Below are 140594 nucleotides of genomic sequence, written 5' to 3' on the forward strand. Positions count from 1 at the left end.
GCTCGGCACGTCCAATGGGCTGGGCCATCGAGATGCATTAAGCTCTTGACCATTTGGCAGGGTTGACTTTGTTATGAGGAGCTCCCCCTTTCCCATACAGTCAATAAAGTCTATGTCTAGAACATTTTACAGGAAAACAGTGTTCAGCACAGTTCTTCCAAAGTAAAATTTCTTGCTTGGAGGGGGGAGAGGCGGAACCACCATGTTCCCTCCCTATAAATCAGCCCCTTTCATACACAAGCACACCAGCAGCATGTGCTAACATATGTACAAAGAAATTCCTAATTTTCGCTAAGTGAGACGTGAGAAGAGATCGAATGCCGAAGGGAATGTGCATCTGCATGAATACTGCAGGAGGTTCAACAGGTAGCAAATGGATTAATCCTGCCAATTATACACCGACAGCCGTACCCAAGTCGCCGTCTTCACGTTGTGTAGGGTGTCTACAGTCCATACAACTGTCCACGCCATGCGTGCACTCTCCATCTCTATTACCCTCCCGTACTGCGTGGAATGCCCGGCCAACACCGTGGCTGCAGCGGTGTTGCAACAACATCTAGGAGGTGCTGGCAGGGCATGCATGGCAATTTGCAACAGCGGAGAAATCAAGACGTCAAACGAGCTGATAATAAACGGTGAAGCATTTAGTCAGTTTCCCGGCGTTCCCTATAGATAGACCGTCGGTCGCATCAGTCGATATGGCGCGCTCGGGATCAAGAGCTCTAGTGGCATGCTCGAGAGGACCCGGAAAGTCGTGCTGCTAAGTTAGTGAGATGGCGAGTGAAGCAAGCGGAGACCGATGACGATGCAAGACTGGGAAAAACACCTTCATCGACAAAATTCTGTCGCCCATGCCACTGAAACTGAGGCTACGCATAGTCGTCATCGAGAAGACCCTGCATGCCCCCTGCGCAGAGGTTACTGAAAGGGTTATTCCACAACGACCCACAAACATCACTCCCCGTCCGACTGGCATCATTAAGCGTCAACTTCCTCCGTAGCACAGCTGTCGATTTACTACTGGGGTAGGAGTTCTTTTTTCTTAATGAAAGACAAGCTGACCTATACATATGCTTAAAAATAGACCCAAGTTCACGCACCTCACCACTGCCACACATAAAATATAGGCAGCGGTACTACACAGTGGTCAAGCTAGCAGAATCACTGATATTGCTTAAAGTGAGTGGCAGCAGCCATGCGGAAAATGCACTCACGACACACACATTCGATTTTACACGTTTTACTGCCCTCGCATGTTCGCTTGGTAACCCTGCACAAAGTATGTGTGCAGGAACAGAAAAAGAATTCATTACTCGAACCCAGCACTGCGTCAAAACACACTATCTCCCACGTGCGTCAAACGCCACTCCCACCCCAGCCCAAGGCTTCAAGCATAGAGCCATGTTGATAATGCCCTCAAAGCACCGCTCACAAGTGTACAACCTACCGCACAGGAACGCAACATGCAGACGTGCCAATTGCACAGGGGTGGGTTCATCAAAAACAAACACTAACATAGGTTGACGGCCCTAAAAGACGGCGCCTAAAAGTGAAATGCATTTGTCGATCACAAAACAGTATCAAGAGGCATGGTCAATAACCTGCACAGACTCGTGTGAAACAAATATTAACAAACATCCTCAATGTTTAAGGTCATAGGCAAAAAAAGTATGGAAAAGCAGCTTCAGAAAGGTGCACAAAAGACTTGGTATGGCACAAAACATTGTCTAGAGACTTGCACAACAGTAAGTGATACTAAACGGCAAAGACTTGAGATTAAGCAAAGTGTGTTCGGAAATTGCACAGTAAAGACGGAAAAGGAATTAAGACAAGCAGAGGAAAGCATCAAATCGATCAGGAGCAGGTTTAACTAATTGCACCACTTACAAACTTTGACCTGAAAGTCGAGATACGCACAGCACAACTGAATAGACGAAACACAGCAGCATACATATGGCTTTCCTGCAATGTGTGATGGCACTAATGATGAGATTCTCGAGAAACAGCTATATCTTTCCACAAACCTTGTCTCAAAAACCTTAAAAGTAAATATATTCTTGGTGACACCACGGCAGCGTAAACTTTCAGCTAAATTACCTCATATTAGACCAGACAATGCAACTCCAGAGTGCACAAAAAAAGTAGTTCCACATGTATTTCCAAGCTACTCTGAACAAACTGTACTGAAATGCGGAATACACTAGGCATACTTGAAAACTGTTTCCATCAGAGACAAATAAGATTTTTAACGAACCTGCATGCAAGTGTCTGCAAAACCTCATTCACTGCACTGTGCTGCCTTCATCAGTACACACTGCAAGTGCAGTCCTTTAATGAACCTTTATGAGGTTACCGCATTACAAACAAGGCTCATGACAAGAGTAATCACGACCAGAAGTCATACACAACAATAAGACGCTGTTTACAAAAGTGGAAACATTCAAATCATGCTTCAAGGCACAAGCAGGAGTACAGTATGAGCACTGCGGCAGTAAATGGCATGACCAAGCAACATTGACCTGCAACAGTCACATTACAAATGCTCAGCAAAAGCTGTCTTCGAAAGCTGGCACACAATGGCCCTTAAAATTTTCGAATGAGCCTCACTTCTGCATTTCTTGACACAAACAGGCAAACGAGTAACCAGTTTGAAATTACCTGCACATATATGGTTCCCCCCATTGCACAAAGGCTTTTCACAAAATAAATGCAGAAAAATTCGCCGCAACCCGAGTTCGGTCATGGTGTGCTTGATCACAAATGAAAGAAGACAGCTGTATGCAGCAAAAACAGGAGAAAAATGAGGTGTAGTTATCATTGCAGAGTTAAAGGCTACACCGAATGCGCAGAGCCCCTTTAAGTAGAAGAAAGGTGCACCACTGCCTCCCTTGTAGGTGGACACCATCTCCAAGCACAACTGAGATGTCCATTGACAAAGTGAGCCAGTTATGCACCTTCTCTTTCCTCAGAACCAAGAGAGTTTAGAGCATGAATAAGATAAGACTGGGAACTAGACTGTCTTCTGCTGTGTGGGCATGGGCCTGTTCTTTGCTTCACATGGAGGATCTAAACGCGTCGGTCTTTGTTTCACAAGTGTGAGCTTGTATGTGCAGAATGTAATGCAAGACTAACCAGATATTTCGGTCACATCATTTTTCACACACTTCTTCCTCTCTGACTTCCAATATGGACAAAGGAAAATATCTGCTTGCATGTGTTCAGCCACGTAACAGTATCAGTGAAACAGAGGTGAGCTTCTTGAACATGCTGGCAATTACAACATGCAAGGGTACTGGACAAAACAAACGCATGACACCAGAACTTTCATGAACACTTACTATAATGCACTCTTTTGTACGATTAAGTTCAACGTATCTGCGTCCACCGCCAGAATATTAAAACGGTTACCTCAATGCATTTACTGCAGAGGCTCTTTGGATGACTGTGAAATAAAAACACGGATCAAAGACGCATCGAAACACAAAGTAAAAGAAGGAAAGACAAACAAAATGCAGCGTTACTTCTCCCACTAGACTGACACTTCCCTCAGTTTTTGTAATTCACCGCAGCAATTTCCGCAAATGACAAGTCATGCTGTCTTGCAAGAACCAACTATTCAGCACAGTGGAAGCTTAAACTGGGATTAGCTAATAGTGACTAAATTCATAAAGCCTTTCACACGCATAACAGCGTGCACTTGGCTAGGACGTAATGGCTACCATGGTCGACCAGCACGTGTGTGCTAGCCATTCAGAAACAGTTCTGAAGTCCACACTGCTCTGCGATTTCACATCAGGTCAGTGCCTTAAGGGACCTTTCCATTGAGGAACAGATATGAAAGTCCATTATCCCAAGTAGTTGATGTCATATGTAACCTTCTACAAGGCTACAAAGTGTGGCACAGATATTTTTGTAAACAGTAAAAGAGGACAGGTGAACATCACAAAGCTACCAGGTGAAACAAGGGTACAGTTTTATGTGCAACTTGACTTTGAATTAAAGCTCTCAAAACAAAGTTTTGGAAAAGAGAACACCACCAATAAAATGGCCATGCCTTTATTTTTGTCGCATTCTCCTTCCCCATCTGCTCCCCATCAAGGGGGAGGACCACCAACTCTTATCCCAGTGAATGCAGACCCTGACTAGGGACTGTTTAAATATGTGTTCTTCCCCCATGATTAAGAATAAATTGATTGCATAATGCCTCAAGCAAAAGAAAAATTCACAGTGGAAAACGAAATGGTAAGGGTGGCATTGATGGCCAGCAGCAGCAATGTCCTCTTCTTTGAGAAACAAACTCACTAACAGCTGCAGCCAGCACACAAAAAGTAGCACACAGCTTCTCCACTGAAGGCTGCGCTGTCAAATTCCAAAATGCTGCATGTAACATTTTCTCCTTCATCTGGCACTTATTGGATGGTCTAACTTCAACCACTTTCCTAGATGAAACACATTTTCAGTGGCTTACTGCCATTGTAGGCATTCATTTTCAAGGGCCATGACAGGTTCAGTTCGTATATCACCTTGAGCACTACTCCTGGCAACAAATATTTTTGGTTGGTATTGCCCCAATCGAAGTCAGTGCACACTTTTTTTTGAAGGAGAGGTAGATCCTCAAAGTTTTCAATTCCTTGTTGAAAACATGCCCGCTGCTTTGATAAAGACCAGAGTGCACCCCTGGGGTGCACAGGGTGTACCAAGGCTGTAGGCAATGGTCATTCTCCCCAGTTCACTGTTTCCATCATTTATGCACCAGAAGCCCAACTCACTCTACATTACTTACATGGCAGGAGACCTAAAACATTCCCCAAGCAGACCTTGGTGCTTTGTTAAAGGACCATCACATTTTGGATAGTAACTGTAAGAGCACTTCAATGCTGCTCAGACATTTTGCATGACAACTCTGGGTAGTCTTGGCTATGACTACAGCTGGTGGTTCTTGGCAGATATGCAAGCAGCAGACCTTCATGCCGACATAATGCATGGAATTGCAACAACGCTGTTGATCACCTTGCATACATTTGGCAGTCCTTGCAGCCAGTATTTCAGTTCACCGAACGCAATTTACGACCCCCTCATTTAACTTCATCCACTGCTTCTGGTGATCCTTACTCAGCATGCTCTTTCCCATGAGCAGATTGTGTCATATGTGTGCTATTAACAGTAGAAAACGTTTCCAGGGAACTACTGCCTTGCCACGAGAGATTGCTTTCAGCCAAAAACAGCTATTGGCAACACCTTTTCTGGTTGAAACGCAAGCTACCCTGCAAAACATAGCGGCACTTAACGGCAGAAAGTCTCACCAGCACGCTACCAGCATCACTTTGCATTACATGCCAAGATTGGCCAGATACATGCACCTGTGACTGAGCAAGCATCGCTGGCTTTCGTAACAGTGGCAATGCTTGTCCCTCTTCATGACCCCACTGTTTTAACAGCACCAGCAGTCCCCATAAGTACGGCCATTACTGGCATGCCAACCCTATGCACTGGTTCCTCGAATTACCGATATTAGCCTCATGCAACTTACTGGGAAAGTGCTTCACCACTCACGCAATGCTCACCAAGGACGGCAACGATGACAAGAACCAAGTGTTCAATGCATGTTGACAGGCGGTCTGCCACTTCTGCAGCATAACCCTTTGGCCTGACAAATCCACAGTCGACACAGCCCCTGGCAATAGGAGCCAGCAGTCACCAGCTTGCATCAGTGTTTCATCGCACAACTACGGTAGCAAGTTATAAGCTCGTGACAGGAAATGGCTTTCCCAGCCTGGCCACCTCATCATTGGACATTGCATCGTACGGTCCCGGCTTTCGAATCTGCCGTCTGTAGGAGCGTGGCGGGGGCGTGCGTCGCCGCCTCCGGCGCATAATGTAGAAAAAACCAAGGCAACAGATCACAAGGGAGGCGAGCACGGCGAGACAGACACTGAGGATGATGATCCAAGGTGGAGGTGCAGTGCCTGAAAGGAGGAGGCGGAGGTAAGTGGAGGACCTAGGGGGACAGTGTGATGTAGTAAAGCGGGCTTCACAAGAACCACGTGCACTCTTATAGCCTTTCATGAAGCAGCAGCATTCACATACAGATTTTTAAATTGTAAATTTTGGGGTTTAAATGTCCCGTAGCAACATACTGGCTGTGAGGGACGTGAAATGGAGGGCTCCAGATCAATTAGACCACCTGGGGATCTTTAACGTGCGATGACATCGCATAGCACACGACCGTCTTTTACGTTTTGCCTCCATCAAAGCACAGCCATGGTCGTTTCAGCTGAGGTGAAATGCAAAAGGTGCCCATGTGCTGTACTATGTCAGCGCAAGTTAGAGATTCCCAGGTGGTCTAAATTTGTGTTTCCGAGATTTCACGAATGAATTTTGGGGATTTTCCCATCAGAGTGACACATGGCTCTGGAGACATATGTGGAGATTCAAAGCCCACTTTTCTGCAAACAGGCTCCAGTAGGTAGCTAGAGTACTATAGCAGCCAAGACTGCAACGTTACCGAGCATTTTATATGCTCACACATTGCACGATGCTAGGTATGCCATTGTCGTCTTTTCAAAACACAGTAGAACATGAACCTGTATTTACTTTGCAAATGCTTTAACAATGAATGGCACCACATCATTCTCTTTTCCCATCAAGAAAGAGCTTCACTACCACCCTTATCTAAAAAGTTTGACCACAGGTAATGAAAATCTGTTGGCTGGCAAGAAAAATTACTCACAAATTGGCATTGTTGGAGGATCCCAGGCACCCGTGGGACTGCACACAAGAGTTGCAGACCCACGTAGAGTGTAACCTTCGTCGCAGCTGAAGATGACCGATGCGTTCACCCCGAATCCATCAACGCTGAACAACTTGCCATTGGATGGGCTCGAAAGGGGGCTACACTCTGTGGTGCCGAATGTCAAACCGTTGAAGGTACAAAGATGGGAGGCAGAAAGAAAGAAGCATGGAGTGTTTGGGCAGGGGGGGAGGGAGAACAGAGCCACACCAGCCAAAAAAATAAGCAAAAGAACAAAGAAGAATTATGCAAACATCAGAAATGAAAGGAAAATAAAACCAAGGGTAACAGTAGGTTAACAACGTCAAACAAAGAATGTCAGGTGCCAAAAAGAGATTCAGGGACAGAGTGTCAAACAAAAAATGTCAGGAGCCAAAAAAAAAAGATTCGTGGTTAGAACGCCAAGCAAAGAATGTCGAGCGTCAAAGAGGAGCACCAAGATGAGAAAAATCAGATCGGTGAAGAAGCAAGGTGCACATTTTGAGTCGCCCAAAAGCAGGCAAGCAGCAGCAGAAGTAAACCCACTTGCGGAAAAAGGCGAAAGAAGGCAAGAAATGAGCAGTCATTGAGAAGAGGACGAAAAAAAACAAAACAAACAGGTTAGCAGTAAAAAAGCAGAAAGTGATATGGCATGGCCAGGTAGGAGAACAGAATCGAGAGCAATCCGCAAAAGAATCCCACAAAGCAGAAAGGATGATGGAAAGCACAAAGTATGGTGTTGTAGTACAAGCGCAAGGCGAAGACCATGTGGTACAAGGAAAGCAAGAACAAAACAGAATGCCAGGTAAGAGTCAAGTAAACGGTGGTAGAAGAGTCACCAAAGCAGCCAGGCAACACAGGACAGAGAGGGAAAGGCAAGGAGGTAAAAAAAAAGGGGGAACAAAACTATGTGTTAGGTTTGTGAAAAGTGCTGCAAGTGTCCAGCACAAAGCAAAAAATATTGTCTATGCACTTATTTCTTGCAATGCTCTAAGCAGCACAATCAGATCAAATAAATAACCACCTGACAGAAGGAGGTTTACAGGGGCTGCTAAAAACCAAATGCTACGTCATACTGCGAGCAGGACATTTTATACCTCCCGTCAGTAGAAACATCAGCCTGTAAAATTAGAGTTGTCGTAACACGACATCATTAAAATCATTCATACTAAAGGCCGAAAGAAACACGCTAGCATGCCGATGCTGCAAAAGGGCTGCAATACATTGGTCCATGCTAGCTCTTCTGATCGGCTGCAGTCAAATGTCTAGTTCATTTAATCTGTTGATGCCAGGAAGCTAGCTGCCCAATTGTCAGGTGGCTAGCTGTCCTGATTTGCTGATTGGCAGCTTCCACACGGCCATGCCTGTTTGGCAAAACGAGTACCACTCCACAAGCAGTTCACTATAAAAAAAAAAAAGCTGCAGTATGCACAGGTTTGTGAACATGCAGGGGAAGGAAAAAATATGTTTTCTGGATTTCGAGGACTGCATGTTTGTAGAAAGACCGCAGTGTTGCTGATATTACAATCAACTCCCCACCTTCCCAAAGGCACGATGAAACACGCAGAGATCAGCTTGCATTGCTGCTTCACTGTCCATTTCCATTAGCGCATTTGCTTTCTGTAGATACACTCCCATGAACTGGGTTAAATCAACACTTTGGATCATGTTGAGTCTCGTTCTGGAGTGCAAAGACTTGAGCATGTTATGAAAATCAAAAGCCTCTTCTCAAACTCAGTCAGACAAAAAAAAAGTCCATAGATAATAGATCTTTTGCCATTTTTGATTGCAACTTTTCAATGTGAGGCTATGTCTCCTTGAGTGTAAATCTGTCTAAGCGTTAGTGAAGTAATCTTTCTCTTTCTTTCTCTTCTTCCTTCCTTTGTTCTTTATGAGTGAGTGATGTACGAAATTCTGCAGGCGGCTTTCCAGTTTTAAACCTATGCATCCAACAAACTTGCGAGCAAAAAGGAAAAAAAAAAAGTAATCTTCAATACTAACGTGACGGCGGTGGATGAGTGGTGGTACTGGTGGTTGAAGACGGCTTTGGCTTGGGTGTTGCTGGTGCTATTTTATTCAGCAAGATGGAGAGCAAAAAAAACAGCCACTTTACCAGTTGCCCAACAACAACCTCAGCAATCAAAAGACGAAGCCTGATACAAAGAAGGCAATATAGAAGGAAGCCAAAACACAGAGAAGCAGAAAAAACTACTCGGCAACCTGCAGGGCCAGGACAAAGTGCCAGATACAGTGGTCCAGACAGAGACATGTTTGGAAACTTTTCTCAATCGCACTTGGGCTTAGCTTTAGTAAAAACACAATTTAGGACCACACCTCGTCCAGAGAGGCGAGTCCTTTCGCGTGGTTAACACAGCACAATGAGACGTCGACTCAAGCCAACTTCAAAATGCAGTTTTAATTAAGGTAAAAGTGGTACTGAGAAGCGGGATCCGGGAGTCTCAAGCTCCAAGACTACACTTAGGTGAAAAAAAATGCAACAAGAGGGCATGCTAGAGCAGAGCCAATACGTCTAAAGCCTATGTATGTTTCAAGCCTAGGCAGTGAAAAAAAAAGGCAAGAAGACCATGAAAGCACAGGCAAGGGCCACTTGCCAGTGGTGCAGAAATAACTGAATATGGAAGGTGTCCGTCTGTGCTCATTCAGACAACAGATCAGGCAACTTAAGGTCAGCCCAGCATGATAGGTCACCAATTTGGCATTGCAGAAAAGATATGGACCTCTATACTAAGGGGATGTGCTTGATGAGAAAACACCAAAGCAGGCAAAGCAGAAAGTTGTCAAGTCACAGGCTACACAATGCTGAAGCAGGCCTGAGACATTATGCTTGGTTAACAACCCCTCTTATAAAAAGACAACAGTCCACATGCATCATAATGAGGCATTATGCACCTTTCCAGTTTTTTTCTTCTGCAAACCGTAAGGTGAACATGGGTCACGCTCATTTGCAACAACGCGTGAAGAGGTTCAGGGATGCAAGAGAATCGTAAACGTGTTTTAAGGTGAAGCCAAACCAAGAAGAAAGGCATGCATCCCGGACAGGTATCATCATCGAAACGATCACCAACATGCGAGAAAGGCATGCGAAAAAATGCAAAAAAATACCCTACAAATCCAGCCACAAGCCATGCTGGAATTAGCCATTCAAAGACAAGCTGTCGCACCACAAGATATGGCATCCTCCACAGAAAAAAGTGGAACACGCAAGAGCAAAGGGTGTGAGGCATAGCGTCCCGAAAGCCCGCAAGTCGAGAAAAATGCAGGAAAAGTGCCGAGAAAATTAACACACTTGTTTTTTCGGAGCATGTTGGTGGTTCCGGCTCCCATCTGCCAGGCTCGACGCACTTGGCTGTTGTTCTTTTGCCGTCGTCGCAGTCGTAGATGATCGTGTCACCAATATTGGTATTGTTACCAATGACACGGCCATGCAACAATTTATTTGGCGGGCCGCAGCTCTCTGAAAATATTTCCCCGAGAGAAACCGCAAGTTATCTTTGTGGCGGGGTGCCGAAGACGTGAAGTCAAACGGGGAAAGAGATGAAACTGACACATCAAGGTAATGAACTTCCGATCACAACTTTGCTCCATGCTGCAGAGAATACAAGCCTTCATACATGCTAGTGTATTGAGTCTACTGCTCCTAGTTCCCACCTCCCTGAATGTATGCCACGGCGAGCATTATAAACAGCTCCTCTTCCTTGCTCACAGCCCATGCAAATTACCAAATAATGCGACATACTACTACTTTACCAAAACCGGTTTTCCTGGTTTTTGCTGCATCTTAATTACAGGCAGCACCACCATGCTCTAACATTACAGATTACACACAGGAACGTCATGGTCAGATCAGGAGTTCCAAAGTGGGGATCAAAAAAACAATGAATTACTGGGTGCGAAAACCTACACCTGGGCTACTGTCACACCTTAGTCGAAGCCTGTGGCATAATTTCACCGCTGTTCATCGACGTGCCAGTACATCACAACTTTCATCTCTCACCTTCATTCAAGTATGGCCATGATGGCTGGGAATCAAAGACACAGGCTCAGGCCTAGCAATAAAATCCTGCTTTTCTCAACTCATATGCAGCACAAAGCAGCCACGCTACCCTTCATTTGCTGCCTACACCAGACATGACAACAGCGTCAAAGCATGATGGAAAGTGAAAGCTCGCACATACTACATGCTTGTCAAGCACAGCAGGCTCGAAGACTGACACAAATGCGTAACCATAACTGCAAACCTGCTCTTGCATCTAAACGTAATTAGGCAGTGTAGCCAGATGGATTTTGCACATTAAGAACAGACCTACAGACACGTGTGAAACGAATGCAGCCTGCAGAAGTTTCAGCCAAAGCTCCAAACTGGCACTGTATGGGTCAGTGCTGATGTCACACATTTGTTCTGGGAACCATATGTGTGCGACAAGCCCATATTGTCCTAAGCGTCGTTTCAAATGTGAAATACTAATGTGAAACTCACATTTTCGAAGTTGGGTGCTGCCAACACAAGCATGCTAATACATTTAAATGAGCAATGTCAGCAAGCCTACTGTTACAATCAACTGTGAAAACACTACATGCAACAATGAAGTAAAAAATTGGTGTTCCTAGCTTTTATAAGCACACCTGTAATGTTTGAAAGTTATTCTCGCTGATAACCACTGCTTCCAGCTGTCACCCCATACAACTAAACCAAAAAGCACTGGTTTTCCAAAAAGAAATAAACACCAAAAAGTCCGCAGCCCAGAAGTAGCCTACAGCTGAACGATGCATCTGTCTATGCACTACTGCACATCATACATGGTAATGCCCCAACTCACAAATCACCATATCCCGACAGATATGAAGAGAAATGCTACGTGTGCATCCTGCTTGTTGTGCACCAAACCACAACATCCTTTGTCTCATGATTTGAAGATAAAACAAAATGCCTTGGAAGGGAAACTTTCCACATGGATGGCTTCAGTGTTAGTAGCCGGCAAACTTTCAGCTATTTTTTCAAGAAAATTTCCCCACTTGGACAAACAACACAATAATGCTAGGATTATGAACATTTGAAACACACGCACAATGACCAGTAGTTACAGTGATGGGCTAAGCTCTTTCCAATATACAGGTCTACGACACAATGGGAGAAACCAGGGCACACTTGCAGTATAGGCCATCTGCTGGATTTGAGAAAAGGAATGGTGTATAATTGGCTCACTCCCTCACGGCGCCTTAAGGAAAAAAAACCCCAAACCCCAAATAAGAGTCAAAGTGAGCCAGTTATGCGCCTTTGCTTTCCCAAAACCAGCTGAGGACCTAGAGTGCAGTAAGACTAGAGGGGAGACTGTATCGTTTGCTTCGTGCAAGAGGGCCCACAATGTAGAGTTGTAGCTGTGGTTGGCTGGCTGACAAAGATAAAGATGTGATCCATATGCCTCACAGATGTTTGTATTACAAATTGGCATGATGCCCTGCATTCAATGAAACCATCTTCCCCACCAAGTCTGCTTTCAGCATTTGCAAAACTCCGATGTCCACAACTACAGGCAAAGCAGTAAAATCCAGTATTTAGTCAAGGAGAGGACACTGTGAAGGCAGATTTCACTGCAGCCCGTGGTCACAGCAACAACGCTGCTACACTATACGGCTCATATTGCTTTACAACATTGCATTTGCTGCAGCTGCCAATCGTAGTTAGGACTGCACTGAGGTGCTAAGTAAGCAGCAAAGTTTCAAATGATCTTTAATAAACCCCTCATACTTGTATCAACATCCAAGACGTTAAATGCAATGATTGTAACATTAAACATTTGGCTTGCTTTACCGCAGCCAAATAGGCTACAACCGTTTGTCACAGAAAACCATTTGTCACAAGTGCACTGCACAAGGGGCGCAGACATTGTTATCTTGTTTCTCAGGGTTCCGATTTCAATTTAAAAAAAACCCTCAATTTTCCACTGACTCTCACAAAAAGGCTACTGAAAATCAATCACCATTCCTAAGGAAATGCTTGTAGGCGCATCTTTCCTATAAAGAGACAGCTTGATTAGCTTATCACAAGCCTGCACAGTGAGATGCGCAAAGCAAGCGCGAAAATTCCAATTTTTTTTTTTTTTTCAATTTCGAGAAACACTTTATGCCACACCATACACAGACCGCACACAAATTATACAAAGCGCACTACACTGCACCGTTTTATGTGCTATGCAGTGCGTGAATCATGCCGCAATGTATTTGTCTGCCTGCTGGAGTGCTACGGTTACAGGTATGCATACTGTGCATGCTACATGCAAACGCAGTTTATTCAAACTGATACCTGTCAACATCAAGTGCATTAAACAGCAGCCCCCTTAACGCAAACTCTCCACAGTTCAAATGAATTTTCAGTTCCAAAAGTTGATTGCACCGTGCTGTAGAACAGATCTTTTTTTCTGGTTTTTCTGCCATCATCAACGCAGTGGAAATTGACACAGCACAGAGGCAGCACAAAAAAAATTGTGCCTTGACTGTGTTTCAAAATTTTTCTTCTTTCGCTTTCGTACTCAGGAAACACCTGTACATAACACATATTGTTTTTCTTTTTACCCTATGGTTTGACAGGTCTCTATAGTGCCACACTGCTGATATACTGCCGGCGCCACCTGGTAGCCGAACCTGTCTCCCAGCACATGGCCGAACGTCTCCTTTTGTCTTCAATGAGCGCAGCGGTACGGCAAGCCTCGCCCCTGTAAAGGCTCTGCTTCCCACGTCCTGCTACATGTGCCGGTGACATTCGGTGGAGCCGTGCTGGGTACCATCCCATGTACGCTGACCCCGACGATATCCTTGACGCTTCTCCCCGACGCGCGGACGCAACACCTGTCCACAAAGCGAGCCAACGCCTGTGAGGCCTGCAACCAGAGTTTGAACCACTGACAAGGCCTGTGCGAGCTATGACTTCCACCACTGGCAGCCAGACAGATCAGTACTCCGGCAGTGCCCCGCCGTACATCCTTCTAGCACTGCGGTCGCCGCCATCCTTCCACGGCGACCGGTTCGAGGATGTTTAAGATTGGTTGGCCAGTTTTGACAGTGTTTGCTGCATTCAACCAATGGGACGATGAGCGGAAGCTGATGAATGTGTATTTCGCACTGCAAGACTCGGCAAAAAGGTGGCTCGAGAACCACAAGGCGTCCTTTTCCAACTGGGCAGCTTTTTGCCGTGAGTTGCTCGCCACATTCAGCTCGATCGAGCGAAAAGAAAATGCTGAAATTGCCTTTGCTCCAGGTCACAGCTGTCCAATGAGAGCGTGGCCATGTTTATTGAGGACATGGTCCGCCTTCTCAATCGGGCCGACCCGGCCATGGCCGAAGCTACAAAGGTGCGGCACCTCATGCGCAGGGTAAAGAAGCAGTCGCTTGGTGGCCTCATGCGCGACCCTCCGAAAACCGTCACCGCCTTCGCCAAGGAAGCTACGAGCATGGAACGTTCATTGCAGGAACGGAGTGCCCAATACAGCCGTCACGCAAATGCAGCGGCCGCTCACTACTTACTGCACGTCCTTGCCAGCCCCCGAGGATGAGGCGTTGCGAGAGCTTGTGCGGAGCAAAATCCGCGAAGAACTGCGACACCTCCACTTGGATGCCCCATCAACAAGCGTACTTTCTACAGGCGATGTGCTCCGCTGCAGCCACCACCAGCACCTCTATCGGAGCAGCACGTCATGACTTACAGCGATGCCCTGCGCCGACCTGCCCCCACGCCACAAGCGTTTCGCCCCGTTGCCGGACCACGACCACCCTATCTTTACCTGCGTCCCGTCGAGCAGCAGCAGAACCTGTGCCCTCCTTTCAGCAAAGCGCACGTATGGCGAACGTCCAACAATCGCCCGCTCTGCTACCACTGTGGGGGAGCCCAGCCATATTCTGTGGAATTGCCCGTAGCGGTGGATGGGTTTGAGAGGATTCCCACTGGATGCACCTCTACCTACCGCGCTATGGTGAAAGACCGCTGGACATAGAGGAGTGCCTGGCCACTCAGGTGCTGCCCCCCGACCTCGCAGCGGCGCCAATCGCGATCGCCGTCCCTGGGGCACTTCGCTTCGCCCAGTCGGCCCTCATCCTCCGGTCAGTTTAGAGCCACGTCCCCTCGCGAAGAAAACTGAAGACGGCGTCCTCCGGGGGTAGGGTCGCCGCCACTGCACAGAGTCAGCAGCCTCCACTCGACGATTAGACGCCACAGCCAGAGCGGCGACGACGCGATCCGACGACCTCACCGACGTGCTGCAAACGATTAGTTTCTGCTGAAATTTTAGTAACCGCCGACAGTCATGAAGTGACCACACTCGCCGATACCGGCGCTGATTTTCCTGTGATGAGCAGGCAGCTCGCTACGACTCTCCGTAACGTTCTGACGTCTTGGTGAGGACCCGTGATCCGCACCGCCGGTGGCCATGTAGCGACGCCGATCGGCGTCTGCACCTGTTGCATGCAGATCCGCGGTCTTACTTTCACTGGTTCTTTTGCCGTGTTACGTAACTGTTCAAAAGATCTCATTATGGGCATGGATTTCCTTCAAGAGTATCGTGCGGACATCGACCTCAACGAGCTCATGGTATCTTTTTCCGCCCAGCAAGCCATTGACACCAACACCAAGCCCAGCAGAGTAGCGTTACGCGTATGTGACGACCGTATAACAATCCCTCCGCGAGCCAGCATGTTCATCACAGTCGAGTGTAATGACAGCACCGGTACTCTTGGCATCGCTGAAGCGAACATGTCGCTGCTCCTCGCTCAGCAAGTTTGTGTCACTCGAGGCCTAGCAGAACTTGTCAACGGTCGCACTGAGATCTTAGTCACCAACTTTACCCGTGAAACAGCATTTAACGAAGACAGTGGTCATCGCTTATTTTGACGAGCTTGGAGAGTGTACCAGGCAGTGCTCTTTGTCCACCTCGTCAGACCTCGACGATGCAACAGCTACGGACATTCTGACCAATGTAAACCCGCACTTCTTGGCCAGTCAGAAACGCTGCATGGAAAACCTCATCTCTTCTTTGCGTGACCGTTTTGCATCGACTTCCAAGGTACGATAGACTGCACTTACTAAGCACCAAATTATCGTTACTGAAGACCAAATACCACTATGCCAGCGTCCTTATCGAGTGAAAAAAAGAACGTGACGCCTACCGCCGTCAGGTTACACAAATGCTCCAGGACGACATCACACAACTGTCCACGAGCCCTTGGGCATCGCCTGTTGTCCTCGTCACGAAGAAAGATGGCACCCTCAGGTTCTGCGTGGATTACATACGCCTCCATAACGTCATGAAAAAGGATGTGCATCCTCTGCCACGCATTGATGACTCCCTAGACCGCCTGCGCCATGCCACCTAGTTTTCGTCCCTTGACCTCCGCAGTGGGTATTGGCAAATAGAGGTCGACGAACGCGGCCGAGGGAAGAGCACCTTTATTACTCCCGACGGTTTGTACGAGTTGAAGGTGCTCCCTTTTGGCTTGTGCTCGGCCCCTGCCACATTCCAACGAATGATGGACACCGTGTTGTCTGGCCTGAAGTGGCAGTCGTGCCTCGTATATCTCAATGATGTCGTGATCTTCACTGACAAGTTCGATGAGCATCTGAAACGTTTGCATGCTGTTTTCGAGGCCATACATTCTGCTGGTCTAACTCTCAAGCCAGAATAATGTCACTGTGCGTTTCACGAGTTAAAGTTTCTTGGTCACATTGTCAGCGCTCGAGGTTAGTCCAGGCCCCCAAAAGACAGCCGCCGTAGCTGCCTTCCCCAAGCCAACAGACAAACAGAGCCTGCGTCATTTCTTGGGCCTCTGCGCGTACTATCGCCGGTTTGTTCACAATTTCTCCAAGCTAGCAGAGCCTCTGACCCGCCTGACGAAAGACGCTGAACCCTTCTTCTGGGGCGAGGACCAGGATAGAGTCTTCACGGAACTTAAGTCCCGTCTCCAATGTGCGCCTGTGCTTGGTCACTTTGATGGAGGCCGACACGGAACTGCACACCGATGCCAGTAACGCTGGTCTCAGTGCGGCCCTTGTTCAACGACAGGATGGTCTAGAACGCGTGATTGCTTACGCCAGTCGCACTTTATCCCGTTCCGAAGTCAATTATTCCACCACGGAAAAGGAATGTCTGGCCGTGCTGTGGGCAGTTACGAAATTTCGACCGTACTTGTATGGCCGCCGGTTTCGGGTCGTGAGCGAACATCATTCACTGTGTTGGCTGGCAAACCTGAAAGATCCCTTGGGGCAGCTTGCTCAATGGAGCCTTCGGTTACAAGAATTTGATGACACCATCGTGCACAAGTCCGGCCAGAAACAGTGATGCTGACTGTCTCCCGCACTCCTATTCCCTGCCCCACGGACGAGTCCGACGACGATTCCGCTTTTTTCGGTGCTGTCACCACACCCACTCTTGCCCGCCAACAGAGGGACGACTCCGAACTGCTGCCCCTCATCGAGTACCTCGAGGGAACCGCTCCATCACCACCTCGACTGTTCAAGTGTGGACTGTCATCGTTTTGCTTGTGCGATGGTCTTTTCTACAAAAAGAACTACGACCCAATGGACACTGTTTATCTGCTTGTAGTGCCTACAATGCTTCGTGACGAAGTTCTGCGTGCGTGCCACGACGACCTTCCCTGGGGCCACCTCGGGTTTTCCCGCACGTTAGCACGCATACGCCACAAGTACTACTGGCCCATTCTTGCTGCGGTTGTGCACCGCTACGTGCGAACTTGTGGTGAGTATCAGCGCTGGAAGACGCCGCCGACTAAACCAGCCAGGCTCCTGCAGTCTATCGATCCCCCGCGCCTCCCATTTTAACAGGTCGGCATGGACTTACTCGGTCCATTTCCGGAGTCTTCCATGGGTAACCGATATATTGCTGTTGCCACTGAATATCTCAGCCACTACTGTGAGACCAAGGCCCTTCCCCGTGGCACTGCCGCCGAAGTTGCACATTTTTCATTCACGACATTGTGCTTCGTCACAGAGCCCCAACAGTTGTATTAACTGACAAGGGCACCGCGTTTACGTCGGCACTTACGAGCGAGGTACTTCGAGTCAGTGGCACCAGCCATCGCAAGACTACAGCTTACCATCCGCAAACAAACAGACTCACTGAGCGGCTTAACAAGACAATTGCCGATATGCTTTCTATATATGTCAACGATGACCATGCGAACTGGGACCGGATACTGCCTTAAATCACGTTCGCGTACAACACTGCGCTCCACGAAACGACGTGCTTCACTCCGTTCCATCTGGTGCACAGTCGCGAAGCCTTGACCATGCTGGACGCCATGCTTCTTCCGGATCCTACTCCTTCTGGCGTGGACGCTGAACAATTTGTTCGCGACGCCGAAGCCGCTCGCCAAGCTGCTCGTCAGCGAATCCGGTGACAACAACAACGCGACGCCGAGCGCTACAACCTCCGCCGCAGGGAGGTGAATTACACACCCGGTGACCAAGTCTGGGTATGGAGTCCGATCCGTTTGCGAGGGCGCTCTGAGAATCTTCTTTGCAGTTACTTTGGTTCATACCAGGTGTTATGCCGCCTCAGCGCGGTGACCTACGAGGTGCTCCCTCAAGGAACTGTCCGGTCGTCTTGACACCCGCCGTCCGAAGTAGTCCACGTGGCGCGAATGAAGCCGTATTATTCCAGTTGTCCCTTTCCACGAAGACACTCGTGCCGTTAACTTTCCGGCTTACGTATGTCTTTTCTACCTCGCGTGCGGCATCGCGTCGATGCCTCTTGGAAGGGAGGGGGGCAATGCCACACTGCTAACATTCTGCCGGCGCATCCTGGTAGACGAGCCTGTCTCCCAGCGCGTAACCGAACGTCTTTTGTCTTCAATGAGCGCGGCGGTTCGGCAAGCCTCGCCCCTGTAAACGGCTGTACTTCCCGCATCCTGCTACATTTGTCGGTGACAACAGATTGTTTTTCTTTTTATCCCATGGTTTGACAGGTCTCTATTCTATGCTCCCTTCACTGGATGTTATCACAGTGTGTTGTGTGTGCCTTCATAATTTTTTTATTTTTCTGTCCTTACATCAATCCTTATTTTGCATATTGTTTTATTTTTTTCACTTCTAGGGTTGTTTATGCCACTTTTCCATGCATCTTGGACACCTAAAATACTCTACTGTTTTGACCGAATTTTATGCTCTGTGTGTTAACAGTGGTGTTTCTTTTCTGTTTTTACACTGTTCAACTCGTTTTGCCGTAATACTGCGTGATGCCATGTCTATGCCCGATTTGACCCCATTTCCATGGTAATGCATCATAACATACTAGTATTTATAACTGCAACAATCCTTTCTAAAATGCTCTTGGGGCAATAGGGCAACTGAAATAAATTAATTCATAAATGCCACAGGCCCAAGCTGGCAAATGCATCCTGCACTCACTTTCACAAGTGGGGTCGTTATCTGACCACTTGGCTTCGTTTGTGCAGCGGCGCACGGAAGGGCCATGCACCACAAAACCCGGATTGCAGGTGTACCGTACTGTGGAGTTTTCACGAAGAATTCCCTGCGGAAGTTCAAATTTGCCATTGGCGATGGGACTGGGTGGTGCACAGACCACCGCTGAAAAAAAAAAGGAAAAAAAAGGTAAATGGCACCATGGCACCCAATATTGCCATGAATATTTTTGTACTGTTTGTTTGTACACATTCAAAGTCCTCGACACTCTGCTTCACCATTTGCTTGTGACGCGCGATGCTATCAGACTTGGCACAAATGATCCAAGGCTTCTTCATCCCCAGCAGCACTCAAGTGTGGCTTGTTCTCTTTCTGTCTGCTAAATAGCATCCTCGTGAACAACAACTTCTTCACCCCCAACAAGAATGCGTACCTCCTCGTCGTTTTGAACAGCTTGTGAGAAGAAATTCTGTAGGCTTCGCACGACAAACCAAGAGCTAGGCACCTTGGCCACTCAACACATCCACCAGGTGTCACGTAATGGTGACAGCATAATGGGAACCAAATAATGAAAGTGCGATTTTTTGGAACAGGCGCTGGCGGATGAAATGTGACTATGTCATGCGCAGAGGTCTGATATGCAAGCAGCCACAGAAAAAGCTTTTTAAACTTCCTTGCTGCTGTACACTTATGACGATGGACGCAAGAAATGACACAGACAGGGGATAGATGCTGAAGAACGACAATGATGGTGAAGACATAAGAAAGACAAATGCGATTCAAACACAGCACCAAACTCCCAACCTAAGTGATGGGGTCACCCCCGTACTGACCCACACACTTAGGCGCCGGACGGCTCCACTTCCCATCAGCTCCACAAAGGACTATGTAGTAGCTCTCCCAGGGCTGATCGTCATGGGTCACTAGGTGGTAGCCCGGGTTGCAGGTGAACGACACCGTACGTGGGAAGACAAATACGTGCTCGTTGAGGTGGCCATGCGCAAAGCTCCCACCTGGAACTGGGTGGCCACAGTTGACAGCTGCAAGGGCACAGACACGAACTTTGGTGAAGGGGCATTATCTGCACAGCAAGCCTTCAGATGGAAGACCTACATGCAAACTCTGCAAATCTCAAACACAAGCATTCTCACAGAGCACTGTGGGTCTTCATTAACCGAGCCGGTGTGGGGTGCCAGCTCCAGTTATTCAGAAAAATTTACTTAGACCACAGAGATTCTACAAGTTATCCAGGATTTTAAATTGAACAATGTTGAATTACTGGGACCCTACTGCTCTGCTTTCTGACCTTTCACAGTTCTGAACTCTTTTTTTTTTGCGTCGAAAGCTTCTCATAAAACAAGAAAGGAGTGCTTAATTATGTGCCCACTTACAACATCACTAGCAACTATAAGCTGCATAGTTTAAAGCAGAAGAGGAAGCAAGAATACAATGTGTGTGCAGAAAACAATAAGAAAAAAGGAGGAAACCCTCACAAGAGCCCTTAAGAAGATTAAGTAAGATCAGAATCTATGATTCACCCACATTCTACATGGGCAGGGCAAAAGGGGAACCTTTAAGGCTGTTTCACATGCAAGCGACTGAGCAAAAGCAGCGACTGCACAGCGCAGCACCGCGACAAATTTCCAACTTGTTGGAACCTCATCAATCTGGCTGTTCAAGGCAGGTTTTTGCATTGCAGCAGCAATCACGAGCATTTTAGCTTGCATGTCACACAGGCTGGATACCTGCCCCCCTTCCCTCCTTCACTGCTAAGACCACCATTTTGTCATTGATGAATAAGTTTTTCCAATGTCACTTTATAGCCCCTAGAAGGACATAAGAACAATTACAGGACAATGAGAACAACTCCAAACAATTTTCGTTCCTAGTAAAAATCGACTGCTACACTCTGCGGCACGAACGGCTTTACGAGATGGTCGCGCACTGCAACTGTGCTGATGTCTGTTCAGCAGCAAGAGATGCACTTATTTCCAAGAACGCTGGACTTAAAAGTGGAACTTTTATCTCCAACTGCTTGATTCGAACTCTTTCACATTGGCACCAGAAAGGATTCCATGACCATCGTTTTAAAGTGAATGGCAATGTAACCTAACCTCAGTGACATCTGCTGAAAACTGTACGAACGGCACCGCAGTTTGCTTGTGGCCCCGCGGCGACGATGCTCTCAATTCATCTTGTGACCTCCTCTAATATAAGAGTTCTGCTTTCACTGCAGTTCGCTCGCAACCCCAAGGCGACGATGCTCTCAATTCATTTCGTGACCTTCTCTACCATAAGAGCTCTATTTTCAATGAATGCCGCCTCGCTGTTCTTACTATTCGGTAGTCCATAGATACTGGCGAACCTCAATTTGCCTTCAGTGCCCCTTCAATGGCCGCCAACTAAAACTGGCAAGACATCAAAACTTCCGCTTGCTTCCACACTCACGATTGCAGCGTATGGCGCTGTTCGGCGGCCTCTCCCACTTGTCGTTCCGGCAGGTGGCATAATCTCTTCGGGGACTCCCACTTGCGGGAAAGTAGCCAGTTCTGCACTTGTACGGGGCGGCCTCCCCCTCTTTGAACTCAGTCTTGCCTGGCAGTGCGTTGTAATCACCCTCCGTGTGTGTAATGTCGTCCTCTAGTTCATGCCACATACAGTCGCCCGCTGCAAGAGAGGAGCAACAAATACTCACCCACAGACCGGCCACAAAGTAAAGGCATGCAAAGGGCAAAGGTAACAGCCTCGGGCGAACTGCTATTCACAGGCATGCATGGGTGGGAGAGGGGAGGACAAAGTTCACGAAAGCACTTTCCAGTTTCCGGGCAGAACACCAGAACATGAACCCTTTGACACACATGTCGAGTTGGGAGGCCAACTAGAAACAATGGGAAGGAAAAAAAATGCTCCTTAACAGTTACAATGCCTGTATAATGCGACATCCTGCACAGCAGTTTGCGATGGTGAAGATATTGTTATTAATTTATTTTTACCTTCTTTCTCTTCTTTCTTTTTTTTATTAGTCTGTTTTGCAGGGTTCAGCACCCCAAAGCAAGCCATGGGCTATGAGGGACGTCGTATTGGAGGGCTCCAGGCTAATTTTGACCACCTCGTGTTCTTTTAACAAGCACTGACATCACACAGCACACGGGCAACTTATGTGTTTTGCCCCCATCAAAATGTTCTAAGTGAGATGATCTTGTTGCTGGTTTATGCTATTTCTAGTGCTCTGTGTTGTTGCTTTGTTGTCCTCAATGTGAATAGCATTGCTTTTTACCCTGTGTGGTGGCAACTAATGCCCTAGCCTTGGGGAAATTAGGCAAGACTAGGCACAACCACTCAGGCCATGCCATGGGCAAAAGACACAGCACTAATTTTCACCACTGCACACAGAGGGCGCCACAAATCCGTGAAAGAGCGCTCGGCACAGCGCCTCTCTCCTTTCCTCCTCGCACTCCTTTGTGCCACGCTGCCAAAACACCGCTACTGCAGGACTGGGAAACGTGCCTTTACCTGCTGTCACCATAAAACTCTATTCTAAATAATGGTCTAACATACAGCAACACGATATCACAGGGCCAACTTGGCTCCTTCTTTAAAGACCACTAGATGGCGACAAGGGAGGTACCTTTTAACCTCTCTACTCCCAAAGTTCCAGGAAAGGGGGTCGCAGCCATGCAAGCCCCCTGAGTGGGGGTGGAAGAGGGGGAGGAGTCACGTGCACAATGCGCGCTCGTAGGGTGGTAGAGGAGTAGGGGACAACATGAGGTAAAATTTGTGCCCCGCACTCACCGAGCCTATTAATGTATGAAATGTACTGCCCCCCTTTAGGCCCTGCTGTGAGCTGCTGAATTACTCTGCCCGTCACATTACCTCTCTTCTCAGCATGTTCCCAGTTTGTGTTGCATGTTCCCAGTGTGTGTGCTGCATGTTCCCGGTGTGCATTGCATGTTCCCAGTGTGCACTGCATGTTCCCAGTTTGTGTTGCATGTTCCCAGTGTGTGTGCTGCATGTTCCCGGTGTGCGCTGCATGTTCCCGGTGTGCGCTGCATGTTCCCGGTGTGCGCTGCATGTTCCCGGTGTGCGCTGCATGTTCCCGGTGCGCGCTGCATGTTCCCGGTGTGCGCTGCATGTTCCCGGTGTGCACTGCACGTCCCCGGTGCGCGCCGCATGTTGTCAGCATATGCCGAATATTCCCAGCATGTGTCGCACGTTCCCAGTGTGTGCTGCATGTTCCCAGTGCATGTTGCATGTTCCCAGTGTGTGTGCGCATGTGTATCATACAGTAACTGCCTAAGCATTGTGGAGACTTTCCCTCACGACATCCCCTTTTGGTTAGCTTTCCCGCGATGCACCTCTCCTGGTTAGTTACTTAAACAAGAGAGGGCGCCGGCACCACAGCGATATGAGCACCACAAACGGCATGACCGCTGCGCGCGCGCAGGAGAGCACATCTTCTTTGGCTGGGGAGCATCGCCGCGTTCAGACTGTTCGGCGCGCGATCCGCTCTTTGCCAGCGAGGCAAGGAAGTGGTGGGGAGAACGTGCTCCCGCATCTCTTCCTGTCCAGCTTTGGACCTGGCACAGGCAGGAGCTTATTGGTTTACGTTTTTTTTTTATGGCAGCTCCACCATACTTTTTGTCCAGCTTTGGAGCTTCCCCTTGCCCTAGCGTGGGCGAACATTTGCTCGTAACCTTGCTGATGAGTCGGACAACCTCAATTCCTTAGCGTATTTTGTTGCTAGCTGGCGTTATTGTTGCTGTAGCAATAAATGCCTGTTTGTGTCAGCCAGAGTGTCGTTCCTTTGTCCCTTGGAGCAAGGCCCCGCTGCGCTCGGTAATGTATACGATCACGGGGTGGGGTCTGGCGGTTTTGAATTGTGTTAGCTGCGGTTAACAGCAGAAAACGTATTAATCGCCCCAATTAAAACCTCACACCATACATGGTTGGCTGCATCTCTTGCACCTTTTATAGGGACTTTGAAAGTATCTAGACTATAAGCTTGCATACCTCATTCAGTGACATGTCACGTAAATTCATTCTTTTAATAGATTTTCTTTGGCCAGGCTGACCCCTAAGTGCTTCCTCGATAAACTCTCCTCCACTTATGCCCCTTTTTTGAAGACGCCTTCTTCTGCACCCATTCAAAGTTCGACAACACCAGTGCTTTCTTTTCTGTGGTTCAACATGGCCCAGAGAGGAAGGCAGGAGGTTTTTTTGGAAACGTGGGAAATAGAGCATTTTGATTATCACTTGCGTTCTCTCTGAATGCCTGCAGGAAATCCAAAGGTAAATGCTTAGAATGTCTGACAGACACCCCGAGGCAGATATTTGGCTCCAGCACCAATAATGAAGCCAATAGATGACTGCCTATTCCACTGTGCTTCAGGACTAACATCTCTGCATGATCCGGACCTCATGATAGCATTCACACACACACACTCAGACTGATAGCGCCTTCTGGTAGGCATTGCTCTAGTCTCAGCTTTTATTCCAACAAAATTCTGACCCCCAAAAAGTGAGAGTCGCTTGAAAACTACAAGCAATCTTTTAGATGGAAATGCGATCACAGATAAAAAAAGCAGGTGGGACATCACTAAACACATAAAGACTAATAACTTTCAATTTGAAAACTTTTTTTTTGCTTTTGCTCCCATACGTTATGTTCTTGCAAATAATTGCACTAATTTAGAAATGCCTGTCAGAAATGGCATTAGGTTGAAATGGCATTAGGTTGACTAAAGGCCAAAAGACACCAAAACTGCAATGTTTACAGAAAGTCGTGTGGTTTTGTCAAAAGACATCCAAACCATTCTTCAAACAAATCCCTTTGTCACGAGGCATCCACACATCTTTAAACGAATTTCTCTCCCAAATCCAAATCCATAAGTAAAAAACATATGCACCAGTAGACATTGCATGTACAGCTACGTGGGTGGCCAGGCCTGGACAAAAAATGAAGGTTCACAAAAATATGCAAGCAATACCACAACAGCTCAAAAAAGAAATGCAGCCTGCTGCATGCACTGAAGGGTGGCAAGAGGTAGCGCTAATAGAAACCAGGGACACATGTCTGTAGCAGCATCATCGCCACCACCACCAGCCACACAGAAGAGAAGCCGGAGCAGCACTTAAGCCCATCTTGAAGCTCATGCCTGAAGCTCAAGAGTTATGAGAGCCTAACAAGCTTAAGCGTACATATGTTTCTGTCACCTTGATTGCCAACAGATAACAGTTTGCAAGTATGAGAGCTCTAGCACAGAGCATATGAACACCTTGGCAGGCAGCAAGATCTGCTGGCACCATTTGTGTGAGTTCCTGCTCACAAGCTCAACGATGAAATGCATAAAACCTTCAAAAGGTCCACCAAGTGGCTCAGCAAGAAAAAAAAAAAAACTTCTTTCAGTGTAGCAGCCTTGGCAGCAAAGAAAATTGCAGACAAAGCTTCTATGCGAAGAGTGAACAGAGAACAATTTTCACAGATGCGTGAGTATCGCTTGTAAACCAGGAAGAGAGCCTATGGCAGCCAGCCCATCTCCAAGCTCCAAGCCCCAGTGAGGCATAAGAATAAAAAAGCACAAACAGATATGCTGCTCAGAGGAAAGAAATGAGAACAAAAATAAAAGATGAGTGTCTTTGATGCCGCACGCAGAATTGACAAGCCCAGAAGAATAGGCTGAAGGTCAGGCCTCATGCTGAAGCACGACTTTTAGGCATTTGAGCCCCAGTTGCGGAGGGAACTAGAGGCATATACTTGGCTCACAACAGCTTCCATGCAGCCATCCCCTGTGACAACTCTCTAAACTGTGAACAAGACTGGACAGCCCTCCATTTCACTGGACAGGCAAGCAGTTCAAAGAGGCCCTAGCAGTGCCATTCGCAACGCTTTCAGGTCAAGCCAAGCCAAGAAAAGCCAGAAACTGCTGTCCCCAGCTGCACTCAATTAGCTATGGATATAATAAAAGCAGGAAAAATGCAGCAAAAAGGACATCAATCCTGATGAAATCCGTGCCAGAAGAGGCCAGCTGCACTCAAGCCCAAAAGCCATATGACAAGAGCTACATGACCAACAGAAGGATGCCAGAATAGAAGCTTTGAGTTCTTGCCCGGTGGCCATGCAGACTCTGATGACAATTCTCTGCCGTAGGAAAGAGCAACTGCTCTTGTTATTGCAAGAATGGCAGTTTATCAGGCCTATCACCCACCAGATTTCCTTTTCAGCACTTTCTCCCAGTGTTGCAAAAAAAATAAAACGAAAAAAGGAAAAAAAAAACAACCAACTTTTCCCAGCAGGGCATTGTGGAGGAGGCGGATACCAGGTGCCCGACTCAGTACACTTGGCAGATGATCTGTCACCGTTGTCGCAGACATAGATGATGAGGGCGTCAGTCTCATTATCGCCAGTACTTACAACGCGGCCGTGAGGCAGGGGGGCTGGCTTGGGGCAGCCCTCTCCGCTCTCTGAAAGGTTTTCCACCAAAGACGTGAACTGTCTGGATGAGGTCTCAACTTGAGCACGCTGAGCACTTTATTTCTTTAATACGGTCCAATGTTCAAGCCCACTACAGTTATCACCTTTGTCTGGCACAACTGTTTTTTCTTTTTAAGCCTATGGATTCGTACCTGAGAGAACGAAATGTATTTCGAGCCACAATCATCAAATGTGCAAGCTGTGACTCAGCTAGCTGCACAGTGCCTAAACTGCACCATTGAGGCTACTTTTTTTGCAGTTTTCTGGCATTTGCTGCTTTGCACTTATTTCTTTACACGCAACTCTGAAAAATAACTGCTCAATATAACACGGCACCATACTGTTATAATGTTCTAAAGGTTTTCACTTTTCACAATCGTCAAGGAAGACACCTGCCTGTTTCAAAATCATGGCCACTCACGATGCAAAACAGCGCATGCCGAGAGCATGTGCACACCTGTTATTTTTTCTCAGAATGAACCTGTTTTCGACAAAATCTGCACATTTTGTGTTCCTAAACAGTGAAACATAAGTCTCGACTCGCTTCATACTGGGGTTTTATGGCTACTTTAACAAGTAGCACAGGAACCAGAAATGTTTGTTGAGAGACCAAACTCTTGTGAGAAATCCTGTTCCTTATGGTAGATAACCAAGCATGTCTGGAAAACACTTCAACTAGAGAACACATCTGAACCCTACTTTATTCATGTTTCCTCCAGAAATATCATTGAAAGCGACACTACCAAAAATTACCAAAAAAGTGGAAAACTAATATTCAAAGGAACATGGAGGAAAATTTCATCCAATTATTGTTCTTAGTAAAAGCTGAATTATCTTGCAAGACCTTTCTGGCTGTGTTCAGGTTTGTTTGGCAGAAAAAAATCTCATTTATCCCCGAGAAAATTGGATTTCAAAACATACCCGCCAGTCAGTTCACACTTGCGACTTCGAAAAGCACAGGTAGCCACCGTTTTGCAGTGAATGGCAATGTAGTGCAGCCACTGAGATCCGCGTCTAAAAATTGGTGTCTGCGCACGCATTTCACTCACGAAATTGGCCACTGGTAGCGCCACTTGTATACTGTCTTTTTTTTTCTAGCTTATAAAAGCTCCGTATTTGGTGAGAGTGGTTTCTTTCGTGATTAGAAAATGGCACTCTTTTGATACAAAATAACTTCTATTTGTTCTTAGTGTCCCTTTAATACAAATGGCTTTGAGGTTTTGAAGGTGGGAATGAGTGACATCAACATCAATTTTTCTAGAAGGAAAGAAAAACAAACTTTGGGAACCTTTGGGGGGACTGCAAAAACAGGAAAACTTAAAACTAATTTGCAACTGAAACAAAACGCCGCCTGGCTATGCAACCTGGCACAAGGGATCAGAAGATTCCGGAGAACCTACTGCGAAAGTTCTTAGTAAAATGAGTGCAGGTAAAAAAAACAACTCTGTTTTTAAAAGAATAAAAAGATGAAATCATAAATTTAACAACAATTAATTAGTTTTTCAATGCCAAAGCTGCACTACTGGCAATGAGATGTACCCAAGGTCCTCCCAGAAATTTTTAGAAATTTGTTTACTACGGCAATTGCCTCCTATTCTCAAGTTAGGCCCAGAAATCTAGGCAGTACCTTACTAAGGCGGAAATTATGCGTGAAAAAGGCCCCAATTCATAATTAAGAACAAAAACAACAGTAAAGTAGGACCCCACTGTTACATTCAGACACTAGGGGAAAAAAAATTCCTCTCTCGTGATAGAGAGTGCACACAGAGCACAGCATGAAATGCTTTGACGTAATAGCGTCACACATTCTACAGACTGAATCTCGTAGGAAGGCAAAATCTCGTCTCGTCCAAACACAACCATCCATCCGCAGCGCCGCTCGGACGACAATGTGCAATGCCCTCACTGTTTACAGCGGGTGCCATGCCGCGCCAAAGTATGGCACCAGGGCTCCGAACGGTATCACACGCCCGTGGATTCTGCAACACCCGCGGCGCTTCCAGTTAACTCACATGTCACGAGGACTGCACACGGGCTGCCCGGGCTGCAGGACAGAGCGTAGGCTCTTTTGCGCCGGGCGCTCGCTTCGCCCACCATGGGACAAGGAAGACGCTGTTGCAAACGCATGCGCTGCTCTGACGGCAGCGCAGCATGTAGGCACCAGGGGGCAGATGGAAAGGTTCATCAAAGTTCGTTAAGGTTCGCTTCCGTCTTCCCCCTTCAGTTCGCCTCCGGTTCGGTGTCGTCTTCCTTTTCCGTTCTGGCACTAAGGTCACCCACGGCGCATCGACAATGGGAGATAAAAGCATTTCACGCCTTCAAAAAAAATCTACAAGCTGGGAGACCTATGTACATAAACAAATAAAAGCGAAGCTCTGACAGTGGATTGGGTGCAAATTCATTTCAGCCTCAGCACATTAAAAAATCGTGCATCGGCGTTTTCCACTATTTCTATTATTTGCTGCAAGTGGCAACACGCTTCTCGAATTCTTGAGACCTGGCCCCCGCGATGGTCATTTGTCTGATAGTTATGCGTGCGCAAAACATTCTGGATGTCTTAAGATGGCTTTCCGCGTCTGCAGCACCAGGAAGGAGGGAACCATGGTCAACACACATGTCCTCCAATGTGCTGTTTTTGCTGCGAATGTTTTAACGCAACACAACTTTCGTCTGTTAGACCCTCGAAACTATTATGCCACAGGGGACTAGCGAACAGAGGAGAAAAGAAAAACTTCTCAGCCAACCCGCACAGCTGCATCTTGTACTACCCTGCCTGTGAGCTGTCTCCCACTGCGTAGTTTCGTTTTTGCGAAAAGAGCGTAGGAAGAGAGCAGCACTAGACCGTTCCCTGGTGTAAACAACCCGACGTCAAAGGGGAGTGGCCTGGTGGGCAAAATCATCACTTTCGCTCCTGAACCATTTCTGCATGTGTCAAACACTCCCCCAACTGCTGCACCTGCTGGACCACGCTGCCTGAAGTCGGATGTTTTGCCCACCAGACCAGAAACAAGTGTGCTGATGACGCAGGTCACAGTATCCACCGACTCCACAGCTGCTGCCATCTTGTTGTGCATGGAGCATCACGGAAGGCTACGGCACGCATCTAGGCTCATACAGTCACCTGCGCCGGTGAAGCTACGCGCTGGACAACAAAATGGTGCCGGTGACGTCACGTGAATACCACCTACAGGGGGTACTATCAATCATATATGTATAAAACCGTAGCTAGCTGAAAAGCTAGCTAGGCTTTCCATGAGAGCAGAAATGCTGTCATGGATCATTCCAAACGTCGTCACCTGCAAAATGTAAGCGCATCGGCTGCTGTCGTTACCACCTTTCCTGGAGACGCCTGGAAGGGCGACAATTGCCTGGGAGCAGCGTCGCAATTATTTTAAAAACTCCTGCAAGCAACAGGAATGGACATGCAACCGCCGCCATGCAAAAAGGCCATTCTGAGGGACGCCGTGTTTTCCGCATATTAGGCCCCGCGCCAACACCGAGTCGCCAACCACAACAAAGGGCACATCAGAGGCAAGTGAGGCCATAGCCGACTCACATTACGACGGCAACTGCCAAATGAGCCGCTATGAGTGTACAGAGGTCAGCAAGTTTGTATAGCGCTGGAGCGATGCCCGCAGGACAAATAATGTGAATTCTTATCACAATTGCTTTGTTAGCTTATGCTTTTTATCTTATGCCAGCTTATGACAGCTGTGCTTATGCTTTTTGTCAGTTCTCATTCACTTATCATGAATTAATTTCATTTTATCATTTGTCCACCTAGGCGGTAGAGCTCAAGCAGGAGGATTACCTGCGAAAACACCAAGCTGCATCGAAAATCCGTATCTTTTTCTCTGCCGGTCACAGCTTGAGCGCTTTAGACTAGCTTGCTCACGCCTGTACGTCAGTGACCTCCGAAAGTTAGCAATGACGGGTGACTTCGGGGATATCCTGCAGGCGGGTTTACGGCACAAGGTTGTGACGGTGTACGGAGCTCTGAGATGCGTGTCAGAAACTGGTCGTGAAGAGGCCACAGGTTACGTTTGCAGAAGCACCAGAAATTCTGCAGACGTATGAGCAGGCAGCAGAGGGCGCTGAGGTCTATGGCCAAGGGTCACTACTGTACATAGTGCAACACGTATATCAGAATGATGAGGCCCACACAATGACTAGGCAATGGCGCTTGTGGTCACGTGTTACCGATGCGGTTCTATAAGGCACTTCGCAAGAACGCAGAGCCCGGCAGAAATATTATAGATGCCGCAGGATAGGCCACGCCAGCTCCCTGTCGCTTCCTTCCGAATGTATGAGTTTTCCTTTCTTTTTGCTGATATTTCGTTTTCGACTAGCGAAAAAATTTGTGCGTTTTGTGAAGCTGCACGTTGGCTCCGTCTGCTGCGCCAGATTGAGGTGGCCCCTGTTATTCTGATGACAGTCCCTTACGTACAGATGATATGATATGCAGATAAGGTTATATCTGTCACATAGATGATATGACAAAGGCAGGGGCGCCTGAGTGCCAAGCCAGAAAATAACATTGAGCAAGAAAGGTATCTGCGCTTACCCGCCTGCACTGCAGAGAGGCGGCAACGGCGCGAGCAATAAAATCGCTGCACTTAACCCTTTCATGTTTCGCACGCTATTCCTTACAAAAAGAAAATAAACCATCTAAATAGCATACGCAGGCCTTGAAAAAGACACTAGCTTGCCACAGAAAGCAGGAAAGGTAAGCGTTTCATGGGCATGTATAAAATTTTGCACAATGTCACATTATGGTTCGAAATTCTACCACTGAAACACCAGGATTGGCTCAACCCTTCCTAGCCCAATTGAAAGCATTTATATAAAAAATTTATATTCAGTGACTAGCATGTGTAGTAGGACAGAGATAATTCTAAAAGATCAGAAAATCAAAGCTCCGGCGGTTCTTCATCAGTTTTACAGCGTTACCTCTACTAGTCGTGTTTCGAGCCTCCGAATTATGCTAATCCCAAGGGTAGGATCCAAGATGGCAGCCTCCATAGCAACGACATTGTATTAGAGCATTAAGCTCTACTTCTCGCGTTTCTGGTCTCAGCATTATGCGTTATAACGCAAATCGTAACCCAGTGGTGCCATGGTAATAGAGGTGGTTACATAATAGAATAAAATAATAACAGGCGGCAGCATGATACCCAAGCACTATAACCAGAAACTAAACTATGTCGATCCGGCACATATATCCCTGTCTGGCAGGCGTCAAAGTCGGGCCATTTAGTCCCAAGGTTCGTGCAAAATTTGTGGGCCAACCATTTGTCGCAGAATGTTTCGAATGGTGTCATACGATTTAGCGTTTCATGCAGTATAAACTTACTAGTTATGTTAGAGCCTAGGTAGCCTAGCTCGCGGCAGGGATTCAAACCTGCAACCTACCCCTAATTCCCTGTCTTTACGAATCTTCATATGAACACTGCGGCTCAGCCGTTTGTCACAGTGTGTTCGGGGTGGTGCAATATATGACTTCGCGGTTCGTGCAGCATAAACTTACTAGTTAGTATAGCTCGCAGGAAGGATTCAAACCAGCGACCTATGTTAGGTGTGTTAACGCTTGATATTTGATCGCTGTTTCAGAGTCGGCTCATTTTTCTTGCATGATTCCAAATGGAATCGGTGGGACTTAGTGGGTTCAAAACGCTTAGTTTTGTGATTTAATTAAAATATAACTAAATATCAACTGCTTTGAAACTATGCCTGTCTTTGCTGAAGCAGAGCTGTAGGTGCCACAGCTGTTACCAAGAATATGCGACAATGGCATGACCACAGCTTGTACCACCTCGGTTATCTTTTCATAGCATGCAGGCCAGAGTGCGGTCCTACGCCAGCAGAATTCGTCAGTTGATTGAAGATGAGCATAGGTTCTTTTGAATGACGAAGAGTAAGAGGCAGAGAGACCACGCTTCCAGTATCCAGATTTCCAGCCTCAAGCTCGCAACATCTAGCGTACTGCACTGATTAAAAATTTGGAATGCGAAATTCTCAAAAGATTCAGTTGATGCAGAAGCATTTGAAGTATTTATATGGTAAGGATTCGTATTCATGATTTTTGCCTTTTTCAGCAGTGTAACGCTGCATCCACAATACAGATTTTTTTCGGTGGTGACTTTGGTTGTCAAGAAAGAGAAGGTCATAATATGCTTGCTGGGAGACGTGATATTTCAGTGTGTGCTGAGGCCCATTAATACCATCCATGACTACAATAGCAGTAACACCCTTGAAGAAAAACTACACAGCGAGACAACCATACGGGGACAACCATACGGGGACGACCATACGGGGACGACCATACGGTGATGACTATGCTGGGACAAATGGCCAACGTATGGTGACGACCTTACGGGGGTGGTCATAAAGAAATGTGCACAAACCTGAGGGTAGCGCCAGGAGGATGAGAAGGAGGATGATGCGCAGGAGCGTGCCGTACCACCCGTATGACTGCATGCTGCCTCTGCAGCGTCAACCTGCACTGGGGAAGAAAGCAGCATTCAGATTCAGATCCCAGAAATGCTACTGGTAAGATGCAATTTAGAGAAATTTTTGGAGCACAGTAAAATTCCCAATCTGGAGCACTTTGGAACAGAAGAATGTTGATTTAGGAGCAGTCTGGAGCACAAAAATTTCAGATCTGGAGCTTTTTGAAGCATAAAATATTGGTTTAGAAGCACTCTGGAGCTTGTTGCTTTTAGTTTCCAAATCTCTTGGGTTGGAAGACACCGCTAGAAAAGTTTTGCGTGCAAGGTAAAGATGGACACCACCATTAAGATTTTAATTATTGCCACATATCACACCTGAGAGGTCTTCAATTCCATGTTTTACACTGCATAATTGAAGAGGAGACACCTCTGCGGAATGTATTTTTGAGCACAGTAGCTCATATGAGCTGATGTGTAGCGTTTCACTTTTATTTACAAAGCTTAAAAAGGTTCATTGTACCCCCACCATATCAAAACCTGTTGGTTTTTCATTTACGTCCACCAGTTCAATCACGCTTCCTTGCAAACTTGTGCTTGCCTCGCTCACAACAATTACTCAGTCACCTCCCTATTCTTGTAAGCCAGGCCAGTTTCGATCAGCCCCTGTGCTGGCTGAAATATCGCCTATAGGCTGAAATATCACCTGAAATATCAAAGCCTGTTGGTTTTTCGTTTACGTCCACCAGTTCAATCACGCTTCCTTGCAAACTTGTGCTTGCCTCGCTCAAAACAATTACTCAGTCACCTCCCTATTCTTGTAAGCCAGGCCAGTTTCGATCAGCCCATGTGCTGGCTGAAATATCGCCTGAAATATCAAAGCCTGTTGGTTTTTCGTTTACGTCCACCAGTTCAATCACGCTTCCTTGCAAACTTGTGCTTGCCTCGCTCAAAACAATTACTCAGTCACCTCCCTATTCTTGTAAGCCAGGCCAGTTTCGATCAGCCCATGTGCTGGCTGAAATATCGCCGGCATTTCTGCCTGTAGTGTATACAAAGCCTGCACTAACCCTGCATAGTGTATAGAGCTCCATTTTTTAAACAAACAGCAGAGCACCAGGGTCACCATGTTGCACAAAAACGAATGCCAAAGTGCACATGGAGCAACACCATACAGCTGGGCCCATTTATAATGAACACTGGTCTAGCACAAATGAGATAGACATACAGCAGCTGCAATGTGCATTGTGGCTATGGCACTGAGTCGGATAGATCAAAAGTCTCCAGACGTCGTGCTAGGTTGCAGCAAATACAGACGCCAGAAGCCCACGTGAGGGAACGTGCGCGCAGCCTTGATCTTCGTTGCGAAGCTGAGCATCAAAAATATTTAGCGCACAACGTGATAGACCTAACACATATGCGGAAAGAAAGCAGGAAAAAATCCTGCACCCAAGCCCAGCATAGGCCAGTCTTGCAGGAACTTAGAGGTCGCTGCAAGGCTACCAGAGTTACGTGTTAATCCCGCAGGATGGACGCAGAGTGCATCGAAACTACAGTAAAAGCTCGTTAATTTGAACTTCAAGGATAACGATGATTATGGATGCAACGGCATCTATGGCCAAAGAGCGCCATACCACAAGGTGTTTTCTGACTACTCAAGGTGGGGTCAAAGGCCCTTTTTCCAAGCATTTCACCCCAGATAAGCTGAGCACCAAGCCAGGGGAAAGCTTGTACCCATTGTATCACTGGCGGGTACCCGGCGGCACTGGGGATCGAACCGCACACCTCCATCATGCGAGGCGGATGCTCAACCACTTCAAGGAACCAAAAGAGATGTTCCAATTATCCGAAGTTCGAATTATCTGGTGATCCTGACAAAATTGACAAGAAATGCTTTCATCGCAGTAAATTCTTTTTGTTAATAATTGCACAATGGTCGTCTGCTGTTGAGATGGGCACAGCGCAGCAGTGACTATTTTTCACAATTCCATCAATGCTTTATTGCGTGCCCATTGCTGAGAGTGTCTAAGCAGAACAGCTTCAAAATGATAAAGGCCCCGCGGCATCTTTCACAGTGCGACAAGGTAGTGATGGAGCCTTGTCACAAGCGGGCGCGTCATGCGTGAGAAGGCGCGCAGTTTTGGATCCCTGACTATAATAGGATACAACTCAAGACCGAAGCGGGGAGATGCTTTTAGGGGCATCATTACATGAATGGTTGAATTCCCCGTTCACCTGCCACCCTCTGCAATTTCACTCTAGCAGGTCGTCCAAGGGGATCGGTCAAGGGGGAGAATCAGCAGACACCATTGCCTGGAAGGGCTGCTTTGAGGGGCATTTGCCACTTCGTTCTCTAGTTGTGTCAGATTATAGAATGAAAGAATCATGTGGATGAAAGTGAAGGGAACGCATAGTGGTGTCAATCAAGGTCAAAAAGGTCATGCAGCTGTGCTCTGTTGGCTGGCTGACGCGCGGCCGATAGCCGTTTCCGCGGGCTGGCGCCAAGCTAAGAAAAGCGAAACCGAAACATAATAAATATTGAAACCAAGTGGCCAGACCGGTCAGACTATCCACGGAAACTGTATGGAGCAAGCGCGCTCGACAAGAAGATTGTCGCGGAACACTTGTGGTTTCAGTGAGTGCCAAGCCACACCCAGATCGAAAGGTGCGCAGAGGACAGTTGTGGGTGCAGGTGGTGTGGCAAAGCTCGTGCCTAGTCTGCCAGGTGTGTTGTGGCCGGGCCGGAGACGATGGGCAGGATAAACAGTTTTCCAGGATAGACAGAAGCTGGAGTAAGCGGGGTGGCCTAATTCACAGTTTGCGCAGCATGGTACACTGTCAGAGTCGTTACATTGGTGATTATTGGAGGCACATCTTGGCCCAACTTTGGCAGCCACGGCAACTTTGTGAGTCATGGCCATATTGCACGCATTTTAGACAGCTATGGGAGTTTGCTTTGTATGGTCGTTTCATTTTTAAGGTATCCTATTCCAACTGTTCTAGGCAGAATGGCGTAGTTGAATGTGAGTACTAGGTGCTTGGTCAGGATTAGTTTATCCTTCCGAACTTGAATTCGATGGACATTAATAACAGTTTGGCCTGCCGACCCCTCCAGTGTTTTCTTTCCAGTGAGATGGAAAAATGCATTCTCACTGATTACTCTTCTGGATGTGTTCAATGTCCTGTGAGCATTGAGGTACACACGTATGCCAAGAAAGGAATCAATGTTCGCAAGTTTTTCATATATCACGTTACCTTTCAGTTTATACAAGAGATCAGCACTTGTAAGCTTTGCCACCTCGGAGCTGGGGCACAATCCATCTATCAATCTTAGAAACTACAAGTGGAGATACTTTTCAGGCTGGTTGCTCTGTAATTTCACTATGGACCGCATGGCACTTGGGAAAGATTTGTTATTTTCTTTAGAAAAATTCAGCTGCTACTTCCGTCTAGCCACTTTTGTGAGGACGATTATTTTTTTAAAAGAAAGAGGAGCCATAAAAAAAATTTATTTGGTCACTGTGGCAGCCGCCCAATACGGAGACGGCACAGGAACCTAAAAACAATGTCCTGCCCAAAGTCCTCTGTTTGCTCAAGAGGCACACTAAAGTTATAAAGGCTGAAAAAGCATGTACGTACACATACACTGAACTTGCCCTAGTCCTTTCAGTTTGCACTTTTTGATTGCACTGAAGCATCAACATCTTTAATATAGAAAATGGAAAAATTGAAGGAACCTAGATAGTGCAGTGACACCCCTGGCATCAGGAGACCGTGATATGATAGCACAGACAAAGCTTACAATGTAGGTGGATGGATTGACATTAGGAGAGTCCCCTTTGAAACAGGTGGCACCATGTTCAGTATTTCTTTTTCTTCACATTTTTATAAACCATATAAACCAATTGTCAAACTTAATTGTATTATCTATAAATTAACCATTTTTTTAATACAAATTCTACCGACTTTTACATCTGACAAAATTTTAGCCCTGAACTTGTTTCCTGAAGTCACCGCCGTGCTTTTGACCTATCTATCTTCCAATTACATTCCGCTAACATCTACGGTACATTTATTCACATTACCTTTGTCATCTCTAAACCTAGCTAGGACCCCAGGGAGTGCGACTATGCCGGTATTGATATCTGCATAGGTACTGCCACATTCTAGTAAAAATATGTTCAATTGTTTGTGTAGATTCACCACACACTGTACATCTTTGTTAAAAAATTCCTTTTGTAGCTAAGCATTCTAAACATCCCGATTTCACATCAGAGAGTAGGGCACTGCCACTTGAGTTATCATAGAATGGTTCCTTGCTGATTTGTATTTTTTATTTTCTATACAGGTCTACAGTCTGCTTTTTTTTTAATCCACTTCTTACTGTCCGAGTTTTTTTACCTGTCATTTAAAACTATTTATTTCTGCGTCCTGGTTCCTCGCACATTTACTGGTTAGTTTAGTAGTTCTGTAGTACGGTACCCAGCCCATGTCCCCTGTCCTACATCGTATGCGGTTTCACCGTGGGCACCTAGTACTAAAGAGAGTGGGGACTCTCCTGTTTCGCGTAGGGGCTGTTCTTTAGCCACAATATCAAGCACCAACGATCTCCGCTTTCCGCCTTGCTAAAGTACCTAGTGCTAATCTGCCGACAGCTCTTCGCATTTATTTCAAGCCCCACTGAACTTCTGACCTTGAACAGCGCTTACTTTGACGGCTCGGCTCCAACGGGTGACGAAACCAACTTGTTTATGCATTACACTTCACCACGGGAATCAGTGTAACGGAAATGCCATAACAACACCACCGTACGAAATTGAACGAATATCGAAGAAGGGTGCTAAAGACAGTCTCACCTAATGGGCCTCGGGTTCTAGGTGAAGCCCTCGGACATAAACGCGCAGCCCAGCTCAGTGTCACTGTTTTTTTTTTTTCAGCTGCAAAAAAACCAACGTCTTCACGAAGCCGCCGCTAGAGAGAGGCCAGCTGGGATTGGTGGTGGTGCCCCTGTTAGCCCCGCAGCAGTCAGAGCGGACGCCCACACAAACTGGATCAAGCGGCAGAAGCCCGTGATCGACTGGCTGCGCTTTGCTGCCTCTTCATAAGCACTGCTGAGAGCGCAAGGCGTGGCAGCGCCCGTGTTAACTGTACAGCCGCGGTCGACGAGCGATAAAAAGTACGAAAGAGGAAGGCAAGAAGCACAGCTATCGCCCCCAGCGCAGGATATGTGTCACAACCGGAGCGGTCAGGCTCATTTGGAACTTTTTCCGCGCTCGAGTCTCAAGCCGCTGTTCGAGCGGGAGTTTCTAAAAAGGAGACCGCCAGCTTCGATCGAGGCGAAAGTAACACTCACGGATGTCACGCTACCGGGAGTCTGCCGTCGCTATGAAAGGCGTCTTCGCACCATCGCCTCTGCGACGGCACGAGTGCGGGTCCAGAGTGGCGTCGGGCGTCGTCACGAAGAAAGGACCTCCCTCCAGCTCAGGCTCGCTCTCTTGAGGCTCGAATGTGACGACAATTTTTTTTTTTAAAGAGAGCTGCTCGCGACCTTTCCAGGACGTTTAGTTAAAATCCACGTTTTAAAGCGGTTACGGTTCGAAGGACGAACTTCGCTAACGATGATCGTCACCCCCGCCCCATCACCGCTAATAAACAGTTCGAGCGATGCCGGACATGACGTACTACCACTAACTTGCTGAGACGCCTAGAGTCATTATTCCCTAAACAACTTTCAAGCCTGCGCTCACAATTTTGACGTCACATCCGGCAAGTTGACACTTGCAGAAGCCGCATCGCCAGCGACATGATTTTAGTCCCCTCTTTCACGCTCTCCGCGCCGCGCGGGCCGGTTGGTTGCAGCGGCGTGGTCGCGTTTAATAATAATAATAATTGGTTTGGGGGGAAAGGAAATGGCGTAGTATCTGTCTCATATACCGTTGGACACCCGAACCGCGCCGTAAGGGAAGGGATAAAGGAGGGAGTGAAAGAAGAAAGAGAGAAGGAGGTGCCGTAGTGGAAAGCTCCGGAATAATTTCGACCACCTGGGGATCTTTAACGTGCACTGACATCGCACACCACACGGGCGCCTTAGCGTTTTTCCTCCATAAAAACGCAGCCGCCGCGGTCGGGTTCGAACCCGGGAACTCCGGATCAGTAGTCGAGCGCCCTAACCACTGAGCCACCGCGGCGGGTTCGCGTTTGTCGTCTCTCGTCGTTTTGCGGAAATTTTGTTTCCATGTGCGATGTGCAGTGGATACTAAAATGCCGAACAAGAGTTGTGTTCCCGGGTGCACCGGCAATTATGATACGGGCAGGAAGGTACAAGTGTTTTCTTTCCCAAAAGACGACGACACTTTCAACAAGTGGAATTACGCGCCATTCCAAGGAAGGACTTCGTGCCCACTTCGTACACTAAGGTAAGTAATGTTTATGGTACTGTTATGTGATCCTGGTTGCTTTTACTTAATCACCACGTTTATTGTGATACTTCCGAAGCCCAGATAGATTGATTGTGGCCACATTTCTTTGCTGCAAGCACGCTTATAGACAAAGGGGCTAGCATTAGGCTATTTTAATAAGTGGATTCTGAGATGTTTACGAAACGTGTGTACGTCTGTGCAGGTTTGCGCCGATCATTTCGACGCTTCATGCATCGAGACGACGACATCGTACACGGATCCAAGAACAGGAAATGTTCTTACAGTTCGATTGCCAGTACCGCGGTTGCGTTGTGGATCGGTGCCTACCGTATTTCCTAACTGCCCTTCGTACCTTTCAGCACCAGACAACAGCAAGAGAGAAGCACCTGATGCTAAGAGGAGTCGACTAGAAGCTTCCCAACTCGCCCGTGCGATCAAAGGATCACTGGCGTCATATGAAGCGGAGCAGAAGAGAAACCAATTTTCGTCACTCGAAGAACTAAAGGCGCGCCTGCAAGTGGCCTCAGTGTCAGTGCAGTGGACTGTGATTCATAAAGAAAAGTGTACGATGTTTTTGAACATCACCAACGATCGGGAACCTTGGTTGAAGGTGTCATTGACAGTGTTCGAAAACCTCCAAGTCTCAGCCTGCTACCAAGGATCCGCGATCAAGAATCTTGGTAGCGCTGTTGTACCAGACTCGGTTTGCAAAGTAAGCTCCTTGTTGGAAATTTTGAACAACCTGTGCATTCTGTCTGGCGAGCGTTGTATTTCTCGCCACCTGTCGCTTGCAGCAAAATTCCCTTCTAGACAAATTGGAAGCAAGCATTAATGAAAACAATAAAGGGGCTGTGAAATTTTTAAAGGAACTGCTAACACTGCTCTCTGCAGAGCGTATTCAGTACAACACACAGGTAATGGTGTTTGCATGCATTCTCCACACAAGATCGCCGCATGCCTACAAGTATTTCAGAAAAACAAGTACACTAGCCATGCCCCATCCGAGCATTATTAGGAAAGTGTGCTCATCTGTACAAATGTGCCCAGAAATTGGTTCTTGTGATGCAACTTTTCTTCAGTATGTTTTTCAGAGATTTACACATCTGCAGCCACATGAAAAGACAGTGACGTTGATGCTTGACGAAATTCATACCAAGCTTTGTTTTGATTGTAAGGGGGGCAGCATATGTGGTGCTGCAGTGAATTCCAGCGAGGCAGCCACATCTGTACACGTGTTTATAATACAAAGTCTGCTGAGCCTATTCAAGGAGGTAGCACACATTCTTCCGGTAAAAACCATACAGGGCGACCAACTTCATGCCATACTGAAGAACGTGATCATACGCTTAGAAGAGATTGGGTACAGGGTCATAGCCATTGTTTTTGACAATAACTCTCTAAACAGAAAGGTAATGAAGATGTTTCTGCCAAAGCCAATGCTTCGTCATGTTTATCCACATCCGGCAGATCCAGATCGGCCATTATTTTATGTACCCGCCGCGGTGGCTCAGAGTTCCCGGGTTCGAACCCGACCGCGGAGGCTGCGTTTTTATGGAGGCAAAACGCTAAGGCGCCTGTGCTGTGCGATGTCAGTGCACGTTAAAAGATCCCCAGGTGGTCGAAATTATTCCGGAGCCCTCCACTATGGCACCTATTTCTCTCTTTCTTCTTTCACTCCCTCCTTTATTCCTTCCCTTACGGCGCTGTTCCTTCCCCCCACCAAAAAAAGAACATTTTTATTATTATGCACCATCCAGCCTAGGTGTGTGTTAACTTGCATTGTAAGATGCTTTCGAGTCAAAATCCGTAATTATTATTATACGGTTAGAGCCTGCGCAGACAGCTTCAGGAGCACCTACACCACTACCCCACATGCTGCCATTGTTAACTGGAAGCGTCTCTGGCACAGGATAAAAAAAGCCACGAATGCCAATGGGCCACGCTAGAGTCACCCGCCGCGGTGGATCAGTGATTAGTGCGCACGGCTACTGATCCGGAGTTCCCGGGTTCGAACCCGACCGCGGCTTCAGCGTTTTAATGGAGGGGCGCCCGCGTGCTGTGCGATGTCAGTGCGCGTTAAAGATCCCCGGGTTGTCGAAATTATTGCCGGGGACATCCGCTACGGCCAATTTTTGTGCTTTCACTACCTCCTTGATCCCGAATTCCCTTACGGCGCGGTTCAGGTGTCCGCCGATATGTGAAACATACTGCGCCACTTCCTTTCCCCGAAAACCAATTTTCATTATCATTTTTAGGCTAGAGTCCCTGGCTCTAGGTCCCGTGCACTGCCCGCTGGTGACGTCTTGTGAAGTTTTGTAACAAAATAACTGTAGCGCAACCAAGACGAACACAAGAAAGGGGCACACAGGACTAGCACTTGTGTAGGTGGATCGTATTCAGGCAAAAATGACGCATGCAGTAACTGTCTCACTTATCTCGGTGGACACCCGAACCGCGCCGTAAGGGAAGGGATATAGGAGGGAGTGAAAGCAGAAAAGAAATTAAGAGGTGCCGTGGTAGAGGACTCCGGAATAATTTCGATGACCTGGGCATCTTTAACGTGCACTGACATCGCACAGCACACGGGCGCATTTTGCGTTTCGCCTACATCGAAACGCATGCCGCCGCGGTCGGATTCGAACCCGTGGGTACTCCGACTCAGTAGACGAGCGCCGTAACCATGCACTGAGCCACCGCGGCGGGCGAAATCAGGCATAAACAATATTAAGTGGAACAAGAAAGCTGTAGCCGCACAAACAATAGCAGAGACGGCCTTTCGTACACCATTTGGCACCGCGTGTCTTCTAAACCTGGGCCTATGTACAGCTCAGCGAAGAGCAATGGAATTAATCGTGTTGGTGCACTTACCTGACCCGCTGGCGGCTTCCCGGTCGAAGCTATATCTCTTTGCTTCAGGGCTGCCTCGCATTTGATCTCGCGGTGATGGTTCTCGATCGGCTGTCCTGGGCGTCCGGTCGCCACCCGGCCGAGTATTTACTGCACCCTGCGCGATTTTGGGACCCGGTGTTCTCAATTGTTTGCCCTCGAGATTCGCCCCGGCAGAAAACGTTCGGCGGCCTCGAGCACTGCGGCCCGGCGCGTGAGAGCTGGCGCCCTCGAGGAGCATGCAGGGAGATTTGTTCTTGCCGGGATTCTTCGGCCACGCCGCGTTAGCGCAGGCCAAGGATGCGCTCAGTCGGCCGAAGGACGCACTTCTAGCCTGCCTCCAGCGATTTATGTCTCTAGCGAAGAAAACAAAGCCTCAGTCAGACTCAATCCCTCTGCGTGGGCGCGTGGGTATGTGCCATGTTTACTGAGGTAAACAGCCACTCAGTAAGGGAATATGGGTGTGCATGGAAATGGACCAAGAAGAGCTCAATTTTTGGCAATGGCTCTGCAGGACCAGTAGGATGGCAACACATGGCATGACACATGAGGCATTTCCCAGATATGGTTGGGATGCCCCCAAATTTTGGGTGGTCCACAGTGCTTCTGCACAATATTTCGTGCTTAGTAATGCTACACAGCCAGCCATTCTTTTCATTCTGAAGCAGCGCCAGCATCTTAATCATTAGCTTATCCAAGAATATTGGGCATTTTTTTAGTACGATTTACTTTCTGCAGCATAAATTGGGTAAATTTTGCTTCAGAATTTATAGCAATGGCAAAACCAAGGCCATCCCATATTGGTTGTATTGCTGATGCATCGATTGCCAATTGGATTGAATATGGGAGTATCGATTTTCCTGTACTCTTCCGAACATGTCTCTCGCACGACGTCGCATGGTATCGCTACCATTCATTAAATCAATTACCCACACCATAATCACTAGTGTAATTATGATTAATTAGTATCATTAATTGATTGCTAGTGTTAATTCCCAATGACTGACTAGGTATTATTTAATCATTGACTTTATATACTTCACCACACCACTCTTCAGATCACGACTGCTGACGTCACATCCGGCGACACGTTTTGCGGCCACTTCCAGTGCCAACATGGCCTAATAATGCTTTCGCATTTATAAATCGCCAAACACTTGAGCCGCATATGTCATGGACCAACACCACATGAACATTTAGACTGCGAGCCTCCTGAGTCCCAAGGTACCCACGTGCCTCGAATCCTCTTGCAAAATGAAGTCTTGCAACAAAACAATGCGAGGCGAGCACGCAATCCATAGGCCACAAAACCGCGTTGTTTCTTGGCGAATAACGGTTGCGTTGTCTTACAACTGTACGCTAATGAGTAGGTGTGCCACTGAAATGAAAAAAAAAATAATAATGCCTTCGCCTTCAAAGCATGCAACAAGTCCCTAAGTGCCCTCCATAATTTTTTCTTTTGTGAGCTGTGGAGCGAAGTCCCCTCATATAGTGTTGTGCGTTTTTATCGTGAACACTTCAAAAAATTTCTCCGCCTCAACCGCTGGCTCATTTGCCGTGAAACTGCACACAGAGCTTGCGTATTATTGTAACTTTTGTATCGTAGCAAGGTTGACAACGGTGCTTACTTAGTTGAGCCGTGCATGATGCGAAAACGTAATCGTCTACGTAGAGATCGGTGAACCAAACCCCGCAGACGACGTTTTTTCGCTAAATGACGGTAGTGGCGCCATCTGTTTTTAGCAGTCAAAAGTGTCTCAACAAGGCCGCCGAGGCGAGCGTTTCGAGAAGCGCAGCCGTTCCGGCCGTTTCGTCTGCTTCAACTGAAGCGCTCACAACATTTTCGGCTAATTGAGCGGGAAAAAATATCAAAACATCTGATTTAAAGAGCCTTTACCTTTCAAAAAATATTGTTTGCAACGCCCGCCTCGGCGGCGTTGACGTGAGGCTTTCCACTGTCGAAAACAGATGGCGCAACTGCCGCCATTCAGCGAAAAAACGTCGTCTGCGGGTTTTGGTTCGCCGATCTCTACGTAGACGATTACGTTTTCGCATCATGCACGGTTCAACTAAGTAAGTACCGTTGTCGAGCTTGCTACGATACAAAAGTTACTATAATACGCAAGCTCTGTGTGCAGTTTCACCGCAAATGAGGCAGCGGTTGAGGCGGGGAAATTCTTGAAAGTCTTCACAATAAAAACGCACAATACTGTACACAGAGGGGAAGCTCCCCGTGTGGTTGCTATTGGTTTTGGTTGGAGATGTCTAGCAGTTCACGAAACCCAACCAGACAATTATGTTGAAATGTCTAGCTTTCAGAATGTAGCCAACGCCGTCATCCGGAAGGGAATCTGCATCACTACGTGTGGGCGTGCCCAGCACCCACTGCAGTACGTACCCTTTCCCTCCTCTACCCCATCCTTTTCTTGGGGGCTGCTAGACTAGGAGGCCCTCCTACAGAGAACATCTTCGTCATTTTCTTCAGTAAAAGTTACCCTCACCCAGATCACTGCGGAAATAGTTCATCCAAGGTTCAGGCCACAAGAAAAAATGTTATAGATGTTGTGCTTCCATACTACCAACAAGAAGAGTGTATTTATTTCAAAGCCAAATATATTCTGGGGAATACAAGAATATACAAAAGAGCCTCTGACAATACAAGCCAGGTACAAACAAATCGTTTTGCAATAATAAAAAAGTCACCAAAGCTAGGTACCTAAAACCACTATGACTGTAGGTTGGACAATTAAGCCAGTAGGATAACTCAAAACAAATATATACTGCAAAGGAACAAGACAATGCATATGCACAATGCTGAAGGCAAACTGCATTAGTAGCAAGTTCAACATTGAGCGCATGCGCAAATTTATTGTCCTGTGTCATTTCTTGCACCCTTTGAAAGTGCCATAACCAGATAATCTGCCTATTTTGAGCCAGCCCAAAACATGCTACCGGCAGCTGTAGCCCCGAAATCATAGCTAAGCTTCCTTCATGACTGCACCGCATTAGCAGCCAAGTATAGGATCACAGTCAATCACAACCGCTGGAAAGGTGTCTATGCAAGCTACTTAAAAATGATAAGTTGATCAATGCAATTGACAGCACGGTATGCATTTGAATTAGTGTTCCCTACAGATGACGCAGTCGCTGATGGGTTTAGACCTTGTGAGCGGGTGGCATGATCCAGTCTGTCAAACGTGGCCATACCACCTCTTTACTCTCCCCACCCACTACCCATCACCTCCCACCTTCTTTTCTCTTCCCTCTCCTCTCTGTCACCAGCCAACGAAGACTATAGATGGACGGAAAGATTTTTCTCACATGAGATTCTAATGCTATCACATTAAAAATCATCTCATTTGCTTGCTACTCCACAAGAGCAAGTAATATCCATTGATATTTCGATCGTGTATCTGGCGACGGCTTGAAATTTTGTGAGTGAGGTCAAGAAATCAGACTTCAACCTCACGCGTGCTTTTGAGGTTGAGAGGTCGTCATTCAGTGAGGTCGAGACTTTTTGCTGTTGCCACGTCTTACTCCGACGAGTGCCGCTTCCGAAGCGCAGTTGCAGCGCATCACCGCAGTGTTCATGCGATGACGCTTGGTGTTCGGTTTCCCCTGTTTTGACAACCGTATGCCACAGTTCCTTTTTAGCTTCCAGTGCTGCGCCGTAATGTCCATTCAGTCCGAGCCTACAGGAAGACGCACCCTCTGGTCTTCCCGGAAGGAGTGTTACTGTCACAGCACGCCACTCTCGCTCGCCCTTGCCCCGCTGGCGTAGCACCCGGCTGCCTGCCGGTCGGCTCGCCCGGGAGCGCACAAAGCACGTAACTCACGTTGACCCGCGATAGCTTTGTTTGATGCCACAAACAAATGAGTTCAGTCCAACAAGAACGCAATAAATTCGTCGCAGCGCGGATGGCGCAAGACTGCTTCGTACGTGTTCATGCTCGTTGCCGGCCCTGACGTCATGACTCTTGCTTTGCAGTTCAATAAAGGGGATCCTGCTGTACATTACAAGCTGACTTAACAGAAACTGGAGTAGTCGGCACAGACGAGAAAATGTGATTCAGGTGGTTCCTAACAAGGACACCTGCTGATTTGATTAAAAAAGCACGAAGCTAGAAAAACCCGTATTACACCGTCGACGCTTTTGATCGGTGACTTCCCCTTTCGAACCTCACACTAATTCTGTATATTCCCGTTCCGTAATGCAAGCAGATGCAAATATAATTTCACTTTTTTATCCTTCCGAATAACCTCTTTTGGTCTCCAGTTCCTTGTTCCTTCTCGAAAATTCGCTTATTATGCCGAAACACCGCAACACGAGGCGAACGCACCAGCATAGCGGTGTTAAAGCGGCAAAAAAATGCAAAACTATAATGAATGTATGGTGATGTGGTAGCTGATTCCTTTTGCTTTTTTTTAAATGAAGATGTGTGAATAAAACTGATTACATGCTCATGCTGTGTTGCTGTACGTTTCAGACCTTCTAATATGACGTCTAATGGTGCACTGTTTTCGCTTGTTTTTAGTGTGCGATTTTTGTTTCTGTGTTTGTAATCATTATTTTTTTTCTTTTCTGGTATAGGATCAGCTAGAGTCACTAAATATTTTAGTGACTAGTGACTCTAGGATCAGCTAGGCTGGCGGCCTGCCTTGCAGACGATCAGGCACTATACGTTATCTTTAACTATTCTGCAGAGACCCATCATACACTTAAACAGCTTTGCAGAATGCTCGCGCGGTGCTCGCGGGTAAAAACGTCGAGGATGCTGGCGTACCACCGATTAGTTCAGTTTTGAAGGAAAACAAGTGATTAACTTACAGCAGCTCGTCTCAGACTGGTAGATGAAATGGTGCCTAGAATTCTGTTGAGGCGTATGAGTACTTAGCAGCAGTACTTAGCAGTGAGGTCAGCAGTGGCCTCAGGGAAAGTGAGGTGAGGTCGGCAAATTCTTTTTGAAGTTGAGGTGAAGTCCAGATTTTTGAGGTCAAATGCCCACCTCTGGTTGTGAAGCCTCGAGAGGCATTTTTATTGATGGTGAACGCCAAACGCTACTATACAAGACTCGGCAAGACAGCTGCAGAGCAGGGCACCTAGAACCGGATACGGTACATGTTGCTCCTGAGCTGGTTGTAGTCAGTAAGGGCCTCAACGGGACCTGCAGGTGAGAATACAATTTGAGCGTTAATAACTGGCATTCACAGCAATGCAATGGACCTGTTTACTCAAAGTGCTGCTGTGTTTCAGTGCTTAACCTCTTCCTTTGTGCTCACACTGAATGCAGTTTTTGAATTTAAAAGGGTGCAGAAGGCACGGAATTTCAGGCCATGAAAGGATACAATTTATTTCTACAGTGTATAGGGATGCCACCCAGTGAGTTGCATTCCCATCGCAGGTATTAAAGATAACATCATTGGATAATTTTAAATACTGGCCAGCAAGCAGCGTTTGCACTTTTAGCCCAAAGAAAATTGACATTTGTGATGTGTTACCTTCACAGAACGAAAATTCTTGCCTCTCCGTGTCTGCCAAGAAACAGTTATGTGTCACCCAACAGGCTGCTTGGCAGTGCATGGTGTAGTTGTGAACACATGAACAATGAACATCTCACCGTATCAAAGATTTATGAGCCTAAAGTGAGTAACGGTTCTATAACAGTTCAATGTGTCATTACACAGGAGCCTTGTGGTGAGACTGCCTGAGACTGCAGCTCGTCACAAAGAACGGCTTGCGATTGCTACCGCATTTACGCAATTGTAAGTTGACCCTTTTTTGAAATTTAAAATTCCAAAGTGGGGGGGGGGGGGGGGGGGGGGGAGAGGGTCGACTTACATTTGAAACAAAACCTTGAACTGCCAATAAAAGCAAGAAAAACTATCTATCAGGGACGCTATTGCGAGGTTACAGGTTTTTGTTTGCTTTACGTCTCCAAGCGTAGCATTCAAGTATTCCGCAGGCTTTTTGGCAAGGATTTTTCACTTTTTTCTTTTACTGCGCACACCGTTACCCGCCGCTGTGGTTCAGTGGTTAGGGCGCTCGGCTACTGATCGGATACCCAGGTTAGAACCCGGCCGCGGCGGCAGCGTTTCGATGGAGGCGAAACACAAAGGCGCCCCTGTGCTGTGCGATGTCAGTACAGCACGTTAAAGGTCCCCAGGTAGTCGAAATTATTCAAGGGCGCGCTCTTCGAAACGCAGTCTGGCGTGCCTCTGAATCTGCCCAAGCGTCCACAACCACGCTCCCTTGTTCAGGACCTTGCCACCTAGCCATGTAATGCACAGACACCACCGCCACCGCGGCAGTCAAAAAAATGATTTCCTACAGGAAATATACAGAGATAATAGAGATGAAATTGCATAGGAGGAAATAAAAAGTACAACTATCGACGACGGAACCTCTTCTTTCCTTTCTTCTTTCACTCCCTCCTTTATCCCTTCCCTTAGGGCTGGGTTTCCTTTCCGCCAAGATTTGAGACAGATACTGCGCCATTTCCTTTCCCCCAAAATCAATTTCATTTCATTTCACTTGCGGGAGTAACGACAGTTAAGGAAGGGCTGCTGTTCCAATCGCGGAGTCTGCGCCAGCACATGAGAGTGTCACTAGCTGATGGAAGAGCCGCTATTTCAGTTGGTTACGCAATACGGCGGCTAGATGATTATACGCATAACAGCAGCGCGTCTGGGGAATGCCGATGTTTGCTGCAAGAGCCGACGCCCCGACACCGATCACTTTTTGTTTGGTGGTGCTTGGGGTTGGTGCATTTGACTCGACTGCCGGCCGCGTGCTTCGCCATGAGCTCTCCAGGTTCGAAAAGCATTCAGCGCTCATTCACTGCAGCATTCAAGAGGGAGGCCATCATTTACGCCAAAGAAATCAATGCGGCGGGCCGCAAGTACGACGTTTCTTAACGGTTGGTGCAGGAGTGGCGGAAGCAGCGAGACAGAATTTTTGACTGCGACTCTTAAGCGAAGAGGTTTCCGCGGGCCGAAGTCGGGACGCTTTCTGGAGCTGGAAGTCAAGCTTGCAGCGTATGTCACCGAAATACGTGATTGGTCCCTTCCAGTGACATGCGAAAGGATCACGCAACAAGCCTGGGTCTTTGCTGCGGAAGCTGGAATACTCCGAACAGACTTCAAAGCCAGCAGGGCTTGGGCTTCGAAATTTATGAGGAGGGCTGGCTTCTCTCTTCGTCGGCATACTAGTGTATGCCAGAAGCTGCCTGCTGCTTACGAGGAGAAAGTTCTCGCCTTCCATAGGCACTACCTCAAGCTCCGCGACTCGCGGTGATACCTGCTCGGCCAAATCGGCAATGCGGATGCGGACCAGACTCCCGTCTACTTCGACATGACGAGCAACACAACAGTGAGCGTGAGAGGAGCTCGCAAGGTTACGCTTCTCATGACAGGAAACGAGAAACTTCGGTTCACTGTTAAGCTATCATGCCTGGCAGATGGCACAAAGCTCCGACCGTACATCGTCTTCAAAAGAAAAACTATGCCAAAGGAAATGTTCCCGAAAGGTGTGATTGTGCGAGTGAACGAAAAAGGCTTTATGACGGATGACTTAGTTATTGATTGGTACCGTCGGGTGTGGCTTTTGAGGCCAGGGGCATCCCTCAAAAATCGCAATCCGAACCTTCTCGTGCTGGACTCATTTCGCGGCCACCTTACCGTGAAAGTGAAGGCAGAGCTCCGAAAAGAAGATACAGATATGCTGGTGATTCCCAGCGGTCTGACGGGGCAGCTGCAGCCGCTAGACGTTGGCATTAACAAGCCATTCAAGGACTTGCTCCGGCGTGAGTACGAGTGGCTGGCGGCAGAAGGGCGGGAACTTACGCCAACGGGGCACATGAAGAGAGCCTCCCTGGCGGCTGTGTGCGGGTGGGTGATTTCTGCTTGGGCGGCTGTACCACGCGATGTTGTGATGCAGTCATTTAGGAAGTGCGGGCTTTCCATGGAGGACGATGTGCTGTGGGACCGCAGCGGCAACAACGACAGCAGTACCACTGAAGATCACTCAAGTGAGGATGAAAAGCCCATCTATGCAATAAATTTTCATTTTGGAGCGCGTCCACCGGTGTTTTTTTTTTTTTAAGACATGCGATTTAAGGGGTCAACTTAGATTCGTGTCAACTTTTTTTTTTTTTGGACATGCGATTTGGGGGGGGGACTTAAATTCGAGCTGACTTACAATCGTGTAAATACGGTAAGTCTTGCTGCACTCTGGCTTTCAGTTTAATTTCTTGATCGCTATGCCTGCAAGGATCTGTCAAGACAAACTTACTGATGCACAACAGCTTTGTGTCTATGCACCCAAGAAATATACGAAAGGTCCAGGCATCATATTCTGCTTTTACATCAATGCACACGCTCCAGTCACTCACCAACACCAGCAACAGCTGGGCAGCGGTCGTAGAGGTATTTGGTGCAGATATCACGCACAGTCTTTGCAGATACCGCCTGTAACACATGAAAACAAAAATATATGCCTATCTATACAGAGAATGGCGTGGCCGACACACACACTTTGTCAAACACACACGTTGCCAAATGAAATTGTCGATAAATGACGACGAGATGTGAAGCCAATGTGGTAAGGGTAGACAAGGTGTGCACTGAGGCACTCGGAAGGGTACTAGAGGCTCTGAGGATTCACGGCATCTGTAGGCCAGCCTGTCCAGTTCCCTTTTACTCATGTGAAACCCTGTCCACGAAGAGAGACGCAGGATAGCTCTGGACGCCATTCATGATGGATGATGTTCAAACTGGTTTCCCGCAGCCAGAACAGATGGCAAAAGAGACCACCCCACCACATCACCACTGCACAGTGCCTTCTCAGCCAGCATCACATGTAGTAGCGAAGTCACATAGGTTTGGGAATCAACATCCGTCAATCAACTGCCCTGTCATTACATGCATAGCCCCCGCCATCCTCCACCCACACAGTGGTGGCAAAGAAAAGCCAGCAAAAGGTAATCTCGAGCACTTACATCAATCCTTGCCTCAAGCTCGGGAAGAGGAATACGGCGTCCATAGCAGAGCATTTGCCTGCAACAAACAAACACAGCTTGTAAAAAGTGACCCCTCTTCTAATTTAATTAGCAAGGCAAAAGGGCAAAAGAAAAGATTGGGAAAATAAAATGCACTGCAGGTAAACAATGCCACAAGGTATCATCAACAACTAAACACAGAGCAATGCCCCCCACCCCCTATTCTATCTAGAAGCTACAAGTGTAGGCGCCCTTGTCTTGCTGCAGCACCACTAGGCAAGTGCCAAGGAGTGTGGAGAAATGCACTAGAAAGGCTGCATACCGGCCAATGTCTTCACAGATGGGCGTCGTTCCGTCCAGCTGCAGCAGCATGTTGGTCTTGAGCAGGTTCTTTGCCCGCGTGACCTCGCCCTCCGTGGCACTCATGCAAATTCGCATCCTGGCGACAAATATTATGACACACAGTAAACCCTCTACCACACCCAGAACCAGCACGGCGACATCATCTAGGAAGCGGAAGTTCCTTTCTTCCGAGGAATAAAAACGGCCACACCATCAAGGACTTAATTTGGTAGGAAATGAATGAATAACAGTTTAAGCTGGTTTCCAAATTTTTATCAAAACAATACAACTTCACACGTACACCCCATTTATAAAAGCGACAGCAAATACCAGAATCACTCAATTTCCTGTTCGTTGAGCAAAGCACTCCGATATTTTCAGCTCTTCGTCACAATGCGTGGCTCCTGCAGGAGGTTGTGTTGCCACCCAAGAGACATTCAAGTAAGTTCTCGTGACTATCCCATAGCAGCACTACAATTTGGCACCAAGAACAGCAAGATAGGTTGCCATGATGCAGGCCTTCAGTAATTAAAGTGGCTTGATACCTTTGTGCTGGTTACAATGAAGCTGAAACTACAAGGTTAATACAGGAAAATTCTGACCAAAACTGGGTCTATTCCAAAAGGTTATTAACACCTCGGCACACACACACACACACCCACTTTGCTCCTTTCATCCCGAACAAGCTGCCACAGCCCAAGCAGCCGTGGTCAATAATGTGTCCTACGGGCAGTTGCTAAACTCCTTAGCCATTGCAGTACCCCAATGCTGCAGTTATGTGACACCACAGTGCCACGAAAATGCGATACCCAACACTGAGATACCATGACTGTGCAGCACCGTGGCCGTGCAGTACCGTCGCGACTGTACATTACTGTGACTATGCAGTACCGTTACAGTCGAGCACTGCTACAACGAACGTCGCTTCAACGAAATATTTCCAATTCCCCGTCAGCTCGCCATGGAAAGTAATGGAACAAATTCCCCATCACGACGAACCATTCTTGGGGCGCGTTTCCGCTTCAATGAAATTTTTGCTATGCGAAGCTGGGTTTAAAAATCTATCTTACAATAAAACAAGGATATCACCACCGATCTGTGTACTTCCGTAGTTCCACGCTGCTTTGTTTCACTAAACTTTCGCTGGAACCAATTGATCCACTCATTCAAGCGCCCATGAAGACTGCCATTGCCTGGTAGTGATGGCAATCGGGCTGGCTGCCTTGCGACAAGGCGCAGGTGCAAGATCCCGTTTTCTTCCAAGCCAGAGGCACAGCCAATTTGTCACCAAGGGACACAGCAGCCTGGCAATACCAGCAGCACGTTTGCCCTAGTTTTTTTCACTCGTGCTTGTGCACTGCAATCGACTCGAGCATGGTGACATCATCTAGGAAGCGGAAGTTCCTTCCTTCCAAGGAGCCGAGTGATGAAGCCATAATTAAGGGCGTTCGCCACAGTGACGCATCATCGGAGGATGACAGCGACGCAGAGGACTTAGCACCACCATCTGCACTGAAAGTGATGGAAGCATTTGATGTACTCTGCGGATTTATTTTCACTCACGATGATGACGTCGCGATGGAACTGCTCAGCGAGTGCACAAGTCACGCCACGGCACTCGTGGGGGAAAAAAAAAAAAAAGAAGCAGAATAAGCTGACAGACTTCTTTGGAAATAAATGATGTTTTGGGACTATGTTGTCCAAACTGACAGTGTTTTTGGGCGGTTTTTGCCTCAACGAAATTTTTCGCGTGCCCTGTCAGTTTCGTTGTAGTGAGGTTCAACTGTACCTAGTGGTAGTGTGACACTCACCACTCCCTCTGAATGGCATGCACGAAGAAGTTCAGCTCCTCCCGACCTTCAGAGACGAAGTAGATGCCCCTAGGAAATGAAAAGAACAAACAAAACAACACGTCAACAGGTTGCTACCTCAATAGGAACATGTCTTAATGACATGATGGTCTCTTTCTACCGATGCCTGGTTAAGGGTCACTTCAGGTGTTTTTCAAGGTCCACATGCCCTAATGAAACACCCACTATACAGCTCTAGTCTGTGTCCGTGTCATTTTCACTAAATTAAGCACCTGTGCGGTGTTCTGTTCCTGCGAGGACCGGTTGTAATGTAACCCACATCATGCCCTCAGTTTGAGCAATTTCATAAAGGCAGCCCTGCATTTTTCTCACCACAAACATCAATTGACCACTCATACCTGCTCAGTGCTTACTAAGCAAAAAACTGCCATGCAGATTTCCGGTAATCTCATGTTCTGAGCGGGGCTTATCACAGTCTCCAGTTTATACAATCTCTAGCACACTTTTATTTGCAAGCCCCCAAACAGAACAGAACGGCAACAATGTACAAAACGTCTTGGGATGCAGAGCATTTAGAATGACTTGTTAAAGGGGCATTGCAATGTTCTCCTCACTGCCAATTATTCTGGTTAAATGGATTCCTTATGCATTTCAGACACCAGTGCAAGAAAAATTACTGAAATCGGGGCATGCAATGCAAATGGAAATTATTCCACTTAGAAAATTAAAATGCGAAGGCCGGATGAAAATGCATTGCACTAGCCCAGTGCCGAGAATAGGTGCTCTCAATCAAAACCGCATGTTGTGATCTCTTTGGGTGTCCAGATGTCACAATGTCCCAAATCATGCATATGAAGAATTAAGACCACATGCTTGACATGCCTCCACGTACAACAGTGGGTCAGAGAGCCCTATGCTGGTGAGCAAGCACAAATGATCAGACGCACCAGAGGCCCGTGTCCTTGTAGCAGGTGTTGAAAGACTGGAAGCTATGGCAGGGGTTGGTAGGATCTTCAGCACACTCTGCGGCCAAGCGGCTTGACACATTGGTTCCGCCCCCGTGGGACCGGTCCCAGTTGCCGATCAGCTGCAGCACACCATACACATGACAGCCACCACCTACATTATGCCAAGCACATTCCGTGCCTTCTGAAAGTGCCAGGAAAGGCCTAAGCCACCAGAAAGCACACTGAGGGGTAGTACAGGACGGCCATGAGTGATTTAATTTAATCTGCTTACACTTGGGACAAAATTCGCCTAGCTGGAATACTTCGACAAGTCGTGTGACATCTCTCACTCAGACTGCACAAAATCATCATCCGATCCATTTGTTCTGCTCTCTTCATATGATGAGTACATAATGCCACGCTTATGCACAAATTAAGGCTGATGAGATGCTCTGCTGCTTGTCTACCAAAGTACATTGGTTGCTAACCTTCGTGGGCAAAGGGATAATTGGAGCTGTCTGCGCAAAAGGCCTGCCATAAGGCGAGCAACCAGGCCACCTATATGACTGAGGAATGGCTGCACGGCATTTGTGGTGATGAACATGCTACACAGCCACATCCTCAAATTTGCATTTATTTTTTGTCAGTCATGCAACTATCCAAATCAACTCTTTCCCTGGTGGCACACAGATACAGTAAAACCTCGTTAATTCGAAGTAATTGGGACAGCGAGAAATGTTTGAATTTACCACGCACAGCAAAAAAAAAAAAAAAAAAAACGGACCCAAGCAAAATAAACATGTTGCAATGTGATCACAAGGACAGCAGTTGGAAGCAAATGGAGATAAAAAGCAAAAAAGACAGTGCTCGGCCCTACCTCCCAAACTCGAATGAGACCCAACCAACTAGTGGAAGCCAAACTGTAAACAGTCCTGTAGGTTTGGATCTCAGTGCAACGCACACACTAGAAACAATCTAAAGTTTGCTCTTGTGCTACCGACCGTTCGTAGCAGGAAGCGACCGCCAGCATAAGCAAGCCAGGTAGGTAAGCAGCATGGAATTCATATTTTCTACTGACGCAACCAATTTGCCTACACATTCTTTTTTGATGCATGGAGCACCATGTATCCTGCTGGGAGCAGACACCGGAAGGGGATGTTTACTACCGACTTACTACTCATCGAATTTCGATGGAGCCGAAATTCTAGAGGCCTGTGTACTGTGCGATAAACAGTCAATGTTACACTATTTGATAACATATGTGCTACTGCGCTTGTCGTGGACTTGATATTTTATTATTACTTCCTGCCTTGAACCTTCTACACATGCTGTCGGTAGCACATAAGAAGCAAGGTAACTAGATCAACTGCTCGTGCGGCAAAGCATACTTGAATCAAATCGTGCAGTTCACTAACATCCCTCGGTACCGTACGTTGCATTCAAAATAGCGCACAATTTCTGGACATTAAGGGACTGACCACTAAATTTTAAGTCCTATTTTTTTTTTTTTTTTCAGCACAATGAAAGCTTGTTCTCAGATGCTCGATTCTGCTACACTTTTGCTGCAGGGGATTTTTACCTACAAAATTTCGATCAACGAATGCGCCCATTTTCATGTATGCCACATGCTGGAAACGAAGATCAGCAAGCGCGATGGTGATTGCATGTCGGCAAAAATGATTTACGAACAACTAATACACCGTATTTATTCATGTAACTCGCACGCCCCTAATTTATTACCAGAGTTTCTAAAAAAAAAAAATCTTTTACTCGCATATTTTACACTGCCTGCTGCAAAAGGTGCAGCTGCAAAAGGTGTGAGTGGCAAAGGACACCGCAACGCCGACCCCCCAAAATTCAAACTATTGCCATTTACCAGGCTCGCTCGCACTGGCAGTCACTTGCTGGATGAACAGTTGGAAGAGAGAACTTCGGGTGACCTTTGCCGTGCACTAGAATCTGAAACTACCGAACCATGGTTTCGGTTTGCCGCTAGTCAGCTGGGCCGCACGCGAGAGCGCCGTTTCATTGCCTTTTATCTCGATTCGACTTTGAGTGTTGGCAGTTGTATTGTTACTGCACATGTGCCATCACACCATCCTGTGGGGAACTACATAATGTGAAGCGGGGCAAAAGGTGGGATGCATCTTATTTGGAGCCAAACACCCCCCCCCCCCCCCCCCCCCCCCTTTTCTTTGGCTATCAAGGTGTGAGAGTTGCGGGGCCGATGTATGGGCAGCAATATATGGCATACAAAGCACGTTATGACCCTTGCAGAGTTTTTTAGGACATGTTGGCGAAACCTCCGCATAATTTGACCACCCCCTTTTTGAAGCCTTAATTTACAGGAAAAAAAAAAGAGCGCAAATTACGTGAGTAAATACGGTAAATCTCACCCACCAGACAGTAAATACAGACATTTTTAGTACAGAGTAGTGTCCATTTTAGTTTCCACACCCAAAGCTGTTCCAGTACAATGATGTACGCCACAAAGTGGACCATGGTTGATGCTTCCTCCAAGAAATGCAACACCATCTAGTGACAAAAGCTAAAAAAACATCAGCGATGCAAAGGGACAGTTGCTTTTCATTGAAGGGCACAGTGGAAAGGGCGTAAACTATAACATGAGGAACATGCCCGAAAGAAAAAAAGTGATATTTTACAGAGATGGTGGTCATGTGGTAGGATACACTGATAATGGCAGGGTCTAACTGCAAGACGACAGTTCAGTTTGCTTTATACGTTTTCAATGCGATATTGAAATTATAAGTCCTCGTTTCTTTGGTACTGCAGTGCTTAACTGTCACAATATGAGGCACGACCTTTTCATTTCCACCTTTATCTCGAGACATGTTTGGTCAGTGGTCAGTCCATTTAATGCTGTCAATGCATTAAACGACATCCCTGCTGCAGGACCTCCCGTGAAGTTGGCAATGGTGATCTTACCGTGTTGGCCACCATGAGGGGAATGTTGTCCGGGTCGGCCCAGCCACAGCTCTCGACGGCAATGGCCACGTGCGCGTAGGGCATGTCATCGTCACGCACTCGCACCTGTGGCAGAGCAGCACAACCCTCAAAACTGCCCACCGCACACAGTCGAGCCACGAACAAGAAAAAAATGAAATAATTCTGGTGAGGAACGGATTCTAATGGAGAAGGAGTACAGCAAAACCTGCATGAAACAAACCTCCACGTAGCAAATTCCTCGATATTATGACGGTTATCAATTCCCCATTGTCGCACTGAACTCTCTACGCTGACTGGCTATTAGCTAGTGGTGCGTTGCACCAAATTTGGCAGAGCCGCATGAAAGTTTCATGCCGATTAAAAAACCATCATGACACGAACAGCTATAAGCACAAGTGAACACAGCTCACAACGCACCATGCTCCAGTGCAATGACCGCCTCCACACGGCAAATGCAGCAGTCTCCACAGCTTTTGCAATGTCACGAAAAGCGGTACAAAAAGAAAAAGAAACTCAATATTCCAGAGCAACGGCAGCTGGGCAGACAGAAAGAGGGGACACGCAGGAAGAGGCGAGTGCTTGCTTCTGCCTCCCCCACTCTCCCTGCCCCAAGCGTAGTGAAATTGTGCAAGCCACGGATGGAGACGGTGGCAGCTGCTGCCACAGTCTCGTAATCAATGCAATCACAAAATGGTTTTCTGTGCTTATGAGTTCGTATAATGGGAGGGGGGTAACCGTAAAAATTTGCCAGGAGATGTCATTTGAAATCATTTTCCATTTTGGCTTCAGTTCTGTACTTTGCGTTCTTCCCGGAGAAACTGCATGTAACGAAAAATTGCTGACCTTTCTCAATTTTGCTATATCCAGGTTTAACTGTATTCGGTCGCAATTTGTTACACTAAAGAACGCCAAAGCTTCGGTGGGGAAAAGAACTAACAGGTCTCTGCCTCAGACACTTTGTCTAAAAGTGCACATGATCACACGAAAATAACAAGCTCAGCAAGCATTCCCATGTGAAACTGACCTTACGCTGAAGACTGTACACAAGGCAATAGGAAACGGGAGTTTCTCACGCGTTACTAGTTACAATATCCCCGCCAAAGTGCACTGCAAGCTTTTCGGGGAACGCCAACAGTGACTGCAGAGAACAAAAAGGCCACCCGGACCATACCTCACTGCCGGTGAAGCGGCAGGGCAGCTCGACGGGTGGCACCTTGGAGTCGTAGTCGGTCTTGACTGAACCAAAGTGCTGCTGGGCCAGTTTAACCAGCTCGTCGTGCTTCACCCCTGCATTGGACAGCGCAGAAATTGAGCATCCTGTCAAAAGCACTAAGACAGGCTGGCAAAAGAGATGACACTGACAAAAGTACAATGCGTGAAAAGACTGCACAATGAGAAAACTGCATGGTATTCGCTCACAGCAAATGCATTTTGGACCTCCTATGCCATTTGGTCTTATCGCAACAAGACTCCCCTTACTCGCTTCCTTTCACCGCTAACGAAAGTGAGCTACACTCGGAAAGATTCTAATTATGCACTGTTTACCCAGCTCGCTTCCACTGGCAGTCGATCTCCCGTATAAACAGTTGCGACAGCAAACTTCCAGCAACCTCCGGCGTGCACCGGAATCCTAAACTGCCAAGCCGTTTGCTGCTAGTCAGGTGGGCTGCAAGCGAGAGAGCCATTTTATCGCCTCTTATCGCCAATTGATCCTGACTGCTGGCTCTGCGATAGTATCAGTTTTTTTGGCCAGCAAGGGGTGCGAGCTGGGGGGTGGTGGTGTAAATGCATAGGCGGCAATATGCGGCACATATTGCACGTTATAACCTTCGTATAGTTTTTTTAGGATGTGTTTAAGAAATCATCATGTAACTTGCGCACCCCATTTTTCAAGCCATAATTTAAAGCAAAAAAATGTGCACAAATTACGCGAGTAAATACGGTATATGGAGCCCTGAACACATGAAGGACTGACTCAACTGCTGTTAACTTTTACAGCCCACTGGCCACACACGTACTGTTATTCTCCACACTTATGCTATGAAACATTAAGAGACGTTATGAAACATTACGTTTCATACCCGATAACGTTTCATTTCCGCTCGTATAACACAGTGATTTGCTAGCATACTTGAATTAAAGGGGTTGTGAAAGGGGGTCTCAACGAAGATGCGATGTGCCTAGGATACTAAAGGACGCCGCTTCAGAAATATCCTCCAGCAAGAATTTTTTAGATGCGTTTTGTGGAAGCTGAGTTATCTCAAAATTTTAATTTGTGCATCTTCATGCCTTTCCCTCTTCTCTCACCACTTTTTGCACGCTGAAATGTCGGCGCTCCTCTGCCGGCCCCGCGCACTCGCGCGAACCAATGCTGGCAGTCTGCTGCTGACTTACTTAACGAGCGCTACATGACATAACGAGCGCGGATTGAGGTGAAAGCCCAGCACCGCATGTCGCTGCTAGGCGTGAAAGCAGCAGTTTTAAAAATCGGATTGTAAATTATCAACTCGCTTTTGAGGTCCTGTATGCAGCAGGAATGCTCACTGGCGTGTACTCTACATAATGCGAGCATTTTAGAGACAAGTTCAAACACCCTTTTCAGGGGCCCTTTAATGCTCTTTGCCAATTTATTTACCAATGCAGCGCAAAAGTGCAAGCTGCCAGAGATAAAGGAGGCCTGCTAAAAGATAACACACAAATCATCTATGTCCTCGATCCTTTAAAAGCAGAGAGAAAGAAAAGGAATTGTAAACACACCCCCCGCTCCTGCAAGGACAATGCGTGGTGCCTTGTAGTGGAGGTTGATGTAGTCGACAAGGTCCTGCCTCTGGATGCTCCTGCAAAGCAGTGCCAAGAGAGATGGAAAAGACTGAAAGCTTTGCAAGCCATGTGAACACCATGACCGCATCATCAAACCATCTGCTATCTTTATCTCACACAAGCACTTGCAAACATACTGCTAAGCATGTCCAGAACAAAATCAGTCCACACCTCTTAAACTAAACAGAGCTACTGGCTACAACAGGAGACGCACCAAAGTGGAAAATCTGGATGCACGTACGCACTGCACAGTTTATAAGCACCCTGCAATTGCCGTTACCATGGTGGAAAAGGGCCACTTCTGCTCAGACTTTGCCTAAATTTACAGGTACAAAAAGGTTGCAGAGTCCCGCCGCGGTGGCTCAGTGGTTAGGGCGCTCGACTACTGATCCGGAGTTCCCGGGTTCGAACCCGACCGCGGCGGCTGTGTTTTTATGGAGGAAAAACGCTAAGGCGCCCGTGTGCTGTGGGATGTCAGTGCACGTTAAAGATCCCCAGGTGGTCGAAATTATTCCGGAGCCCTCCACTACGGCACCTATTCTTCCTTTCTTCTTTCACTCCCTCCTTTATCCCTTCCCTAAAGGCAGGGTTCAGGTGTCCAACGATATATGAGACAGATACTGCGCCATTTCCTTTCCCCAAAAAACCAATTATTATTATTAATTATTGGACTGAGGAGCCACAGTCACAAATATTTAGAATCTGCTCTGAAAACAGGTAAAAAAAGACACTTCCTCTATTTTTTTCTACATATCTACTATATCTCAAATCAATTTTGCTCCTTCACCTTCCCCAGTGCGGTTCCCTATATCCTACTCTCCCAATCTTTCTGGTGTACAGTCGCATTCAGTGTCAGCATCTCAGCAATGTTGAGACATCAGTGCACATAAATATCATGGTTCAAAAGCAACATGCAATGTAACCATGTCCGCTAGTGGAAAGCCGAATTATGTAGAGAAGACTTGTTTTTCTGTATGCAGAAGGAGTTATTAAGTTGTAGAGCATTTGAACAACATATTGTCATGCAAAGTGACTCCCAAGAGCAGCTTCTGGGTACAAACGGCAAAGCTAGCGCCAAACTAGAGCCGCAGTGAACTAGACGCCATGTGGCCCCAGGCATGTTAGTGGGCAGTGATAAGCTGGCACCTAATTCCACTCTTTATGGTCTACTGTGCACTGCTCAAGCACTCTGCACAACCTTGACGCCAACTATACTAGCACAGCCATCACAACGGGGCACAACAAATGAATCAGCAAGGCACAGTTAGTTCTACAAACTTCACGTGCTGTCACGAAAGAAGCGCAAACTTCTTAAGCAGGCGGGCACCCACTTGATATTTTCGGTGGGGCCGAGGATGGTGAGCCCCAGGGAGGTGCCCTGATAGGCGACCGAGTGCAGGTGGTCGAACACCACCTCCTGCAGGTTGGTCTCCACCTCCTGCATCTCGCGCAGGATCACGCCCCGCTCGCGCTCAATCTCCGCCTCGCCAAACTTGCTGTTCTGCAGGATGTCCGCCAGGATCTCCACCGCTGAGAAAGAGGGCAGCAACATGCAACATGAATGAAAAAGGCCAAAGGAGAGATTACAGGAGAGCTCACTACACTTTTGGGCCACTTACTCCTCCATGCACATGCAATGCCTAGTTCAAGTTTGAGTTCATGTACGGCCGTCAGCAAGCTAACCTGAAATGATGGAATGACAACCAGAAACTATCGGTGGCATCATGCTGCTACGAAAGAATGAACGAATAAACGAGATAAATGCCAGCACAAGAGTGCAGACAAGTGAGCCCTGACCAACACCACCTACGCCAACTGCAAGCACCCACGTGCATACCACATCACTGCACCCACAGAGAGCAGCCCACAAAAAGACCTGCGCTACTAACTGCAGCGACCTCTCTCTCACCCCGGGGCATGTCCTTGGAGAGGCACTTGGCATAATAGACTGTCTGTTCACGTGATGTGTATGCGTTTAGGTGGGCTCCCATGTTCTCCACCTCCAGCTCCAGGTCCATCTGGGACCGTTTGGACGTGCCCTGCATCGCAAAGCATGGAACAGAAGATGATGACACTGGCTCTTGCAACCCTGAGCACAACACAATTGCAAGCTCCACTACATGAACCAATTAAATTGCTGACTGCATCATTATTCTGTATCTGCACTGAACAGACACACGAGTGTGGTTTCAGTACCCAAGAACACCAGGTAGTCAAGAATTAAACCAGAGCTGTCCACTACAGCCCTTCTTTCTCCTTTCAATGTCTCACTCCTGTCTTCACCTCTTTGAAACAAGGTTGAGGTGTCCACCAAAAGTGAGGCAGCTACTACGGCTTTCCTTTTCTCATGACCAATTTATTATTAAAAGTAGCCACTACTAACTGTCCCTGTGCACAGTCTCTTAAGACAGGCCCCGTGGGGCAGCTGGAGCTCTCACCTTGAATGCCATGTGCTCAAGGAAATGAGCGACACCGTTGTTCTTCTCGGTCTCATAGCGGCTGCCTGCGTCGATCCAGACGCCCACAGTGCATGTTGGGTTGCCGGAGTCCTCGGTGGCCACCCGTACGCCATTGTCCAGCGTGGTCACCACCGTCTCGGGCACATTCACCAGCGTCTGGCTGAAGCTGGTGGCCGCCAGCTGGTGGAGGCGGCGGGGAGCCTGCATTGCAAGGCAGCGCACTTTTGCAGTCAGCATTTTTCATTGCTCTGCTTGGTCGCTTGTCATACAGTGTGAGAAATGGTTACGGAGAGATACTTAAATGGACTGGAATCATTAAAAATAAAGACTGTATTTTCATTCAGCTTAATAAAGCGCATGCCTTCATGGCTGACTGTGCTAAACTTCACAAAAAGCAACTTTGCAAAGACTACCTTCTACTCTAAGTGAGATTTCCACACCAGTGAGCTGGCTATGCTAAAAGGCAATGTAAAAACCAGTTTTGCAAGAAACAGCACTTCTAGTTTGAACTGGATTCACTGTTTTTAACAGCTCTGTTTGGATTATCAGCTGAGCCTGTAAGTGCTTCGTTTTACACACTAATAGCTTACAATTAACAGAAAACTGGTAACGCAGACGATATAAAAATCCCGTGAACTGTTACAAAACTAAATTCGTAAACTATTCAATATGGCCTCCTCGGCACCTGAAAATGGTTAAGTGCACAATCGCGAAACGTTTCAGACACTTTTGCTCATAATCAAAATACCTTACTAAACTAAGTCATGTAGTTTCACTACAAGAACATGAGGTCCCACTACTTACTGATCAACGCAAGAGCAGCAGCAACCTAGTTTTCACATACCGGTACGCACCGCACTTAAATTTGTGTCCACGTTTGAGCTGACGATACAAGATTTTCGTATTTCATTCCGTTTTGATCGTATGTATATTGAACAACGCTGAACCTATCGCTATATAGCTGGGCATGAAGTAATTTCAGGACTTTCCGCTACGAACTCGTAGCACCAGCGATGCCGAACTAGCTATGACAACAGTACATAACATGAGCGAAAAGAAAAACGGGAACGACATTTCTCCGAAGGCGAACGCTAACGCTATGACGGCTCGTGCATGTTCGTATGAATGACCTAACAGCACCTGCCGGCATGGCCCTAAACTGCACAAACTTCTCGAGCGCAGCAAGCACTGAGCGGAACTGCGAGCTCCGAACTCGCTCCGAAGATACGAGCACATGCAGCAGAGTAAATTACGACACCTTACATGAGAAGCATGGCCAGGGAATAACTGCAAAGCGGTCACAGAAGGTCAACCCGGCGGTATCCACATCGCATGCGCCCCTTTCGAAAGCAACTTTACTATGCCCGTCCGATAAGACGCTGTTGGAGAAATTTCGTAAAACAATGTTCCACGTCAGTAACTAAGTTCAAGATTCACTGATTGGGTCCCTCGGACAACTTACGCACGACTTCCTGGCCGCATTTTGAAGTAGAATTGCAGTACCCTTGAGCAGCCTCGAGGTCGCCATTTTTGCCGAGTGCCCTCTTTCTTTGGGATCGACCGGAACCCTTGCCGAAACTGGCGGAACTTGCTAGACGTAGAGGACAAACCACTCTTGCCGCTGAAACAGAAGTAGAATGGTACGAGCGCCACTGTCTATGCAAGCGGCTCTGGTATTTTTTTTTTTTTTTGGTGGCGCTCGCCACTTTCCTATTTCAAAGAAGAGTGACCGAGCGCTCTAGTGGCTCTAGGTTTTTTTGACTCGATCCCTATCGTCCCAGTTACCGTCTATCTGCTGCAGTACATACAAGGGTAGTACATACATACATACATACATACATACATACATACATACATACATACATACATACATACATACATGCATGCATACATACATACATACATACATACATACATACATACATACATACATACATACATACATACATACATACATACATACATACGGCACATACGTGAGATGCCGTGAGAGGAAAGCGGAAAAGCATTTGCCATTTCGGCAGTAAAAAAGAGGCAGCGCGCTCGTAAAGCTTTCACGGAAAATTAAGCTTCTCTGAGCGTCGCTGAAAGGCTCAAGTAAGCTCTTTGGCTGATGTAGGCCAGTTGAGCAGCAGGCTACCCTGAGCGAGGCATGTGACGCGCGTTACCACGGGGTGGGATGGGCACAGCTCGTGTCGTAAACAGTCGGTGGTGTCGTCGCGGTGTGAAATGCACGTACTGTGTGACGCGCCGATTGCTGTTTATCCCCACCAGTGGACTGTGAGCACTCGTCGTTGACGCTCGCTTGTTGCCGTCATTGGAATCGCAGCGCGGGGAAGTGCCGGCGATCTTCTTGGTTCCGTCGGCGGCGGAGAGCAGACGACGATGTCGGCCCCTCCGCTCATGGGATGCCCGGACGTCTCGTCTTTCCCGCCGTCATACAGCGAGGCCACCCGGCAACACGCTTCTCTGGGCGGAGGTCTGAGCTTCGTCGACTTCTTGCCGTACTGCATCAGTTCGGGCGGCCTCTTCAGCACGCCGACGTTCGAGCCGTTCAGGTATAGACCGCGCAACGTCGCGAAGATCCACTGATCCCGTTCGCACACGTACGCAATACCGTAGCAACAGACCCAGCGTCATTCTACTCGGGTTCCGCTGTTGTTTCGCATTGTGTCGTGCGAAATGAAGCTCAGGACGAATGCATATTATATCCGAAACTGATCGCGCCGGGACTTCATATGCAACAGCTGTATGATTCCATGCCTGCACCTTATAGTTGTTTAGGTAGGCTGCTTAACTGTTTGATATTTCAGCCGGTGCACTGCATCAAAGTTGCTGAACTGACGCAGGCGCAAGTGCATACTTGTCTTCAAGCACGTGTGGTCAAGTAGAGGTCACACGCGGTGGATATTTCCTTGAGCTGTCGTGAGACCGACCTTAGATCAGTGTTGATCGTTTATCGGTTGTTAGGGGCCTTTGGTTCAATCCGTTATGCATAAATTCGGTCGCGACTCGTATATTAGATTTTATCGAAGAGCGAGACGCGCGAAAGAGGAGAGAGAATTGGAGATATCTGCCATCCGCTCCGATCGATTTACAAACTGGAAAACAACGCGGTTTTTCCTCACATCGGCAATTTAGCGCCTGATTCTAGAAACAAAACCAAATTAATTATTAGTTTAAATCTCAGGAACCAAAAAAAAAACCTTGCATGGTACCATATCCCTAGCTCACTCTGTCACAACACTTTAAATATATATGCCGCATTATTATTTGTTCCTTGTTTAATACCCGAATTTAAGTTATCATGTTCTCATTTAAGCTATTTAGGCCTGTAGTGTCCTAAAAAGAAATGAATAAAATGCAGGATAGTATGTCACATATGCTTTCAAAGCTGACCCACAAATTTTCAGCAACTGCTGCAGGCCGAATTACTTTATTGCTTCAATTTATGATGCCCAAACAGCTGCCGTGGCATATCCCATGAGCCAGTGTAACATGAGTACATATTATATGGGAACTCGTTGGATTCCTAAGGCTCGCTGCATTTAGAACCAGTGAGTGCTGTAGACCAACATTGCAAAGGTGAAAACACCAGCTGTAAGAGTCGCAGTTAAAGGCATTGTTATAAATGGCACTTAAGCAGCTAGACCTGATATGGGTAGTGTACATTTTACTACACGTCTGTATGGGAATTCATAAAAACATCCTAGTACGTATAAGCGAGACAACCTTACTACAACTCAATGTGAATAAGTTTTGCTGTAAGGTAAAGCAAATGGATGGCTGTGAGTAGAATGCGCAGTTTAAAAGCAAATAGCATTCAAGCAGTAGGTATAAAGAGCTGCTGAAAATGAACGAAGGTGGCAATTAACGACCTGAATGAGTAATTCAAGGTATGATATAATGTTCCTTCAGTGGCAATTAAAAACCTTCAATTTTTTATTAATTCCTTGCATATTCTTTACATGTTCACCAATGAAGGTGCTTCTTGAATATGGGAGGTATATCTTTTGTACTATAAATTGTAGACGGTGTAGGGGTAATATCGTTAGTGGTTCTGTGCATATTTTGCATGGTTTTGAAGTCCAGGAGTGAGTCATGTGCCATAAAACAATCCCTTTAATATGTGTTAATATTTTTGTATTCGTATTTGAAATGCGTGCATAACATTTTAATATTTTTGTATTCGTATTTGAAATGCGTGCATAACATTTTAATGTTAGTGCGTGTTCATTTGCTTTCAGGGATGAGCACATGATGTGAAATTTGTGCAACGCAGGGTGCTGGTGCAACGTGCTAATGACTGGTTGAAGGAGAACTGCACCTGGGAGGTGAAAACATGCGAGAGTGTCGAGTTCAAGACATCATCCGAGGTGGTCAACACGGAGCGCATGACCTACTACGAGTATGGAGAGCAGAGCACTCGCTATGTGCGGAGCCTCAGGTCCGTGTGCACGCTTGCTTATAGTGTCTGTTTGTACGCTGTGAAAGACGCATTTAGTAATAGTTGATCTCAGTAAACCTGCACTGATCAGTGCTGAGAGTTGCATGAGTCTTGGACAAATGCCACAGGCCTAGCTGAGCAGCTACATATAGGCCCCAGTCTACCTTCATGCATATATGCCAGTTCTGTCTTCTTCCCTTCTTTCCGGAAGTGCTAATCTTGGCAGTATATGAAGCGGTGCCTTGTAGGGCTTGTTCTAGAAATGCTTATCAAAAACACCCTTGCACTATGAGGCTTGGAATTCAGGCTTCTCAGGTTCTAAGCAAGTCAAAAAGTAAGGGAAATTCCACTTGAGGCGTGAAGCTTCCCTCCTGCAGTCTTGGATATTTGTTGTGTCCGTGATGTGCATTTATAAGCACGAGCATAGGCAGACACCTTCTTTTTACAATGGCAGCTCATTTCACAGCGTACTTAACCAGATTTCCCCGTGCCTTCCCTGTTAGAAGTTTCCATTTGCCTTTTTTTCTCGGTAGATGGTTCAGCTTCACGTTGTTATAGCATAAGGGGTTAAATATTAATGATCAGCGCTTTTTAGGCAAGTTGAGTAGCCGAGATTTTATTATTTATAAAGAGGGGAGAAAGGCAGAGCAAGGCTGCCTGCCGTGTTCTCAACTTTTGGGAAAGGTGTTAAGTATCAAGCTCCCTCCTTCCCCACCAATGTAAACATTGTGTTCTCTTGCTTTGGCTCTTATCGAATTTTCTTGGCTGTGGCACAGGCTGTGGCTGGTGCCACGACTGGACCAAAGCCGACCTGCCCAGCAGCTGGAGTACACCAACCTGATTCCGCAGCAGACTGGCCATGCGGGGCTGTTTGGATTGCCCACATTTGAGACGTTGCACGAGGTTCTGGAGCGCTACAACCAGCGGCTCATGCACCAGCCTGCACCAGGTAGGCACAAGCAGCCTGTATTCAAAGTAATATTCTCTAGATGCAACATGTGCACACTGGAGCATTCCCCTACTGGCCAATAAAAAAAAAAACTACGACAGTGCCTTTCATCGCCCTGCTTGCTCCTGCCTCATTTCCATCTGCATTTTAAGAACGAAGCCATGAGGACAGCGCAGGAGCTTTCAAAGAGCGCTCCAAAACACACGGATGCAAAGTCACTATTGCCATCTGTTGGCAGCTCAAAGAAGCTAGCTTTGCCAGTGGCTCACTGGTGGTCACACCTCACCCAAGAAAATTTCAGGGTGACCCACTGGTGGGCCATGATGCATAGTGATGAGGATTCAGAAAATCACTGCCGTAGTGAATGTGTTGAATTTGAAGTAACAGAAGCCACAAGACGGGGAAAAGGGAGAACATGTTACTAAGCTTAAAAAAAAAAAAAAAGTTGCTGGATGAACCTTCACCATGGAGGGAGCATTGCCTTCATCCTCTGATGTGGCTTTACACTGCTTTAATCACTGCCTGTAGCAGGGTGTGCCATTCCAGCTCTGATGACTCCCACATATGCAGGTCGTATCCTCGCTGTGGAGACGCAGGAGATGAAGATCCCCAGCTACTCGAGCTTTGATCCCGACCGGTCTTACTGGTCCGAATACGGAGGCCGCAACCGACACTTCATTTTTGTTGTTCGTGTCTTCTATGAGCTTGGCTCCACGGGGTGTGAGGAAATTGGTGAGCACATTTATGGATTTGACATGACCAGTGAAATTCGTCCTGAAAAACTTCTGGGTGCACCTTCACTGCACATTGCCGTTCTAAAAACTTCTGGGTGCACCTTCACTGCACATTGCCTTTGTAAGCAATGTTCTTCTGGATAATTCTGTTTGTGTCAAAAGAACACAGGTGGCTTCTTATCTGATGGAAGGTGTAATTTTTATTTGTTTCAGTTATATTTGCAATTAAACATTGCGCATTTCTGTAAAATCGTACAACACGATAGCGTTAAGGGTCCTGTTCTGCAGAAAATGCAGTGTCGTTGGTATTGTGTACAACTAGTTCAGTCATACAAGTACCTAGGCATAACAATTTCTAGCGATCTTTCTTGGAGCTTGCATGTTACTAACATAATATCGTCTGCAAACAAGACGCTAGGTTTCCTCAAGCGCCATCTTCACCATGCTCCCCAACATGTAAAGTTATTAGCTTATAAATCATTCGTCAGGTCCAAACTAGAATTTGCATCGCCCATTTGGAATCCTCATCAAGCTTACCTCATCAATGCCCTCGAATCTGTTCAAAATCACGCTGCTCGCTTCATTCATTCATCGTACTCTTATGACATCAGCGTTTCCTCCTTAAAAACAGCATCTGGATTATCACCCTTATCGCTCCGCCGTCGCATTGCCAGCCTGTCTTTATTTCACAAATTCTTCCACAGCCCTATGCGCATTGCACCTTATATTCTTCCCCCAGCACGCATATCTCATCGCACCAGCCACCACGCACCGTCACTTTTTCTAATTCCTTCTTTCCCCGTGCAGCCGCAGACTGGAACGGCCTTCCAAACAACGTTGCCATTATCACTTGCCCAAGTCTTTTCGCTGAAAATGCAAAAACTTTCCTGTTATTGTGAATCTGTGCTTTTAATTGTTGCCACCCCTTATGTAGCACCCCTCTTTCGGGGCCTTTAAAGTAATTAAATAGAATGAAATGAAATGAAAACATCCCTGGACATAGGTGTGCCACCTAGGTTGCGTGACCTTGTGGCGATGTCACAACCCGTCTACCAGGTTGTGAGCACCGTATCAGGCGGCAGCTAATTAGTGATTGGCCATGAGAGGTTGCTCAGGAAGAGCAACCTGGGTCGCACAAGCCCCACCTGTGGCAGCACCTGCCATCCCAGGGCAGTGGGGCATTGCTTAACTGCTGCACCAGGAGTGGTATGAGGACTCCTATGGATCTATTAACGTGAAGTCGAGACTTACCAATTCTGCATATATGGGCATTAACCCATTAATGCTATCGCGCCATACTCCTAAGGCAGAGCTTACGTATCCCCTCCAATATTTTTTTTGTTATGAATGTAAAGCAGACAATTTCACCTGCACCCAATTTAGTCCCTTCTTAAACATGTTACAGTAGACCATTACCTATCTCCGTCTTTTGTTTGCGTGACTTGGTGTATAAGAGCATATTCTATTTTAGAGTGACAGCTGTTAGTGGCTCGCTTCACCAGACTTTGTGTCCTGCTGAGGCAGGAAAACTTGATAATGGACTAAATGTTAGCTCCGAGAATTCTTTGAACATTTTGAGTTGGTTATCACATTGTATTTTTCAAAGCTCCCTCTCTTAGTTGCTGCAAATCATTTTCCAGAATAATGAATAAAGCAATATTAAAACAGGAAAAAGGTGAGAAGCAGTGCCTAACCCGAGCTGTGCAGAAAAAGGAAGCGCTTTGCGTGACTCGCGATGACGTTGCAAACATAACCTGCAAAATTATGATGCCTTTGTTGAATAGCTCAACTGAGGCTGCAGTGAACATCGAATTCTCGAAGTTGTTTTCAATGCAATTAGATACCATGATTCACATTTTCTTATTCGGCAAGCGCAGAATGAGTACCATTGGGTGAGTAATGTTTATAACAACGAATGCAGGGCTGCCCATACAAATTGCCCCAATAGAAGCTCTGAAATGGGAAATCCCAACATTTTGTTGTGCAGGTATGAAAAATCCACAGCTGCTAAATTTGTCTGGAATGACTGGACACAAAGGACTATTTACAGGGAAAAATTTAACAAAATGCATGAACATCACGCCCTTGGAGTTGCTGGTGAATTACTTTTTTAAACGATAGGAACCAGTTGTTATGCTTCTCGTCCTAAAGGAATAGCTGACCACAAAAACATTGCAACACACCTGTAGATGTGCACTACAGTTAATGCATATAGAGAGCAGGTTGCTGGAGCAAAATAGCTTAAGCAAAAAAAAAAAAGACTATGGTGCGATCAGACATCTGATTCAACAATGTTGCAAAAGCAGTTGGATTTTTCCTCGGCAATCACTTTGATGCATTTACTCTACTGAATGCTCTTATTCTAAGCGCGTGTGCGACCAAAATTTTGTGGACGGTGAGGGTAGGCAGAGTTGGGTCGAGGGTGGCGGTGTGCGGGTGACAGCCCTCGTCTAGAGGTATGGGCTAGGGGATTCGGGAAGGCAGCTTGCTTTCTCACTGCGTCTTTGAATTTGATTTCACCATCACTGTGTGAGCTTCTAGTGGGGTGCCTCGTGGAGGGTGGAGACAGGTTGGGGGGGGGGGGGGGGACTTTTGGATGGTAGAGTTGGGTGGATGGGTGGTGAATGAACCATTTGGAGGGTGAAAGTCGGCAGTGATGTGGGGTGGGGCAGTAGATCGAGGGTGGTGGCCGGAAAGCTGGCAGCCTCTCAGCTATGGGGTGCAGTGGGTAGGTGGCTGGTGAGGGGTGTCTCAGGAGGACGGGGGCTCTTTGCGTGGTCTGGAGGCTTCCCTTGAACTGACGTCAGATTTCTGTTGGAAAGACGCTACTATCGCTGTTTTCACAGTATAAAAGGGTACAGACTGCATCGGCCGCATAAGGTGGCAGCTGTCAGTGATGCCGATCTTTTACAGTTATCTAAGTGTCTCTTTGGTTTTCTTTTTTTTCTCTCTGTCTTCAAACTGTACTTGCGCCTCTTGCTTTCATGTCAACTTGTACTGTTCATCCATCTTCGCATCACAATCGGGTTACAAGTGGAGCGGCAAGGATGAACCTAAAAAACAAAGCAATTGATGAAGTGAGCTAGCATCTTTTTTTTCCCCTGTGCACAGGTGTGGCAGACTTTGTGCCACTGCGACAGTCGACAGGTGGCCTCTTCTCATTCCCGAGGTATGAGCCCTTCTGCAACGTCATCGCCCGTGCAGCGCAGTGGTGTGCCCATCAGAGCTCGCTGCGCTTCTGCAATGCCCAATCCCTCGAGATAAAGCTCAAGTCAGGTGAGGAGACTGTCCGTGACATGAGTAGCATTGACTTTTGCGAGGTGGTTGTGAATACTTTTGCGAGGTTGCTGCCTGTGAATCTATGCCTCTTTTGCAGCAGACCTTTGGTATACCTTTCAGGGAAGATTTTTAGCAACCCTGTTAGGCTTTGCTGGAGAGTGAAGTCTCTTTTTTTTTTAGTGCACTAGTACTTACAGTGGCCATTCCCAAAATTTACCCATTGTCCCACATTTAGCCCATTGTGGCAGGTTGGTTGCCACCTGCCACAGTGGGCAGGTGGCAACCTGCCCTGGTATGTATATGTGCTGCACACGCGCACACACATGGCAGGTTTTTGTGGCATCACAAGGTCATGTGACCTAGGAGGCAGGTAGCTCACCTTTTATAAAGAAGATGGTTTATGGGAGTTTAACATCCCAAAGCGACTCAGGCTACAAGGGACGCAGTGGTGGAGGGCTCCAGAAATTTCGACCACCTGGGGTTCCTTAACATGCACTGACATCGCACAGCACACGGGCCTCTAAAATTTTGCCTCCATCGAAATTCGACCACCGCGGCCGGGATCGAACCCGCGTCTTTCGGGCCAGCAGCCGAGCGCCATAAGCACTCAGCCACCGCGGCGGGCCGTAATAAAGAAGAGGCACCATGGCAAACACATTAGCGTAGTAATGTTTAATGATGAAAATATTGTGAAGCACACCCTGCTAGCATACATATTCGCTTTTGGCCCAGCTATGCAAATCAGCTGCCATTTTTAACAGTGTGTCCTTATTCCAAGAGTGTTAAAGGATAAGTCAAGGTTCGGGTCACAGGGACTCCCATTCATTTGGGCTCTGCAAGTTCAGCTGCGGCATTTCTGTTGGGCTGCGCCAGTTTCTCGAATGATCAGAATGAACGCTATTTCTTGGACAGCGGCACTCGGAGACAGCACTAGTGCATTTTTACAACACCACAGATTAGGTACAATTTGTGTGTAAGGAGGTGAGACATGAGTGGAGCCTGCTCACTAGTACAGGAATTCAGAACAGGCTGGTTCGTCTCTCAGAGCATGCACCTTAAAGCATTTCTGTCCCAAATGTAGCAGTCATGACCTTTCCATTGGGCGCGTAATTGCAGGCACCATGGTTGACACACAACGCATGTCATTCACGGAGCATGCCGAGCGGACCACCTTCTTTGTGCGGGTGCTGCGGGTGGCCTACAGCAAAGAGCCTGCACTCTTGGAAGGTGGCCTGCCTCCTTCGCCACCCCTCTCACTGCACTGCAAGACCTTCATGCCACTGCAGCTCACACGCGGCATCTTCGTGCCCGAGTTTGAAAGCCTGTCGGCCACCAAGAAGCGTGTCGAGGCCTGGATTAGGGCCACTGGTCAGTATTTCCTCTGCCTTTACATAGAAGCTGTGAGTTGCCCAGTTGTGGCGTGAGCAGCATTTATTGTCTTCTTTGATGTGGCCATCTTGGGGTCATTTGACCACTGACATGACTGGTGATGTCACCATCAGCGAGGTGCCATCCAGGTCCTTTCTGCACAAGAGTTGAAGAGTGGTCAAACGCATTTACGAGAAATCATAATTGTAGAGGTTTTTTTTTTTCATTGTTGTAGCACATCCTGTGTTTCAGCTTTATGAGGGGACTTTGTCGGGAGTTGTCATTGTCATCATCTTCAGACCGGTCACCAGCACGAGGGCCTTTCTTGTGAATTTTTAGTTAGCTCAGACCTGCACCAGTTGCCACCACCTTATTCCCGCAAATTTCTTAACCTCATCTGCCCACCTGACCGTCTTCTAATTCCTGCTACATTTAGTATGTTTTCTTAACCCAAGGGACCTTCACTTATCTCCACTCAGTTATCTGACTTCCTACGTGAATATGCCTATTCTCTAACGTAAAATAATATAATGCAACAGCATTTAGGCTGTCGTCTCACAAAAAAAATTTTGGCCTTCTCTGTCACGAAATTTCCCGATTGGTCGAGAGAGGTCACATGACCTTGTGACATCATCTCAACCTGTCCACCATGGCAGGTGGACGTTCAGTGTAGCTGCCATTTATCTACCGTGGCGCTGTGCATAAGCCTTACGGGAGCTCTGGAATAGGAACCTGGGTCTCGCGAGCCCCATTGGCGCAGTGGCTGTGTTTGAAACAGCCACCTGCCGAGGGAGTGGCACTTCGCTTAAAGGACTATAGACACGATTTTTTTGCTTGCGTGTTTTCTTCTTTCAAACAATGCGTTAGACATTCGTATACATGGAGCACTTTGTGGTATTCGTGTACGACCACTAAATAATTTATAATTGAATTTCTTGTTGACGCTGTTTCGGATTCATCAACCGCATGACGACTGTGATGTCAAGTTGATGTTTTGGTCACGTGATCCACTAGAAAAACTGTAATATAATCGCTGACAGGTCATTTTTGTCATTCCTGGTCTTGGAAGAGGCTGGATTAAATGCCATAGTGAATTAAAACTACATATCAGCGATTAAATGAAAATGAAAATTGGTTTTGGGGACAGGGAAAGGCGAAGTAAGTATCTGTTTCACATATGGGCGGCCACCTGAAGTCCTAAGGGAAGGCATAAAGGAAGGAGTGAAAGAAGAAAAGAAGAAAAAGGTGCCTCGGAATAATTTCGACCACCTGGGGATCCTAACTGGCATCAGCACACAGGTGCCTTTGCGTTTCGCCTCCATCCGAAACATGGCCGCCTCGGCATTACAGTTTTTCTTGTGGATCACGTGACCAAAGCATCAACCTGACATCACAGTCGTCAGTCGGTCGATGAAACTGAAACAGCATGAGAGAAAAAATTAAATTACAAATTATTTAACGGTCGTAGGCAAATACTGCCTGGTAACCCATGTATTCTAATGTCTAACGCATCGTTTGATAGAAAAAAAACGCGTAATAAAATTAGGTGTCTACAGTCCTTTAACTGCTGAACTACTGCACCAGCAGTGGTGTTAAGACTCCCCGCGATCTGTGAATGTGGTTGAGAGGGTCTTGATGTCATCATAGACAGTGCACTGACAACTTTAGAATCTGAGGGCCCCGAAATTTGAAGCTTGGCCCACCCCAAAAGCTCCCAAGAACCCCCAAAAATTTTGGAAGTAGGCCTATCCCAGAAAATGAATTAAGGTGGGTTAGTGGGGATTAGTGGATGGATTAATGTGGATTAGCGGACAGGATTAATATAATCCCCTATTATAATCCAATGGAAGATACTTGAACATTCTAGAGGGTGATGACTCTTGCGTACCCTATAAGGGGAATGGAATGATGCGCAGGTGCTCGGGTGCTGAGCTGCGAAACAGTGGCCATGCGGCTCTTCACTGGTGGCGAGGCTCACGCCGGCATCGAGAGCAGCTTCACCTACAACAACGGCAACCGCAGCGAGTATTGGATATTTGTGCTGCGCGTCTACTTGGACGGAACTTACCAAGAACCGCCACAAGAAATGATGCCCCCACCGCCAGAGGTTCGAGAAGTTGGCTGTTGTGCTATTCTCTGAGCTGCGCCCGTCTCTCTGTCTCTGTTTGCTGCCTGCTTGGACCCTTCCTGTTCCTTGGGACATTCCGCTAGTGTAGGCTGTTCACTGTGTCGTCGTCGTTGGGTGCTTGGACGGTGCCCGACGCTGGTTAGTGTCTAACTCGTGGTGTGGGCTAGTGTCCAACAACACTTAGCTTGTGCCCAGCATAGAACAACTCCTCGAGCTGCTATGTGCTCACTGAAGACATTCCCTTCCCATACACTACACATGTACCTCAAGCAAGGGGCATTGGAAGGCTGTTAACCTGTAAGCCTTCTTTATCTCATCCGGCAAGCATGGACATTCACCTAATGCCTGAAGTGAGATGTCTTTAGGTAGCTGTGCCTATCTAGTGTTGATTCTGTGTCATCAGGCACATCATCACAGTTATCAGCGGGGCAGCTGCATGCTTGTGAAGGCTGCTTATCTTTTTGGACGCCTCCTGGGACCTGTGTGAAACCCAGAGATAAGGGTGTTAGTGGTACGGCATCACCTGGTCAATGCAGGCATTCTTTCTGCTAGCATATGCTAGCTGCTAGCGTATGAGGCTTCTTATCTCATCGGGTATCCCCAGACGGGATATTCCCAGACGGTATCGTCAGATGGTGGTGCCCCCAGCAAGACCAACTGATTGGGGCCTTCATATCTGCCCTGGGTGCATCTCTTATGTTGCTTGATGTGTGGACATACCCATGTTTACCTTTTTAGTGCAGCTACTTATCTTATCAGGCACCTTTTGAGGAGCCATATGGTGTACAAAGGACTCTAGTGCTTGAGACGAACATTCTTGCAGTGGGGACTATCTGTCGAGCACATTCGTGCTCATGTGTAGCTCTCAATGTGCCTTGCACGAGGTGTTCTTGCACTGCACTGCTGCTGTCGCGCTGCTACAAGCGCGTTTTGTTTTTATAGACTCATTGTGCATTGCACCAGTCTCATGCGAGTGTTCCACTTTCGTGGACATGGATTTGTGCATCTCAGGCCCTGCATCTTGAGACTCCGTGATGGAACTAGTCTTTTCAGTTCATGCTGGTCAGTTTGCATACACTGAAAACCACCTTAGAAAACAAAGTGTTTCAAGATGAACGGGCTCGCTGATACAGCTTGTTTTCTACAGCACTGCTGTGGCTGGCGCTACTTGTGTCACTGAACTGAGAAATCTGGCCATCCAGCATTTTCATAGACAATAGAGACAGCTGTCCTCCGAACTTAATATTAAATGGCCGTGCGTGTGCTCGTGTCGTGGTTAGTGGTTTCAAAATGCACAGATCGCGCGAAGTAGAGGCATTGACATATTCTAAGACATAAGTTCTGACATCTGATTGAAGTCCGTGAGAGCTTTAGTGATGAACTGTAGATTTCGTGACAGACCTTTTTATGTAGTTTGTCAACATAAATGATGCTAAGGATCCAAACATCTCATAATTTGATTACCTGGCACCAAGGTATTGTCTTCTAGGCTTTAGCGCTATTGTACCAGCCGGTCCCGCTTATAACTTTATGACACCACAAGGTAGGCACCAGAGGAAGTGTAGATAAGAATTTTGCTTAAAGCAAATGTCTGTGTCATGAGGATCTGTGCTTGTCAGCAATTAATATCCAAAGCAAATTTTCTATGCTGCCTTCTTATGTCGTCAGGCATTTCTGTACACATGCTACTTGGCTATCGTACGAGTGAGCTGGGTTGTTTCCCAAGTTAAATCGATCCTGTTAGGTTTTATCTTTTTAGACTTCTGCTCTATTATACACTGCCAGTAAGAACAGAGTGTGTGACAGACAGACTGCTCTTATTTGTTTTGCCTGCTTTTCCAGACTTGAGCGAGTTGATCTCCATGTGCGCACCAAACATCACATATTTTACTGTAGTGGTGCCAGGTGCCTCGCAGAATACAGTCTTAGTTTTTTTTTTTTTTTTGCTCGTGTTTTGTTCTGGTGGGAGAATACACAGGGTGTCCCAGCTAACTTTAGCAGGGGATTAAAAATACTACTCCGAGGCACTCTAAGACGACGTGACCAAATGCATGCTGCTGGCTATTGTATGGAGGAACTCACTCTATTTTTTGTATTTTGCTTAATTGTGTAATTAGTCGATATTAATAACCAACTTCGTTTGAGAGCGCTGCAATCGCTGCAAGCGGACATGTCACGTGGTATTTTTTTGTATTTCGCGGGCATCTGCAGGGAGCCAAAAAAGCCGATACGTAATGGATGGAAAGTTAGACACTGTTCAGTGAGACGTTTCGCGGGCGGTCCTACAACTTTCTCATTAGACTTTTTAGCCTATTTTCATTGCTTGCAAAGTTGGTTAATTAGTCTCGACTAATTATGCAGTTAAGCCGAATACAAAAATAGTGTGAGTTGCTCCATACAATAGCCACCAACATGCATTTGGTCACGTCATCTTAGAGTGCCGCGGCATATTTTTAAAGCCTGGCTAAAGTTAGCTGGTACACCCTGTATATAATATTGAGAGCTCAAAGTTATGCCATATGGCAAGTGCTTGAATTAAAAAAAAAAGAATGTTTAGATTCTATACAAACTTGTATAATTATCAGTGAGCATGTATTCGAGTTGAATCTCTTTTTTTTAGCATTGAAAGGCATCCTATTTTATTACTTCTGTTGTGAGAACAAACTTTTTTCGGATCTACCAAAATCAGTACTTCTGTCGGTATGAATCTTATCAATACTTTTGCTTTCTCTTACTTGACCCTTGTCACAATTTTATGTGCTTTTATTTAAATGTGTTCCTCTCAAAGTTTGCTACATTGAATTTGTGATAGCATTGTTGCCTATTTGTTGTGTATTCCTACCTTCCTTGAGCATGTAATGCCATTCATATTGTACTGTTCCTTTATTAAGATATATTTCGTCACTGCTCCCACAAAGTGCGTGGAAAATTAATTTTACTTAATAATGCATTCTTAGTTAATTGGTCCCACAGCAGTGGGATGAATACACCTGTTCTGGTGAAGATTTTTACTGGCTTAGGTGGCGTGACTAGAAAAAGATGTGGCTGTGGTGACTCTGGTCATAGCCTAGTTGCCCTGCCTTGTTAGATTTAGAAAAACATGTATTTGTGTACAATTTGATGTGTGTTTATCATTGTGTGTGGTGAAAGTTGCAAACAGTGTAGATTTTGTGATGAAGGCATGCTGGTGAGTCGTAACCAGAGGAGGCCGTGGTTTCTCCTGTGGTTGTATTTACTGTACCTGCGAATAAGTTCTAGCAACGTGACAATTGCTTTCTGTCAAGTCCGGTTCCAGCTGCACTGAAAATGGTGTCCCCTGAAGATGTCCCCTCGGAACTTGGCTTCATTTCTGGGTGTACGTTCTCAGACTGGTACACCACTCTGCTGGAGCTTTTGCTCGTATTGTGTGAATTGAAGTTCATTTTATCGAAGCCGTGTCACAGTGACTTCATTATTGTTTTATTTTGTTGTATCTTCAAGATACTTCTGCACTGTGGACTGCTAAAATACAAGTGCAGATTCCTGTTTTTTTTATAGGTTTACCGATAGTATCCCAGAATCTCTCTTTTTTTCTCAGTGATCCAAGGGAGCTCTTGAGTGCAGCATAGTGAACTGACTGTGCAAATGTGTACAATAAAGTGTTTTGTTTGGTGCTGCTAAGAGCTCATTGCAGGTTTTACGTCATTTTGTGGCATTCGCAGACATCCTAAATGTTGATAGGGACAGATAGTAGATGAGTCCAAAGAGGTGGACTCCCCGTTCCACTGCTGTACCACGGGTATGTTGATAGGGACAGGGAAAAAGAAACCACATGGCCAGTGACACCTACAGCATTGTCTCATGGTAGCCACTGGAGTTACAAGAGAGGCTTGTGACACATCGCTGGTAGCACATCACCATACAGCGGTGATACACCAAAACATGTTCATCTTTTCAGACACTAAAGCGCAGTTATCTGTCTTGTCACAGCACCAGCCTCCAAAATTCATGAATAACTGGATATAAAGATGTTTCTGCTGTACACTGTTTTGAAATCCAAGCTAGGCAAAACGCTTGTGCAGCATTACTGCCACTGTTTTCTTCATAGACTGATAGACTGTGCATCACTGCTCACTCAAAAATGTCACAGTGAAGAAAGTACCTTCCGTCCGACAACTTCCTCTCTAAACGGATGGATGCACATAGCTTCTGCAGTAATGCAAGTTCTTTCGTTTCTTTCTTTGATGGCAGTAACGCATCATGGACTGATACGATTCAGCAGGTGTTACAGCGAGCAAAGATATTGTTTGCTGCTTTGCGAGCGGTGTTCAAGCTTATTATCCCATGGCAAATACAGAAGCACTGCGTCAGAATTACCATTGCAGCACTAGTTGCGGCAAACAGCCACAGCCATTGTTGCATCATGTACATGGTTATGACCGTGCAGAGGTGGAGCAAAATATCCTGTGCATGCTGGACAACGGTTTTGCATCCATTGTGCTTGCAGAGACGGCCACGCAAGGTGACTGGAGGCCTGCTGCGATTTCTGCGAGCTACTTAACAGTTGGGGACAGAAGAGAATTGTATCACACCTGGCGTGATGCTGTTGAATGTACCTCAAATGTTGTATTCTGGGTTGCCTGACCCATGCACCACAGTAGCCGATGTAGCAAGGCCTACAAAAGCACACCTGCTGACTCCTGCAGCAGCATTTATTTATTTATCACTTTATCCAAGCCTTGTTTGGAATTATGGGGAGGAGTTACAACATAAGCAGTACAACACAGTTATAGGTAAAAAGAGAATAAACAGCAGCATAATTTGATACCAACAAACAACAGTGTACATATTACAGCAGTGAGGCAAATGGTTTATTAGACATTGTGAACACAATTTCTCGGTGCAACTTATTCCATTCATTTGTTTTTCTCGGGCAAAAAGTCATTTTTGATAAATCTGTTCCACATTTTATTTTCTTTGCTGTGAAAGTGTGATCCCTTTCTGCTGAAATGTAGCCCCGTTGAAACATATATTTGTCACAATCAATACCGGTTTTGGACATTAGAAATATTGTGGAAGAATTTAAGCCTAACTGCGTACCTGTGTTTCGGAAGTGTGACCCATCTTACCGAGTACTGTCTGATGACACACTGAAATTCCTGTTGTAATTCAAGGCAAAACGGACATGTTGCATGCTTATGTGCCCAACAAGCCACACCATGAGGGGGGCTCCCAACTCTGCACTGGCACTGCTATAGGATTAACATTTCTTTCCCAGCCAAATCGAAGCGGATATCCAGTTGAAGAAGTCCATTGGTTCCAGTTTGAATTTTTCCAATTGGAGCCAGTTAGGGCTTCGGGCACCAATTGGACACTTCCAACTGGTTCCAACTGGACGATTCCAGTTGGTTTCTTTAGTGTCCGAAAAGCATTCAATTCCATTTGGATTCTCTCCTAGAGCTGCACAGAGACATTCAGCCTTGACAACATTTTTGGAGGGGAAATGAAATAAGAATTCCACGCTTTTAGGGAAGCTGAACAAACCGGCCTGCACCATGCGCAATGAACATAAGCTCGGTGTATATCTACAGAACACACTTTTGCTTCTCCTTACATACTGCATTAATAGAACCCTCTTGCTGCAGCCAATGGCGCTTGTCTGTTGAGTGAGGTTATTTTATTTAATCAAGCCTGCGGTGATGGCGGAAATGATGGAAACAATTCAGCAGATAAAGCTGTTAATACCTTTTTTACGAAAACCTTACAAAATTAATAGAGAGCAATATATATGCGGATCCCAATTAAGGCAATCATTGGCTTCAAATTAGACTTTCTGACTATAAAATTTCCAGCTGTGAATTCGGAACCAATTGGACTTTCCAATTGATTCACTTTTTTGCGTGCAGTGCTCAAGGCATTCCATTTGGACATTCCCCTTGGAGTTTCTAATTGCTTGACAATTCACAACTGTGAATTTTATAACTGGAAAGTCTCACTGGCACCCAATTTTTTTACTAGAGCACCGGCCACTTCAAATCTTGAGAACCAATTTGATTTATCTAACTGGTTTTGGAAATCCCGATTGATTTCCTTCCTGAACTGAATATGCGTTCCCTGTGCAGAAGACCATTTACCAATTGATATTCGAATGACGTACGACTCTTCTTTCTTTTCACTTTTTCCCTGACTCTTTCGAAGCAGGCCTTCATGCTCGTGTCTTCTTTTTGCCTAAGTGTAATTTCGCCTGGTGTTACGCTCAGGCACGTCGAAACAGGAGTGGAGAGCGGACGCTACGTTGCTTGGGCTGTCGCTTGAGCTCTTGTCTTCACTGCCGACGAGAAACTGACTGCGCCCGTCTGAGCTGTCGCGGGCCTTTCCTCCTTTGGATGTTCTTCAACGTCGAGCATCCTCCACTCAGGATCGGGGTCTTCGAAACTTCTTGCACCAAATTCGAATTTCCAAAACCAGTTAGAAAATAAGGTTCCAGTTGGTGTCAGCTCTCCCATTTGGAATCTTCAAAACCAATTGGATAATCCAATTACATCAACCAATTAGGCTGCTATGTACAATTGAGTCCATTCGGATGCAGTTGGAACCAAGTGGAATTTGCAATTGCTTCCAATGTTTTCTTTTTTTTTGCTGGAATGACTAGGCTTGGAGGGGATCGATTTTTAGGGGCTTTTAGGAGCAGGTTTAATGCAACTGAAGTGAACTTTCTTTGAAGCTTCAAACTGCGCAAAAAGTGGCTGTGTGTAGTGACACTAGATAATGGCTTCCAGACTACAAGCTTGGTGCATAATACAGCTGGGCCATGGAACACATGGAAGCATTACAGCCTTGATGTCGATGGGTACAGATTTGCTACTTATCAGTGACATCAGGCTACACAGTGCAAAAACATTCGCACTCTCTGCCAGCTGCAAGATGTGCTGCTTCAAAAATTCTGTCTCGACACAAGCAGCATAACTAAAAAAAATTCTACCAACAGCCATATCAGATACAACCCTTCTGCCAGTAAGCACTGTGATAACAGATGAGTGAAGATCCAGTAAATGTTGATCCATATGTGGTAGTTTTTCTCTACTGGTATTTATCTAAACTAAGGTTATGAATTATGGTGAGGGTAGCTGTAGATTGTCTGCATGCAAAAAAGAAATATGAATTCAGTTAAAATGTGAGCAGTTGTGTGGCCATGTACAGGTGCACACAAAAGTAAATGGGGCACGCTATTGCTTTCCTACATTTTTCACGTGCTGCCTAGTTGAATTGGCAGCTGTGGTGCATATATGCTGGTAGGGGATGCCAGTGCTCTTTGTCATGAACAAGCAATGTTTCTTCATTTCCGATAAGGAAGGTGTGATTACACTTATATAGTAGTGTGCTCTGTTTACTCATATCTTTTACTCTCCACTGCTTAACTGTAAATTAACACGCTATTAGCCCATGCAAATGCACATCGGTGTAGCATTTGTTTAAAAAACAGCGTCTCCGCACAGTAATATGATTACTGCAGTAAAATAGGCTTTTCTGGACACAATATTGGAATGAAGGATTCGCTCATTTTTTCTATGCGTTGTTTTTAATGCTGCGTTCTTCATTCAGATATTATGCCTGGCCAACTGGCCCCTCAGTCTTCCTTGTTACCTTGATGACTGTAGCCATTCCTTCAGCAGCGGTATACAAGCTTGTCCCTCTTCTGGCTGATCATCAAATGATTTACGATGTCCGCTTAGAAGTGGCCTGTGCGTGCGAGCCTATATAATCTGTCTCAAAAAAACGTTTTGGGGCATTCTGGCCTGCCTCTTTGGGGTCAGACATGAAATGCTGGTTCGGGGAATGGATATTCACCTGAACTAGCATGGCTGCTTTTCGCTTACAGGCTTGGTATGCCTCTAGGGCTTGGACTGCAGCGTCGGAGTTGTCTGATTTATTTAGTCGGTGATGTCTCCGACTGGCCTCTTTCTGCTCTTAGAATGCATCTGCCCCTTCCTTAGTCCACCAGGCTTTCACTCTAACGGTGCTGCCCTGGGGATTATATAGGCCCAAGAGAAAAAATTTGCCTGGCCCACGTGAAAAATATTCTCAAAGCTTACATTTCTTGTGATATAGACGTGAAGAAACGACTAAAGCTGATTACAATGGTGTAGTTGCTTGGCCCAGTGCTGACCAGACTACAGGTCAAATCTGCATACCATCACATGCTGCAATGTGAATATGACTTAGAACAAGCATTTTCAAAACACAGATCAGCCTAAATGCTGCAAACCAGCTAGAAGTTGTGCAGCACCAACATACTGAGCATACATCCACTTAACAAAGGATTTCCGCGAGCTTATATGCTCGAAATTTCAGACCTTCTTTTTGGAGTCAGTGGTTCTTACACGTTAAGCAATATTAATTCATTCAATTATGAATCTGTGATGACACAAACAAAATACGAAAATGAGCGGACCATGTTGCAGATGCCCTCTGTTAGAAAAAAAACCTAAGAGTCCACTCTGCCATCTTTGTCGAAAACATATGCAAATGTAATGAGATGTTCAAGTAAATGTCTAATGTCAGCCAAATGGGATACCTACCGGATAATGCGTCAGAACATCTCTACAGAAAGACTATATATACATATTAGTGTCTATAATATCACCTGAACGTGACATCCACCAGATAACATGTAAGGACATCTAAAACAAGGATTGCCGTGGAACCTCTCGCAAGTATGCAAAGGTGCTAGGATTTCTGGCTATGATTCGGACATCCCTGGGACCTGATGTTGCCACTGGGAAGAGAGACTGCAGCCTCAACTGCCTGTGGATAGCTGCCAACTGATATCGAAAAGCCCGGAGTGAGTGCTTAATTAGACTACTTTCGTTCCTTACGTGATGCTCTGGTACAGAACGTGGAGTGCACCATGCTAGACGCGTAGTGCTGGAACTGATGCCTTGCGCGTGTTGCATGCGAGCTGATACGTATACGATGGGTGCAGCTTTAATGTTAGTCGCCTCATCAGGGCAACCATGGGACGTGACGAGATGTCAGGAGCTCGCTGCCTCCATGAGCACCGACGTTTGGCAGGCCAGGCAACAGAAGTATTCTGGAATCAGCTCAAGACTGAAGCCATGAAGCTACTGAAGGAAAGCAACTTGGAGAAACTTTCGAATAGTGTCAAGAAATGCAAGAAACCGCCTGCGAGTGTTTTTTACAGCAAAAACACATAAGGTGGGTTGCCCTCTGAGAGCCATCATCACGGAGACTGGCTCAGAAGGTAGTGAGCCAATTCCTTCAGCAACAGTTGACGGCCCTCAATGTGCAGGACCCTTTCAGCGTGGCCAGCTCGGCAGCGGTTGTTGACGCTCTTAAGAGCGGTATTCCTGGTGCCAACATGACTTTTTCAGTTGACATTGAGGACCTTTTCTACAGCATTCCCCACGATGAACTCTTTGTTGCTGTGCGTGAACTTTATTGATCTTTGCAGTACGGTGAACTTTCAAGACGCATGTGGCATGTCGGTCGATACCTTTTTGGAGTTATCCTTTTACCTGTCATCAACCGTTGTTGAATTCAAAGGCTCCTTGTTCCTTCAGAAATGTGGAATATGTATTGGCTCTAGCGTCGCTCCAGTGCTTTCTCAGATATTTTTAGCAAAATTTGACAGAACACTTCAGGAACATCTTCAGGACAAGCTTGTGTGCAAAGTTTTTCGGTACGTGGACGTTTTTTTAGTACTCTTGGAGCTTTTACCTAATGACACTCTGCCTGCAGCAGTAGACGATGTTTTGAGTGCTTTTAAAGCTTCTTCACGCGCTTTTAATTTCACCCATGAACTCCCTAACAATCATTCCATCAGGTTCCTAGAACTGCAAATAACCTGCTTTGACGATGGCCATTTATGCTGGATGTTTTTACCTAGAAGCAAGAACGCTCTGTTACCGTTCGGTTCTGCGCACTCAAAGATTGTAAAGAGAGGCATTGTGATGAATTGTTTCCGCAATGCACTGGAAAAGAGCTGTCACCACGCTATCAAAAAGAGCCTTAAGTGATAATCAGTTCCAACGTTTGGAAGCCACAGGGTTCCCTAAAAATCTTTTGAAAGCAGTGGCTGAATCGCTGCTTCAGAAGCTCAAGAAAGAACGGACGAAGCCGGCTGATAGTGGAGCAACTGAACGCCAAAAGTTCGAGGTCATGCCGTACGTGCATAAAGTGAGCCACGGCGTCAAAAAAGTGGCGGCCAGGCAGGGAGTGAGTGTGGTGTTATCTGCCCCTTGCAAGCTTTCGGGTCTGTGCTCCCGCCTTTCTCGAGGCAGGGAAAGGAACTACGTTTGTACAACGCAGCAGAAGAACCGCTTCACGGCGTGTGTCGCTCAGGTCGTGTACAAGTTCCCCCTCACATGCGAAAGAGTATACATAGGCCAAACAGGTCGATGTATTAATGACCGGCTGCGTGGGCACCACTTCTCACTGGGGTCCGATGACGGTGCCAACTTGCCTCGCCATTGCAATGAATGTGGGTGTTATCCACTGTTCGGCAACGTAATGATTCTTGGTAGAGGCAGGGGTAAGCAAGAGCGATAAATCTTGGAGGCTTACCATATCAGTTTGTCAGGCCAAGATTGCATTAGCACAACTTCGGTGCGCTTATTCGAAAAGGAATTTGCTTTTTTAGGCCGGTCACGGTAGAGGTGTATCTTGTGTGCCCTATGCGCTTTGAGTTGTGATACGGCTGTTGCGCATGCTCTGCTGGCCTTGCTGGGACTATGTTTTTGTCTAATAAATCTCAGTTGACAGTCCAGTCGTTGTGGCGTGTACACTGTGGCGTGTACACTTCTTCTCTTGTCCCTTGTCTCTTGTGACTGGTTTTTTTTCAAGTTACTATGAACCAACTGGCCCGCATTTCAACCCTTCTGCATATATAGACATGCGCGCGGCTTACGCGGTTTTTCTGCACGGCTTGCCGCGCGCCCTATTCGCCCCTGCAGGGACATGCGAACTACTACGTGCATGCGGTCGTCCACTGGTAGCCCATCGGCTTCCCTTCCCCAAATTGGGCTCTGCTGCTCCCACAGTGCACCTCGACGGACCCAGCGGACGCGTCAGCCTGAACCGGCGCCCCTAGCGTAACGAACCCTGCGCCATCGCCAATCATTTCTCCCACGCACCATCCGCATGTGGCGCTTGCTTCCGAGAACCATCAAAAACAGCTTCGACCCAGAAGACGTGTATTCTGTCTCTGCGTCGCACCGGCTCGCATGTCATCTGTCGCGACCAAAAAGTCAGGACTATGAGTCTATTACGCGCATTTTGTCGCGAGTGTGCGGACCTCGGTTTTCCCAATGCTCAGAACAGTTCCACGATCTTTCGCGAGGCCGGTATTCTCTCGTGCAATTCCGGCGTGCCTAAAGCACGCCTCAAAAAAGCCGCTCTCCGAATGAGCACGACGTACACAGCACGTGATCTGTGACGTCGTTAGGTACTACGTCACAAATGTTTTGGCTAATCCGAGTGGGATGGGCGCTGGCGTTGCCGTCTGTCTCGTCTCGTGTCATTTACCTCCGCTCGTGCAGTAAACAACCGGTGGTGGTGTCGGGTGTCGTCGCTCCGTGAAGTTCACTTTTACCGATCGCTGGTCATCGACTATCGCTCGCTGCTGTCGTCCGAGCCAAGTCGCGGCAAGATGTCACCTCCGCTCGTGGAATACCCCGACATCTCGTCCTTTCCGCCTTCTTACAGCGAGGCCACCCGGCAGCATGCATCTCTGGGCGGTGCACTCACTTTCGTGGACTTCTTGCCGTACTGCATCGATCCGGGCGGTTTCACCAGCTCGCCAAAGTTCGAGCCGTTCAGGTGAAGTTCCCTTTCCATTCGAGCCGTGTTTGACTCTTGCTTCGCAATGGAGAGCGCGCTGTATCCCACAGTCAGCAAAACGAATCAAGTACTACTACTACGCAAAACGGATGTCCAATTCCGTATCAGTGCGTTCAGTTTCGGTTAGCTTTTTATTTGACGTGACAGCGCAGCCTACACGCGTGCTCAACTGGTTTCTGTTCTTGTTTTGTCATGTAGAGGTGCGCAAGAGGTGGAGACTGCCTTGAGCTGTTTGCTAGACCGGCCTTGGACGGCACACGCATTGATCGTTTCTGAAGACTCGCGCTCTGTAGCTTTGGCCTGTTGCGACTGCAGGGCCTCTAGTTTACAAAAAAGAAAAAAAAGACAAGCTGTTTTTCAGAATTAAACGAACGACTACATTAACATTTAAAAGTTATCTTGCGCACATGCACTTCGTAACGCGTGCATGCTTTTAGTTCGTTAAAACAAATGCTGAACTGTGAACCAGCGCATTTGATCGATATGTTATCTATACATTGCCATTTACAGTACATTATAAAAACCGAGCTCGTCATCGATGTTGGCGGCCTTCAATTTTACAATATAGTTTTATTGTCTAAAAGCAAAATTTAAGCCAAAATAAGCCCGAGCTAAAATTTAATTATAGCCTTTCAATTGCACTTTAACACGTACGTAATTAAATAATGTCAGCCTTGCCGTACAATCCACCTGTGCAGACCAAACCGCACACCAAAGTATTTTTCATGGCTTTTGAAACAAAAATTTGTATTAAATAAATTGAAAACACGTGGTATAACATTGGTGTGCAGTATATTATTGTTATAGATCCACCTGTACATTGTTTGCAATTTGTACAACGCAGGGTGCTGGTGCAGCGTGCCAATGAATGGCTGAAGCAGAACTACACGTGGGAGGTGAAGACGTGTGAGAGTGTTGAGTTCAAGGCAACCAAGTCGATCAACATCGAGCGCATGACGTACTACGAGTATGGAGAATATAGCACTTGCTATATGAGGGGTCTGAGGTATGTGTACGCATTGCTTCCCTTTTTGCTCCTTAATGGAACACACAGGGCAAGAAGAACAAATTTTGCATATAGAAAGCTATTTTCAGATTCTCACATTTTTTTTTTCCGGCACTATTCAAGAATATATTCGGGAAGTTTTGTTTGGATCTCTCTGCTAGGACACGAGAATCCGCATCTATTCGAGCACCTTTGAAGGCCCTATTCACTGCTGGAAAGTTCAGGGCCCTGAGCACATTGCCCTGCATTCAGTAGAGACGTCACTGATGAGCCCTTGCCTCTGTATGAGAGACTGACAAACATGGATTTACTTTCACGGTGCTCAAGGACGCAAAACTGACATGGAAGAGATGTCCGAAAACTGTGTTAGCACCCTTGATGACTGTGGATACAGCGGCAGCTTTGGCTGTTTTGGACTTTATTGCCAGCCCAAAGGGCATTGAGAAACTGCTTAAAAAGATAGGCATTACTTGTGGCACATACTCTACAAAGCACTTTGCGAACACCACAAAGGCATGCCTGAAATGGCTCAAAAGTACCCCAGAAGAGGCGGAAGCTCACAGCCATTGTTTCTGAACAGCGCCGATTGGATGAGGAAGGTCTATCTTATTCACTAGAGGCTTTGATTGAATATTTGGGCACTACATATAAAGTGGGGTGTTATTTTCTGCCTCATATGTCTTTAAGACGCTTTGTACACAATTGCGTACGTTGTGAACTCGCAGCATTTTTTTTTTTCAGATTTTACTCTAGCTAGCGCTAATTTCATCATTTCAGGAAAATTTTGCGTCCTTCACCCTGAAAACAGGATGCCTTTTTATGCCTTATGCCAACTAGCATATAAAGCAAGAAATAATTCACAAAACAGTCAGCTCGGTAGAACATATTCAGCCAGTTTCTTTCTGACAGATTCTGCCACCAGTACTAATGCCCAGTTTTTTCCCTGGATTTCTTGTACCATGTGCTCCTTCGAAGCATAATATGATTCCACGATTCTTAGGGTATTGATTTCATAAATAGTAGTGTTTTACTGTATTGCAGTCTCCAACCTAATGACAGTTTGTATGAAATTTTTTGTGTGAATCATTGGTGTTTTCTGTTGAGAAAACTGACAAATTGGTTTTCTTGAGGCCTATACATGCTGTTTAGGCTGAAAAATATTTCAACCGAATCGAAATGATGAATGGTGCCTGAAAGGGTTTTAATTAAAACAGTGTTCTTGAAGTTTGCATTCGTTGAGGTACAGCAGTTGTGACTGGGATAGTTAACTGTAAGGATCAATGAGAAATACATTAGCACTTTAGCGCAGACTTACTAGCAATGTTTTAGTAAGCGACTCGGAGGATGGTCTGTACTGAATGACTGAGAATCTATACACATAAATTGCTCAGGCTCACAGCCATCTTTTTCATTTCATTTCAGTTTATTTGTTTCATTCTGATTTACACAAACCAGAGCAAAGGAAAAAGGCAAGAAGCCTGACAAAGGCCTCTGCTCCGTATGCAGTTCAGCAGACAGGCATCAGAAACATATATACCTGCAATTGCGAACAATTGATTCTCTTTTTAGGGGACAAAAGGGATAAAACAAGCAACACTGAAAGGCCATAAATGCTAGCAAAGCACAAGAAAAATAAATCAAATGAATTAAATGTTTTCTTGCAATATTACATTCTTAAGGAACTTTTTTGGAAATGGCTTGCTGAAATCAAGTAGTTTTTCAGTGCGATTTAGTAGAGACGGTATTTGGAACTTTATGTGTTGCCTACCGTAGTTTGTTCTGACTATAGGGATTTTTCTGCTATGTGTGCGGAAGCAGTACTCCGCAGCGGAGTTTGCTGCACTGTAAAGTTTCTGGTTCTGCACATTTTGCAAGAGCCTATAGCAGTATAATTGGTTAGCCTTTATCAGGGAATGCTTTCTGAATAGTGGATCTGTCAGTCAATATTGTGGTTGCCCGTAGTAGTTTTAAAATATGCGCAGGACTCGTTTCTGTTTTGGTAATCAGCTTATGAAAATTGCCCTGCGTGGTTGTTCCCCAGATTAGCGAGCAATAAGACATTCTTGAGTAGAAAAGCGTATAATGTAGCGAGGTTCTAAGCCATTGTGGTACCAATGGGCTTAGTTTATAAAGACAACTTATTGCCTTACTTAACTCGGCCACCAGTTTTGACACGTGAACATTCCATGACAAGGTGTCCTAAAACCACACACCCAAAAATTTTTTAACCTTAACCCGCTCTAGACTGACACCATGAAAATTAAGCTCAATATTAGTGGTGATTGGTTTATTTATGGGTGCGAATATCATTTACTTTGTCTTGCTGATATTCAGCTGCAAGTTATCCTTGTTAAGCCAGCCCGAAAGGAGTTTTAAGTAATAATTAACATCGTATTGAAGTTGAATAAGTGAATCACTTACGAAGAAAACGTTAGTGTCGTCTGTGTACATAATTATTTTCGGGGAGTTTGGTATGCTGCAAAGATTATTTACATAGATTAAAAACAACAGCGGTCCGAGAATAGACCCCTGGGGAACACCATTCTTTACTTTGGCATATGAAGAAGATTCTTGATTAACGCTGACGTATCGATACCAGTCGGATAAGTAGCTGTGCATTAAATCTAGAGCGATTCCGCGTACCCCATACGTATTTAGTATAGATAAGAGAATGGTGTGAGACACAGAATTGAATGCTTTCGTCAAGTCAAGAAATAAGCCAAGTGTATAAAGTCTACGCTCGAAATTATTGATTATGTCATGTTTGATGTCTAGTAATGCTAGTTCCGACAACTTACTGTGGTTCTTGTCTTTGTAATTGCCACATGTGCTACTACTCTGTGGATACCTTCCAAGTACAAAAAGTTATCTCTAAAGGAAAATGTTTCTTGAGTACAGAGGGACTTGGGGATCATGCCCTGTCCACTTGTGTAGCGCCCCTAAATTCTCTGTTCTTTGCTGGGTCACATGCATGGCATAGGCTGTGTAGGAAATGAAATGAGGCTGAAGACAGCAGCCCTGCAGCTTTATTTGTGGCCCGGCATGCATTTCTCTGGTGGTTTTGTTTATGCAGAAAAATACTATGTCTTCAAACGGCAATCTTCTGTTGAACACTGATTCCACGTTGTACATTGCCATAACTGCTGGAGGGTATAAATAAGCTTCATATATGGTCTGATCAATCAGGCCAACAGTTGTTACAGCTACGAAAGGCACCGTGTTTGTGTGTGATTACTAAAATTCAGATTTTCATAATTTTAAATGACAGAAAATAGAGCGACAGATAGTGCAGCCTCAGTTGAGGGAGCTTCTCCTTTGCTCTGCAGGTAAGGTATTTTTGTGCATGGACATCTCCATTTATGAGTATGAGAATATGTAAACTGTAGCCTCTTTCTCTTTGTTGGGCTGAGCTTCATGTGAGGAGAGCAAAATGGATTCAAGGACTGTGAACAGCATTTCTCCATTCTATTTTGGGGTATCTGTTGGCTAGCAAAAAAATTCTCTTCTTTTTATGGAAGAAAAAGTGAGGACAGCCTGCCATGATTTCAGCTTCTGAGAGAGGGAGTGAATATTGACGCTGTATGACCAATACAGTCAACCAAGTTTCGGCATCGGTTAGTGTTTGCTCCATCCCCTCGCATGCACCTTGACAAAACGTTTTTTGTCTTTATTTCTTTAGCATCCTCCTTGTTTCTATTTACAAAGATAAACATATCTATTCACTAATTGTATGCTGGTTTACCGGTGAGAAAGTACGAGTGAGCTATGCCGTTTTCTGCAAATTAAGGTGTGACAAACTCGTGTTCACTGTAAAATGTGAAAGGAAGATCGAATTGGAGAGATTTTGAGCGCGAAACTTTGGATTAAGTGGTTGTTTGACAGGTTTCTAGAAGGCCAATATTACATATGGTGAAAGATTGATATGCAACAAAATATAAAGTACATCTTCAAGAATTTGTAGCTGCACTGTCTCATTCTCTGAAGTAGTAAATTCACTATCGCTACCGTGGTAACATGAGGTAGGAGTGAATGCTCACATCAAGAGCTCACGCACTGTGGATTCGTGAATGCAACACTAAAACTTCAGCCAAAGCTTTACATCGGGCAGAAACCATTGTAAAGACCACTTGATGAAGCAGCACAAGGTTGAACCTGACTGCCTCCTCACTGTAATTTAACTGCCTTCCGCAGGGCTTAAAGATGCGTAAAATGCACTTGGAGAGCTTAAGACTTTGAAAAATCTATTATTTGCTAACGTAAACTGATTTACAGGCAGGAGACAGCTGAATGCTCTGAACAGTATTTGCAACCGCCCCTGCGAAGTGCTCTTTTTTGGGCCGTTCTTTTTTCAAGAGGTTGCAAAATCCGGGGACCTCTGCTTGGTGCTGCTGCAACAGCTCATGCCACCAGTCAGGTGAAACCACGTGCCCCACAAACCCAGCGTACATGAAGCACAACACTGGGGTGATGCAAACAGGACTGCTCTTTACACACGTACACCACGCGTCGTGCCGGTGCGGCCACCGGCCGGAGTACGACGACATCCAGAGTGCATCATGCGGTGGTGATGGTGTAGCGCAACTGCTTGTGAAATCGGTGTGTTAGGTGCCCCTGTGAATTTTTCCTTTCCACGTAAGCAATTTTTTTGTTAACACCGAGTGACCTGTTTTGGCTCCTGCACAGGCTGTGGCTGGTGCCACAACTGGACCAAAGCCGACCTGCCCAGCAGCTGGGTTACGCCAACCTGATCCCACAGCAGACAGCCCCTCCAGGAATGTTCAGCAACCCCACGTTTGAGACGCTGCAAGAGCTTCTGGAGCGTTACAATAAGCACCTTGCGTACCAGCCAGCGCCAGGTAGGCACGAGCAGCCTGTACTAAAATGCCCAAGATAATACTCATAAGGTGTAGCATTTGCACATTGAAGCATTCTCTTAATTAATGGGCAAAAGACAAACCTGCGGTGGTTTCTCTGATCCCCTTACTTGTCATGCTTCATTTCTACCTCACTGTGAGAACAGTTGCATGATTGCCATCTGTGGACCTGTCAACATACTTGTGACTTGAAACTTGAAGCAAAAAGTGTAAGTTGTGGGGTTGTAATAGGGGGATAAATATGTTCTCATCACTTAACCGTGGCTAACACAGGTCAAAACCGCTGAGCCCACCCTGTGATTGGGGGCGCTATTGAGCGCACGCCGACTACGGCAGGCCTCGCTCTGAGGGGTAACAAAAGAACGACCCTCTGGCTGACACAAACAAGGGATTTATTGCTACTACAATAATGATGCCAGTTAGCAACAGCATGTACTAAGGAATCGAGGTATCCCGACTCACCAGCAAGGTTAGGAGCAAACATTTGCCCATGGTAGGGCAAGGGAGAAGCTCTGAGGGCGGACGGGGCAAGATTGTAGGAAAGTCCCCAAAGTGCGCCTTCTCCACACGCGCCTTGCCTCGCCACCAGAGGGAAACACGGCATTCCGTAATTCCTACAACTTTAACCTTCACCTTTCTTTTTGCCATTTTTTTTTACGCTAATCTCACTGCAGCTATTTTTCTTTCTTTTTACCACCAAATCTGATGTATATAACTGCTTATAAGCCCATTGTGCCAATTGGCGGTATGGGCTGGGCACTTTCCAGCACTTTTTAAAAGTCACCTACAGCATTTTGAAATGGTAAAAGTTACCAATCATGGTTATTGACGGGGAAAGGCGGTTCAAATTGCTTGACATGCATATAGACATGCTCGGTGTGGTATTGTACACGTGCACAGTTCCCCTGTACTGTACACACAGGTCGTGTCCTGGCTGTGGAGACTCAGGAGATGAAGGTCCCCAGCTACTCAGACTTCGACCCCGACCGGTCTTTCTGGACAGAGCACGGCGGACGCAACAAACTCTTCCTCTTTGTTATTCGTGTTTTCTATGAGCTTGGTCCTGCAGCATGTGAGGAAATCGGTGAGTAGATTTCTGACTTTGAGATGAGCAGTAGGACTTACTTGTTTTGGAAAGCTGTTGAATGTAGCACAGTTGTTGGCAGCTTCATTTTTCCACGCATTGGCATCTGAGCTCTTGTCTAGATGTTGAAGTTTTTTTTTCTGAGAAGTATACTGGCCACTTCATGCTTGCTATGTGTTTTAGATTTGTGGTAACACACCACCTGTGTGTAATAATAATAATAATAATTGGTTTTTGGGGTAAAGGAAATGGCACAGTATCTGTCTCATATATCCTTGGACACCTGAACTGAGCCGTAAGGGATGGGATAAAGAAGGAAATGAAAGAAGAAAGGAAGAAGAGGTACCGTAGTGGAGGGCTCCGGAATAATTTCGACCACCTGGGGATCTTTAACGTGCACTGACATCGCACAGCACACGAGCGCCTTAGCGTTTTTCCTCCATAAAAACGCAGCCGCCGCGGTCGGGTTCGAACCCGGGTACTCCGGATCAGTAGTCGAGCGCCCTAACCACTGAGCCACCGCGGCGGGTACCTGTATGTAGCGAGAGTGGTGTTCCATGCATCAACCGATAATTCCTTCAATTAAACCCAGAAATCCCTGTTTCCGGCCCTTTTTCCCTTCTGCAGCTTGAAAACTTTGGAAGTTTGGGAAAAGTGAGACAATTTTGGTTCTTAAACTGCCCTGAAACTCCTTAAAAATTCCCTCTTTGCCGAATTGCAATCCTCAAATTGCCTGAAAAGAGGAAAATTGCCTCAATGGAACATCACTGTGTAATTATCATATACCGTATAAGTAAATGATCGACCCCTTTCTTTTGGTGTGCAGTCTACTGATAACGATAATGAATGCTAGCAGGCACTCTTTTTTGATTCTTAAAGGGGCCCCGAAACACATTTTCAGTGCATTGTTTTGACTGTTGGCTGCATAGAATGATTTATAGTGATGCTATTAGCATCGGTCGTACCACGTATACTGCAGTTTTTAGTATTTGAATTAGCTCGCAAAAACAAATTCGTGGCACTGACGGTGTCACCATACAGTGGCGGTATTTAGCAGCGGACATTACATCACTTAGTGGGAGCCTGATGATTGGACAAAGAGTAAATATACTGCAAATTGTGTTAATAACTAGAGATACGTTTTGTCAAGTTTTAGTGTCTTATACTGCATTAACAAAACCAACTTTTTTGTCCCACAATCATACTGTTTCCAAGCTACGTGCAACCAGCTAGCTAGACAGCCAATGTATGTATTAAACATATCATCGTTGCTGCATATGTTGAACAGGCATTGCTACCTGTACCCAATTTTGCTCACTGCTTTAATGTATCACTGTGGTATATGTATGTTATATTGTTAAAGTCACTAATGTGGAAAGTGGTGTGGGGTAGAGGGCCTACACTGCAGTTGGGATTTTAAAGTCATTAGTTTAGCATTGTTCATGTTGTTTCATCCTATGGCTGTCTGCTGTATAAAGTACTTAGTGTGGATTTCGGCATTCATGTTCATCTCAGCTCAGCAGTTTAAAAGCCTCTTGTCTGCCATAGTCATTGGCCAAGCATACCTATTTCATCCCGCTCAACTCATCCCCAGCTTGCGTTGTGTTGTGTCGGGTTTAATAGCGCATAGGCAGCTAAGGCCATCATGCGCCAAGCACAAGGTATATCATCCCCAGCTTGCCTTGGTGAGGCCCAACCTCTCCAGCCCTTCATGTCCGTTCCCAGCCCAGATGATACATGACAGCATTTTGAGATGCTGCACGTTAAATTTGTGTTCAAAACAGATCTTGCACCAACTAGCCCGTTAGAAAGTCTTACTTCACATGTGACAGCTTGGAGACAGCAACTATTAAAATACCGTATTAACTTGCATAATTTGCACACCCTAATTTATTACACGGGTTTATAAAAGAAAAACTTCATATATTCATATATTTTATGCTCCCTCCTGTGCAAGACCAGCAAAATGCGCACCGGTGCGCGCAGGGAAGATTTGGAAAGATTGCCATGTCCCCATGTGCAGCTGTGAAACGTGTTGACGACGAGAGGACTAATTGTGCGCCATTTACTTGGCTTGTTCGTGCTGGTGGTCACTTCCCTGGACAAACAGTTGCCAGGGCAGACTTCCAGTAACCTCCGGCATGCGCCGGAATCCATAACTACCGAACCATTTGCTGTTTTGCTTGCCACTAGTCAGTGCATTTTCAAGAACCCTCCAGTGCTCTAAATTTATACGGAGCCCTTCAGTACGGTGTCCCTCATAGCCCATATGTCACTTCGAGACGTTCAGTCTCACAATTCACGATTTACAAAATAATTCGACCTAACTCACATCTTCATCTCGGCAAGTGAAAAGGAACTCAAGACATAAAAAAGAAAGGAGCTGATATTTTCATTCTGCCCGATGCACAGGTGTGGCAGATTTCGTGCCGGTGCGACAGTCGGCGGGTGGTGCCTTCACGATGCCAACCTATGAGCCCTTCAGCAACGTCATCGCCCGTGCAGCCCAGTGGTGCTCCCAGCAGAGCTATGTGCGCTTTTGCAATGCCCAGTCCCTCGAAGTAAAGCTCAAGTCGGGTGAGCAGAGTATCTTTGACCTTAACTACACTGGCTGAACTTGGTTTCACCACACTAACCAATACTTGCATGCAGGAGTTGCCTTCAGAAGTCATTGTACAGTGTTCTATTCATGGAAAATGGCAGTGAAAGGTGTTCATCATTTTAGGGGTGTTTGAAACAGTCATGTCTGTATGTATTTAAAACAGAATCACAATGCCGCTGTAAACTGACTGACACTGCAAAACAGTGCACTTGATCTTTTGGGTTTCATTGAAAAAGCAAGCCGTGTGGTTGAGCCGTAGTAGAACACCAGTAGCGTGGTACACTAGTACAAGAAATATTTCTGTTTTGACCTGCTGAGCACAAGTCGCAACTTGGGCAACAGTGTGTACAGCACCTTAATTTTTAGCACGCTGTGTACATTGCACTGTAGTGCACAACGGCAGTGACACAAGCCATAGCCAGCCATATCATGGGGCTAACAGAAAATCAGGAGCAAAAGTACTGAAAGAAGTGGTTTCTTATAATGTCCAGTTGTCACAGATTACTGTGCATACCCAACTGTAGATCGGTTTAGCAGACAATGTGACTGAACTTTATCTGTAGTTTTGGCTGCCCATATTTCTGACGCGTTTGAATGGTGTTTTTATTGTATCATTTCACTTACAAAATGTCATTAACCTGCTTATGATGCTGTGAACTGCTACTCTCTAAAGATTCTACTTTTTGTTTGTTGTGTCTGTACAGGGGTGGAATTAAGGGAGGGGCAACCCCAAAAATGACAAACTTTGCTTAGGGTGACCATGCTGAACCTGTTCCCATTTGTGGGCTGAGCCACATCGCTGCCGCCGTTGTAACCAAGTCAAGCCATTAATAAATAAATAAAAATAAACATTGCCACGACTGGCATTCAAGCCCACGGTGCCACAAATAGATCAGCTTCGCTGTGCACTGCACAAGAGCACTAGGCTATCGCTGCAGCCGATCATGCCTCGTGCTAAAGTGCAACACACTCTCGCACTGCGCATTGCAAATCATCATCTTCATCAGCTAATACTGCTGTCGGACTATGCATTGCACATTGTGGTTTTCATTAACTAATACCACTATCGAGCTAATATCATTGCCAGATGTGCCAGTGACCCAGCAAAGCAGAACAATGAGCCTACAGAGCCTGAGACATTGACAGAGCTGCACTCAGATTTCGCATTAGGAAGAATCATAATAATTCTTTTAATTTTCTTTTTTTTTTACAAAAAAAAGGTATGAGAAATACGTGGTTCAAATGTGACTGCTGCCCCCTCTGAGAGCAACCCATAAATCCACCCCTGTGTCTGTACGTGCACTCTGTAAAACTATTACCTACTTTCCCACATTGCAGCCTCAATGGAGGAAGCATTGGCAAGGCTTGCTCATCGCAGAGACTAAAACTAAGAGCAGCCTCTCCCCTCCCTCCACCTTTTCGCCTTCTCATCAGACCCAGGACAAGGCTTCTCCTTTGGCACTGCAAGTAACCGCACTGTGGTGGACACACAGCGCATGTCGTACACGGAGCACGCCAAGGCGTCCACCTTCTACGCGCGAGTGCTGCGAGTGGCGTACAGCAAGGAACCTGCACCCTTGGAGGGTGGCTTGCCCCTGTCTCCACCCCTTTCTCTGCACTGCAAGACATTCATGCCACTGCCAGTGTCACGGGGTACCTTCATGTGGGAGTTTGAGAGCCTGTCAGCCACCAAGAAACGTGTCGAGGCCTGGATTAGGGCCACCGGTTCGTCCTTCCTCTGTCTATTGATTTTAACGGGAGAGTGTTAGTACCCCCAAAGCCCATGGCAACCATTTGAAGCCTCTCAACCGGAGCGGCCAAAGTACTTGGCCACTCCAGGAACCTAGGTGGGCCACCTTGATCACGTGACAGTGTGGAATCATCATAACCTACCCACTGGATTGTGAGCAAACTGATCACCATGGCAGGTGAAAGTTAAATTAATGACTGGTCACGAGAGGGTGCTCGGGAACAGAAACCTCGATTGCACGAGCCTCACCGATGGCAGCACTTGTCACCGTCGGGCAGTGGCATATTGCTTAACCACTGCGCCAGGAGTGGTATGAGGACTCCCATAGGTCTATGAATGTAAGGTCGAGAACTACCAATTCCGCATATGTGGCCATAACCCATTAATGCTATCGCATCATAAAATTTAAGGCAGAGCTTAAGTGTCCCCTCCAGTTTTTGTGCCACTCGCCTGTTTCTAGTAATAGCACTGAGAATCCTACTTACCTTGACGTTATCTCATGCCCCCTGAAAAGGCTTGTACATAGCTTTAGCTTTAGCGATATCTTTAGTGGGTTAGCGCCCACATATGTGGAATTGGTCGTTCTTGACTCTACATTCATAGACCCCTGGCAGTCCTCATACCACTCCCGGTGCAGCGACATCTTTTGTTTGTTAATGCCCATATAGTATACGGAATTGGTCTTTCTCGACTTTATATTCATAGACCCTTGGCAGTGGGTTAATGACCATATATATGGAATTGGTCTTTCTCGACTCTACATTCATAGACCCCTGGCAGTCCTTATACCGCTCCTGGTGCAGCGATATCTTTAGTGGGTTAATGCTCATATATACGGAATTGGTCTTTCTCGACTCTACATTTATAGACCCCTGGCAGTCTTCATACCACTCCTGGTGCAGCGACATCTTTTGTTTTTGTTTGTTAATGCCGATATAGTGTATGGAATTGGTCTTTCTCGACTTTATATTCATAGACCCTTGGCAGTGGGTTAATGCTCATATATACGGAATTGGTCTTTCTCGACTCTACATTCATAGACCCCTGGCAGTCCTCATACCGCTCCTGGTGCAGCGATATCTTTAGTGGGTTAATGACCACATATATATGGAATTGGTCTTTCTCGACTCTACATCCATAGACCCCTGGCAGTCCTCATACTGCTCCCTGTGCACTGGTGCAGCAGTTAAGTGATGGCCCTGCGATGGCAGGAGCTCCATCGGAGAGGTTTGTGTGACCCATGTTGCTCCTCCTGGGCAACTTCTCATGACCAATCATTAATTGAACTGCCACCTGCCACGGTGGTCAGTTCGTTCAGCACAATCGGGTGGGCAGGTTGTGATGACACTGCAAGGTCACGTGACCTAGGTTGCCTCTCGAGGGATTTTTCGCTCATAACATCGACAATGCCAGATGCTGCGCAACGCGAGCCTTAATGCTATCGCATTAATTTTAAGTGTGGTTTGTGCAGCATCACACAGGCACTACATCTGCCTCACTGAACATATCCTGTGCTAACAGTGCGAAACGGGAAAGTGAGAAAAAATTTATTGTCAGTGAATTCCCATAAAATTGCGGAGATAGCTGCATGAATGAGGGACATCTCTGGGTAAATGGCATTGGGTTCGGAATAGATCGGCCCCGGAGACTCTCTTTTTGACCTACTCGCCAAAGAAAGTGTTCCTTAGGTCAGCCTACACCAATTAACATTCGGATTGGAGTACATCGTACCCAGAAACTCTCATATTGACCTACTCGCTAAAGAGAGTTTTTTTGAGGTCAACCTATGCTGTAAGGGAGGTGTGGGTGTGGGAGTGTTTGCACTCACGTGAGTGGGGTGGTGAACTCTTCAGCTATTGTTGTCACTTCTTCACTACGGAAGAGGGCAAATAGTTTGGGAGTTCTTAATCCTCTATTTTCATGCACAAAATTATTGAAACAGGTTTGCAGTAACAAGTTGCACCATTCAATTCCTTAATATTTGATTGATCATAAACAAAAAATTTCCAGACTGTTCATGGTCCGCAACCTCTGCCTTTTCTAGATGGCCCACAACTATTCAATTAGATTTTAGTTGGCCGCCTGGGGAATAACGAAGTTTTTAATTACAACTTATCAACATACTACAGCAATACCTGTCATATTAAGAACAGTGCAGCTGCATTGACGATGAGAGAAGGCACTTAAACTTCTTACCTTATTACAGAAATGTCTACAGTGGACAATGACAGCCAAAACTGTCAAGAAAGTTGCTTCTAGAGCTGTCACTGTAAATTAACAAGTGGGCCTTTTGCATTTGCGTCGCATTTAACACTGTCGTACGATGTGCAGGTGCTCGAGTGCTGAGCTGTGAGACAGCAGCCATGCGGCTGTTCACTGGTGGCGAGGCCTATGCTGGTATCGAGAGCAGCTTCACGTACAACCTTCAGAAACGCAACGAATACTGGATATTTGTGCTGCGCATCTACATCGATGGGGCCTACCAGGAGCCGCCAGCAGAAATGTTGCCTCCTGTGCCGGAGGTTCAGGACACTGGGTGCTGTGCTATTATCTGAGCTGCATCCATCTCTGTCTCTGGCTCTGTCTAGCTTTGCGCCTCTATCTGCCAGCTGCATGCTTAGCCTGATTTGTTTCCTTGAGATACTCTGCCAGTGTTGTGGGCTGTTCACTGTGCTGGATATTGTCGAGTGCTGAGGCAGTGTATTAGTATGAATAGTGTCCAGTCTAGCTAATGCCTGGTGTTGGCTAGTGCCCAGGGTGCTCACAGTGTACACACTATGGTATGCGAATTGGAGACACTGTGACCTCACTGCAGATATTCTGCCCTGCGGAACGCACTTATATACTTGTTCATCGTGCACTTATATACGTGTTCATCGTGCCAGAAGTAGGGGAAACTGTTATATGGCAAGAATCTTTATCTCGTCTAGCATGCCAGGTGCCTGGATCGAGACGCCTTCATGCACTTCTGCCTGCCTGGTGTTGTCATTGTACCTTGCTGCATGCTTCAGTACGCTCATCAGATTTTGGCTTTTGAAGGCCTGTGAGAACACTGCCTCTTACCTTATCGGGCACCCTTAGACAACTTATTGATGCTTGGAGCAAGACCGTCCAGTTAGAGCCCCTCATCTGCTCACTGTGGATGCTTAATATTCTCAGAGATGATATGCTGGCATACCCGTCTTATAGCCTTTTAGGGGGGCCTGGTTACCTTATCAGGTGCTTCTTTAAAAGTCATCTGGTATTTAAGATCGCACTGCTTGGCTTCTGGCATGCCTAATGAGGTGCGCTTTTTTAGAAGATCTGCTCTTTCACTTTGTGCCAATGAGGGGAACATTTTTGCATCGAGGACTGTCTTATAAGACACGTTTGCATGCATGTAAGTGCTCTACGTGCCTTCTGTAAGCTATTTTTGCTCTATAGTGCACTGCTACTGCTGCCCTGCTTTGTAAAGGATGTTGCTTAAAGTTAACATCTGTGTCATGAGCTTTGGGGCTTGTTAGCAGGTAATACTCAAAACAATTTTTCTACATTTAGCAATGCTTGGTCGCAGGCTATATTTGTAATTTTCATATTGACGCGTGTTGGCATATAAAAAATACAACAGCCAAAATTTAAGTATGGAAGAGACTGTGTGCTCAGCACTTTCAACAAAGTGGGCCGTCATGTTGAACTTCTCTCCCCTGCCATTTTGGTTGCTCCTAAATGTCAACGCAAACCAGTACAACCTTTTCTGCATTGAAGCATTTCTACTCTTACTCTTTGGATGTTGAGCGAACGATACCGCAGGGTTGTTATCTCCACAGACATCTGCTCTATGTGTGCTGCCATATGAATAGTCAGTATGACAAACCGCATTTTTTTTTTCACATACTCTCAGATAGATGTGAGCAAACTGTTGACCTGCTTTGTGCATAAAATATATGAAGTTGGTAAACTAGCATAACAGCTACCTTGCAGGGTAGTCCTAGTTGTTTTTGTGTGTAAACTTGTATTACTCTCCTAGCAGATAATCTTGTATAGTCCTATCTGTTTGTTAGCACACACTTATTCATGCTGTCCTTTTTGTAACCTTAAAAAACATAATGTAGTATGCATTTCACAATTTCACTTACTGGAACAAAAACTTTTTTACTTCTATCAAAGGCAGTAATGTGAACTGTGCTATATATTTCTGCTCTCTCTTACATGATGCGTGTGGTGATTTTGTGTGCATTTATTGAAATGCATTTTTTTTTTTTTCAAAGTAAGGTGTATTGAATCTGTTATAGCATTGTTGCTGTTTGTTGTGCATAACGTCTTTTTTCATGGGCTCTGCCTTATTGTAAAAATTTTGTGTTCCTGCTGCTGTCTTGCATCAAGCAAATATATTTTGCCTATGGCGATTTCTTTTTTGTACGTTTTCCACCGTAAGACTAGGGCATTTGTACTGGCTGCGATGAAGATTTCCGTCTATAGCTGTATTTAGTGACAGTAGGTAACTGCCATTGTACAAGCATGATAGCAGAACAAGCTAGAGCTGTGATCACCATGACTGTGGAGTTTAATGCTGGGTTTCCTGCCTTCCTGATTTAAACACGTATGTCTTTTGATTCTACCTTGGTGTATGTTTCCTCGTTATGTGTGAGGAAGGACACGGACTGTGTAGCTTTTGTTGTGATGTTACGTACGGTCCCGAGTCAGGACCAGGGCATGCTATGGATTTTCTTGTGACTGTATAGAGCTCCTGCTGGTGAATGCTCTATTCGTATGCAACACCAGAACACTGCAGCAAATGTCCCTCAAAAGGAGGCCCTTGATCTAATGGTCTGACCTATTGTCGTGATGTCACGGCCAACTGCCTTAAACTTGCTAGCCAGTGCAACTTTAAAATCATTTATTGGTGTGTTCCACAGAAATTGCAAGGCTATTGTCAAAGGTCAGTGTTTAGAGTGTTACGCCTTTTTTTTTTTTAGGACTGTAACCTTTGCGGGATGTAGTAGGACCATCATTAGTAGTGAGAGGTGTAGTGGGACAGCTGCCAAGAACAGTACTGTACTCTTTTCAGTAAATGAACTGGTGTGTTCCTAATGCTTTTCATGTTTTTAATTGCTGTTTGTCCCTTTGCTTTGCTTGCACACCGACCCTGTGATCGTTCCCAAACCTTTTGAATTCAAAACTCTGCTTGGGTTTTATCTTGCCACTCTTTTTCATCAGCTCATGGCTCACACTATGAAGCATGAACCAGTTCAGGCATAGTGACCGATAACCAATTGTCTTTGAGTGAGTGTCATCACAAACTTTTACAGCTGTGCTGGATACATTTACAGTGGCAAATACACCATGTCATTCCCTGTGGTGAATTGTGTTGTTTGTATTAATGATGCTGCTGAATTGAATTGTTTTAAAAGAAAAATTGTGGTAGGTTTTTTTTTTGTTTCGATTGTGGTCGGCGTTTTCGGCATTTATGTGACGTCAGTTTCTTTCTGCTGCATCTGGTTGTGCTTCTGCTGGCATTCAAGTCCACTGAAAATAATCTCGGAGCTTTGCTTCAGGACTCACAGTGTGTTCATACAGCTCTATTTTACTGCTGCCTCTTTTTGTGTCACTTCTGAAATAAAGGCTGCTTTACGTGTTACTGTGACTTTATTACAGTATAATGTGTATGGGACTACCAAGATGCTGAGTGAGGGTTTGGGATGGGACTCCATCTCATCCTGCAGGGATTTAGTACTCCAGAGTTGTAAGTTTCCTAGTACATGGCTCCTGTGGCCTGGCAACTTTTGACTAATCATGTATACTGACTTCTGCGTGTAGAAGCTAGGGGCTCATATACTCTAATATGCAAGTAGTGCATGACCCGGCCGTCAGCTGCTTTTCCTGTGTTTTAAGTTCATGCAGTATGTCTTAATGAAAACCGTGGACCAACTAGCCCCGCAAGAAGTACTGTTAACCTTTAACAGACTCATTTTTTTTAATGGTAGAAAAATGATCTGTGCTGCAATCTGTCTGAAGACTAAACAAAAAATGCTTTGGACGAGCCCTACACGCTTGAAACTGGACACAGACTGTCAGGAACTACACCGAAAGCTGGGCTCATATGAGAGCCACAAATAACGGTCGTCGTGTGCCCACATGGAAGGCAGTTCCTATGCGGCTCGATTATAAGCGAACTGCGTAGTGCAGCAGACGACGCCACCAGTACCCACAAAACGATGATGATGATGAACATCTGTGATCTCCACTCTATGTTTGTAAACAAAGTATCGCGGCGTTTTTTATCTTCTTAATAAAATTAATCGTAAGTAAATGCTTGGTACTAGGCTGATATAAAAGTTACCACAGCATTTATTTGAGGTTTGCCTAGACATTTATTGTTCGGATTGAATCCACATTTCGTCCAAACGTTAGCCATGCCAAATACGAATTGTCTACTTCACGGAGCTTCCGGTATTTCCTGAAAGGAAGAAGAGCCGCGTTGCTACTTTTCCCTTCAGCCTGTAAGTGTGCGAGAAACTGTATGGGTACGGCTAAAGCCTCTTTTCGACGCTAACGCCGACGTTGTCGGCATAAATCGCTATGGAAGGGCTTTAAATGTGACCACAGGAAGACAGTTTTTGAAGGGATACGGAAGGCACTTTTCGGAGGCTCTGCAGTGTTGTCTTGTTTTTGTTTTAATTTGATGTTGTGTGTGCGGCGCCATTTTTCAAAGTTGTAATGTGCTACTATTGACAAGAGCGAATACTGTGCTAGTGGAATTCACGTTCACAAAAAAATAAAAAAAGATTGCTCTGTTGTGACCTTCGTATTTTGTTCTTTTTTGTTCGCTGCATTCAGATACCTGCGCAGTGAAATATTTTTGAACATTCTGTATGCCAGAAATGCATTGTACAGTTACACATGTTGACTTTCACATGTCTCACGTTGTCTGGTCTCCGGACGTCCACGGTTATCTTGTGTCTTGTTTGCCGCCCGTCCGTTTATTCAAACGCCTTAAAAATGTCAGTCTCATCCTGTTCTGCAGCTGTGATTTTTTAACGCACAGACGCTTCAATGAGAGATCGCTGGTCACACCTGGATAGCAGAGGATCATTCATGTATTTACATGTGTAGATGATAGCCTCGAATAATACATACAGGCATCTGTGGGAGCTTCGTCAAGAGAAGCGCGACGAGTATGTTTACTGCATTTAGAGAAAATATGAGGCTGAAGCTTCTACACCCCAGTAAAAAAAAATGGCTGTGGTTTAGCGCTGGTTAAACCTGGAATGACGCGACAGCTACAGCTGGCCGAGTGGAACTCGCTCAGTCGAACTGCGAAGTCAAGTCTTTCGCCGCTCCGTTTCGCTGGGCGTTTCATCTTCGATCGTCCGGCCCTGGCTCACGGAGAGATAAATGAAGCCTCCCTTTGAAGAGAAATGCCCTGCTATTCTTTCCTGATAGCTTCCCAATTGCTTCAGAATTTTTCAGTTTTCTGCCATTCTGTTTTCGTTGAATGACTATATAGCATTGTCTATCTCTTCCTTTTCGTAGGTTTCTTTTCTGGCCTCTTTTCTCCCTTTCCTTTCTTACGGTCACTTTTCTCTTTTTTTCTGCTCTGTTTTGCTCTTCCATATATCCTTTCCTTCCTTAGCTTCCATCAAAAACCCCCTCCTGTCATGCGTTCTAACCCCCGCTCTTTGCTGCACCCGGCTTCTGCATTACACAAAACGAAGTTGAGGGGGTTGCCTAGACGAATATAAGTCCCCTTGTCGAAACGTTGACTAAGCACCCTGAGGCTCCCCCCTCAACCCTTGTTCACTTTGTTTTGTGTTGTCAAGAAACCCATCTTCTTGCCCTCTCTCTATGATGGATTGCTTCTATATAGTTTGCCAACTCCAGCTTTGCTCCTTAGCTCCTTGCTCCTTTGCTCCAGCTTAGTTTCCTTATTACCATGTTTCATGTGGCTTTTATGCACAGTGCACGCTCAGCTTGCACTCGGATTTTTTTCAGCGATTTGCCCGGAAGACTAACCAAGCTTCTCGAAATGCTTCTCCTCAGGAATGGAGGTCAACGACCCCGAGGAAGAGGATGTGCTTCGCTGTCACCTCAAGGATTTGAAGATGACCGAAGAGGCGTGGACAGGGTATCTGGACAGTGAGGAGAAACTGTCCGAACTTGAGCGCGATCTTCTGAAAATCGGTGTTTCCTTCAAAACAAACCATCGTGAAAAATATAGGGAAGAAAAAGGTATGTAAATGTTCCTCACAAAGCGCACCTATATGTATCCTTTGTGAACCCAGATTAACCTATGCATGCAGAGACTGTGCGCACGGCTGGCAGGGTAACGATTTATTTTTACTTGTCTTGAGCTAGTATAAAGTATCTTAAGGACCTTTTATTATAGGTGAGAGAAATTTTCTGTTCCACAATTCAATTCCGGAAGTAAAAAATCAGAAAACTAAAATGCGTACAGCATGAATGCTGCATGAAAATGACATGGGGCTGTGCCTCATTACAGAGTTAATTTATATGAAATATGCTCTATAAATCGAAAAGTCCTGGTCGTGAAAAGGTCGACAATATGAGGGCCAGGATAATCCTGTGTTGGAACAGACTGCTCAGTCTGTGTGCATGTGTCCACCTAGCCGCCATGGTGGCTCAGTGGTTATGGCACTCGGCTGCTGACCCAAAAAGCGCGGGTTCAATCCCGGCCGCGGCATTCGAATTTCGATGGAGGCGAAATTTTAGAGGCCCGTGTACGGTGCAATGTCAGTGCACGTTAAAGAACACCAGGTGGTCGAAATTTCCGGAACCCTTCACTACGGCGTCCCTCATAGCCTTAGTCGCTTTGGGACGTTAAACCCCCTAAATCAAGCATGTGTCCACCTGGAACAGAGCTTTATTTGTACTGTGGGCATGACAGTGCTAAACCACCACGAATGCATACACACAAGTGACTCATACGTGCCCATACTTGTGTACACTTATACCCCCTTGACGCTATGCATGACACCCGTGTCTACCTTAAGTTTTTGTCCTCTAGCATGTGTCCCAGTTTTGTATTAATGCAAAAAAGCAAGAATTGCATCGTGAAGAAGTGTAGATGCCAGATTTTGCTGTCTCTGCTATTGTAATGTCTGTGCCTGAATGCTATTCGGGCATTTCTTCTGATCCTTTGAAGCCTGAATTTATGAGGTTTTACTACCAATCATGTTACTCTTAGTGTCAGTTTATGGATTTCATTTTGTTAAAGGTTACAGGCTGCATTCGCTACCACGTTACAGGTTGCATTCAGTTATGCTGTCTAAACAAGCAACATACATTTCTGTACATGCCATTTCTTTTACATGGTTCTGAGTTGTAGTTTTGTTTCTTTTTGGGTGCTAAGACCATGCACAGGTATGATAAAAATATAAACAACATTTGTCAATATATTTTTTTAAATTATTTTAACTCTGATGAAATATTCTATTCGATATTTGCAGCATATTCATATTCCATTTGTATTAGAAAATTTTGGTATTTGCACACCCTAAAAGATATATTCTTTTTGCCCAGAATTCATTATTACTGAATAAGCTCTGCCAACAATTTCATGAATATGTAAATGTTCCTTCCTTTGAACAATTTTCCAATAAGCGTTGTTGACCAAATAGCACTAGCCACAAATGTTGCTTAAAAGCGTTTTGTATTTATATGCATTTGTGGCTGAATTGCAAGCAGCACAGATCCTGCAATATGCGAGTCATGTGAATAACACCAGTAGAACAGCTTGTGCGGGAACGCATTAGCTGTCAGCATACTGTACTCGGTACAGATCAGTCAAATAGTGCTTTCCATGGTCTCAATATCTGGAATGCTTAATGTTATTGCCAGGCAAGGGGCCAGGAGACAGCCAGCCATAATGACGCTGGCTGACTCTTTCTACTTGCGGGACTGTTCACTTTAGTATATAAGTTGCTTGTGCACTCGGGGTTGCATTATTCACTACTTGCCGTGCCGCTAAATCTTGGAAAGTGTTATATACTTGTCACCATAAAAGTAATTTAAAATCTTTTTCAGCCCGCCTGTTGTTTTGTACGCTCAGCGCACTAATTCCAATCACTTCAGATGTGCCCTTTCGAGTTCTGTTCATTTTGAACAAAGGGTGCCTCTTCGGAAAGGACCGACATCGCACGTACGACGAAGCTGCACAAACTGTAAGGACCTGCACATCATTTTAATCTTAGTCTTACTACAAAAACCGAATGATAAATGTGATGCTGAAGCTTGGACCACCTAGCATAGAATTAGTTATGGGTTTGGACCTTTATGGCCTTCTGATGCTAAAAAAATGTTTTTAAAGAGAAAATTTTTATTGTATGTGCACTTTGCTTTGCAGATGAATCTGAAGGTATTGCTCATTCTGCATGATCTAGGCAGATGGTTGGCACCATGTAAACTCATTTAAGAGCCGCACTTTATTTTTAATCCGGGTGTGAAATTTGAATGTGCGGCCCATACAAAAATAAAAAACTAAATCATTTTCTTTCTCAGTTATCTAGTCCAAAACAGTGGATGTGGCCCATACACCGGTGCGGCCCTTACACGAGATTATGCGGTATGTTCACCTGTTGAGTAACGTAAATCGAAGTGTCTTGTATGATTTCTGGAACTATGAGATATGATTTCAGGTCCTTAAACAGGGGCCACTGAAGTGGCAGTCCTTCCGACTGTTAAAAAAAAAAATTAAACATTCCTCTTTGGCCATGCTCAGGCTGCAGAAGGGAGCACTGCACCAGAGCAGAGTGTCAACACATTCAAGAGAAAATACCGGAAGCTCCAGGCCAGCAAGAAGAAAGGCTGTACTGCAACTATGCAGATCAAATGCATACAGCTGTTTCCGGACTTCAAGGTAAACCAGTCACAGTGCAGTTGGTCTGTCACATTAAGCCAATTCACAGAAAAACATGCATGAGACACGAGATATGGGACCAAAGATTTTGTGTTGAAAAATTTTTCTGATGATGATGATGATGACATCCTACAATCAGTTGCCTTAATGGATCCATACCATAGCCAGCATTTCGGTGCTCTTGATAAGCCACGATAATGCAGGTGAACCCCCTGAGTGCTGTACTTTCTCGTCTGCTATGTTTTCATGAGCCACTCTCACTCCCATTGTAACTTTTGCAATGCTAACAGGGCTGTTACATTGAAACTGTGGCTGCGTTCCCCATGGTACATCGCGAATATCACTTTGTGCTATGTTGCTTTGCACAGTGCCAGAAATTTTGCAACGGCAAGCTGACTAAAGCAGATCTTTGCACTCCAGTTGGCACTTGACTGCCACCGTTTTTGGTGGCTTCTGGTGCGCTGCGCCAATAGCGATGCCACACCCGTACGGTGCACTCCGAACAGAAGGGAGTAAAAAGGGAGTAAGCTGTCCTTTAGCATAATGCTTTTTATAAAAGGGGAGTGCTGCAGAGGACAGCTTATTCCCCTTTTACTCCCATATAGGCATATTCGTGTTAACGGTACTTCTAGCACCGTGCGCGCATGCTTGCGGTGCAGCAGGAATGTTGTTGTCTAACACAAATGACCGGAGACTCAAAAATGAAACTATCCCTCCGCTGATGCCGCACGGGCAGCGCTATATGAGATCCTGTTGTGCGGGTTGACCTCTAGGCTTTTGTTTGTCATCATCCACATTTTAGAGCGCATCTCTTGGGTGCCCGTTCCCATGGCTTGCACGTCATTGTTGGTGTAACCGGCAGAGCTATAGCAAGGCGACAAGAACGGCGAAGTATGGGCAAAGGATTAAAGTAGGGAGAGAATGAAAAAGTGGAGGAGGGGGTAGCGGCGTAAGAGAGAGGTGGAAGCGTCTGGTGCAAAGTGGTGCAAAGGTGCACTGCAACCACTATCGCAAAAGCGACTGCGGTGGAAGCAGCAGTAGGCAGTTGTTGCGAATGAAGGAAGAATGATAAGGAAAGTGCACGGGCCGCAGACAGTAGCAGAGTTAAAAAAGATGTGAGAGAGGAAAGATCGAAAGAAAAGACACGTCACAACAACAGCTTCGGGAATATTGCCACACTGCTGACACTCTGCCGGCACCACCTGGTGACTGAACCTTGTCTCCCAGCGCGTGGCCGAGCATCTTCTTTGTCTTGAATGAGCACGGCTGTTCGGTGAGCCCATTAAACGGCTGCACTTCCCGCTTCCTGCTACGTTTGTCGGGGACAATATGTGACTGTTGACAGGAATATGCATTTCCTGGGTGGTTGCATTCAGTTTTATGAATGGCAGCGACCTGTTTGTTCTGCTTTGACACGGCACCTAAAGCCATCATCGCTTTGTTTGAGACTACTCGCGGAAAAGAACCTGAAGTGCTCAGGACTGGCGATGGAGAGCATGGCATACTCGATGTGGACAATTATTGCCTTCATCACAGCATACAAGGAGAGCGTGCTCACATTCCTTTTGTAAGAGGCAGACAAGTGAATGGATAACGTACTGAAACCACGACGCAAACAGCAGTCATCAGGAATGTGTGCTGTACGCGTGCACATACACACTGCTGGCTAGCAGACGACGAGAGTGGATGTCTACACTGAAGGCTGGCTCACATACAAGTGTGACTGAGCGAGTTGAGCGATTGAGCAGCGGGTCGTGGCAAAAAACATTTAACGTGTTGGAACCTCATCGCTTTGACCACTCGAGCCCTCCGCAATGGCTCGAAACAGGTTTTTGCACTGCTGCGGCAGCAGGAATCGCGAGCATTTTCACTTGCACATGAAATAGAGGGTTTACCGCTTAGCAGAGTTGTTAAGGTAGCAACTTTGCTTCATGTCTCGGCCAATAGCAGAGCAAAGCGGTATCAGTAGCAGGTAGATAACCCTGCAAACCCTCCGCTACTGTCGAAACAGATTAAAATGTTCATGAAAAATGACGCACTGCCTTTACCCGAGAAAGGTGATTCTTTGCGCAGAGATTGAGGGCCCATTAATTGTCGCACAGGTGTGTGGCTGATTATATTTGAATCAGCGCAAGTTCTGCCACAGAACTGCCAGTCCACGATTAGGCAGTAGAACCGTCAACGAGCACATACAAGGTCATGTATGGGGGCCATTTGTGAAGTCCACGCTGTTTACCATGGGAACAGGCACGCTCTGTTGGTTATGTGCCTTGTGGCCCACCCCAAATGAAGACACATCCTTTGTGGTTTCAGTTTTCCTCCTTAAAGCAATGAGACAAGCATGTTGCAACACATTCTCGAAGGGAGTAGCAAACGTGGGAGGGGACGTCACAACCGGGCAAGGAATGCGCCATTCCGCTCTACACCACTGAGGAGTGTATGTTCAGTGCAATAGTTTAGAAGCCTTGTGCGACAAAGCAGCAGTGCTTCGCATTGTACTTTTAAGGGTAGCTTAAGCGTCATCCACATTGTCTGCCTCAAAATATCGTAAATCAAGCTGTGCTCACATTTTGCATTAGGGAGTACTGTATTCGTCAGTCAAGTTTTTCTTCGTGGTCCCATAATAAATGTTACAGGTGGGTTCTACCATATTTTGTATGATAGCAGCATTCAAAATAAAGCTTTCTAAAAGGAGTATCAACTCTGAAGTGAACTCAGCTATATTATAGTGAATGGAATAGAACAATATTCACGGTTGCTCATAAGGTCGGGACAGAATCAAGCATACTGGAGCCACTGTCACTTAGTGAATAAATACAAGTTTCATTCCCAGATATGTTAATGTGGCATAGCTCCTGTTTTTTCACCTGGTACGGTTTGTTCCTGCTAATTCTTCCCAAAATGCATAACTATCTTATAAATGCACATAAAATTGTTTGTGTTTAATGCAGCCTTGCATGAATTTCTGTTATTATCACACACACTATGAGGTATTTGCTGCTACACTTGAAGCACATCTCTTGGCCAATTCTGTGTATATCAATGCAGGTGGCTGCTGACGCTGGTAGCACCCATTACAAGGTCAGGAAGTTGAAGGAAACTGCTTTACGAAACCTGACTGAAGCACTGTCAAGGAATCCCGAGGAAGCGCTCGTGTCGGAAACAAGACTTTATGTCTACATGACAAAAAAGTGCAAGCACACTGAACATGATTTTCCCGCTCAATCCGTGCAGTCCTCTCCACCACAAGAATCGGGCAGCGTAAGCAAGCCAAGTCAGAAGCGAGTGCTTGGAACCTCCAAAGCAAGGTTGCAAAATGTAGCCAATAGGTTGAAGAACATGGCCGCCTATTGCAATGACCAGGAAGCACTCGGCGCTGCGTATGGCCACATCAGAGCGGCATTTGATGTGTTGTCTACTAGCGGTCTGTTAGATAGGGGATCCGCAACAAGTGGGTGTCCTGTCCAGGGAAAAAACGAATATGTAGCCGGCCATATTCTGGCAAATTAAAGTGCATTAGCTTAAGACAAAGTGAACTTTTAAATGCCCATGGAAGGGCGGGAGAAAATGTGGACGCTCTGATACAATCCATAGAGGTGAGTGATATTTAGTTGATGGAAACTTTGCCAAGTTGACATAGTGCTCATCTGTGTTGTTTTTTTCTGCCTGTCTTTCATAAAGCAGTAAAGCACTATTATATACATACAGCTTGCATGTTTAACTCGTACTCACATTCTTATGCCATATGGGCTCATGCTTATATATCCCTCCATAATGGGTGTCCCACAGGTGTTAGTGGTGAATGCTTAATAAGCAAAGCCTTCTGATTAAATTTTGGCACTATTTATTCAATTTTTAGTGCTCACTGTTGAATAGATTTAGCTGCAAGGTTCTGTTAGCCGAAGGCTATTAACCATGCAAACAAAGGAAAAAGCTCCCCGAACAGAACAGCAAAAAGTCCTTATGCTGGAACCAGTGCAACCAGCAGTAAACCAGTAAGCACCCTGCTGGAACCAGTACAACCAGCAGGTTTCCTGCTCGTTCTGGCAGAACCAGTACAAACCAGTAGGTTCCCATTAACAAATTTTCATAAATTTTCATCTGCCGAAGCTACACGGCTTACTGGCCGCAGCCAGGGTAGCTGCTGACGTCTGAAAGGATCTAACCAATCGCCATCTCTGAAGGAGGATGCGAGCTTGAAAAAGTCGCCCAAAAGGGCTCGCCAACTTTCGCGCGTGACTGCGGGTCCTCTGCTACGTGCAGAAGTGTGTTATTTGGCTCAGTTGCTCATGACAACACAATGCAGTGACTTTGCGAGTTGATGTATTCTCCTTGGAAGGTGTTTCAGAGCCCCTTTAAGCAATGTGCCACTCCCCCCAATGGGGCTTGTGAGACCCAGGTTTCTCTTCCAGAGCAACCTCTTGCGATCATTAATTGAACTGCCACCTGCTATTCCGGTGGGCAGGCTGTGGTGACATCACAAGGTTATATGACCTAGGTGGCACACCTGTGGCTGTGCCCCCTACAGGTTTCTTCAAGGTCAGGCTTCAAAGATGGCGAAATCGGTAAGCGCGCACTTAAGTGCTAACACACTAAAAACGAAATATAGGCGTCTCCATCACAGGCCGATTTCACACATAAAATGCGTGCGTTGACATCGGTTTTTCGCACAGATCCCAGAGGCTATGCTACACCGCCAGTCACTTCAAAATGGGGGCGATAACCTTAGACCATACAATAGACGAGCTCATAGAAGCTCCACTCACTGCAGTTTCATCGGTTAACGACCACGAAGACGGGTAGATATATCCTCAGGCAGTTGGGATACTGTCTCACACAGACGAAGGATTTTGAGGTGGAAATTCCTGCGGAAGTGAGGCAGAAGATAAAGATCCCTTCATATGCCATGGAATATATGCACCACTCTTTTTATGACGAATGCAATAAAGAAAGGGCGGAAGTGTTGCATTGGAAATATGCAGAGTGCCAGGCAGGACATATCGCGTATACTGCATGATGCGGCGGAGTATTCCGGACAAACAGCCAAGGTGGCGGTGGTCGCAAAAGAAGGCGCCCGCGGTAAGTAAGTAGCTGCACACTTACAACAGGTACACAGGCGACAGCGAAAAAGACGGTAATCGTTCACACGCTTACACAAAGTGACATAAGATGTGGCCATCAGCAACACTAAGGAAGCGATACGCAATTGTGATTTAGGTAGAGTATCGCCAGCAGCAGCACGCATATTGTCGAACTGTAAAATTGAGAATATGATCATCTTGATTTGGGCGCCTGCGCGCCAAACCCTATTGAGGGAGCTGAGCTCGCCCGAGGACTGACATTCCAACCGATCTCCGTGACTCTCTCCGAGGATGTACATTTCAGAAAAGGGGCGGCTACACTCTTTTCGAGATATCACACAGTTCTTCACACTTGGCAGATGGGAATATCCAGAACCACACAGGAACCTCAGCAAGAAGCAGCATAGAGGCAGTTGCAGTACATGGGCACCTTTCCGAACCTAGCCACACCGAGTAGGTTCCTGCTGGGCTTAACTGACTGACAATGTAGGGAGTGTGGAGAACTGGCAACCCTAGCCCATATGACGGGGGGCATGCGCCCAATCAACCACTTCAGTGGACAGTAAGGAGTCATAGGAGTGTTTGCTACGCAGCCAGGACCTGGAAGAGCATACAAGCCTTCAGAGCCTCCGGCCCCCAACAATCTCACTATCTGACAAGGACGGGAGGGCAAGTCCGCCTTCCCAACTCGACCTGAACTCTAAAGTTTTTCTGTGCTATGCTATGCACAAATCTCACCACAGAGAAATTTGTACAATCACTGCGGGTACCGTCCACGCAAAAATCGGCTTACCAATTCGACTAGCCTGTCATTACTACAGCAAAGGAAACTGCTGCACCATCAGACTATCTAGAAAAAAATTAGCTGCAATTTATTTACTGCTGAACTTGTTGGAGAGCGAAAGCTGTGGCGTATCGGACAAGCAGGCACGGCTTAGCGTCTGTAATGTTGAGTGTGTTCCGCACACTGGATATAGGCAGCGCACCCACCCTGCCACCTTGGCAGTTAAATTAATGGTTGACTGGGAGAGGTTGGTCACCTAATGAACGCTGTGGCCTATGCTACCGGTGAATCGAAAGATCAAAGGTCAAGTGGTGTAACACCATGGTAAGGCCTACGGCTACGCTTGACCTTTGGCTCACTTGGTCAGCCGGCAGTGTGTGGTGAAATCTGCTTGTGAAAGCTCAACCACCGCTATAGCCGCGCCTGCCGAGCATAACTGCAATGAAAAGGCAGGCTACCGACGCATTTTGTGGTCAGTGTGCGGCCTTTCTCCCAAGTATTATGCGACCCGCCGCGGTGGCTCAGTGGTTAGGGCGCTCGGCTACTGAGCCGGAGCACCCGGCCGGGTTCAATCCCGACCGCGTTTCGATGGAGTCTAAACGCAAAGGCGCCCGTGTGCTGTGCGACGTTAGTGCACGCTAAAGATTAAATGAAAATTGAGTTTTGGGGAAAGCAAATGGCGCAGTATATGTCTCACATCTCGGCGGACACCTGAACCGCGCCGTAATTAAGGGAAGGGATAAAGGAAGGACTGAGAGAAGAAATGAAGAAAGAGCGTTAAAGATCCCCAGGTGGTCGAAATTATTCCCGAGCGCTCCACTACGACACCTCTTTTTTCTTTCAATCCCACCCTCCCTTTCCTTACGGCGCGGTTCGAGTGTCCACCGAGATAGTGAGAGAATTAGTGCGCCATTTCCTCAAAAAACAATTTTCATTTCATTTTTATTATGCGTAGCCGTACGCCTTCAACGCACTTCTCAAAAGAGCGTTAATTTTGCCGCGCCAGTGCCTCGTTTAAAAAAGCCGCTCCCGAACGGACATGACGCCCATATAGCATGTGACCTCTAACGTTGCTGATGATGTCACATGTTTTTGCCAATCCGCGTTTTTTCGGTGTTGCAACTACGTATTGCAACCACAGAGGAAGGAAAGATTGCTAGTTTTAGTGGTAAAGTTGGCTGGGTCAGCGCCTCGTTGGGCGCTGCTCCGTCTGCCTCGTGCCGTAAACAATCGATGGACCTCTGACGCGCCATTCGCCGGCGTCGGTGTTTTTGCACGCGGGGTGCGGAGAGCAGACGACAACCATGTCGGCGCCTCCGCTCGTTGAATACCCGGACATCTCGTCTTTCCCGCCGTCTTACAGCGAGGCCACCCGGCAACACGCGTCCCTGGGTGGAGCACTGACTTTCGTGGACTTTTTGCCGTACTGCACTAATCCTGGCGGGTTCGCCAGTTTGCCAACGTTCGAGCCATTCAGGTAAATACCGCGTCGCGAAATTCCCCAATCCGCTTGGGCGTGTTTCGCAATGCCGCGAAATCGAGACGACGGAAACGCAGGGGGGCGCATATCTGACAGTCAATTGTTGGTAGAGATTTGTTTGTATGTCAGTGAGGCCAGTCGATCGTGTATTACGTGACGCGCAACTGGTGTTTACGGCGCGCCTATAGTTGTTTCGGTTCGTCGCATGTATTGAGCCCAAACCCGCCCATTGCATCGAAGCTTCATATGTTTATTTCGCGCGGACGCGGATCTTGTTTCCACTTGAGCGTGATCAACGTGGTGTTTCCTTTTGTCAAGTAGAGGTTACAGGCAATGCATGAAGCTTCGTCGCACTGTTGTGACACTGATCTTGGTTGAATTCTGATTGTTTTCCGCCGTGCGCCGTTGAAATTTTGACTCTCTTACACCGAGGACCCGGAAGGCTGTCGCTGCAGTACGCTCTTTACAAATCAAAAAGCAATTTTTCCACAGTTAATATGTGATCAGTTTAGCACATTTATTAATGTGTACTTCTCACGCGCATGCACGACATTCGTGAAAACAATTGCGAAACAAAGCAGCGCGGCAGCATAAATGTCAACAGCAAGACCTAACATTTAGGTACCACCACCTTTGCTGCTGTTGCAGCACAGTTGTAAATGCAGGTACAAATGTGTTAAGGCGGAGATCTGGGCAAGTTGGTACATACTTAGAAGCGGATTGCACAGCGCAACACACAAGACAAGGAAGAACTGACACCACGAGCGCTGACAACACAGGTACAAGATACATTACCAAGCATATGTAGGATGAACATACGTGCCGCACTTTTAAATCTTGACCAAGTATGTGTATAGTTATTCTTTTGAAGGCTCGTGGCTTTAATGTCAGCCTTTTTAATGACTGTCTAAGTCTTATATGGTGGAAGTCTATTCTTCCACCATAGTCTAGATCTTGAAGCATATCCAGTCTTCATATTTGACAGTTGCCGTAGCATCTCAGGAGCTCAGAGAACATTGAGTATACATGTGTATTTTCTACTGCGTTAGGGTTTGAAGACCCGTCACATTTAGAACCAGCAGGTGCAGGGGTCCAATACTACATGGCTGCTTTAACTTAAAAACATGCTGTCTAGTGGTGGTTGTTAACAGCATTGTTATAAATGACAGATGGAGGATGTTCCATAGTCATGTGATAAACATACTCCGAGCGTTTCAGTGTTGTATCCTTTGAAATCTAAAACAATGCAATCCGTTAAGACAGTGAATGACCATGGGCGTCAGAACATTTGGCGACACCACACAATAGTATGGCCAGCTGAGGTCCTGCTTCCTTCATGGTTCTCACATATATTATTCAGTGTTTTGCCATATCAGATGTAGGTGAAACACATACTACTACAATTAACCATTTTAATCCTGCTGAGATTATGCTTATTGTGCTTTAATGAGAAGCTCTCTTCTCTGCCAGTGAAGCCCTCTGAGGCTTTGGCAGGCCTGTTACATGTATTGTGTTTTTGACTGTGCAGAATAAATATTGTATTGTATTGTTTTGTTTTGCTGTGACAGTGTGAAATTAAGTTCATTTCTGTTCCTTGCTTTAATGCTGTTAGAATTGCTTTATCTGTGCATTTGGACCTTTGGCTGTAGGGCTAGCTGGGGTTTGTAAAAAATATTTAAGCATGTATGACTTTACTAGAACTCAATCGAAAACAATAATGTCTGGATGAGTATAGCTACACAATGCAAGAAGCAGAGATGGCTAAGAACCAAAAAGCACGAATTGTGCAAAACTGCGAACCATTAAGCTCTTTTAAGCACCAAGAGCTTCACAAAATGAAAGGAATTGAAGATAAGCCACCTGTGTGGACAATCAAGCTGTGATCAGGTTCCCTGTGATGCATAATCATAATCTTCTGTTTTAATTTGTTTTATTTTACCACACACACCCCTAGCATGTTGTCCAAGAAAGATGCCTTTTAAATACCGGGGGCTGTATATCTATGATAGTTCATGTGTTAAATATGGCATGTGTTAGGGGTACTTAGTTCATAGGCGCTGACTGCGGGGCGCTTGAGGGCTTGAGCCGCCGAAATATTACTGGGTGGGCTGTGCCCCTCCCCCTCGGAGATTGAGCGATGGGGTCAGGGGGCACCATTTCTTCTTTTGTACAGTTTTGGACAAGTCGACGAAAGAGCTACAGCTGCCTAAAAGTTAGAAGAATAGCACAGCCTTAAGCACATGCTTTACCTACCACAGGTATATACATTTGTCTTCCACCAACAAAGGAAAAGGATGACTACGCCAAGAGTTTCAGATCCAGCTCACCATTAAGGGATCCGATTGGCAGTGGGAGCTTTCTGAATGTCTCCTGTTCTAAGTCTTTATGCGAAATCGCATGAATGGCCACTTGATAAGCACAGGTTTTTATTTTGTGCACAGTCTTTTTTAAGACTTCAAACCCTCTCCGAATACCCAAAACTATGAACATGCCTTTAAAAGTAAGCCATCTGTAACTCAGCCTCTTGCTTTTCTCATGAGGGGCATCTCACAACACTAGTTTTGCTAGCTTTTCTGCCATTCTTGAAGCTCAGCAAAGGCTTGCTCTCAGGGATAAGGCAGACATGTCGTGCAACTTGACCTTGACAAAACATAACAAGAAGGTTGTCGCTATAAATGTCATCCAACAGGATTTCACGGACCTGAGCTCAAATTATTGTCCCCATTAAATCGATACTCAATTATTTGTGTTGCTGATTCGTCACTACAAACTTTACTCTTTGACTCCTGTTTCTGTCTTTTTGTTTTTTTACAGGTATGGTGGTTCAGTGACATTTTTTACAGATGAGTCGTCTTTAAGATTTGAATTTTTAGCTTATTGTGGAACTGTTTGTACTGCCCAGCGTTTCTTAGACACAAAGAGCCTAAAATCTCTTTTTAATTTCTGGGCCGCCGTGGTGACTCAGTGGTTATGGGGCTCGGCTGTTAACCCTAAAGATGAGGGTTCGATCCCGGCCGCAGCAGTTAAATTTCAGTGGAAGTTAAATTCTAGAGGCCCCTGTACTTTGTGATGTCATTACACGTTAAAGAACCCCAGGTGTTCGAAATTTCCCGAGCCCTTCACTACGGCACCCCTCATAGCCAGAGTGGCTTTGGGACGTTAAACCCACATAAACATAAACTAAACTGATAATGGTTAATCACTGCCTATATAATCCTCATGTGACTTCTGAAATAATGCTGAAAGTTAGCGCCAGTTCCGTCTGTTGTGTCGTCCTTGTCTTTTTTGCACTCTGTTTCCAAAAACTCAAACCACCTAGCTCAAACTAAGCTTCTTCCGCACCTAATTAATATATATTTATCAGTTGCAAAGATCCTAAATACCAAGGATGTCTTAAATGGCATAATCAAGCAGTTCCTTCTATCCATATTTACCTGCCCTATATCCGTATGTAATAACGTTGCATAATATTTTTCTACCCTATATCCATCTGCCTTTGATGATAAATGTATGATATGCAATTTGCTCAATGCAGGGTGCTGGTGCAGCGTGCCAATCAATGGCTGCAGGAGAACTGCACGTGGGAGGTGAAGACTTGCGAGAGTGTCGAGTTCAAGGCATCCCAGTCAGTCAACATCGAGCGCATGACCTACTTAGAGTATGGCGAGCATCACACTTGCTACATGCGGGGCCTTAGGTATGTGCACACACTGCTTATTTCACCACCAATATTCATGCCTTATGGGGAAGCTGCTCTTAAAAAAAAAAAAACCTTCTTCATGAAGTCACGATTCTAAAATCTTCAGGGAGTATGGATTTTTGTGTGTTGATTCTTGTTTAATTTTATGTAAAACAAGTCCTTGTGCACTTATACAATATGTTATGTAAGTCTTTTGGAGAGGGCATTTAAGGAACTTTGGTGCATGGAACTTGTTGAAATGCATGCTGTGTTTTGTCCTGACATCAAGGAACTCAAAAAGGGCAAAATTATCATCCTGCCTATTACAGAAGTTGGGTTATGGGGTTTTGAAGTCGCCATTTCAAAAATGGGAAAAGAAATTTATATTTGTTTTTCTAGAGTGGCAACTTCAAAACCCTATAACTCAAGTTCTGTGATAGTCGGGATGATAACTTTACCTTCACTGCATTCCTTGATATCACAAAAAAGCAGTGGCTTGCAATCTAGCAAGTTCTTTGCAATGAAATTTCTTAAAAGCTCTCTCTCCAAAAAACTTACATAACATGCTACATAAGAACACAAGGACTTGTTTCACATGAAATTAAATGACATCTTTAGAAGCAGTGCACAGATGTACCATACATGTTCATTGAAGATTTCATAAATGTGACTATGAAATTGAAAAAAATTTTTTTAGACCAGTTTCCCCCCCTTAAAAGAGTGTTCGTGCTTTTTGCTTCCATCAAAGTACAGCTGCCATGACTGCGACAGCATAGGTGTCAGAATTGATAGAGAATGTCTTAACAAACACAGACTCTCTGACACTGTTGTTGTGGTAAAGCAACTTGGAAAGTGATTTGTAATGAATGACTGATGACTTAATTAGACACACAAAGTGGAATAAAAGCTAAAAAAAAGTAACTTGGAAAAGAAACAGTTTTCTTGAACAGTTAAAAAAGGAACTATAATCTGTGATAAGGAATAGGTTATGAGAAATAGAAGTGATACATGAAGAGTACGTCTATCTATGCAGAGTAATCTTGTTAGATCTGGATACAAAGAAACATATCAGGAGGCAAGTAACAATTTAGCAAATGCATTTCGCTGTTTCCCCCAAGCTACGAACAAGAGCTTGCCACATCTCTGAAGACGAAAGTACGCTAGTGTTGAATCTTGATAGTACTCAACCTTTGAGGCCAAAACTTTGAGGCTGAAAACAAGGCTAGAGAACAGTGCAGCAAGCAGTGAAGAGGAGAATCACAGGTGTAACACTTGAGAGACAAAAGGAAAGCAGCATGGATTAGAGCTAGAGCAAACACATGTTGAGAATATTTTCACAATATATACACTCACATTGTGCTTCTAACACAAAAGTGTCAGTACCCCCATATCGAAAAAAATTGTTTAGTGTTTGCGCTGGCATTGGCGACTGTTTGAAGCCTCACAGTCGAAGCGGCCGGAGCATGCTGCTCCGGCAGCCTGGGTGGGACACCTAGGTCACGTGACCTTGTGGCGTCATCACAACCTACCCTCCAGATTGTGAACAAACTGACCACCATGGCAGGCAACAGTTAAATTAATGATTGGCCCCGAGAGGTTGCTCAGGAAGAGCAACCTCTCGGGGCCTGGGTTGCACAAGCCCCACCGGTGGCAGCAGCTGCCATCGCAGCGCAGTGGTGCATTGCTTAACTGCTGCACCAGGAGTGGTATGAGGACTCCTATGAATCTATTAACGTAAAGTCGAGACTTACTAATTCTGCATATATGGGCATTAACCCATTAATACTATCGCATCATACTCCTAAGGCAGAGCTTAAGTATCCACTCAAGTTTTTCCTGTTAACCCTGAGTGACTTGTTTTTGGCTGCGGTACAGGTTGTGGCTAGTGCCACGAATGGACCAGAGCCGACCTGCCCAGCAGCTGGGTTACGCCAACCTGATCCCACAGCAGACAGCCCCTGCGGGGACGTTTGGGATGCCCACATTTGAAACGTTGCAAGAACTCCTGCAGCGTTACAACAGTCAGCGTGTGTACCAGCCAGCACCGGGTAGGCACAGGCAGCTTGTGTTCAACTATCCGAAATAATTCAAAAGCTGCAACATGCACTCACTGAATGCACAGTGTGCGATATATGCACACTGAACACTTATTTAATGAAGGAAAAAAAAAGCTATGATGCTGTTCCTAATTACTCTGCTTTCTCCTGCTTCATTGACGTGTTTACTGCAAGGGCACTCACATCACTGCTACCAGAAGGCATGCCTCGTCTGAGCCTTAGCAACTTCCATGCAACTCTGCTTACCGTGGAGAGTGTAAATCTGCACTTTCACGCTAACGTCATGGTCGTAACAAGAGATACTGCATGGAGACAGTCACACGTGACGTTTTGAAGCACTTTAAACATTAATGCCTAGTTATTTTGACCCCGTTAATTTGTAAGTGCAGATACTTCAGACTGCCACTGGGTCCAGGCGACGTCCACATGACTATGGCATTGCATCCTCGTTAACCTACTATTGGCTTCCAGAGCCATCGCACTGACACCTACATAAAGCAGCTCCATATTATTCCAAATCTGTCAGAATGACAACCTGTTCTCTTTAACATTTCTTGCAGCTGACTCAAGATGATGCGCTATGGCAAATAGTTGAATGGATGTTCAACACTTCTCCGACAGATGGCAGCAGTTGTTCCACTTTTTAGAAGCATTCGTGCTTCATTTGCTGATGTCTTATTTTGCTGTTTTCTGGCATCCCAGATAGCTGTCATAAGAAGCAAATTTGGACGGGGCTTTTCTAACAAAAAATAATAAATATTCTTTGGAACCATGAAGACGACGTTAACTACAGCAAAAGAAGAGATTTTCAGAGCATTTCTTTGATGAGGTAAGCGACAGCAGTGATGTAGAGTGAGCAGAAGTGACACCATGACATGCTGTGCATCCTCTGAAGAAAGATAGCATCTACCAAACTTACAGATATTGCGTTCAGGCTGTGCAGTCAAGATTTACTTCGTTCATTTATATTGGCTTTTTTGTCCACTTAAGCATTCTGTTTACCAGCAATTAAGCAAAAATGGTTAAGCAAACAATAGAAGGAATTGCTACCGCCGATAAAAAAAGTAATGCAAGTTAACTGATAAAACTGTTACACAAGAACATAAGTGGATGTCCATTTCCAAAAGGTAGAATACTACCATGCTGCATGGCTGGGCTGTTGCACTAGGTTGAACTAGAGGGTGAGGCATCACGTGACTTGTGTGTTGCAGTTAGTGATGGAATTGTCGCTTAATGCTCACAGTAGCCAGAACGTGACGCTTTTTCATGAAGCCTATGCATGGTTTTGAGTGTGCTTACATGCCGTGGGGAAACTTGCGTAACCAAGTAACTGGCCTAAGCACATGATGATAGTGTATGGCACTGCACTAGCACACAACATTTGGCGGCGAGATGTAGCCTATCGATGCACAGAGGTGTGTAAGATAGCATAGCAATTCCTCAAAGTGTACATCTGCACTATTTGATCCAATGGTATACTGTCCCAAAACACCCCTGACTTCCTCACTTAGTTAATTTTTGCATTGACTGAGTGCAATTCCTACTCAAAAGCCAGCTAGCTGTGGCATGTGTGTCAAGGACACTAACTTTTATTCAGTTCCGAGTTTCAGAAATTGAATTCTGTGTACTTATGTCATCTATATATATATATATATATATATATATATATATATATATATATATATATATATATATATATATATATATATATATATATATATATATATATATATATATATATATATATATATATATATATATATATATATATATATATATATATATATATATATATATATATATATATATATATCTCTTTTTGAGTTTAAACCGAGAGGTCCAATTGCTAGTTACAATGTAATGTAAAGAACTCATTCCTAGCAAAACGTGTAGTTTTTTTTTTTTTAGGGTTAGGCCTTATGTAAGCAAATGATGCCATTTGTGTTTTGACATGAACGATGATTACCTATTGCACGCTAAACTGGTTACATGGGCATTATATGGTGGCATCTCTGGAAGGAAAAGCAAGTTGGAAGGAACAAGGCAGTTGTCTGTTCGCATTCTATTTCTTGAATGCCCATTCTTGAGAAAAAAAAAATGAAGGTTGATTTGCCCGCTTAAAAATTTTCGCTAGTTGGAAAGGCAGTGCACATCTAGTGCACATTTATTTCTGACTAGATATTGATTTTAAATATCTGATAATGAATTAAAAGCTGGAAGATGAGAAGAAGATAGGGCAGGTCACAAACTTATAAATACTATCACTGTAGAGAGAGCATTGCTGTTGTGATGTGAGATGTGCCTCTGCATTTGGCACTTCAATGGCCACAGTGATGTGTGTGCATACTTGATTTCAATTATTTCTATGCACGCAGGTCGTGTCCTGGTAGTGGAGACGCAGGAAATGAAGATCCCCAGCTTCTCGAATTTTGACCCCGACCGGTCCTTCTGGACCGAGCACGGCGCACGCAGCCGACAATTCCTATTTGTTGTTCGTGTTTTCTATGAGCTCGGCTCTACAGGGCCCGAGGAGATCGGTGAGTGGGCTGTGCCGTGAACAGCGGAGCCTTTTCTGAGAAGATGCTGACTATGGCTTTGGCAGATCTAAGCCTTCACTAACTTTCAGCCCTCCCGCACAGTGGCTTCCGAGTGCTTGATTGTATGAAGCAGTTTTTTGCGAAATATATGCTGGCCACTTCATGCTTGCTGTTTGTTTCAAATTTGTAATGGCACGCCATCTGCATTAACAATCAGAGGTTGTTGTTGTTTCTACATGTGTTAAGCAGACATTGCCTGCACCTGATTTTGTTTACTGCTATGATGTATCACTATAGTATGTGCTTTATTTTGTTAGAAGACACTGACATGGGAAGTGGCGTGAGGCAGAGTGCTGGCATTGCACCAGTACGCTGTCAAAATTATACATTCTTTATTGCTCATGCGGTCTTGGCCTTTGGCTTTCCACTGCATAGCATTCTGTGGAGGTGCCATTGTTCACATTATCCGGGCCTAGGAGCTTCGGAGTCATTCGTTCACCTTGTGAGCAAGATGGCAGACATGCTCAGCTGCTCTGCTTCCCCTGCATTGCCACTGCTAATGGAGGAAACGAGAGAGAGACCGCAGCGGTGGCCTAGTGATTTGAGTGTCCGCCTTGCATGCGGTAGGTGCAGGGTTCGATCCGTGCTGCCGGGTAACCAGCAGTGAAACAGTGGGTGCAAGCTTTCCCCTCGCCTAGTCCTTGGCTTATCTGCCAAGAAATGCATGGGAGATGAGTCTTTGGTCATAGCTACCCTTGCACCACAAGGCACATAGTGATAATTCATGCACATGGATTTAGCGCAGTGAAAGGTGCTGATAGTGTGAGCACTGTGGGAGTTATCACTAGTACTCATATTAAGTGGTAGCTTAAATGCCTGATCACTTCTTTTTATTTGTTTGCTTTCTTCAACTTGGACTAGTGTCACTCGCCTTTGTCTCGGCTTAGACTTGGCCTTCTACGTGCTCGCTTGCCACCCGAAGGAAAGATCGCCAGAAGGGTAGAGTCCTTTTACTTTCTTATTGGCCGTAACGTTAGGTCAAAAACAAGTGAGTCTTTGAAATTGGCTTGCATCTTTGTCTTAGCAATTGCAACAACAACAAGAAAAGGCACTGACATAGCGAAATGAGTTCATGTCTTCATTATCTCGGTGCACAGGTGTGGCTGATTTTGTGCCGGTGCAACAGTCGGCGGGTGGCGCCTTCACAATGCCAACTTACGAGCCCTTCAGCTATGTCGTCGCCCGAGCGGCACAGTGGTGCTCCCAGCAGAGCTCGCTGCGCTTCTGCAATGCCCAGTCTCTCGAAATCAAACTCAGATCAGGTGAGCAGAGTGTCTTCAACCAGAGTTAGTACAGTGGCTGAATTTGGCTTTGGCAGGGGGTATAGAGCTGGCGTGCTTGTGTGGAAGAACTGCCTTCAGAAATTGTTGCATAATCTTTCTTTTTTTTTTTTGTCTGTGGAAAATGGCAGTGGAATCTGTTTCTCATTTCAGTGGTGTCTGGGGAATTTACACTTGTTTGGCCCTGGAACAGAACTGCAATGCCACTGTCAAACTGGTTGACATTGCAAACGATGCACTTGTGACTGCTGTGACCTCTTGGTTTTCACTGCTGAAGCAATCCATGCAATAGCCCCTTTGATCACAAATTATTATTCAGAGGGAAAAATTTTTCAGATTTGTGAATTTTTGTGTGGAACATGCCAACATTATGGGGAAAGAGCTCCCGCCCATCTATTACGCAACCTCTGTCGGGTTCTCATACATCCACGCGGTGAGACAGCGCTGCTTTTAGGATCTCAATTTATGTTCTTTTGATTGATTTCTGTCCTGAAAATCCATTGTGTACACGGATTAGCATTTTTTATGCCTCTTAAAGTTCTCATGCGAACAAAACAAGAAAACAAATCACACACATTCCTTAAAGTTTCAGCACCGTATATGGTAGGTGCAGGGTATTGATCACCAGGTACCCACTGGTGATACAGTGGGTACAAGCTTCCCCTGGCCTGGTGCTTGGCCGCTCTGGGGTAAAATGCTTGGAAAATGGGTCTGCGACCCCACCTTATAGAGACGAAAAAGTACCTTGCGCCGGGAGCCATGGTGCTTTGGCCAGGTTTTGATAGAAGCAAAGGTAATAACAGGAGCGGTTTCATACTGTGTGCATCTGCCACAGCTTGTAGTGCATGCCTGACTGCACAGACAAGGTGAGTAAAGTGTGATGAAAAACACTGCGCAGAAAAAGGACAAGGCAGTGCACTGTGCGTCTGTGTGTTGCCTCTTCCTCGTCCTGTTCCTGTGTTTCGTTTCTCATAATTTTCTCATATGACCAGCCAGCCCAACTGCAAACTTTTGGCTAAACTTAGCAGTTTCAGGTGGCTAATGCCCTGGTGTGAATGCATGCTGTATTCGCTGCACCATTTCATATCCAAAACATCTTTAATCTGCTTGTGGTGCTGTGAACTGTAATGTGAAGTAGAGAATGACCTTCTGCATATATCGGCAGCAACCTTGTAATGCTATGCGTTGTACCCTTAAGGCAGAGCTTAAATGTCTCCTCCAATTTTATTGCAAGCAGACTATGGTGGCACCAGGACAGGTTTTTATTTGTGCGCGGATTCCTGTGGCTAAGCTGCTCTGCCATTCACTTCCAAGTGCTGATCACAGTGTGCAATTCTATCTTGATGTCACGAGTTTGAATTGAGAGGTTGGGAAACGATGTTCCATTTTTAAAACCAGTTTTTGCAGCAATAAATCACTCTTTAGTGGTCACGCTAACATCAACATAACCAGAAAGGACCATACAATCAATTTTTACAAGGAACAAAATTTGTATGCATTTGTTATCATTGTTCCTTTCGTAATAAGGAGCAGTTACTCATTAGCATCCACCCAAGTGCAGCCATGCAGCTGCAAAAGAAAGCTATACAGCTTCCGCATAAACTTCGCAGTTAAAAAAAAATTCGTCCTGGTCCGGGGTTTGAACCTGGGACCACCGCCTCACCGGGGCAGTCACTCTACCACCTGAGCTAACTGGGACGGCTACATATGGTAGGGTGAGAGTGAAGTGATCAATAACTAAAAGTAGGAACGGTTTTGGTCCAATGCAGAGTAGGCATTGCTAAGGCGTGCTCAGCGCAGAGATTAATAGTAACAGCCTTCCCTCATCATGCTCTTTCCTTTCTCGTCAGATCCAGCACAAGGCCTTTCCTTTGGCACCATGAGCAATCGCACCGTGGTGGACACACAGCGCATGTCATACACTGAGCATGCCAATGTGGGCACCTTCTATGTGCGGGTACTGCGGGTGGCCTACAGCAGGGAGCTTGCGCCCCCGGAAGGTGGCCTGCCCCCGTCACCACCCCTGGCACTGCACTGCAAGACCTTCATGCCGCTGCCGCTGACAAAGGGAGTCTTAATGCCTGAGTTTGAGAGCCTGTCAGTCACCAAGCAGCGTGTCGAGGCCTGGATCAGGGCCACCGGTTCGTCATTCCTCTGGCTTTTTATTTCTGTAGCGACCACTTGTATGGTGCAGAGGATTCTGCCTACAATGAAGCTATGCCACGCCCACTGCAGTGGTTTGGTGGTACAGTAAAACCTCGATATAACGAACACGGATATTACGAATTATTGGCTGTATGAAACTGTTCTTAGCCGCCACGGTGGCTCAGTAGTTATGGTGCTCGGCTGCCGACCCAAAAGAAGCGAGTATGATCCCGGTTGTGGTGGTCGCATTTTGATAGAGGTGAAATGCTAGAGGCCCATGTACTGTGTGATGTTGGTGCATGTTAACGATCACCAGGGGGTCGAAAGTATCCAGAGCCCTCCACTACGGTGTCCCTCATAGCCTAAGTCACTTTGGGACGTCAAACCCCAAAAACCGACCAAACCGAACTGTTCTTAAATATTTTTAACAAACTCATGCAATTCTCACTTCATATATCGAATGTGATTTTCCATAAAATGAATATATCAAACTGCTGTGCAGCAAGCTGTGCCCGCTCGGATGACAGGCTTTTGCTCACTACACGAGTGGCTGGTTGTGGCGCGACAAGCGTCCGCGGCACGCTTCATGCTTTTTGTCGCATTAGAGGGGCCTTATCTTGCACTTGCCAACAGCGCCAAGGAACAGATAGCAGTGTGAACAGCTGGTAGCCAGGCAGTTGGCAGCCGTTTCTGCCTCACGCACCTGTCGATGGTGCACCGTAACCAACGGCATGGTTGGTTGTAGCCTTCCAGTAGCAATCCCATGTTCATTTCGACCTTCATGGAGGTGGCAGAAACGAGGATAGCTTTCGTACTGGTTTGCATTTATCACACAACACCGCTGTATAATTTGGAGAAGCCACCCTAGATGGCGTTTGACCCGCCACTGCCACATGTTGGTGATGCTGTGCGGGGAAGCGAACCCAACTGGCATTTGGCGCTTGACTTTTGTGGCATCCGCAGTCGCCATGACCAGCTTTGAAATGGCACTAAAACTTTGTAAAAGGCCTCTCATAGTTGCCATCGTTTCACTGACTAAATTGCACTTCTCCTTTGAGAATTTGTGGCTAATTTTTATGTTGCGAATTTCGGCTATAACAAACTATTTTACAATTTTTTTACTTGTTCTCTATAACAAGGTTTGACTACATAATGTGCTGCAGCTGAGCGTGGCCATGGGGGCCATATTCTGATGGAGGAAAAATACAAGACTTGTCTACCTTGACTTCTATGTACTATAAGAAACCCCATTTTGTTGAGATTGTTTGAAAGCCCTCCACTACTGCATGCCATATGGTCAGATATAACTGACGTGCGAAACTATGCTAACTTCATGTTGAGAATTGGTGAATAGCCTGAGTTTTGGCGTTTCATTGGATGCTTTGCTCTGCTTTATGTGACTCTGAAGTCTTATGTACATGTGTGTTATAAGGGACTCCGGATAATTTCAACTACAAGGTCTTTTTTTTGTATGCACCGATATTTCACAGCAGTAAAGTGTCTTTGCATTTTGCCTCCACTGAAATACGGCATTGATCTCCCGTCCTTGGGCTCAGCTGCTGAGTGCCATAGCCACTGAGCCGCTGTAGCAGGTGCATTGGGAAGAGAGAGGCCAAGTTCATGTTTGCATTGCCAAAGAAAGAAAAATAAAAGAAAATGTGATTGCACACGTGTTGGAGCAGGGGTTGTAGAGCGATGTAGCTGTTGTCGTCAGTTCTTCACCCTGGGATGGAGACAAGTAGAATGGGAGTTTTTCTTTGAAACTGCTCCTGCAAGAAATGATTGAAACATATTTCTGGTTGCAGATCACATTGTTGAAATCCTTTATGTGTTTTTGTAGAGCATAAAAGGAGGAACGGAAAATATTTTCTGGACTTTCACCTTTGTACCTGCTGCCCCGTCTATGCGGCCACTGAATACATTTTATTTAGATTGGCTATCAGATGAATGGTAAAGCTTTCAAATTCATTAAAATACTAGAGCAGTACTTGTGGTATTAGAAACAGCATGACTACAAGATCAATGAAAAAAAACCTTCATATGGTCATGGCTGCAATGAACAATGACTGCCTAAACCTCGGAGCAACACCGTCACCGAGCTTCCTCCATAATGGGAAACTCGGAGAGACTTGGTGCTGTCTATACTAAATTTCATGCTGTCATGTGATGTGCAGGTGCTCGGGTGCTGAGCTGCGAGACGGCAGCCATGCGACTTTTCTCTGGTGGTGAGGCCTATGCCGGCACAGAAACCAGCTTCACGTACAACAACGGCGAGCACAACGAGTTTTGGATATTTGTGCTGCGCATCTACATGGATGGTGCCTACCAGGAACCGCCAGAAGAAATGCTGCCTCCTGTGCCAGAGGTTCGCGACACTGGATGCTGTGTCATCCTCTGAGCTGCATTTGTCTCTCTCTGTTTGCTACCTTCCTGGACTCCTTCCTTTCCTCAGGACATTCTGCCAGTGTAAGCTTTTCAGTGTGTTGGTTGCTGAGGGGTGTTTCGACAGTGCTTAGGTTTGGGTAGTCCTAACTACTGTATTTATTCGCATAATGAATGGCCTTTTAAGCGTTCACATTACTACCCTCACTTTCTCAAAATCTGTCCTCCGTCTGTTGTTGTGTGATGCCGCCACCTTCCAGAAGGCCTTCACCCACCGGCCCACCAGCCTTTGCGTTCCACCCACGTTTACCCTCCAGAATCCACCTCCTGCTACCAACCACCACTTTCGCCGTCCAGAAGCTGCGAGCCAGTACCAACCAAGTCACCTCCACCCCACCGAAGCTTCACCTACCACCAGTCACCCACCTCTGCACTCCTGAAGGCCCTACTCACCACCCATTTATTCACTTTCACCCATGAGAAGCCCACGCAGCACTGGATGTAAAAGCGACAGTGAAATACAATTCAAAGCTGCAACAGGAAGGCAATTATTGTAGTAGCAAAACGTACAACTAGCACTGCTAGCCCAGATTTGTCGCGCCACATCATGTGATTGCCTGGCATCTTTTTTTTTTACCTCAGAAATGTCTGAAAATTTCGGGATATGTTCTTATGCAGGTTAAAATATTTTTTTTAAAAACTAGGCTGGTAAAAACAAGACAAACGAAAGGGGTGTGTCTATTATGCGAGGAAAAAAAGAGTACTCTTTGACTGGCAAATTATGGCGTGCGTTCACTGTGTGAATAAATAAGGTAGCGTGCAGTGTTAGTTAATGCCCGAGGTGTTCAGATAATATGCACTACTTGGCACGTAATCAAGACACTACGTGCTCTGTGCTGGCTTTCGGTCCCACGCAAAGCATTTCTGCACATGTTCCTCATGCCAGAGGCAGGCAAGGCTGGCGAGGGTTCTTTACCTCATCTAGCATGCTTGAGCTTGCTGTCCTGATGTCAGGATTGAGGTGTCTTTATGCATATCCACCTGTCTAGCATTCACGATGTGTTTTGTTGAACGTAATCTTACACTTATCACTTGAACAGCTCCTGGCTCTTGAAGGCTGCTTATGCTATTTGGTGACCACCTTGTGTGAAGCTGAGACAGCCTGTGATGCATTATCACCTGATCAGTGCGGATATTCTGTGTGCTAGCTGGTGAAAGCTGCTTCTTATCTTGTTGGGCATCCTTGGATAGCTTTGTGGTGCAGGATTTAACGCAGGACCATCAAGTTAGGGACACCCGCCCATTGTGGATGCTTTATATTGTTATATATGCAGGGAGATGCGCAGGGAGACATGCAGGGATATTGATATTTTTAGCCTTCTAGCATGACCTGGTTATCTTATGAGGTGCCTTTTGAGAAGCCATCTGTCTTCTCATTGCTTGGGTTTTTGCAAGCCTATTGTTGACACTCTTTCTAAGAGGACACTTGCACTCGCTTCGTGCCAGTGATGAGAACATTTTTGCAGTGGGAACTGTCTTATTAAGTTTGTTTGCATGCACGTTAATGCTACATGTGCCTCACATGACTTGTTTTCGCTCTTCATGGCACTCTTGCAGTTGCCGTACTTTACAAAGGGTGGTTCTTGAAGGGAACATCTGTTTCATGAGCTTGGGGCTTGTTAGAAGTTAGCACTCAAAACACTTTTTTTTTTTTTACATTTAGCAGAGCTTGGTTGCAGGCTAGTGGGTGTATCATCGCACCGACTTGCGTCAACAGTTAAGAAGAAAGATGAGAGAAGCCAGAGGCTAAGGCTAAGTATGAAAGAGAATGTGAATTCAGTTCATTCAACAAAGTGTGCAGTTATGTTGAGCATCTCTTCTGTACTTAACTTTTAGCTGTCATTGTGTTACTTCCTAAACGTCAACATGTATAGGATATTTTTATGCTGCCTTGGCACGCATAAAGCATTTCTATGCATGTTGCTCGGATGTTGTACAATCGGTCATGCAAGGTTGTCGTCTCCACATATGTCTCCTTTCTGTACACTGCCAGTATGAATTATCTGTGTGTCAAGCTGTATTTTAATGCGATAGCATTAAGTCTCCTGTTCTGCAGAAAATCTGTCGTCATTGGTGTCACGAGCGAAAAATAAGCCAGGGTAGGGTGGCCCACGAGCCACCTAGGTCACATGACCTTGTGATGTCATAACAACCTGCCCACCAAATTGTGAGCGAACTGCCCATCGCGGTAGGTGGCAATTAAATTAATTACTGGTCACGAGAGGTCGCTCAGGAAGAGCAACCTGGGTCTCACAAGCCCCCCCGGTGGCAGCACCTGCCATCGCAGGGCAGTGGTGCATCACTTAGCTGCTACACCACTGCACTAGGAATGGTAGGAGGTCACCCAGAGATCTGTGAACTTAAAGTAGAGAATGAGCAATTCTGCACATATGGGCATTATTTACCTATTAATGCTATAGCGTCATAACTTTAAGGCGGAGCTGAAGTGTCCCCTCCAGTATTTTTCATATATACATTCTGATCGATGCAAACAGGCTCCTGACCTCCAGTGTGCATGTAATATACTGACTTGCTAAACTATGATCACGTGCCTTTTAAAGTAGTCCTAGTTCTTTTTTGTGATTTTTTGTGAAGTTGTATTTGCAGGGGAATTTTGTGTAAACTTACCTTAGCAAGTCTGTGTTCACGTTGATGCTATCTCTGTAACGTTAAGTTACATTCACACATTTCTCTTGCCTGAAAAATTTTTTTTTCACTTTTACCGATGTTGAAAATGCTACCGTTGTAAATTTTATCATTATTTTTGCTTTCTCTTGCTTGATACTTGTGATAATTTTATATGCATTTATTGAAATGCGTTCTTCTTGCAGTTTACTGCATTGTGTTTTCTATGGCACTGTTGCTATTTTTTCTCTATTCCTGCCTCCAATGTATATATAGGTGTCATGTCATGCTGGTATCTTACTGTAAAGGTACTTTGTCGCTGATGCCGCTGTGCATCATGCGATATTTTATCTCTACAGTAGAATCTTGACAATATGATTATGTATGGTACAAATATCAAGATGAGAGGAATGTGTAAAGTTCCTTGGCCGTAGTGCATTGTGTACAATGTGCAAAAATTGGGATGTATCGAACACTCTCCCATGCCACACTGATATTACGAATGTACGGCCACGACTTCACCCTCAAGCACTAAGCATAGCATACACATCACCAATGCCGCAATCGCCAGTTGCATGGCACGTGCTGCGGTACGTCGCATTACGCGGCCGTAAATAAATCCCATCAACCACAACAGATATAAGGGAATGCATTTTCCCTTACTTCTGTGTATGGATTACGTCCCTTTTGGATGATGTGAATTTCGTATGATATAAATATTTTTCGCAACCCCGTGAGGTTTGTATTGTGATATTCTACTTCAGCGCTTTTTTTTGTTCCAATTGCTGCCACAATGTGGGGGCATTTATACCAGTTCTGATGAAGATTTTTTATCTAGCTGTACTTAGTGACATTAGGTGGTTGGCATTGTATGAGCATGGTAAGCATAACAAGCAAGAGCTGTGATGATTGCTGTGACAGAGGAGTTGAATGCTGACTTTTCTGCCTTTATGATTTTAATAATGCACATTTTGATTATACCTTGGTATAGATTTCCTCATCGCATATGGTGAAAGACAGACTGTGTAGTTTTTGTTTTGATCGTGTGGTCCCGAGTAAGGTGTGAATTCTTTTGTGACTGTATATAGTACTTGCTGGCGAGTGCTATAGTTGAATACAATTCAAGAGTAGGTTGTAAAATGCCCCTCAAAGGAGGGGATTCTCCAATGGCATCGACACATTGCCTAGTGGCATCCATCTGTTGTCTTGTGGCATTGACTTCATGACATTGTAGTCAATTGCTGTACACGATTTGAAAGTCAGTAACTGTGTACATGCGTTTCACAGCATTTGCAATCAGTGGCAAATGTTTCAAGCAGGACACTTTTTTTTTAAGACTGATTTTTGAAGAATGTAGTGTCTGAGGCAGTCACATATCACAGTGGAACCAAAAGCGCACATGTTAATGGTACCGTACCCTGCTGTTTGCAGTCTCGTTTGCGTACACCATGCTCAATTGCAAGTTCAATGGGGGCCATCACTTGAAGTGGTAGATGTGGCAGGGTAGTTGCCAGGAAATATACTCTGACCTTAATTTAGTAAAATAAGGTGTGTTCCCTATGCTTTTGATGTTTCCAGTCACTGTTTGCCCCCTTTGCTTTGTTTGCATTCTGATCCTGTGATTGTCCCCATTCCTTTTGAATTCAGAACACCCCTTGCACGTTAGTTCACCCTGCTTTTTCTTCAATTCACAGTTTACACATTGAAGGATCAAATAGGTCAGGCATAGTTACCGATAACCTTGGCTTAGCGTGTGTGTCAAGGCAAAACTTGTGCAGCTGTGCTGAACACATTTGCAGGGGTGACAAATGCACTCTGGCTTGTTAACGGAGCCAGCTTTCCTGTTTTGCACATGGGGTACTGTTGAACTGTTTTGAAAGAAAAACTTTGAGCGGATGGTTTACGCTTTCATCAAGGTCGGCATGCTTGGCTTTTATGCGACGCCGATTTCTTGCTGCCCTGTCTGGTTCTGCCGCTTGATGTGTTCAGCTGCAGTATTGGCCCTCTTTCCTTGGGTCCTCTTGGAGCTTTACTTCAGGACTGGCATTGTCTTGAGATGGCTATGCCATTTTGCTGCTGCTTCTGTTCACATTACTCGTGATATGAAATCCATTTACCGGATGCCGTGTCACTGTGATATTCCTGTTTTATATTGTACCTCCAAGAGAATGCTGCACCGTGGGCTGTTGCAATGCAATGTACAGATTGCTGTCATCACCTTAGCTGCATCGAAAGCATCACCGATTGAATGAAAGTGCCTAAATTTTATACAGAGAGCTCTCAGTATAATGTGGTGAATTGACCATGCACGTCATTTCCAATAAAGTGGTTTATTGATTATATCGTGCTGTTTTGATATATTCAAACCTTCAGGATGTTCAAAGGAACATGGGAACATGCAACCAGAAATATTGTAGCAGCACCCTCTCATGGTGGTCATACAACGTTACTGGCAAGGTTATACTCATGAGCATCACCAACCAGGCACCGATGATGAGTTGTGCTAGCATCTTGGACCAGCAAGTGGGTTTTTAAATAGTTTTAAGGAAGCCTTTGCCATGCAACACAGTGGCCAGAGTAGCGAGGCCAACAAAAGCATGCCTACTGACCCCTACGGCAATCGCTTAAGAGGTACATGACCTATACACTGCGCCAATTGACAGATTCATTCCAACTCGAGAAAAGAAAATAAAACCCCGTAACCCTTGGATTAATCGACCTATTATACACATCAAGCGCAAGATAAAGAGGCTGCACAGGAGAAAAGTGAGCTCAGCTGAATTATCGAAATTGCGAAGGAGTTTAAAAACGGCTCTGATGGAATCAAAAGAGCAATTTTTTAATAAAAAATTAAGTAGCTTCGTTAAAACGGCACCTCGGAAGTTTTGGCTTTACCTTAGTGGCAATAAAGAGGAAATCAATAGAATTCAAATTAGTGAGAACATAGTAACAGAAAAAACAAAAATAGCAGATCATTTCAATAACTTTTTCCAGTCTGTTTTTTCTAAACCAAGCAATGATGACTGTGACGCGTACCCGCCTTCCTCCCTTTCATGTTCGATGGAAGACCTGGTCGTGACTCAGGCCGGCGTACTTAATCAATTGTTACTCTTGGATTCTAAAAAGGCTAGCGGGCCGGATGGGATTCCAACCCAGTTTTTAAAGCGATACGCTGAGTGGATATCATTTTTCTTGACGATAATCTTTACAAAGTCCCTACACACTAACTCGTTGCCACAAGATCGGCGGTGCGCAGTCGTAACACCTGTTTTTAAAAACGGCGACCGACTACTCGCAAATAATTATCGCCCAATTTCCCTGACAAGTATCAGCTGTAAACTATTGGAACATATCATAAGTAAACATATACTAACTTTCCTCGAGGATAACGCGTTCTTTTATCAGCATCAGCACGGGTTCCGAAGAGGGCTATCTACCATAACACAGCTCATAGAAACGATACATGATTTTAGTTCAGCCATAGATGCCCAAGAACAAATAGATGTCATTTGCGTAGATTTTGCAAAAGCATTTGACAAGGTTCCACACAGTAAATTACTTTTCAAGTTACACAAAGCAGGAATTAGCGAAACCATTCTTAAGTGGATTAAAGCCTATTTGAATAATCGCAGGCAGGTTGTGCATGTGGATGATTGTTTTTCTTCTGCATTAGAAGTATTTTCTGGCGTTCCTCAAGGGTCGGTTTTAGCTCCATTACTGTTCCTAATTTACATTAATGATATTAACGAGGTTACCGAGTCTCCCGTAGAATTGAAGCTTTTTGCAGACGACTGTTTAATTTATTCTCGAATAACACAAGCTGCCGACCAAATTAGAATAAACCGTGTCCTTAATTCCTTGCATCTTTGGTGCGAAAAATGGGGCATGGAAATTAATTACACAAAATCAACTTTTACGCATATAACTAATAAGAAGACTTTGCAGTTATTTTCTTATAATGTTGGAAAAAATAATCTAAAAAATGTTGATACCTTCAAGTATTTAGGCGTCACAATTGCACATAATCTGCAGTGGCATAAACATATTAATAATGTGTGCTCGACAGCTTCCCAAAAACTTTACTTTCTGAGGAAGAAATTGGAACATGCAACAAAAGATGTCAAACTGATAGCTTACAAAACATTCATCCGCCCATCCTTGGAGTACGCTTGTGTCGTCTGGAGCCCGCACCAAAAAGTTCTAAAAGATAAACTGGAACGAATCCAAAGAATGGCTGCTCGGTTTATATCGTCAAGATACAGAAGAAGGGACTCAGTGACGGAAATGCTGAACTCATGTGGGCTCGAGTCACTGGAAAATCGAAGGAAAAAATCAAGACTAAAACTTTTCTTTCAAATAATTCAAGGGCACTTCAAGATAAAATCAGATAGATATGTTCAGCCTCCGGGAAGACGGAGTGCGAGAACAAGCCACACTCGATCGATCAAGCCTTACGACTCACGTATTGATGTTTTTCATTACTCTTTTTTTCCTGATGTCATCGAAATTTGGAATGCTTTGCCTGTTGAAGTTGTCGAACAATCGGAAGTGCACAAGTTCGAACGTTCTATCGATATTTTGTGTCGGGGGCACCCAACTTGATGTTATGAGACATGAATTTTTTTTGTTGTATATTGCATTGTATTCCCTCCCTGTAACGACCCTCAAGCGAGGGTCAACAGTATCAATAAAATAAATAAATAAAAAATAAAATAAATGGCCAAAAATCAATTTTTTGAAAATCAATGTATTTGCTGGTTTGCCTCATTTCCAATGCTGTCCCAAAGTTTCATTGCTGAAATAAACCGGGAAGTACTCTAAAAAAATTGTTTCTTGAACGACAGTGGTAATGCCTATTGAGCAAGGAATAAAAAGAATTGGGAGCTTTTCTCCATTCTAGTTTTCCGAGTAGATGCCCTTAGTATGAAACAGATTTTTTCCCGACTGTCTGTCTGTCAACTTTAACCTCATTTGTTTTGTTGCACTCCCAGGATTATACTGCACGTCAAGGCAATCTTTGTTTTTCAAATTTATGAGTTTTAAATTTCTTGTATGAAATTTTCTTCTCAAAGCAAGGAAAATTCTAGCATTAAAAAATTCTAAGCATGTTGTGACCTGTAGCATGCCTGTAAAAATGCAACGAATGTTGAACCAGCTTTGTACCACATTTTGTTAACTCTGCAAGCTTTTCACAGGACACTGGAAAAAATAAACAGAAAATAATTTTCTTGAGATATAACACTGAAAAATATGTGAGAGTAGTTATAACATTTGTAACATCCTTGAAAAATTTCACATAAATATATCAAGACATTAAACAAATTTTGCTGAAAGCCACGTCAGGCCGACACACCATGCCATAGGCTCCTGATTGTTGTCTCCTCCTAAGTGTAGGGAAGTGCGCTCCCTCCCTTGTCAATTGGAATAAACATTAAACACTGTTAGATGCCTATAGAGGAGTCAGTCATGCAAAAGAAAGGTTCTGTGTAGTGACAGGAGACTGACTGACTGCAGCGTTGAAGGTAACTGACTCGGTTGTGGGAGCACATAGGGTACATATCAACCTTCATGGTGGATATAGACGAGCAGCATATGAGTGGCACATCGGATATGATATATCTGAGTTCCCTTGCAAGTCACTAAGAGGTGCTCAGCGACCAATTGTAAATTGTCCATGCTTTCAACCGGTGTTGCTGATAGTATTCTTGGTCACAGATTCTTTTCCATAAAGTTTGCTTTTCACTGCATGGCATCCTTCAATATTTGGTTCAGTGCTGAATTGCAAGTGTTAGCCTCCAGAAGTTGCAGCGAAGAGAAAAGAGGCCTGTTCCATGTTTTTGCATGTACTTGCGCAGCCAACATACGCTCATCTGGTCAATTTCATTAAAATTTTAGTATATGCCTTTTGGAACTAAACCCATACACACTCCCAGCTTCACATCGGGTCAAGGAAAAGGGAAGCAGAAGCAGATGCCCCACCCTGGTGTGTGTATTCACTAGAATATTTAGTCAATCATAATTTTGTAGGCTGCAAATGCCATTTTTGTAAGTGAACTATAGCAGCAGACAACAGCATCACTTTTGCTTCTGTAAGGTAAGTACTGGTTGAGGTCCTATGCCAAGACAGCGAATGCTGAAATCTGTATTGCTTTTGGAGGGGAGGGTAGAAGCGAGATTTGAAGGCGATTTTTTTTTCTTTCATTTCTGCTAATACATACCTTCATTGACTCTCTGCATTAGCTCCGCATTGTGAAAAATGACATACTTGACCCACAGTTTGCTTACAACGAAAGTGTACGCTGGCACCATGCATAATTAGAATAGTCAACACTATTTATTATGCACGAGAGTCATTCACAGACTGTTGCGAGGTGCTTTGAGAATTCGTGCTCGGATTTTCTGGCACCAGCTGTATGCGTCTTCCACTTCAGAGTCAATGTGCCAATTTTAATTTTAATTGGAGAGACATGGAAGAGGACTTTGCCCTGCAGTGGGCGTGGTCAGGCTGATGATGATGATGATGATATAGTCTGGTATATATTTTATGTAGTTGCATCGGAAATTTGTTATCAACTGTTAAAATCATAATCTAATTTTGTGATTCACTACTCCCCAAGGAGAGACGAAAGTTTGTCTAACAAAGTAGGTCTATTGAGCCAACATGCCTGGCCTGAGGCAAGCGCTCCTACAGTCATCGGAATCCGTGATTATATTTTCCAATATCTCGAATAA

At 45.7% G+C, this 140594-nt stretch overlaps 6 protein-coding genes and 1 pseudogene across 17 annotated transcripts; 5 read left to right on the top strand and 2 right to left on the bottom strand.

Moving 5' to 3' along the window:
* Window positions 1–1224: 1224 nt before the first annotated feature.
* On the bottom strand, window positions 1225–38804 carry LOC144107463 (P-selectin-like). 10 transcript variants are annotated; one of them, XR_013309279.1, is made up of 10 exons: window positions 38485–38797; window positions 33090–33182; window positions 26496–26675; window positions 21663–21881; window positions 20048–20254; window positions 19200–19379; window positions 10077–10244; window positions 8771–8836; window positions 6731–7314; window positions 1225–5966 (listed from the first exon to the last, which is right to left on the bottom strand). XR_013309279.1 is itself a non-coding variant. In XM_077640471.1 (10 exons), the coding sequence occupies exons 2-10, from the start codon at window positions 33160–33162 to the stop codon at window positions 5740–5742; spliced, it is 1488 nt and encodes a 495-aa protein (XP_077496597.1). In that variant the 5' UTR covers window positions 33163–33187; window positions 38485–38804; the 3' UTR covers window positions 1225–5739. The 10 variants fall into 10 exon arrangements, 8 of the variants coding, with proteins under 8 accessions (XP_077496597.1, XP_077496598.1, XP_077496599.1 ...); XR_013309278.1 differs by having other exon boundaries at window positions 33090–33187; window positions 38485–38794; XM_077640471.1 differs by having other exon boundaries at window positions 6731–6898; window positions 33090–33187; window positions 38485–38804.
* Window positions 38805–39189: 385 nt separating this feature from the next.
* Window positions 39190–42959, top strand: LOC144107218 (uncharacterized; annotated as a pseudogene). Its single transcript, XR_013309250.1, has 3 exons — window positions 39190–39547; window positions 39753–40674; window positions 42951–42959. The product of XR_013309250.1 is annotated as an uncharacterized LOC144107218 (transcript).
* A 4484-nt stretch (window positions 42960–47443) lies between these two features.
* On the bottom strand, window positions 47444–64397 carry UQCR-C1 (Ubiquinol-cytochrome c reductase core protein 1). The gene is made up of 13 exons (XM_077640638.1): window positions 64241–64397; window positions 62758–62979; window positions 62229–62358; window positions 61651–61849; window positions 60257–60336; window positions 58671–58786; window positions 57479–57583; window positions 54533–54672; window positions 53586–53654; window positions 51755–51871; window positions 51433–51490; window positions 50827–50902; window positions 47444–47601 (listed from the first exon to the last, which is right to left on the bottom strand). Exons 1-13 carry the CDS (start codon window positions 64304–64306, stop codon window positions 47537–47539), a joined length of 1443 nt encoding a protein of 480 aa, XP_077496764.1. The 5' UTR covers window positions 64307–64397; the 3' UTR covers window positions 47444–47536.
* A 334-nt stretch (window positions 64398–64731) lies between these two features.
* On the top strand, window positions 64732–80632 carry LOC144107566 (uncharacterized). Its single transcript, XM_077640639.1, has 8 exons — window positions 64732–65336; window positions 67061–67225; window positions 68002–68174; window positions 68745–68906; window positions 72020–72184; window positions 73304–73555; window positions 75472–75662; window positions 80170–80632. The coding sequence occupies exons 1-8, from the start codon at window positions 65164–65166 to the stop codon at window positions 80221–80223; spliced, it is 1335 nt and encodes a 444-aa protein (XP_077496765.1). The 5' UTR covers window positions 64732–65163; the 3' UTR covers window positions 80224–80632.
* A 6501-nt stretch (window positions 80633–87133) lies between these two features.
* LOC144107570 (uncharacterized) lies at window positions 87134–104454 on the top strand. The gene is made up of 7 exons (XM_077640642.1): window positions 87134–87500; window positions 88366–88527; window positions 93211–93383; window positions 94324–94485; window positions 96898–97062; window positions 98522–98812; window positions 101169–104454. Exons 1-7 carry the CDS (start codon window positions 87331–87333, stop codon window positions 101390–101392), a joined length of 1347 nt encoding a protein of 448 aa, XP_077496768.1. The 5' UTR covers window positions 87134–87330; the 3' UTR covers window positions 101393–104454.
* Window positions 104455–105238: 784 nt separating this feature from the next.
* LOC144107571 (uncharacterized) lies at window positions 105239–113395 on the top strand. The gene is made up of 5 exons (XM_077640644.1): window positions 105239–105316; window positions 106857–107045; window positions 108861–108997; window positions 109555–109692; window positions 112741–113395. Exons 2-5 carry the CDS (start codon window positions 106859–106861, stop codon window positions 113200–113202), a joined length of 924 nt encoding a protein of 307 aa, XP_077496770.1. The 5' UTR covers window positions 105239–105316; window positions 106857–106858; the 3' UTR covers window positions 113203–113395.
* A 3290-nt stretch (window positions 113396–116685) lies between these two features.
* On the top strand, window positions 116686–136200 carry LOC144107569 (uncharacterized). Of its 2 annotated transcripts, XR_013309308.1 has the most exons (8): window positions 116695–117034; window positions 120573–120734; window positions 122592–122764; window positions 125149–125310; window positions 126468–126632; window positions 128501–128791; window positions 130970–131261; window positions 131438–131534. XR_013309308.1 is itself a non-coding variant. In XM_077640641.1 (7 exons), exons 1-7 carry the CDS (start codon window positions 116862–116864, stop codon window positions 131191–131193), a joined length of 1350 nt encoding a protein of 449 aa, XP_077496767.1. In that variant the 5' UTR covers window positions 116686–116861; the 3' UTR covers window positions 131194–136200. The 2 variants fall into 2 exon arrangements, 1 of the variants encoding a protein (XP_077496767.1); XM_077640641.1 differs by having other exon boundaries at window positions 116686–117034; window positions 130970–136200.
* The last annotated feature ends 4394 nt before the right edge of the window (window positions 136201–140594 follow it).

This window comes from Amblyomma americanum, chromosome 10 (genome assembly GCF_052857255.1).
Source record: "Amblyomma americanum isolate KBUSLIRL-KWMA chromosome 10, ASM5285725v1, whole genome shotgun sequence".
Taxonomy (NCBI): Eukaryota; Metazoa; Arthropoda; class Arachnida; order Ixodida; family Ixodidae; genus Amblyomma; species Amblyomma americanum.

What these genes read in the sequence shown, in the direction of transcription:
- LOC144107463 (XM_077640471.1), bottom strand. Translation starts at nt 33,162, where the DNA reads ATGCAGTCATACGGGTGGTACGGCACGCTCCTGCGCATCATCCTCCTT. An exon ending in ACAATGCCCTGCTGGGAAAA is followed by an intron (nt 21,882 to 26,495) that starts GTTGGTTGTTTT and finishes CCTCTCTTGCAG; the next exon opens with CGGGCGACTGTATGTGGCAT. An exon ending in AACATGCTCCGAAAAAACAA is followed by an intron (nt 8,837 to 10,076) that starts GTGTGTTAATTT and finishes TGAATAAAATAG; the next exon opens with CACCAGCAACACCCAAGCCA.
- LOC144107570 (XM_077640642.1), top strand. Translation starts at nt 87,331, where the DNA reads ATGTCACCTCCGCTCGTGGAATACCCCGACATCTCGTCCTTTCCGCCT. An exon ending in CCAAAGTTCGAGCCGTTCAG is followed by an intron (nt 87,501 to 88,365) that starts GTGAAGTTCCCT and finishes TGTACAACGCAG; the next exon opens with GGTGCTGGTGCAGCGTGCCA. An exon ending in CGAAGTAAAGCTCAAGTCGG is followed by an intron (nt 97,063 to 98,521) that starts GTGAGCAGAGTA and finishes CCTTCTCATCAG; the next exon opens with ACCCAGGACAAGGCTTCTCC.
- LOC144107566 (XM_077640639.1), top strand. Translation starts at nt 65,164, where the DNA reads ATGTCGGCCCCTCCGCTCATGGGATGCCCGGACGTCTCGTCTTTCCCG. An exon ending in CCGACGTTCGAGCCGTTCAG is followed by an intron (nt 65,337 to 67,060) that starts GTATAGACCGCG and finishes TGTGCAACGCAG; the next exon opens with GGTGCTGGTGCAACGTGCTA. An exon ending in CGCTATGTGCGGAGCCTCAG is followed by an intron (nt 67,226 to 68,001) that starts GTCCGTGTGCAC and finishes GCTGTGGCACAG; the next exon opens with GCTGTGGCTGGTGCCACGAC.
- UQCR-C1 (XM_077640638.1), bottom strand. Translation starts at nt 64,306, where the DNA reads ATGGCGACCTCGAGGCTGCTCAAGGGTACTGCAATTCTACTTCAAAAT. An exon ending in CATGCCATTCAGAGGGAGTG is followed by an intron (nt 51,872 to 53,585) that starts GTGAGTGTCACA and finishes ATTTGTCGCCAG; the next exon opens with GATGCGAATTTGCATGAGTG. An exon ending in AGCTTGAGGCAAGGATTGAT is followed by an intron (nt 50,903 to 51,432) that starts GTAAGTGCTCGA and finishes CATGTGTTACAG; the next exon opens with GCGGTATCTGCAAAGACTGT.
- LOC144107571 (XM_077640644.1), top strand. Translation starts at nt 106,859, where the DNA reads ATGGAGGTCAACGACCCCGAGGAAGAGGATGTGCTTCGCTGTCACCTC. An exon ending in AAAATATAGGGAAGAAAAAG is followed by an intron (nt 107,046 to 108,860) that starts GTATGTAAATGT and finishes AATCTTTTTCAG; the next exon opens with CCCGCCTGTTGTTTTGTACG. An exon ending in ACGACGAAGCTGCACAAACT is followed by an intron (nt 108,998 to 109,554) that starts GTAAGGACCTGC and finishes GGCCATGCTCAG; the next exon opens with GCTGCAGAAGGGAGCACTGC.
- LOC144107569 (XM_077640641.1), top strand. Translation starts at nt 116,862, where the DNA reads ATGTCGGCGCCTCCGCTCGTTGAATACCCGGACATCTCGTCTTTCCCG. An exon ending in CCAACGTTCGAGCCATTCAG is followed by an intron (nt 117,035 to 120,572) that starts GTAAATACCGCG and finishes TGCTCAATGCAG; the next exon opens with GGTGCTGGTGCAGCGTGCCA. An exon ending in TACAGGGCCCGAGGAGATCG is followed by an intron (nt 125,311 to 126,467) that starts GTGAGTGGGCTG and finishes CTCGGTGCACAG; the next exon opens with GTGTGGCTGATTTTGTGCCG.